The following is a 144179-nucleotide window of genomic DNA, read 5'->3' on the forward strand; positions in this document are numbered from 1 at the left end:
TCCCTTAAAGAAATCACCTAAATCAATTATTCAAATTGTTGTATTAACATACATTAACTCAACATAACTTATACAATAATATATAACACAATATGTATAATATATAGTAGCTGACAGGGCCCCAACCCTCTGGAACAGTTTTTAAATCATCTCTCAGAATGTACTTTTACTGAATGGCTTTTATGTGATTGGGTTTTTTTCTGCTCTTTTTTTCATTTTTTTTTTCATCCTTTTCTTTTGACATTACTATTAAATGATTTTTTGATTTTAGAATTTTGTATTGTACCATTTTGACCAAAATGACACTGTACTCATTTGCTTTTTCTCTTCAATGTTTTGTATTCTTGTTTTTATTTGTCCTCTTTGTGAAGCACTTTGTGATGACTGCTTTGAAAGGTGCTATGTAAATAAGTTATTATTATTAATTGAATTTATTTAAAACACAATAAACAAGGGAAAATAGATGTAAAGTCTATTGGTCCCTTCATTTTTCCAACAAGTCAAACCAGCACCAGTTGTTTTACAGGTATCTCCTGCAGCTGCACCTCAGCTGACACACAGAGCACTGATAGTGGGATAAGATCATTGTATGTGGGCAGAGAATGGATGTCTGATGAAACTGAACTCAGGCTTGTCTGGAGTGAAGCATTGTGCTTCTTCTGACTCAGGACTGTGACTGGGCTGTGGTGAAACTCGTGCCTGCCCCATGAAAAAAAGCTATTTAACATATGAGTTATCAGCATACAAAGCAATAACACACATCCCCGTGGCATGCAATTTTAAATTATGTATGACATTATAACATTAGGATGCCATGGAGTGTCATGGAAAATGTCTAAATATCCATACATGACATTTTTCACATAGTGTGTTTCAATAAAGAGAAAGAAAAGTAGAATTTCTGGGAAAAAAACCTGGTAAGTGAACCACGAGTTCAGAATATTTAAGAGTAGATAAATGAAAATGAATGCGGTGATATTGCTGTTTGGTTACGTGACGACCCCTTGGTAGTATTCCCTCTCCACCTTACAGCATCATTTCCGACTGACGTCAACAACCGCTCTCTTTCCCTCCTTCAGACCTCATCAGCGGCATGGTGTCCATTTGTGAGGTAGATGAAGGTTGGGGGGGAGCAAGCGAAACCCTGCATACACCTACACACTTATACACACACACTCACACATACACACACACTTACACACACACACACACACACACACACACACACACACACACACACACACACACACACACACACACACACACACACACACACACACACACCGAGTCCCTTCTGAGATTATGAAGACTATGCTCTCTAACTGTCACTCCTAGTTACAGACCTATCATGCAGAAATGATGACTTATTCATGGCTTTCATGCAAACCTGGATGCACAGAGGAAACTGAAGCTGGCTGGGGCGAGGCCCAATAGTATGAGTGCATCAGTGTGTGTGTGTATGTGTGAGTGCGTGAGTGCATGGTCTGCCTTATAGTACTTTTGCTCACTCCGCCTAACTCAGCCACGCTTTACATCATTTTGCAATTACATGACACACAAACACGCACACACGCACACGCACACACACACTCACACACACACACACACACACACACACACACACACACACACACACACACACACACACACACACACACACACACACACACACACACACACACACACACACAAGCTTCTTCAGGGAATACAGTATGCTGACGTAGATGCCTCAGGTTTACACAGTTTCTAAGGGTTTTAATACTTTTTGAAGAAGTCGGGTACATATCGATGAAAGGACTGAAAAGACAGTTTTGCATTCAGTATGTGTGCATACAATTTACAATCTTACAATTTATCCCCACAATTACTCATAACAATGTCTAATTACAGCTCACTGATAGAAGAGAGATACAAATGCCACTCTTAAATAAATGTATTTGACTAAACGTAATTCTCTATCAAAACGTGTTTATCTAAATTACTTTATTTGACTGAAATTGATTTATGTGACTTAACACATACTCTTTAATGAAACAGGGCACTAAAAGTGGCCAATATGCAACAATAGAGCACCATACCAGCAAGTTAATGATCAATAATGATGAAAAATCATTCAAATGTTAAATGATTATTCAGGGCTGCACACACCAAAGGCTGCCTACTTGTTGCCTATTCTTGTCAACATTTAGAGGTGATAAAAATGTAAAGTGGCTGTTGTTATTGTAGCATTACGAAGGTTTAAGAGAAACTAATCATTGGTTAATAAAAAATTGGCTCACGCCGACACTACTTTAACATGTAGTGCTGATGGAGTTTTTTTAAGTATTACACTTCAACTTCAATTTTCTCAGAGAGCAATTAAAACAGTGTGAAAGTGTGATTCGTCAGCTGCATGGTGCTGAAAATGTTCTTCCTGTGACACTTAGTGATTTTTACTTCCTGTTCCCTCGAAATGATCTGCTCTCTATGAATGATCATAATCTATATCTATATGTATCTATATTTACTATTGCTTTAATAACTATATATATAATAAACTTGTTTTGCTGTTGAAACACCTATTAGTTCATATTTTATAACGTCCTGAGTTCAGCTTACATTTGAGCTCAGTTTTAACATTGTTTGATGAACCTCCAGCAGCCTCTGGGGTTGTGGAGTGAGAAATGTACAGTGACAGCAGCTAAATAATTCACCTCTATCAAGCCTAAGTGCCTAAAACACAGCTGGGACACCTTTGTATACTGGTGAACAAAATATCTGATGGTGAAACACAGTGTTGCTCATTTTATGTCTGTATGCTCTGTGCACTTTCTAGGATCAATTATCTCAAAGTATACCTTTTATTTACATGACATTATATATCGATTTTACTTGCTCTACAGTGACTTGCGATGATTAGGAGGTTTTGGATACATTTCACAAACAGTAACAATTGAAATTTAATTAAATGTTATTTATATAGCGCCACACATCGCAACTTTCATTATCTCGAGGAACTTTTCATAGAGAGATCGGGACCTGAAACCCAACAGTTCCCATGAGGGAGCACTTGACGATTGTAGAGAGGAAAAACCTGGACTCAGTTTTGGCGGCCATCTGTCTCGACAGGTTGGGTTTAGAGGATAGAAACGGGGGAGAGCGGAGAGTTGGGTGGAAAAAAAGGGGAGAGAAGAGGGGGGGGGGGGGGGGGGGGGGGGAGAAGAAAAATTCCTACAAAATATTTCAGAAATTCATCTTAACACAAATGATCGGTCCAAGTCATGAGAAACTGACATTTGGCCTATTTCTAAAATATTTTTCTGTATCCTGCGTCCTCCTCCCATCTTGTCATGGCTCTAGAGCTGGGTTGTGTCTATATATTGTCAAAACAATACCACATACAAAGTATAATTGTAATTTGATTCATAACCGTTCTTAAAGATGCAAACTGACATGTTTTCCCGTTCCTCTTCCTTCAAAACTATCCAGCAGCTTAAAGTAATCAAACTCTGTCCTTATGTCATTAACATCCACAGTAAACAGTCTTTTCTATGCTTAAAAAAATTGGAGCACATTTTGAACCAGCTACTCTGAACCTTTGGGTGACTTTCACATGGCCGTACCAGTGGCCTGCTAAATTAAACATCGAGCAAAGTACCACTAGTTCTGCTGTAACTGAGCGTGTTTGTCCCTGTTCTGCTGCTGGGAATGCTTCAGACCCGTAATCCAGCGGTCTGAGCCTGAACAATGTTTTTCCAAAGAACCCACAGCATCACTTTCAAGCCTGTAGCTGTGTAGCAGTGTCAGACTTGATCCTTGTAATCGCTGCTTCTCTGTCTGTTTTCACCATGATCCATGAGTGGATATCAATTGTGGCACGACCGAAAACGCAGAACGCAGACTATGAACGCTGATGCAGATGTTGTGCTCCCGGTGGTCACACATGGTTTAGCAATCAGCAGGATGTTGCCAAGAATTTTGGGATGTTACTTGTTTACTCTTTTCCACTTTGCTTCCTTTGGGAATAAAAAAAAACAGCTGCAGTGCCCATTAAATCTCCAAGAGGGGAAGCAGCCGACAGACTCACTGATTGGCCTGCAACACTACAATGGCTGTAAACAGGCCCTGTTCCTTCCTCAGGTGTCTGTGTGCTCCACAGGTGAGCAGCCTCCATTAGGACTCCAGCAGCAGCAGCAGCACAGGCGGTTTGAACAAGTGATGCTTATCGAGGGGTCCAGCGTAAAACACCCAGCTCAGCAGGAACAGAAACACTCTCACCTTCATTATATTGTGATACGAAAACAAAACAACACTCCAGCAGGTTGAGAGGCCAGAGCAGTCCCAGAGAAACACAACACACCGTCTGTGGGGTTTTGGGATTTCTTAACAAGCTCGTTACAAGTTTTGAATTCTGCGGGAACTGGTGATTTGTGTCTCAATAATGTGTGGCCATTCAGAATGTGTACTGCATGTGTAGAAAGTAAAAGTACATTTCATAGTAAAGTAAAGTACAATTTTGAGGTGTTTTTATTCCAGGATTTGCTGTATCTGCTTCTCGAATTTAAATGCTGCACTTTCAGGGGGATAATGTGTACTTTTTACCTCATTTCATGTATTTCACTGCTATAGTTACCAGAAACTTTGCGGATTTAACATGCAAAACACACCGTCGACTCATATAATATGCTGCTTTATTAATCTTTAACCACACAGACCATGAGATTGTTAAAGTTGGCTTCACTAAGTGAGTTACAACATTTGAATGCAGCTCACACAAGCAACCACGATGATAAATTAAGAATAAGACATATGTAATTGTTTGAAAATCACAACTGTGTATAAGTACTTTTGATGTTAAATGGATTCCACTTCCTTAATTGTACTTAAATACAAAATTTGAATGCTGGACTTTCCCTTTTAATGGGATTTTTGGTTCTTTAAAAGTATTTGTACGGAAACTGCTCCTAGAACTAGTGTGCTGCTGTATGTTGTTGTCACAGTGTATGTGGGTGGAAAAGTGGGTGCTTGCATATTATATATGTATATAAATCAATGACATACGGGTTTAAGCCTTTGAACACATTTCAACATGTGCATGTGTGGTTCAGCATGGTTTCCTATGACTCCTTTCTTTTTACATAACTATTCACATTTAGTACATTCACTCACATTCTGTATTTAAGTGTATTTTGAGGTACTTGTTACTTGAGTGGCCTATTTCCATTTTATTGCCCAGAATACATCCTCACAGGGGAAAATTACTTTTACTTCACTGTTTTTTATTTGACAGCTACTTATTAGTTTCTTCCATATGAAAAAAAGATATATAAAAAATGATCCATTGTAAAAGATTTAACCTTTGTGGGTTGTGACCTCGTGTAAAAAAAAGCAGTGCCTAGTAAGCAGTTCCATGAGACACACGGTTACTCTCTTTTACTAAAAAGAAAACACATTATGTTTCATAGAATATTTCCTGTTTTCTTCTCAATCCCTTCTATCATCACACAACCGCTGATATTTACCATCAGACCCTTTAGAGGGGGCCAGACTCCTGTGTTCAGAACCACTACACCTCCACTGGAAGTATGTGAGTGTATTTAAAGTAGATACTGTAAATAAGTTGCACCTCAACCTCCTGATAACCTCCTGACACTCATTGAGCATCAGTATCATCAATGTTATAATGTCATACATGATGATACACAAGGTGTGTCCAGTTTGTGATGCAGGGGATTGATTTGTGTCCAACTCCACAACAAATCGCCAGAGGGAGTCAGGGGTCAGAGGGCAAGTCTGCAAGAGGACAGTAAAAACACTTGCAGAAGGCTGCAGAGAGACGGCTACGGCTGAGAAGCAGGATTAACTAACTGATTGTCCTTAGAGACTAGGAAGAGTTAGTAATTGGCTATTGTCTGATCAGCCTGCGGTGGGCCAGACTCAGGAGAGAAACACCCAATGACAATGAAGAACACAGACACAAGACGTGTCCCAAATAACATCACTCCCAGAAATTAAACTTTTGCTACTTGAGGTACATTTTGTAACTTATATCTAACTTTAGACAAGTGGGATTTTGAATTGAGATTTTTCACTTGAATTTAAGTATTTTGACATTACACTACTGGTGCTCTCATATTGGATCAGAGCACTTTTCCACTTATCAACAGCGAGGCACTGGCCGCAGCTAAAATCTGATTGGCTTCTGAAGGGCCCCTGTCTTGTCAGTAGTGTTAAAAATAAAACTTACTAACAATAAATATGACAGTTTAATGGGATGTTTTATTTTCTAAGATAAGTAAACAATGTGCTTGAACAAGGTTCACTTTTTAAAATAGAGCTGTGGATAAAAACAGTAAATGAGGAATGACTTGAATGGGCACCTTAGTGAATCAGGAATTGGGAATGGATGTTGGACAGATACAGTAATTGGCCCCTCTGTGTGAATTGCGGCTCCTTTATGGCCCCGGACGTAGGAACATCCGAGATCCCCCACTGGTAGCAACTGTAACTCCTCCACACACACAGTGTTAATGTGCCTGGGACAACTTTAGATAAGTGGGATAATGATATTTACTGAGTACAAGATCACTATTGTGTATTTTAACATTACTGAGCCTCCCACATTGCACCTCGAAGTGTGTGTGAGAGAGCGACAGAGAGAGAGATTAAATAATGTGAAGATGGATTTAAGAGTGTGTGTGAAATAAAAGTTTTATGTAAATTTCTCCTGCAGCATTTGCATGGCGATTGATGTTCGAACATCAAGTTGCTTTTCTCGTCTGATTTGTGTGTCCAGAATGATTCACCTGCGCGCGTCAACTCACAGTAAACTTACACTCTGCCACATCTCTCGTGCAGAATTTTAATGAAGCCTAACAAGCCCGCTGTACATTATACTGTAAGATGAGATGTACTGTATGATATATGACTGCACTCAGAGGCAGTTGAGGAAGTGCATATACTTGCCAACGATGTGCACGCATTTGCATACGCCTCAACCACATTTTACCTCTTGTCACTTTGTAATAAGATATTTTTGAAAACAACCAGGATACAAACTCTGCTTTGGTGAATGATAAATCAAACAGCTGTCATTTCTCTGAGTTATTATGTTCTCTCTCTCCCGTGCATGTGTGCACAGCTCTCTGTGACGCTTTCATTGCATTACGGTAAATGAGTTTTGTTTTTAAAGCAAATTAAATGATAACAGATGAGGAAAGGGCTGGCAGGCATGAGTGCATTACTTTGTATTAAAGAACAGCGGTGTATGGTGTTTGGCATCGGGCCTGTAGAGGCAGCACTGTACTGAGCTGTTACTGTAACAAGACAGAAATGGTGCCTGACAGGCCACTACTCAGGAGCACACACAGACACACACACACGCACGCACGCACGCACGCACGCACGCACGCACACTCACTCACACACACTCACACACACACACGTCTCTCTATAGTTGTTAAGAAACACATGTACATAACGCATTCCCTATAGCCCCTTACCCTAACCTTAACCATCACAACCCTAACTCTAAGCCTAAAACCAAATCTTAACCCTCAAACAACCTATTCAGTTTGTGAGGACCAGACAAAATGTCCTCACAATGATGGTCTTGAACCATAGTCTCATAACTACAGAAAGACAGACAGACACACACACACACAAACACACACACACACTGTTTTCACAGGTGGCGTGTTGTAAGCCCAAAGCCTCAGATATATTAATGTTCCTCTGGAGATTTACTGCACATTCATACACTATCCAGGTTAGATGTCCACACAGGTATTTACGCTCTACAACACAATATGTATTTGTATCTGAGAGCATGTGTAAGTAGTTATGTTTGTGTTTTGTAGCCGGCCTGCAGTTTGCAATCTGACAAATTTGGCTTGACAGAGAAAGAGATTATATGTGGAGCATGTGCCTGACCTCAGATTGTTGCCTTTAATGTACCGTGAATTTTAACAACAACTTTTTTTAAACTTTATCTTCCGATGAGATCAGAGCCAAATAAAGTCAGGGCCCATTTGCAAAAACACAGTGACTATATAAAAGTGTTTTTGTGTTTAGCGTGCGTACACGCGCGTGCCAGGGAGGACCACCAGGGAAGGAAGGGCGGTCCTGAGTTAGGAGACAGGAGACAGGAGCCAGGAGGCAGGACAGGCTTTGAACCTGATCATAGACTGGGCGCACAAAAGACGCACCAAGTGGAGGATAACGCGGGTGGCATGAAGGAGGACCCGCGTCTTTATTGTGTCCTGCAAATCACCCCTGACAGTTTTCCATGACACAGAGCCAGCAGACCAGCTAGAAAACGCCACTTCATTTAATCTTTTTTTTTTCTCAAATAACCTCTTCTGTCTTGTTTTTCCTATATTCTCTTTTTTAAAAAGCTATTAATATCACACAGGCTTTCTCCTCCGCCAAAGCGCATTCTTATGAAATGCCGCTGCGTAAAAATAGAAATACAGTTGGCCATAACTGGCACCCATTGACACAATAGCTCCCGTTCCAGAGACGAAGCTCCTCCCTGTGTGTGTGTGTGTGTAGCGGGTGGGTGACAGCTGGGCTCGCTGCGCTCCGCTCCAGTCTGGTAAGGAGCTTCATCTCCAAATAGGATGACCGTCGGCTTTTGTGGAAGGTACTGCGCTCGTGCTCCGTAGCTAGTTCTGGGACACCCGGGTTTTGCTTCCGTCCGTTCAGCTCACACCTTGGGTTGCAGAAACGCCAGAAACGTTCGGGGGGGGTTATTTCTTCTCTAGTGTGGATTTCCGATGGATATTCCGATCTGAAGAGGTGTGATTTTGAGCGCGGCATGTAACAGAAAGAGGCGCAGGAGAAAAGTAGCGCTCGTATTGTTGTTGTGAATCGTCTGAACTGCTTTAAACAGCCGCGTCTCATGGATTACTAAAGGACAGAGCATCTACTATACCGAGGTGGATCCATTCATGAGCTGAAGGTAAGATTTCTTTGTTTATTTCAAACTTCACGTGCGCTCGGAGCGTCTTTCTCCTGAGCCCCGGAGGCTCGTTTTCTGCCGGGCGACAAGTGCACACGCGGCACAGGATTACTCCATCCGCTCAGGGCGATTTCGCGTATATATATATATATATAAATAAAAAGCATTTTATACTGAAATTAAGTTATAAAGAAAATCAGGAAGTGCCTGTTTTATTCAAATGAGAACTGCGATGCTTTCTCTACTAGACAAACACCTTCTGTCGATGTAAACAGAACCACATTTCCGTGCGTAATCCCTTTTATGGTGTTTACGCATAAGGATTAAAGAAGTGTCAGTCTCAGAGGAGCTATGGCTGCTCACACCGAGCCCAGACTCAAGCAAGAACAATGTCCGGATCAGTCATTAGCAGGTACATGGACGGAGAATAAGAAATGTGCTTGTGGGAACTTGACCGACTGTTGTCCTCCTTCTAACGGTGCGTTTTTTCCCACCCAACCTCGCTGACCCTGAACGTGTTATTAAAAAAACTACTGACACAAAACAAACAGTTTTAGATTTGAAATAAAACGAGAGAGTTTATATGAGCCCATAATAACATATCCATGCCTGATTTGTGATGGAAAACGCATAAACACAGAAGTGCTCGCTCCATTATTACAGTCCATGATGGGATTTTCATTTTGCCATTTATTTTCCCGACTGGAAATTCAGAATTAGAAAAGCAATTTACATTTAGACTCGTGTTGCCGAGTGTGTTCCCAATCTTTCTTTCAAGGAAATGAGGCTAGAAACTTCATGTGCATTCATTAGTTAATTTCACGTGCAGATTGGTGTTGGTCTTAACTGTTAGCTCTCTCGCTCTCTCTTCCTCTCTCTCTCTCACTTACACACACATGCATGCTCACACACTGGCCATACGGGTGCGTTCAGGGATTTCAAGAGAAGCAGAGTGGTCAATCTGGTCCCAAAAAAAGATCCAACAAAAATGTTTGTAATTCCGAGCAGGAGGCAAAATTGCGTCAGTCTCTGAAGTGGGATTTGACCATTAAATCAAGTGCTGCTGCTTTAACGAGCCGGGATGAGGAGATAGAGGCCTCACAAACCACATCCAGCCGCCGGACTGCCAACACCCAGTCAGTCATTCATTCAGTCACTTCTCCTCTCCTCTCCTCTCCTCTCCCAGTACACCCCCCCTCTCCCCTCGCTCCACCAGGCACTGGGGAAGGGAAGGCTGGGAAAAGGGATTCAGCAACTCTAAATGTAGGATTTAGATTAGGAAGCGTGTGCAAGGCTGGTGATAGAAATGGATGAATCTAAAGAGTATTGAAATGCCCACAGCAAAATGTGCCTCTCGTCAGCTGATTTTCAGCAGCAGCAGCACATGGTGTTTTGGAAACATGATTTTATTATCAAGCTTAACAAAATTAAAGGAAGAAAGAGGACTCACATCACTCCAGCTCTGAGAGGAGAGGGTGCTGTGATTCATGTTTTCCCTGAAATCACTGGAAATGTTGCATGTTGCATGTTTTTTTTTTTCATTTTGTCATTATACATACTGTGCTGGGGATTAGACATGATGTTGAATGTGAAATAGTATAATGTTTTAGCTCTGCTCCTCCTACAACATTAGCCTCGAGGCATTCAAATGTCCTGGAGGCATTTTTTTGAGATGCTGCATGGGCTGACCCCCCCCCCCCCATGCTGTTTCATAAAGGCTACAACACCACAAACCAGAGCGCTAATCCTGGCTTTTGAAAAAAAAAAAAAAACACTTTATACATTGACATGTCATGATGCTGATGCAGACATGAATTACAGCATGATTTACCTTTGTGACAGAAGCCTGCCGCTTCTCTCTTCCTGGGGAGGCAGAACAGAGCAGAGCGACCAGAGTTGTTACTTGTATTTGGAGCAATGCTCTGCGGAGCGTTTGATCCGCCGATCCCCCAACAATAGCGATGGGGATGGCATTGTGTGTGACTGATGTGAATTTGTCACACTGTATGTGTGTGTGTGTGTGTGTGTGTGTGAGAGAGAGAGAGAGAGAGAGAGAGAGAGAGAGAGAGAGAGAGAGAGAGAGAGAGAGAGAGAGAGAGAGAGAGAGATAGGGACAGAGAGAGAGAGGGACAGAGAGAGTTAGTATTTACCTTTTGCCGTACAAATGCAGATGCAGCCTGAGTATAGTCAGCTTGAATAATTGATAAATGGCTTTGTTCCTATTCAAATGAATTGCCCCTCTACTCTAAACAACGAGACAGGTCAGCTGCTGTTAACCACTGCTCCTCATTCAGCCAGTGTCAATACCCTGCATTCAATAGTGTTTGTATTTATGCATAATGCATATTTCATAAAAGCCATGTTTTATTGATGCACGTCCTTGGTGTGTGGGCTGGTGTTTTTTTTAATTTTAATTAGAGTGTGAGAAAGCATCAAACCCCTCTCACTCATCTGCATGTGATTTATTGATGCTTAACCCATTTTCCAGTTTTCACATCTTTACTAAATTGCCGCTGCTCCAATTACACTGCCTTAACGCTAAATCTGCTCGAGCGGTGGAACATTAAAAACACATAATCGTGAGCTTGATTGTGTGTTTTAGCACATTTTGTTTTCCGGGATACAGGTCAGCATAATCAGAGACGCTTGCGCTGAAATGAAACTGTCCATCACAGATGTGAGCGTTTGCAAATTTTTCTTAAGTTGCGATTCATCTGCCGAAAGAAGTAAAAAAAAAAACGGAAGATGTTGTTAACTGCTAATAAATTACACAACTTCTCCTCCTTGTAAACGCTTCTGCACTTTTCCTCTGCTGCTCCATCGCTCTCATTTTATTTGGTTTCCGATTTCCTTGACCCCCTGAAGTTGAACTCATTATTTGATAAACGCCTTAAATTTGATCTAAGAGAACACACTGAATAATATGCAGGTGGAGAGATGATGGCTGCAGACCTGTATCTCAATCTCATCTATTGCCTTCGTTGATATATATTTAGTTTTCTAAAAAGGCAGCAGTTTATTTGCTTCAAACTGGAACATATCGCCCACTCTTTATAGGCGATGATAAATGATGTTCACTGTACTGTAGGGATTTAATATATCTCACTGAGCAGTATGGTCAAGTGTGCTATATATTCACAGCATGGCTCATTGAAAATGTAATCTCTTGCTTGAGCGTGTTGGTCCATGATCTCGCTCTCGGTCTTTCACACACACACACACACATGCGTGGATCCATGGCGTTCCAGTTTCCACGTTTCATTGTGTTGTTGGAGCTGGCTGCTGTCTCCCACTTAGCCTTAACCCTTCCGGCTCCCTAGAAATGACTCTCCATCGCATGCACAGAATTAACCGTCCATGTGTTAAACATTCTTCATACTCATTACATTAGCATAATTGATTGAGAGTGTTTTGTGTGCCAAGAACGCCAGAGGCATGAAGGACCAAGCAAAGGGCTTATTTTGGTCCGGGCGCCGCAAGTCAGCGGCAGAATTGGCTGAGGGTCTGTTGATGCTTTTGGTCCTTGGCAAAGCTTTGTTGTTAGAAATCAAGTGAATTAGAAAGTGATAGCCAGCCCATCAAGGAGCAGGTTGTTGAGGAGCCAAACTTTGTCAAATGCTTGCCAATTGAGAGCTCATCGAGAGAAACATTTTAAATCAGCTTATAACATCTGTCTACTCCTCATGCAAAATTTGTATTTTAAATACTTAGTATATGCGACATTAACATGCAGTAATACCTCTGTCCAGGCTGACTGTGGCTGCCTGTTATTACTCAAATGGAAGGGAAATGCATTTGCAGGGATAATCCAAAAGCTGCAGGACTTTGTGTGATTGCCTCGGAGATGGATGAATGACTGGAAAAGTCTTGTACTGCAGATCAGATGATGTAAATTGTGGTACAAAGCATAAAAATATAATGTCCCAGTTCCCGTCCTGCTGTTGGGCTTTTACAGGTAAGAGCAGCCAGCTGTGAGTCATGGAGACAGCCACAGGCTGATAAGACTCATTAGGGCCACATCCGCTACCATGGTAATTTGTGTGGTTACTTGTGCTTGTTGTGTGTCATGTGGCCGTTAAGCATCAGGAAAACTCTGCCACCTCTTTGTTTGCCCCTGTAGCGTTAACTCTGCCTTTAATACAGTGTTTATGTGTCTCTGTGAGGTGTGTACCAAGGAAACCACTAATGGTGGTCCATGTGTGTGAGTGTGTGTGTATGTTTTTTGATAAGATGGGGGGGGGGGGGGGGGGGGGGTCATGAGTGCGTACTCAGTGTGTGCTCCCTGTGACTGTGCGTGCAGGTTGCCTGCATGGTGTTGTTCAAGTGCATCTGTCCCTCCTCCCCAGGCCCCAGCGATTGGCACTGCATCTCTCATCTATTAATCATAGAGAGCGCTTTCTCTCTCATTCCGTTGCCATAGTTTCAGGACCTGAGACAGTGTTGGGGTGTCTGGCTGCTTAGAGAGAGAGAAAGGAAAGGAAAGGAAAGGAAAGAGGTGTGACTCTGTAGGAAAGGAGGAAATGATATAGGCTAAACAGCGTAGCGAGGGGAAGGCAGAACAATTGAAACGGAGCAGAGGAGGAAAGAAGGGAAGTGATTGAAAGAGCGATGGTGGGCTAACACACTGAGCTCGTCCGCAACATGGACGAGTGTGCGTCGAGAACCAAAATTGATTTTTATTTCAGTGGTGAACCCCGCTATCTCCCTCTGTGCATGCATCTTTTCACTTTCTCTTAAACTGCTCTCTCGTTCCTGAAGAGAGCAGAAGAGGATTTTCACAGTAGGCATCATCTTGTGAATAGCGTGGTCACGGGGCCGGTGCATCTCCTGTGTGTTACAGTACATTGAATGGCTGTTATTTCACCTTGCTTTACAATGGAAAAACCTTCCAATGCACTGAGATAGAAGATGGGCCAGGGCCTCCTGTTTCATGCTCAGTTGGATGTTTTGATGGTAAATCATGCTGAATTCATGTGTTATTCAATGCTTGATAGCTATGGAAATTGACTATGGAAATGTCCGAGGCAGGGAAAACCTTCTGCTATCAAACCCTGTCTCTCCATCTCCGTGTCTTTGCATTTATCTTTCTGTCTTTCGCTCTTTTTTTCTCCTTTCCTTTCCCACTTTCTTTCTCTCTACCTCCCTCCACATTTAGATTCGCTCCCCTCGGTGCAGAAGGAACACTCAACATGCGCCGTTACTTCCAGAGAAGCAGTTCTTGTTTTGGCTTTAGGCTTTGCAGCTCCCATATGACCTCATAATCTCATTTGGGCCTTTTAATGGCTAACCATGCACTAATGTGGTGGTTGTATTATCGCCTTGTCTCATCACATCATACCCTGCTTGTGAGCATTTCCAATGGGAGCTTTTGGAGAGTAGGCTACCGGCAGCACTGTAATCATGGGATTTTCAGCACACACAACTACCTTTCACTCAAATGCATGAACACAATTACACAAAAAACTCACTAATACGCACACAAGAGACACATGTAAGTACACACTTGAGAGGAAGAGGAATAGAGAAAGCTTGTTCATTGTTACAGCGGCGCACAGAGTGAGCGCCAATGGGCATAGGACCAAGAATACCTGATTGTAGACACTGTCATTCTCCATGTATGGACCTTCTGCAGGGGAATCACCATTAAGGGACAGGAGGACAAAGGAAGCAGTGAGAGGGTGCGTTTGCTCTTTGTGCTGCGATGGCACTGAGGTGCTTTTGGCCCTTTGAAGTGATGGGATTGCAGGTGACATCATAGCGGTGGCATTCTCAGGTGCAGCAGGTAAATTGATCCAGGTGGGGGAAGGGGTAAAGGTGTTTCAATGCTCCTGAGTATCTGTGGAAGCAGGCATGCATGGCTCCGTGTGTGTGTGGACATACGTGTGTGTGTGTGTGCATCAGTCATCAAAGCAGAGGAAAGCCAGTGTGTAAGGTGATCTGTATGCTCATGGCAGAGCAGCAGTCGTACCCTCCCAGAGGCTATAAGCCTCGCTGAATGTGGAACAAGCCGCTTCTTCTTCCAAAGCCCCACTGCTGGTTTCCGAACGCGTGCCAAACTAGACAGATTTAGTTTATTATAAATGTTTCTGGGTTTCCCTCACAGCAACACTTCTGGATAAATGATCTGTCAGCGGTGATATAGTTTCACTCAACGACACATCGCTTTCTAATCTCGGGATGCAAACATTTATTAGCCAGCCCCGGAACCTTGCCGGCACGAGCTCGGCTCAAACAAGCATCGACGGATATCCTAGACAGCAGGTAATTTGTAACAACCGTCCCCGGCTCATCTGACACACTGATGATGATGATAGATTGCTGCAATTGGCCCTGGGTGAATATTAATTATTTCCAGGTGACTGGTAAATCCTTACAATGACCTGTAGTTATTCTGACGCATAAACATGAAACGTAATAAGGAAAGATTTTTCAGCCAAAGGAAAGCAATTAAAAGAATTTAGATAAGATGATCAAGCTGAAACCAATTAATATCTGAAAACCTCAAACAAGCAATATTATTTTAGAATAAATTCACAATGGTTATTAGGGGGAATAGATAAATAAAGGCGACTTGTGTTTCAGGGTTGGAAACAGTGTTGAGAAATCAGTCCTCTCCCGGTCACAGTGGCTGGCAGACTACAAGTGATTCCCCTGAGGGTCCTCTATTTCACAATCCAATCAGGCAGGACTCAGAACAATATTACCCCTGTGTGTGTGTGTACATTTATTATATAGCTAATGAACAAATTGCAGCCATGTGGCATAGCCTGGTGGCGTTGCTGGTGAAAATAGAAACACACACACACACAGACTCACACACCACATGCACAGCCACCGTCTTCCCCCTTTTCACCACAATACACACAGATGCACACACACACGCCCTAACCACAAGGCCCCCAGTGTTCTTGGCCCGTCTGACCATCAGCTCATGCGGAGCGCTGGGCTGGGAGTACTTATCATCACTCTGCTGAGAGGAGGCCTCACAAAGGCCCACTCACATCACACACACACACACACACACACACACACACACACACACACACACACACACACACACGCACGCACACTGCTCAGGCTGCTGGATTGATTAAATGTATGGTGTGACAGCAGCCTGAGCGGACACTAGGAGGAAGAAGAAAGCGTGATGGGCAAATGGAGACTAGCAGGAGCAGGTAGACAGGTAGTAGATAAGTGACCCTTTCTCTAATGAAATACATTTTAATACATTTTACTTGCTTTGCCAGATACAGTACCTAAGTTATGTTTCCTCACAACCCAGGAAAGATAAAAATCCATTTTTTCTTCTGCACAGAAACCAAAGGAAGGTGGTCAATGTGACTGTTGGACTTTGGTCTAATTAAATACTTGGTTGTGAGGCGGGATTTGTGAAGTACTGCAGCCAGCCACCAGGTGGCGATCAAGACGCTTTGGCTTCACCTTTGGTCGTCATGTTGTCCATCTTGTTTATGGTCTGATGCCACAAGTCGCTATTTAGATAAGAACACACTTTATGCCAAAACAAAGTTGCATGAACATAGCTATAAAAAAAAGTCTTGGTAATAAATGAGAAGTTCAGTACCACTCTGATGTCTGTATGATGAAATATGAAGTCACAGCTAGTAGCTATCTTAGCTCAGACTGCAAATAGCCTGTGGAGGTGCTGCTTGCCTGATTTTGTAACTAGCTGTTTCCTCTGTTTCCTGTTTTAATGCTAAGCTAACCAGCTGCTGTTGGGGGTTTCATATTTAGTGTACAAACAAAGAATTATATCAATCTTCTCATCTACCTCTATCGTCAAAGATTTTTATATTTCCCTAAATGACTATTCTTTTAATTGGACCTGAGCTGACAATATGCAGATAGATAGACAGTTTGTAGATATCAGTATGTTTCTTACTATATATTCATGAATGCAAATTTGTGAAAATTGAATCGAATCGTCAAGAAAAAAGGAAACAGATAGATTGTGATGGAAATATCCAGAGGAACGCTCAGACTCACAGAGGTAACTGGGATATTTAAGTGGACAGGGAGAGAGAGGAATCAAAAAGAGGCCGGGGAGGCTGGCAGCGAGGTTTCGAGGCACAAGCTGAAAAACAAAAACTCCACACGACTTTTCAAAATTATTCCTTGAGAAAAAGAAATAAAATTTCACCTTGCCCCCCCACTCAAGCCCCTTTAATCTGGACAAAAGATGCTCTGTATGTGGGCAGGTAATCAGGCTCACGGGTTGATAGGCTGTAAGACAGACAAGCTGTGAGGCAGGAAAAGAGAAGTTGCGCCTTGCATGATAATGTACTCATTCACTGCCTGCTCTGATAATGTTCACAGCAGGCTCGGATTGATTCATTCATCACAGTCCACTGAGGGCCTTTTTACGTCATTTGTTACAAAGCCCCTTTGCTTTTTCTCAACCTGTTAATTTGATCTTTTTGCTAACTGGATTATTCAGGAGGTGTGTGAGGTTATATTTATGAATCTGAGATATTTGTGTATGCACGCGCTCCTGTATACATCGGTATATGTGCAGAATTCTGCAATGAGGCTTATTTTGGTCTTGCTGTAGTTTGGTTTGATTAGGCAGCTCAGGAGGTGAATACTGAAACGCAGCATCTTTTGATCTACTCCCATCCTCAACTCCTGTGGGACCATCTCATCTGTTTCACTGAACAACTTCTCTGTACTTGTTGTATTCGGGGATTGGTTTAATTTAATACAAATAACCAACAAATCCTCTGTTTATAGATCCCGGTATTATAGAGCAATTGAACCAGTCCTTATTAAATTGAGTTTGCAGTTTGATCGATGTGGCTATGTGCCCAGCTCCTCAGCCGAAGGGCTCATGAGTTCAAACTGGTTAGACGTCATAACAGAGAATGCTTCTGGGTTTTTTTCCCGGGCGAGGTTATTAAAACATGTGTTTTCCCCCAATATCAAACCCTGTTTGACTCAAGGCTTAAAGCTGCTGCTCTCACATGTTCGACAGGTAGGAAAAACAGAATATGGCCAATTAGTCTCCCTTCGTTTAGTTTCTCTCCTCTTCCGTGTCTTTCTTTATCCTCCTCAGCGGGTACACGTGGTGCTTTCAGTAATGCTAGCTAGTCTAGTAATGCTAGCCTGGTAACTAGATAGGAACACAGGATGGCAGGTAAGACTATCTAGACCCTTGAGCTGTTTTAATCATTTACATGGTATAGCTTCTTATTGTCATGGTTACCAAGGAGGCATTGTTTTCATCTGCGTTTGTTTGTTCATGAGCATGAACACGCAAAAATTACTGGATGGATTACGAACAAAACTTGGTGGAAGGATGTGATATGAGTCTGTGAAGAACTCATTAATTTTTGTGGGAATCCGAATCAGGGCACAAATCCAGGCCTTGTTTTTCACACTTTCTTTAACATTAAGACATTTTTGGCCTCTATTACCAGTTTTTCACAGAATAATTCATTGGATCTTGATGAAAAACTATCAGGCATATTTACGAGACTGATATCTATGAGTGTGTGCAATTTGGTGCAGTTTGATTCCAATTTATTTGTTTTTAACTTATATCCATATCATGAGATCATTGTTCCAGGTTATCGGCTGTTTTTGAACTCTTTCATCTGGGGAATTAGAAGACCACAAGCATTGGATCATAATTTTTGTAGTTCTCCTTCAGTTATTGGAGAGAGTGGTGTTGCGGTTGCCTGTGGCTCCACTACCTGGCATTTACTTTGGGTTCACGCCGCAAAGTTACAGTATGTTACATCACCACACACTACAACAAAGAAATCAGAGGGCAAGAAGAGGGAGGTGGGCTGAGTCTTTCGGAGGTGCAGCTCTGACCTAGATTAGATTGGGAGTTTGGGGTGTTGGGTTGATCCTGTGGTGTTGGGCCTATTGTTGTCGTTGTCGACTTTGATGTTCATCCCTCCCCCTGTGCTGCGGTGGGCTTGCTCGCTCCTATGAGGTGCAGTCATCCAGGGCCAGCTGAATTCCCTCTAGCTGACTTGCTTGATTGTTGCACACTCTATCTAGTGCAAACAGGTTTTCATGCAGCCACCCGATAAGATGGGACATGGTGGTGTGTTCTCGCTGGCGCCACCGCAGCAGTCATTTGTTTCACACATTAACAGGTGAAGGACTTAGTGTGTTTGTCTATGTGTGTGTGTGTGTGTGTGTGTGTGCGATTCAGGCTGTCTGGCTGTGTGACCCAGACTTCAGTGAACAGTCACAGATAACACAGGCTACTCCAATAAAGATATGTCATCACAACACTGTGAAGAATGAGGATACGATTACTTATCTTTGTATTGTTTGCACACAAGCATGAACAAACAACCATAAATACATGAAGTCAATAGAGGAAGCTAATAAACCTGTGACAGCTGAGTAATTGAGGTTTGACTTATTTTAAATAACTTTAATTTAGCTACATAACTGGGGTTTTGCTTTTTATGGCGATCGTTTTCTTACAGCCTCTAGTGGCACATGCTGATCATGACTTTGCAGAACAGTTGTTCAGGCTTAGGAAGGAATACGAAAAGCTGTTTTTAAAAGAATCGCCATTTTAGCACCATGGCATTCAAATTTCACAGAAGCTGTAGTGTAACCCACTCACAGTTCACCAGTTCTTCATTACTTCTGGACCATGAGATATGCTGATGGGCAGACCACTGTGCGGGCTTCTTTTCATTTCCATTTTCCATCCGCGTCTCAGACCTGTCTCTATACGAAGCAGCGTACATGGCCTCAATTACCTTGGGAGGTCGTATTTCTTACCTCCGCCACTTGCATAATAAGGCGTGACTTTCTATTTGAGTGCACTCATTGCCTGTCCCACCCTGGAGGCAGATAGTTATTCCTTAATCACGGTGATTTCCATGCTTGTAACACCGGGCTAATTACTATAGTAAATACTGCCTCAGTTGTGAATATAGCATCGACTGAATGGAGGGGGGAGAGCACAGGGGACAGGCATTTAATGAATTGATTGTTATTTGGAATTCCTTTGTAAATGATAGCAGTCAATCTGACATAATGGAGGCGGAGCTGAGGTATTTCCATCCAGAGAACGAGCAGATTTTTACTCTGGATGAATCAGAGTTAATATGTTGGTGAAGTGTCCAAACCTTTAGGTAGGATGTGCTGACAGCGCTTCAGTTCAAATCCTCCCATTCTTTTTTTATGACTCTTCTGAGTAATTTCTCATCCACTTTTCATCCTTAATTCCTTGTGCCACTATATTGAGATTAAATAAAGATTGTGGTTGGGGGAGATATCGATTCTAGTGGCTAGATTGCTAGACAATTCTCAAGAGCTTTTTATAGCCATTAGCAATGGTTATTCATTCCCTGGGATGCGTTGTATTACATCTAAGGAGGGCGTAGGAGCGGATGGTGAGATTGTAATCAATAGAGGCATTAAGACTGTTTTTGTCCTGCGTGTTTCCTCTTCTCACAAATGGCCGCTGCTATGACGGAATGTCCCCCATCATGTGTTTGTACAGCGATGTCTCTCTAGTAAAAATATTTTTTTTATGTCAAGTTTTTGTGTCAATGACACTTTGAGGTTGGAAAATAAAGAATAAACAAGCAATGGTTCAAGTATCATCATCATATGAAGTGGTCATAAAAGTGCAGTAGCAGAAGCAGAGCGGGAGGGTTTGTCATAGAAACAGCTTGCGCTCCACAACGGGCCTGCCATATGCCTGAAGTAAGCAGAGCTAAAAGGAGATATAATTCACAGTGGGACGTAACGAGGAGCTGGACACAGAGAAAAGGGGGGAACCCAACAAGTGGAGAGGCTTTGGTTACCCTTTTAACTGATAGCTATCTCTCAAATGGACAGAGAGACGAGCGCACCTGTATCGCGGCCATTTGTATAAGAGGACAAATGGTGTATTTTATTACCTGGCGGATGATGGAACTTTATCCACCGCTGAGCGGTTTTATGAGGCTGGAGTTTGATGAACAAATATGAGCGAGAGATAACAAGCTTTAGACAAGCTTTTATGACATTGTGACGGTTGGCTGGAAATTTGAGATGATACAAAAGTACACACCCACACACTCATGCATATACACACACACTGGCACACAAGAATGTGCGCCTCAGAGAGTGTATATCATAGATATAGCCTCTCAGTGTCATGCAAACATCCACAGCCACTCAGCAACACTCATTGCCTCGGGGTGAAGACGCGCTATATGCTGTGGGCTGGGTTGCGTGTGCTGGTATCTACTATCAGGGTTTTGGGCTGGGTTCCTTGTATCATGTGTCCGTAGGCTGGACATGTGCTGGGAGTCAGATGACCCCGTGGTCGGTCTGATCCGTGAGAAGCCTGATTCTTTCCCTCTGGTTGTCTTTGTGTTGCTGGCGTCAGATGTTTTGTGTTTCAATTAAAGGATGAGAAAGTCAGGTGAGACGCACGGACTAGCAGTGAAACAGTTAATGGATTAATCAATTAGTTGATTGCCAGTAAATCGATCAACTGCTATTTTGGTGATCAATTTAGCAAAAATGTAAGTAAGCAAACATTTGTTGGTTCCAGCTCCTCATTTGGGACGGTGTGATGCTTCTCTTCTTCATTTACGGTGGTGAACTGAATACCTTTGCTGTGATAAGACAAAAATATTTAAATACGTTATCTTGGGCTCATTTTTCACTACATTTCTGACATTTCATAGATAAAAATGATGAATGTGTTAATTAAAAAACAATCTGTTGATTAATCGGTAATGAAATAATCATTATTTGCAGCTCTGCTAATGACACAATTTCATTAATGTGATGCACGGGTGGTAGATACAGTGAGATGTTCAGTTACTTAGTTTCTCTGAATGAGCCCAAAACAACAAAGCTCAAATCAATCCATATAAAATGCAGGTCCTTAAAAAATTACAAATTCGTATATATATGACTTGATGTAAAATAACACACAGAGACAGACGATTTGAACCTTTTTGCCCCCCCATAGTGCAACAGTGGCATCTAAAATCTAATCAGTCTAATGTTCCATCACAGAGAGACGAGTAAACATCACACGTTCTACTAAAACAGATTTCTCTGGTTTGATGGTTTTTGGCACCGTCATTCTCTACAGCTCAACTGGGAGCCATAAACAAAGAGGTATTTGTTAATATTCCTGCATCATATACAATTCACACCATCTAATTTGTCCAATTGCTTCCAGTTACAATATGTCACCGAAATCGTATATTAAAATGAGGCCAAATGAAGTCGAGTCTGAGTCATGTTTTCAAACAGCACGACCACTTTCTCAATTACAGATTTTGTCAGTTTGGTGAATAGAGCGTTTCTCTCCCTCGCTGGGATCTGATGAAAAGAAATGTCACAATTAGCACAGGTAGATGTGATCGCAAGGTGCCGGCTGTGTTTCCTGTATTGAAAACACATTAAGGAGAACAAGACTCGTCATTGAGCATTCAATCAAACCTGTGTGATTGGGTTTCTGCCCACCCACCCTGCAGGCCAAGGGATGTAATATATAGGGGTGGATCACAAAGAGCCATTCAACTGGACTTCCTTCCCCCAAACGGATTCAATGTATAGATAACACAAACAATCTTCATATGATATTTCCCCCTTTGTTTTTTGAATGTGCAGAGATGCAAAGAAACAGCATTCGGTCAAAAGCTAATTTGTCCCCTCAGGTCATATTTCTGACATTTTCCCCTTGCGCACATACAGATAAGAGTAACATCTTTGTTTATAAGTAATTATCGCTGTGCTGTATCTGAACGATGCAGTTACGTTTCCGTCTGTTGATCAGATCTGTGTTTCTGTTGCTGTCTCAGTCCGTTTCTTCAGTATGGTGTTCAGTATGCTCCTCTGTATGGTGCCTCCTGCTAATTAAACCGTTTTCTATTTACGCTCCACAGACCTGTTGTCAGAACCACGTCAGGTCATATGCATAAAGAGGATGTTTCTAAGGGACGGTCCGACCTCTGCTCTTTAGAAAAGCGAGTGGAAAAGTTTTTCATAAACAGAACAAAATGCAATCACACCTGTTTTACACCGAAGATGAGTTTTTTTTTAAAACGCATGTAAACCAGCTAAAAAATTGAAATACCGATCGCATCCATTCCCGTCGTAGACAAAAATGTTAGCCCGTGTTAGTTTTTGTCTGCTCCAGTCTGCAATCTGCAGTCAACATGAATTCAAATGAAAATGTTGGAAGGTTATTTTAAAAAAGAAAAAAATGCGAAAGAAGTACTTGCTCTCATCCTTTATAAAGATTTCAGTTGTTGACACACTGTACCGGGCTGTAGATTCGGAGTGTGTCTGTGAGGAGGAGGTGGATGAGGAGGAGAGAAGAGAAATAGATCTACCTTTGGTGGAGGTTGGCCTCTCAAGTGCACAGTGTGGTGCTCTTGTAGTTGAAAATGTGGGCATATTTCTGTGCGAACATGTGTGCAAGTGTGTGTACATCAAAGTTTTTGTTTTATGTGTTTCCTCTGTACTTATGCCTTCCCTGCAGTGAGCTTGTGTGTACTTAGGTGTGCACGAGCGAGCGCTGTTGCCGCTCTCTCTCGACCCCCTACGAAGTAAATATTGCAGCGCTGGGAAAGCAGAGCCCAGGCGGACCGGGGCCGGAGCTGCAGAGGCGAAGAAAAAGAGGAAAAAGGGTAGACAACCTGCACACAGACCCTTCTTTATACCCCATTAATAACACGGTTCCATGAAGGACAGCCTCAGGCCACAGAAGGTCTGTCAAGGTAGTTCATTGTGCGGTAGGAAGTGAGTTGTTCATATGGTAATAGCCGCTGGAGCGGTTTCCTTCAAAGCCCGTTTGTTTTAGTGAAAGTTGTAGTCACTCATTGAGGGGGACTGGATGGAATGTGACAGGGTGCACTGCTGTTTAGTTACTGTAGCTTAATTGACCCTGAGAAAGCCGAGCAAAGCCAGGGGGAGGAGGAGGACGAGGAGGACGAGGAGGAGGAGGGTTTGCGCGGCAGAGGGAAGTAGAGGAAGAGGTAGAGGGAGGGCGAGAGAAACAGGCAGAGGAGCGGGGGGCAAAAAAACGGAAAGGAGAAATTTATAGAGACGGAGAGAAAGAAGGAAAAGAGACGAAGCTTCATTATGGCAGAAGCAGCTTTCCACTGGAATCTGTTTATCTGTTTAGTCGACAGGAAAAAACTGTTATTGGTGGAAGCGCTGCACAATGAAGTCTCCTCAGCTAATGAGCCAACTTGTCCAGAATCATCATCTTTATAATTATTTACTTCATCTTTGTTTACGGTTCCATTTATGTTTTTTTCTATTTATGGCCTGCTGATCTGCTTTTTCATTTTTCTGGGTCAGAGTAAAAGCTGAGTCTTGTCTTTTGTCATTGAGATATGTTAACAAATACAGTCACACGATGTTGTAGATGTTGTTTCTGCAAATTACGGTTTTCTTCACCTACACGCTGCCATGGTTTTATCCACGGTGGAGTAGAGAACAGTGATTCTTATTGTCTCCTATTTGGCTGACAAACAGACGTCCATAATAATGAATACAGAAAATCCGGTGCCAAGAGATATACAAGTGCACAACAGTGCTGTCATTGTCGACAAAACCATTTAGAGAAAGCAGCCAGAGGAACCAGAAATGATGCACAAACAACGGAAAAATAGTTTCCAGTTGAAAACGTTGAGCCCACAAACGGTTTCCCCAAACGATCTGCCTCACCCCTGTGGTCTAAACATTGACGATGAGTTGAGCGGTGACCACATGACTTCAGCTCTACGTGTCAGGGACCTGGCTTGAATAAATCCATCCGACCATTAACCACAACGCTCATCCTACGAGGGGTCGTGAGCAGCCGGAGCTGATCCCAGCCGACAGCTTTTATGATTATTGAGTCATTGCACTTTTTCCTGTTAATAATGTACCCACTGAGATCGTGAGAGTTTTAATCTTATCTTTAACGTTTACTCAGGCTCGGCCGTGTCAGGATCCGCTCCCCTCATAGGAGGAGGCCTCGATAAAACTTTATTTGTCTGAGCTTCCACATTCAATGTCAGGCTGTTGTGAAGTGGACAGAGATGTTTGTGTGTGTGTGTAGGTTTACATGAGTGGGTGTCAGTCTGTCTGTGTGTCTGACATTCCCCTGAAGCCATTACTAGGTAGGTCTAATCTGACAGATATGATGGATGATGACACTCACGGCCACACATGTGCACATACAACACACACGCATGCACACACATGACGGGAGTGGGCTGCATCTCTACCTTTCAGCCCAGATTTTTTCACTCAAACACTTAAAAAGGACCTGGAAACAGGAGGAGTCAGAGTATGAAATCTTTCTCCTGTCTCCTCTCCACCCGGAGGCCATGAGCTAATCAAAAATGTAGAGACCTCTGCAGACCTTTGTCAGCCTCCCCATTATTTGGGTTAAAGCCGAGCTGCAATCAGGGAAGCTATTTTAAGGCGCTGGCTGCTGCTTGCCCTGTACTTCCTATATCTCTCAGTGGGAACACGGAGTCATTGATCTATTGCCTTGCAGCCCTCGTGCACCGCCCCCCCCCCCCCCCCCTACCCTTCCTTCTCAGTGAAAACCCACAAAGTCTCTACCCTGCAGCTTTCACCTTCACATGGCATAGCACTGATGCTGTGAGTAAATAAAATATCAGCGTGAAAGAAGGTTGAAAAAGCTTCATGTGACACCATCAGCCATCACTTCACAACAGCCTGCACCTCTTGAAGGTAGTTGCTGCTTAGTGTTTGTGGTGCACAGAGTCTGTGAATTATAGTTCATACATTTTAAACGTGGAGACCTCTGCTCCTCTGCGCAGTGTTTGGGAAGAGAAGACTATTCCTCAGGTATGTGAGCTGAAACAAAGAAGGAAAAAAATGCTGCCCGACTCTCCAGCAAAGCATTAAATAGCTCGGCTGAGCACGAGTGCTGATGATGAACAAAAAGCCCATGTGCCTCTCTGCGAGAGGAGATATTTTTCTGTTTCTATTCCGCTGTGCTGCTGCTACTCAGAGGGGAGATTTAGCCTGTTTTTTTTAATGTAATTACTTTTTGGAGTGGATCATTTAACTGACGAGTGACTGTGCACATTTCCTGTATTGGATAAACCTCTGCAGTGATTGGGATTTAAAGCAGTTTCTTTGGAAAATACAAAGTGAAATGACTCATTACATCCGGCTTGGATGAACAATTATTGATAAATGTCACAATCTCGCCCGACAGTGAGTTGTTTTTCTATATCTTTTGAGAAGAAATTTTACCAGGTATGAGGTCACCGTGCAAACCTCGACTGCTCCGGCTCGTCAGGACTCTGTGACATTGGGCCGTGCAGCACGAGAGAGGACTGTGGGAGAAAACCCTGTGTCTACAAATATCCCACATTCATCTTCCTGTCTCTTCTGTCTGAACTGCGTCTGTCTCTGTGACTGTTTGTCCTCCCTGGCATTATGTTCTCTAAGCTCTGCGGTCAGTCAAGAAGAGGTGATAGGAGAAAATGGCACGTTTAATCCCAGAGTATGTGTGTGTGTGTATTAGTGTGTGCGTGGGTGTGTATTAGTGTGTTTAGGGATTGTTAGTGCTGCTTGGAGCTTGTGCGCCTAATCTCTCATAGAAAAAAAAAGAGTCAATAGAATCTAACTGTTTTTCAAAGAGATAAGGAGACTTAAGAGATGTTTGAATGGTAGAATAGTTGAAAGGCGTCGGCTAAGTAATTCACATTAAATCCTCTTGAGTCGGAGTTGAGATGTAATGAGTCATGAAAGCATTTACCCAAACTGCAACTGGAGAGAAATGTTCCTTACTATACAAAATCTGTTATTCAAATGAATATCATCAGCCGGCTTTCAAATACACTTTTCTCTCCTCTTGAGTTAATCCAGCACCAAAGAGCAGCGGGGGAGGGGCTCGCCGGAGTCATAATGCAACTATTGAGTCATCTCGTCAGTGTGACATGTGCTTCGGTTCACCAGCGATCGGATTTGCTCGTTCGAAAAGGCCCCCCCCCCCCCCTGCAACTTCTCAATCACCGCTTTCGTTTACACAGTCGGTTCCTCCGTCTGAGGCTCCTGCTGCAGACTCTCCCGCTATGTCTTTGTTTGTTTTGGTAATGGATTCCAAGTTGCTATTGTTGCTTATGTCACTTGGTGATTGATGGGAAAAATTCACCTTCTCTTAACACCCCCCCCCCCCCTTTCCCTCCCCAAACCATCCTTGTATGGCTGCCACGATGGACACACAGCGAGAGAGAATAAGTTCCATCCTATCCTCCTGACAAAGTGACTCACTGGCGTCCGGGTGCTTTTTTTTGGACAAGCAGGCCGTGCCTTTAAATCAAGACGAAGCTCTTTCTGTAAACAAGGTTGAATCTGTGTGGCTATGACAGCGCAGCCTCCAAAGGAAAAGGCTGAGATTATATGCGTGGACGGTTTGGGGGTCCCTCTATTCATCGGTCATGTCACCCCATGGGGGAGGACTAATTGGTGGCCCCAAAGAGCCCCCTGTTTTGTACCCGCTGCTCACAAAGACATTGGGGTGCGGTCGCGTAGAGGATGGGGGTGAAGGAGAGCGGCAGCAGGGGGGGACAGAGAGATAGAGCAGGTTTCCCATAGAATAGTTGGCTGGAACTAACGGGACGGGGGCCCTCGCCACTGGGTCGCGAGGGGACACGACACACTCATTCACTCTCACCCGATCACCCACACTCACACACACACAGTGGGGGATTCTGGTGCCAGTTGCTGGCCTCCTCTTCCACAAATGATCCAAGGCTGACCCACATAGTCAGCCATGTGTGAGGCTTCCCTTTATCCCGCAGCCCAGTTGAAACACTGAGTTATGGGTGTTCTCTGGTGCGCCCTGCCTTCTCGGCTGGGACCGCACTGGGCCCCATGTGGGCTGACATTGTTCACCATGACCCAAGGACAATGAAGCTGTTGGATGGGCCAAGAGAGAGAGAGAGAGAGAGAGAGATAGAAAGAGAGAGAGAGAGAGAGAAAGAGGGGCGGAAAGATGGGTGGACGAGAGACAGAAAGAAAGACAGACAGAGAGAAATAGATTGAGATGGATGGAGTGAATAATTGAGAGAGGTCGAGAATGGATGAGAGGTAGAGATGGAGAGATAGAAAGTGTTTGGGGTAAAAGAGACAAAGAGAAATGGCCTCTCTGGTAACAGAGGGGGAAGAGATAAGAAAGTAAGATGACAGAGGTGAAGGGAGACTGACAGATAGGAATGAGAGATAGGAAGCGGGCAGCAGTAAGACAGATGGCGAGACGGACAGCGAGTAAAGGGCTCAGCCGGTATGAGAAGGTATCGATCGCATTGTGTGCTGGGTGTCTTCAGCTGTCGGAGCTGGATCCAGAGCGGGGCCGTTAGTGTCTGCGAAGCATGGAGCCATGGACATTAGTGGCTCTTTAACAAACTCTGTATTGATTGGGACTTAGAGGAAGACTTACATGTATACCGAGGGATAATGTCCTGCATGTAATTAGCACCACTGGTCTGAGGGTGCAGTCGGTGACATTGCACAGGACATAACCACCAGCGATAAGGTGTTCAGGTTTTTTTCTTTTTAGCTAAAAGCTTAATTTCTCTCCCTGCAGTTTTTTATGAGCCTTTTAGTGTCTTCGCCCTCACTCGCATTCAATCTTAATTCAGGAGTTTTATTCAGTTAAAAGCATGTGATGACGGTAACGCTAATACTTTATCTAAAAGGCATAAAGAGAATAAATCAGTGAACGGGAGCTGTGACTGTGTCACGGATCATTTCACTTGTTCCCATTTTCCTCGTCACTTCCACAGTTTCTTCCTCTCCACTTGACCATGATTGGTGGTCGGGCCCGGCTTTTAAAGAGAGCTGTATAATTGACGAATGACTTTTTCCTAATGAAGTGATAGTGGTGACGATGACGGAGAGAAAGTGTTGCCTCAGGTGCAGCGTGACGGGTCAAGCAAATGAAGTGTTTCCAGCGTTAAAATGTGCTGAAAGTTTTATATTTATATATTTATAATCAATCAAAATGAGGATATCATTTTTATTATTTATCAGAGCGGAGGAGAGAAGGTTGACAACGCGTTACGTTAAGTATAGACGTTGACCTGAAATATCATTCAGGACAAAATAATAGCATTTGTTAAACGTGTGCAATTTGGCGACAGTGGATGCTAGCAGTTGCTATGGCCTCACAACAAACACACGTTGCTGCTGCGCCTGTGTCTTGGTCTGTGCTGGACAGTATCAACCAAATCATCATGGTAATTCTAGTAATCAAAGGTGAAACATTACAACTAACCATCAGGAATTTTTCCGCAGTATACGATGAACTCTTCATCCTATAGGGGGCAGCTGTGAATCACGAGGTAGAGCGGGTCGTCCACTAACCAGATGGTCAGTGGTTCGATCCCAGTCTGGCCTATTCCCCGTGACGAAGTGTCTTTGGGCAAGACACTGAACCCCAAACTGCCCCTGACGGCTTTGATTGATGTGTGACAGAGAAAGTGCTGCACATGCACTGTATGAACGTGTGTGTGAATGGATGAATGACACAACTGTACTGTAAACCGCTTTGAGTTGTCATCAAGACTAGAAAAGTGCAGGAATGACTGTTTTGACACGTCTACCGACCTGATATTACGTTGTTGTACCGGTTATTAAGAAGGGAAATCATGTCATGTGTTGTATGGATAAGGTTCTTGTGCTTCTACGTGTGCACAGACACACACACACACATCCACATAAGATGTATACATTACCTAAGACAAACAAAATCAAGTGTCAGATCTCTTTCTTTCTTGAAGTAGTCGCTCTGAGCCGTTTGTTTTAACGTCCATTGATACAGATGAAAGATGGTGCCAGAGCGAATGATTAAAGCAGCCATGGTTTCAACAGCAGCTGATATGTCAGCTGTCGTGTTTTTAGGTATATCTGGAAAGATCAAAAACCTGTTCACGTCGGACAGTAAAGACGTGGAAGCGTTGGATGGTATCTTTAGAGAGTATTTGTTTTAACGGCTTTGTTGTGGCTAATTAGTTGTAGCATTGAAGATTGTATGGTTTTGATTTACATGCTTTTGTGTGCTTCAGTCAGTGGCGACCACTTTCATGTTGTTTCATTAAAGTTCTGATGTTATTCTCGGCTCATTTTCCCACTTTTTACCCAGCTTACCACCCAACTTGAGTTTTTTTTTTTTAAACAAAGGATTTCATGGTTCTGAGTCAGTGTGTTTGTGTGCATGTGTGTGTAAGGAGAGGACACACACATACCACATTGAACCAGTAGCATGTCATCAAAAGCTTAGACTTAAGCGCCGTGTGTATGCAGCACGCTCTCTTCTGGAACCCATTTTAAAGTGGGGTAAAACCACATGAAAGCTCTGCCCCTATCCTTCCGCCCATACCCCATCCCTCCGTTTCCCCCCCCCCCCCTTAATTCCAGCTGCCTCCCCTCTGCTGCTGTTAGAAGATTAGACAACTTTACTAGATCTTATAATCAGAGATGTCAGCCACAGATGAAAATGCCCAGCCAAATGCATCTTGATAGTTCCCAAGAAGAGGGAGACATATGCAGGTCATTATGCCTTTTCCTCAAAGACAGCTGCTGCCTCTGGATCCCGAGACTCCCTGAAAGTCTCTGGCATAAATGGAAGGTAATTACCATATCAGAGATCAAGACTCTGGGCCCTGACACCACTTTTTCAATTACTCAGAAAGGTTGTTAAGATGCAAATTCAACAAAATGGCTGAAACCCCCAGAGAGGGATAGAGTTTCACATCCAAAGCTGCTTCTTGAGTTTCTTAGCACATCACATTTTGACATGCAAAGAGCGGTATGGAGGTTTGGGTGGGGTGATGCAGGCCATCTATAATTCATTCTCTTCGTTAGCGTGACAACCCAACATCTCATCTCAGCACAAACTTCTCTCAATTGTATATTCTCTGCAGTGTGTTTCTCCTTGTCGTGGCATGCAAAATCACATCATTCAGCCTTGATTCAGGTCAAACTTTGGTTTGATGTCGTGCGTGGAGTTTAAAACCTGACATCTGAAACGGAATGTTAATCTGTCCTCATGACAAAGTGGCTCTTTAATTAAACACAAGATTTATACACAAGACACATGGTTTGCCCTGAAAAAAAACCATACGATTTTACCCTTACATTTTTTACACTGGTTTATTTGCCATTTCTTAAGTTCTTTCAGTGAGGATGATATCTTGCAACGTAGAATAATTACGCAGCAGCAATGTACAGAACTGACATATATTATTATATTTTGCAGATCTGTGATTCTGCCTTCCAGTTTTTGTATTTGAAGGCGAAAAACAAACAAACCAGCTCCTCGAGTTTGAGCTGACAACTTACCGACTAAAGTTGGCATCCTCAAAGGCCCAGTGCTCTTACTGCTGTGGTGCTAGCGGGACATGACGGATATGAACAGCGAGTAAAACTGGCATAGCTTGTGTTTCTGCTGTTCAATCGTTTTGCAATTTCCTTGTATCGAAGAAAAGTAGTTTTTTTTATGTCAAACATGCCCTGGTAGCAAACACATTGGACCTGGAGGATTATTTCTTTATGGTAGCTGTATGTGTAGTTTCTTATGGCTACCTGTGGAGTAAATGTAGACACTAGAATTTGCAGTAGAGGAGATGAAGGAGGATCCCAGAGGGAACCAGCAGAAAAAGTATCTGAAAGAGAAAATAGTGTGAGCTTCACCTGACTGACCAACGCTGCTCAGTGCCAGCAAGATAAGAATGATATGAATAATAAGTTAAACTGGCATAACTGGCGTTTCTGGTCTTGAGTCATTTTACAGTTTTTCCTTGTGTTGAATAAAAGTAAAAAGTAGTTTTTATACTTATCAAAGAAACCTCATATCTCCAGGACATGAGTGGCCAGTACATCTTTAATTCTATTTGTTTCTGAGAGCTCAGCAGGAATCAATTGCAGATACAAGAAAAGCCAGTAGATGAGAAAAAAGGGAGATCTAGAGAAAACAATAAGTGAAAGATGTGGAGGAGCAGCTCTGGTTTGACTGGTGCTGCCAGGAGCAGAGTGCCAGGGCCTGGAGGAGGGAAGACTCTCACTGAGGTCATGCCATGTAGGCCTCTCCGCTGGGGCCCACCCTGCCTGGCAGCCACACACACACACACACACACACACACACAGAAAACACACACACTGGGGCTAGTGCCAGACAGAGACTTGAGGAGGCTCTATGGCTCTGTGGTATAAACGGCTGTCTGTTAACTCTGTGTTGTCCTCCTCATGATGGCCTCATTATGGCATAGCTAAATTGTGTTGGTATGGAGATGTGTGTATGTGTGTGTGTACCTCAGGACCTATTCCAGCATAAACACTGACCTTGTCAGGACTAGTAGACATCACAGGGACCAAAGTCCTGTCCTAAAGAGACAAAACTTACTTTCTGAGGTCCTAGTTACCGTTAGTGGTCGGATGTGAATTGTGGTTAGGTTAAGGTTAGGCATGAATTGGTCATGGTTAAGGTTAGGTAAGGTTTTGTTTAGGCATTCCACAATGAATGGAAGTCAATGAAAAGTCCTGATGAGGATAGCTGTGCAAGCCTTTGTGTGAATATATGAGTGTAATTATACTTATATCTTTGTGAGGACCATTTTGGATATAGACCTTACTGAGTGGGGGCAATTTGGACAGTTTTTCAATGGCCTGTGTGACGATTAAGACTTATTTTTTGCACAAGGGTTAGAATTAGGTTTAGGTTCATGTTATGGGTTGGGGTTAAGCATTTAGTTGTGTTGTTTAGGGTTAGGGTGGGGGGCGAGGGAAGGCATCATTATAATGAGTGTCCTCACTAAGACAGAAGTACAAGACTGTGTGTGTGTGGATGTTCCTGTACTTATACCTTTGTGAGGACCATTTTAAGAAAAGACCCTACAGAGTGAGGACATTTTGGCCGGTCCCCACTTCTTCAAAGGGCTGTTTGAGGGTTACGACTTCATATTAGGGTTAGAATTAGGAAGAGGCATTTAGTTTGATGGTTAAGGTTAGGGTAAGGGGCTAGGGAATGCATTATGCCAATTAGTGGCCTCACTAAGATAGAAGAAGACTGTGTGTGTGTGTGTGTGTGTGTGTGTGTATTTGAGTAACTTGGAGAAAAAAATGACTTATAGATACAGAGACATAAAGACCTTCATGTGCGTTCATGTGCAGTATGTTTATTCAGTGTGTGTGTGTGTGTGTGTGTGTGTGTGAGACCGTGCTCCCAGGGTATTCCTCTGTGCTGGAGTGTATCAACAGGATGTTTCTTCTCAGTGAACACTTAAGGTGGGATGTCTTCATACTGCAAAGGAAGAGGACTCCTACAGTTTCGAGGAAAGCACTGTGGGGCTTATGTAATAATTCATTAGCACCACGTATTATGCATATATACATAAAGTTCGCTTGCTTTCTATTGTTAGTGCCGTGTCCAAATTTTCCCTCGACAGTCTATACAGAGGCTTCATGCATTATGCAGATCACACAAGAGAACTGGTTTGGGAAAGTATGACTCCATAGTGAATTATTTCAGCACACACACACACACACGCGCCACATTGTTTACACATTCTTACATATTCAGAAAGAAAAGGCAAGAGGAATACGATGATGGTGTATTTTTTTTTTTTTTTACGTCTCCCCTGTCTCCCTCCGTCTTTCATGCCGCTTCTTAGAGTTAATAAAAACATGTTGGTGGCGAGGAGGGGGGTTGATTTGCATTAGCATGCCATGTTTTTCTGTGCCACTCTTTGTTTTCCTTTAAGCAAACACGAGTGTTTACCGTGCGTAGCGCCATCTCCTCCCTCACCCCTACCTTCACTATCCTTCACTCCTCTCTCACCACCACTTATCTCATTACTCCCTTGGGTAGATTATTTGCAGTGCCTGCTCTCATCACCACTCTCCAGCCCCCACATAGTCACAAGAAACCCCTCATATTTACGCCCCACTCGCCGCCGCACCCTCGCGCTCCACTTTCACCTTTCCCTCGTTCCTCTCCATCCCGTGTGCATTCTCCCTTCTTTCGCAACACTCATTTGTGCCGCTCCCCATGGATCCAGTGCCCACGGCCCCTCATCTCCCATTCACTCGCTGGTGCCGTTGCGGCAACATAATAACTTTTAATCGACAGTCCTCCCTGTGTTGCCAGTGTTTCATTATGGCCTTGGCTCTGCTCCCGACTCAGGCGATTCCGATTCTTGCCGGAGCCACTCTCAATGAGCTTATGCCCTTCTCCTACTTGATTAGAAGAAAAGAACGAGTGAGTGCAAGAGGGAGAGTGAGCTGAGAAAGATTAAGACAGAAACTGTGCAAAAGATATATTTGCTCACAGAGGAGAGGAGTGCAGAGAAGGAGGCAAACAGTTAGAGAGAGAAACGGCGTCTCACGCAGAGTTTGAGAGCGTTGGCCGGCCTGAATGACAAGCCAGCAATTGATGTCACCTCTGCTTTTAAAACAGTTAATCTGCTCCTGGAGGGACAATGACTACTTTAAGTCCCTCTCCTCTCCCGCTCCCTCTCTTCTAAGTCCCTCCCATGAGCTAAAGCCCTCTGAGGCGCATTGCTGGGATTAGCTTGTGTTGTTGTTGCATCTCTTCAGCTCCACCAGCTCTAGATGCAAATACAGCAGTTACACAGTATGCACTGAGAGTAAGGTGGAGGAGTAGTGTGGGTGGGTGGGTGGTTGTAATGTTTTAATCCGAGAGTAGGACTAATGGTGGTTTTACACAGGCTGAATATTACACATAAATCTGTTGATGTTTGTTAAACCTACTGGCACAACATAAATTGCACTGCCTTTACGCTCACTCTCTTTGTGACAGGTTGGAGTGAAAGGCAACATGAAATCACTGCTGATATCACAGCAGTATTGTGGATCTGTGGATCCAAGTCTTGAAGCTAAAAGTCCAATTTGTGTGTGTGTTTGTGAACGCAGCTTCCAACACATTCTTAAAAATAGTCAGTGTTGGACAAAGAAAAAAAAGTGTTTTTGTTTTGATGCAGATTTGTTCTCTGGCTGCAATTTCTCAGTCATTTCCCTCAGACTCTATTTAAGTCCTGGTTGGGAGTAGAGATGAAACTGTGTGACTGAATTTTGTATCACGATGAAAGTGACCCAAATTTTCCACATTATGATGAGTATCATCGCCATTGGTGTAGTGGCAGGTTAATGCAGGTATATAGCGTATACACACTTACGACAGCGAAAGCGTCACCTGCTTTAATCTGCCTCTGATTGGTTAGTTAGGATAAGAATATTGGAGTAAGCCAATCAGAGGCTGAGCCTCTGATATGAGGTCATATCTGTGTTTGTCTTGCTGGTAAAATATATCACCTGCCTTTTACCTGACCTCCCTCCACCAAACTTATTCAGCCATAATGCTGGTTTTAATGAAACCTCGAATAACTAAATCAAATGTGAATATGAAAAACCAACGCAAGCTTCAGTTCTACAACGCTGTACAGCACATTATCCTGTACTCATAGGAGATGATGTAATCTAAATGGAAAATATAAAATGGACGACATTGACAGATTAAGATTACACAATATCTCTTTATGTTATCCTGCCCATTTGGATAAATATGATGCACTGTATGATTTAAGGATTATGTCATATACCTAAAGAATCATGTAAACACAGGGACAATCCCATCCTCACATGTTTCTTAGTCATTACATTTACATTTTTTTCCATTTCTGCCTTGTACTGCAGTGTAATTGCTGCTGTTCCCTAGTAATGATTTTTCTAGAAAGTGCTTCCTTTATGAACTGAGTACAAGTCTTATGGAGCTGATCATTGTTCGCTGCAAGGAAAGAATATTAACAGCATCAAAACTAACTTTCCCATCTCATTACACCAGAACATGGCTCTGAGTGAATATGAAGTTTATATTGAATGTTTGATATTTGTTTGCGGCGGTGGAAGAACTACAATAACATGTTCTCCAGAAGGTCTGTCTCCACAACAGCCTTTGTCAGTGAACCTGTCACCTTTGACCTTCTTTCCTCATCTGACCCTCCTTCACTGAGTCAGCTGTATATTCTAGTGCCATGCTCCGCTGCTATGGCACGAGGGGATTAACGGCTGCGGCTGCCTGTTGGTTTTGTCTTGTCCGCCCGCCGCTCTCCTCAGCCAGTCAACACACACCGACGAGGCCGCAGCAGAGTTGTAGCCGAGCGATCCTGAAGGGCCGTTTTTTACTCCGCAAAGGCAGTTCTGACAGCGCCTCAGGTGTCAGCTCCAGTCTTTTGACAGATGTAGACACGGTGTCAAAGGGCAAAGCAGATGTCTGTGTGGAAACACATCACATACAGATATACCTGTGTGGCCTGGAGTGATTCTACAGAAATGGCTTCGACTCAACATGACATAAAAATGCAGATGGTGTCTTTTTATGTGCTTTTCGCTCTATCCACAATGGAGGATCTCCTCTGAACAAATACTAATTCCAGACAGATACTGGTTATACAGAGCATCTTCACTTGTCTGTATTGTAGAACCCATTTGACACAAAACATATAAAAACTACTTATAAGATACAGTAATATTCCCTAATGAGTAGAAATATTTAGACGTGCAGGGGAGAAGCTTGAACTTCTTGTCAAATCTGCATAAATACCTTCACTAAATCATCTCGTAACCATCCAAAGTAATTTTCTCCTAACCTGTCAGTGCATGATTATAATTCATCACATTACTATGCAACAGGAGAACTGAACCCCAGCATCAATTCACAAATGGCTTATCTTTGCAAAAGAAAAAAAAGACGATAATGAAAAATTAAGTCTTCTGTATTGCTGCACTGAATTTCTTCCTTCACAAACTGTTGAATCGAGGTGTCTCCCAATTAACGACCTGAGAAATAAGAAAAGATGGTAGTTGATTAGTGTTTGACATATGTAAATGAATTCTGCCTATTTAAGATGAAGATCGTATCTGTTGGAATTGATTCCTACGAAACTTGGTGGAAGGAGGTGGTACGGGTCCGGGAAGAAGTCATTAGGTTTTGGTGCGGATCCGGATCCGGAGGCAGATCGAGGATTTTTTTTCACTTACAATTATCATTGTAAGATAAGGACATTTTGTGGACATTTTTGTGAATTTCTCAAGAAACAATGCAGAGATCTTTATCTTTAAATTATCAGACACGTGTAGTGTGCTAATATCTATGAACAGGTCAAAATAAATACCTTTGTTGGGGGGGGGGGGAGGGGGGGGGGAGAGAAACACAAGCTGGGAGTCAACAGTAGGTATTTTCCTGTGCTTTGTGAGATTATGTCTAAAACGTCTATGAGCTGTATTGCTAATTATACCATTGTTGTTTTATCCTTCCTCTACAGATTTAGTTTTAAGGTAAAAATAGTGATCTGCCGATCCTCCTGGAACAATGAGGCTGAGGATGTGTACTGCTGCACATCAGCTCGCAAGTCAATCACACAAAGTTTCCATTTGCACTGGCAGGCTACTGGGGCTGGTGATAAGAAGCCGCTTTTCTTAAAAAAAACTTGACATGGGGTAAAAAACACAGAAATGCAGCTTTCAGATTACTAAATTTGTTAAAATCCCTTTCACATAAGTAGTCCTCTAAATTCTGCAGGAGTATTCCCGTTAAGCCAGCTTGATCGTGGCATTAAGCCTCAGCATTGTCTGACAAGATAGCTCCTTTGCATTGTTTTCTGTTCAAAAATTGCATGTCATTGGAATTAAATGCACAAACAGTTAAATGGTTTAAGTTACCGGATGAGCAACTTGATCCTCTTATGTCTTTAGGGGCCCTCACTCTGTCAGTAAAGCACAGATTTCATTGTTGCTACAAGCAGACTGTAGAATGCTGTCTCTGTGACTGCGTGTGCGCACGGAGGTGCTGGTGTGCGTTTGCGATGCTACAGGCCCTGTCCCTGGATTAGATGTGGCGGTAATGGTTTGGATGGGATCATATCTGGATGAATGAAAAGGAGGATTGGATGGAAGGGAAGGGTCAGGTTACCCCGGGGACTCATCAAAAGAAGACAGAATGAGGGAAACAAGAAGAAAAGAGAAAAAGGAGGACATTGCCTGTCCGCCTTTTTTGTCCCCTCTCCAAGGCCAGTGTGAGAGCAGCTGAGGCCTGCTTACTGTTGATGCCTTTTAGCTGAGTGGATATTTGAACCCAGAGATACCCTCTCCCTCTCCCTCTCCTCCTCGATCTCCGCCTCCCTCCCGCTCCGCTCCGCTTCATTTTGTGTCTTCACTGCCATTAACTTGATTTACATTATTCAGACATACTCATTAATCACATTTTCTCCTGGATATAATCTGCTTGTCAATCTGAACCTTGGCGAGAGGGAGGGAAGGGTAGAGAGAGAGAGAGAGAGAGAGAGAGAGAGAGAGAGAGAGAGAGTTAAATAATGAGTAGGGTAAAGAAAAATTAGGTAGACAGCTGGATTATCTCCTGCTGGAGGGTCGCCTGGACGTCACAGCCGCCACTGCAGTTCACTGTGATTATGTTCATCCTCATAGATATTTTGTGTGCATGAGGAAAGCCAGACCTGTGTTTATCTCAGGAGCCAGATGGACACGAGGGAGATAGAGACACACTGGGAGAGGAAGCGAAAGGTAAAGAGAGAGAGAGGGGTAGTCCAAGAGAAAGAAACTAACAAATAGAGAGTGAGAGAGTGAGAGAGTGAGAGTGAGAGAGTCGGGGGAGGCTCCAGCCACCGTCTTTCAGTCGATGATGATGAATTACTTTGACAGAGACAATCAGGATGAAATGTTAATGCGAGTGTGTCAGTGGAGGCAGTCGCAGCCAGACTTACTCCTCCGTTGGGGAAATGAGATGGTTAGTTAGAGCGCACAAACACACTCACTCAGAGTCCGACACACTCCAGTGCACACATGCTTGCCCAGATATACACTCGTGCAACGAATCTCAGACGATATTAAAGTCATTTTTGCTGGGTGTTTGTTTAAGTGTACATATATATCGCCACAGTCTGGGGATGAAACGTATTGAAATGCCACTGCTCTCCTGACCTTTGTTTACAAGTAGGTGTATGTGTGTGTCTGGACAGTGTTTACTTCAGGAGATAAGAGGAGATAATCACACAGTGTAGTGGTTTCCTGAGGTGAACTGCTGTATAAATGTATAGATGTATAAATAAGATTTATCTTTTTCACATTTTGCTCCGTGTAGAGAATTTGGACAGTTTGAACACGGTCAGAGTGATTCAAGATTGTATGGAGTTGGAATTAGGTGCATTCAATATCTTAGCACTAGCGGTCTTATAGGGCCAGGAAGAGATGGCCGAGGTGGGTCCAAGCTTGTCCTCCTGTACTTCTCAGAGGACGCAGATGTAACAACAGGAAAGCCGCTGGTGCTCTGGTCAGGACGGCAGCTTCCATGTAAACATCCTCACCACTGTCGCCAGATTTACGTGTGTTTATATTTTGGCCTTACTTTCCGGTCGACACCTGTCTGGCTTTGTCTTTTTAGGGGGATTCATGAAACGTATTGGGAAGATTTTATTGCACTTAATGTAACAAGTTGTCAACCCGCACTGTGAACGCTAACGTTAACATTTAGCTCAAAACTCTGTGTCCCCATACAGAGCTGCTATACTTGTACCTGTAGAAAGCAAAATCCCCCGTCATCTATTTAGAGAAGTTCAACAAGATAAAGGTGTAAAAAGATGCTGCTGCTGTAATAAATCAACGATTTCTGGCTCTCAATCATTTTTGGTTCTTTGAAGCATCGCCGTTCTTTTGTCTCTTTCAAACACTCAAAGTGTTTGAGACAAAAAAGGGGGCCTTCCTCCACGAGATTCATCAAACTCTCCTGAAAAGTGGACTGACATGATAACTTGTCATCCGCTGAATAAACAGCTATGATAGATGTGTCTGCTTAACCATGAAAGGAGGATTTCTCCCCTCTTTTTCTCTCTCTCTTAAATCTGCCTCTTCTCCGGCACACTTCAGCAACCGTTCCCCAAACTTCTCTTTAAACTCTCCCTTCAGATCCTTCCACGAACTGTGCGAGCGTATAATTAGGAGAAGCCGGTTTAAACCGTTTTATACCTGCTGTAGTTTTGTTGTCTGGCAGTCAGTCGGGCAGACGGAGCAGGAGACAGACAAAAGAGGCAGACGACGAATTGGCTTGATTTTTCTTTCATGGCTTTGATTGAAAGGAAGCAGTAATCTTAGCATTAGCTCAACATCCTGACGAGTGGGCTCCGGTTTCCCTCCGAGGTGTTTCCGCTGTGTTAAACCTGCAGGTGGGCACATGCTCCACCATCTGAGCCATCGACTGTAACACAACAGCTGCAGGAACACGCACATAACCACAAACACGCACAACAGCCCATTACCACCATCTCTCTTCACACTCTATCCTTTATTATCACTCAGACTGAGAACAACGGGTCAGGGCTAAGCTCTCAGCACCTTCAGCCACTTTTATTCCCCCCTCCTCTATGCTTACGCTGAGAGGAAGTCGTAAAGGCAGATCTTTAGATGTTGCCCGAGTGCGGTGAGGGGAGAGGTTAGAAGGTTGCGAGGTCAGAGATGAAAGCCGGAGCGACTGGTGGAGGTTTTAACCAGAGGCCGAACATGTGATGCATTCTCCAACTCTTTGTCTGCTGGTGAGAGGCTGAAATAAAAAGGAAAGTCAGGATTTTTGTAAGTGTGAAATGGTGGCAGTTAGCACTTTTATCACTCGCGAGGAGCAACACTTAGTGAGTTATGGTGTGAAATAGAAAAAATAATTAGATAAGAAAGAATAATTGTATCTTCCACCTTCCAGACTGGAAGTTTTCAGCTATTTGGCAGTGTTATCTAGAACTGTAAACAGCCATTTCTTCAGCTGCACTGCTCATTTTTTATTCTGGAAATTATGCTGCTATTTTTTTTTTTTGGGCCATTTTGAATGGATTGTGATGCAATTATTGTTTACACTTGACCACACATTTTTCATGCTTGTTCTGTGAATTTCTTAAATCTAAGTAAGAAAACTCAATCACGATGATTCATTATTTGGGGGAAATGTTTACCCAGTGACTGCAGTGTTCCTAAAGCCTGTTCAGCTGAGTAAGTAATCCTGTTAAATATGACATTTCAAAATAAAAATAGCGTTGAACTGTGTACCTTTTGTTTTCCAGCACCTAGAAACACTGGCAGTAGAAAAAAACAGCTTGGCTAGAATGTTTTTTATATATATAGTCAGTTTTTGTCCTTGTGGGACAAGAAAAAGTAAAGAAGTTCAAACTCAGTCCAGCACTTTGATTTTTGCGTCTGTTCCTTGAAAGCTGTACAAAATAAACAGCCAGGTCTGGCCCCAGCCCAGCTCAGCACAGCTCAGCACAGCTCAGCTCAGGTCAGATCAACTCTGAGACCCCACAGGGGAAATTTACAACCATGATGTATGGCCCCGGCCAGTGAATTAATGCAACATTTCCATTAGAAAAATTGCATGACACAGCTGATATAAGAAGTTAGTGATCACAAAGACGCTGTGACACAGCATGGAAAATTACTTATCGGAGAACCGTCATCTGTGCTTTGTCGAAATTTGTGATGGGAGGCAGACACAGACTGAAATATATATGTTGTTGAGGAAAGCCAGAGCAGAGGGAGTGAGATGCTACGAGGAGGCTTTATCTAGTGGAATAAACAGCCTGGCCTGGCCCCACAAATGTCACGTAAACTTATTTCCGACATGTATGGAAGTTAGCACATTTTCCTGGAATTATCTGGGGGCTGTACGTGAGAATGCAAATGTCCGAGTCAGTTAATCCAGAGATTTTCTGGAACTGTTTCTACTAAAAGGTCTTGGAGAGATGACATTGGAGAGGTTTTGGAGATAAGGACCAAAGTGCTATATACAGGCACCACCCCCGACTGATTGTTCCTGTTGTTAGTGTGTCTGAAAACAGCTTTAGTTTCTCCATATTCTAACACCCATGGAATTCAGGTGAAACCTCCTACTGTACTTAACTAGCTAGTATGTGACTTTACAGTAGCGCCAGGGCTGATTATAACCTCACACTGTAATTACTGCATAATTACCGCTTATGAGAAACCATGTGCGGTTGAAACAGATGTAAAACAAACACAACTACTAACAACATATATTATCTGTCTGTCTTCAATTTGATTTTATCATGTAACCACTTTTGTGTCAAGTCCAGGACCCCAAGTCCCACTGCTCTATATGTATATGAATGTGTCTGTTTCAAAATGACCTCCCTTCAGAAAACCGAATGTATTTTCAGTTGTGAAACGCTGTTAGATTAACAATTAGGTGTTTCTTTTTGCTCAAGTGTTTTAAGTGCTATGGGCACTTGTATTACCAATACATCACTTAGAGTAGACTATAACAGGATGAGTACAGGGAGGGCTGTATCTCTTCTCCCCTATGCTGCTCTCATAACATTTTTTAACTTGTCTACTTTTATCCCGGGGCTGTCTTTTACTCTGCTGCATAAATTAACTTGTGGTGCAGCCGAGCAGCTTCTCCGTATTGATTTTGTGGTCTCATTATAAAGAATGCACCTCTCCTGTGGCTCCGGCATTCATACAGCTCATTACGTGGACCTGGCACTCAGTGTTTATGAACTTACACTTCAGTGCCTGTCATGCAGACGCTCTCAGTTTTACGACTTTGCTTGACGTTAAAGAAGTATCTATGTTCGGACCTGTTGCCATGTCAAACGAGTCCAACGTGCTACATGCACATAAACACATCTCGAGTTAACCGAGGTTAACTCATAATCCAGCCCCAGTTACGTCCAAACCTAAAAGGATTGTGTTTGTAGGCTCATAGCTAATTGTTAATGGATAATTGGCCTAAATCACTAAGTGGCCTTTGTAGTTGCGTAGAGATTTTATTTCTTTATGACTTTTGTTTGAGCACGACTTGATCGTAACACAGGTCAGGGACATGTTAACATCATAAACTGTGGACTTGCAAAGGTTGGACATTTAGGATTAGAAATAGAACCTTTTTGGCAAAAAAATATTTGATGGCTTTTGAAGACAGTGAAGCAAACAACACCTTTGACTTGACAAAAATAATGTCCTTTTTTTTCTCCAGACTTTTTTTAAACCTTTATATTCTCTGGCATATTCCTAATTTATCTTGTAAAATGTTCTCTTATGGATTTTATTACTTGCATCATCTTATTAAAAAAGCACAGTATTGTTTTGAAAGGTGCTGTATAAATACAGTTATTATTGCTAATACTGTAGCTCGTCATGTATTGCTGTTGTCTTGAGAAGAATCTCACTGATGCTAGTCAGTTGTATGTGGTGTAATTGCTCGGATTGGCTTGGTTCTTATAGGATTTAGAGACAGAGACATTGGTTTCCTGAAGGACTACTTGCTTTTATCACTTTTGTTGTATTTCTCCGAACACATCCTAGTCTTTAAATCTCTTCTCTTTCATATCTTAAGTTTCTTAATGTCTCTCATTTCCCCCTCTATCCTCCCCCAGTGTAATGTATCAGCAGCTGAACCAAAACACAAGCGTGAGTTTTAAAAGTCAGAGTTAATCATTGGACTTATTGTGTTGCGTTTCCTCGTCTTGGACATAACAGTAATGGTAATGACCACTCAGCCGCAGACCGACAACATTTATTTGCAGCTGGTTGTACCGCACCGTGTAATACATTTTCTTTTCGCACATTTTATTTTGCACGCTGGCGGGGGGGGCCTCTCCATGATCTGCCTTCCTAAGCATTGTCATTTCTTTCATTAGTTTGGAGCTGGATGTGCGCTGCATCCCTCCCACAATATGGTCTGTGGAGATAACGACATTCAGACAGATTCATTTTGTACATTGGCAATACAATAACTACGCTGGTATAATGTGTTGTCAGTCAGCGACTGTGGCCTCATGCAGCAGTTGGATTGAATGTCCTGGATTATCGGAGATGATTCATAATGCTATTGGATATGATGCACTAACAGAAAACAAGATACTCTGTTATCAGCATCACAATATCACGGGCTAGCACAGAACGTAATTGTGTTTAGTTTATTTCATAAGCCATTATAAATATATGTTTCCTGTCATAGAGGAAAATGGAGAGAAACAGAGTGTGTGGTACGAGGCTTGTATTCTGAAGATGTATGTGTTGCAGGGAGGGCGGGGGAACGTGAGAGAAGGAAAGAAAGGAAAGGCAAACAAAGAGGAGGAGAAACTGCGATGTAACTAAACAAGATGGTTGGTATAAAGTGAATAAAGAGACAAATAAGGAGCAAGACCAAGAAAGTTTGTGCGGGTGTTGTGCTCTGCTCTCCCCCCCGATCCATAGCCTGCACATCACCTTAATAGAGATTAGCATCATGCTCAGTCAGATCTGATAGGCATGTTGCTGTGGAACGGAAGGTCAGCTACCCAGTTATCAGCGAGGACGCCGGCTCAATCACTTAGCATAATGGAACCTGCATCAAATAAACTGGGAGCTCAATAACAAAATGCTATTAACGGAGCTGGAATGATTCTCTGTGAAGGCAAACCATCAAATGAAATCATGCATTTGCAGACTTTATTAGTGAAACAGATGCACACGGTGTCTCGAGTTATCTGGCAGCTTTATTTACAACGGACAATTAAATTTCTAATGGTATTTATTTTTTTCCCGTTGGTCACGAGGATGTACAACTGATGATAACATGGGTCTCAGTGGGTGTTGCTGAAAACGCACAGTTGATGGATTGTCAGAAAAAGGTGGCAGAGCTCATCATGTCGCAATGGACAGCAGCAGAGATTGCAGTGCATTATAGGTACACGTCGAGGCACAAATAGAGATAGTGTCACGCCGTGTAAAACTCTGAAGCGCACCTATTATGGAGATGGTGAGATGTGAAAACTGCACCAGATGGATGCAACCACAGAAAACCATCACACCTCACATTCAGTCCCTTCAGGCCATCCGCTCATTTCCTGCGTCTGCTTTTCCAGTTCAGTTGCGGCGACAGGGAAGGAACACAACAATAAAACAGCCGCGGGAGTTGAATGTTAAAGCGCTTCTCGGTTCACATGGAATGGAAAATATATATATATGTACTCTGTGTGTGTCTGCATATATAAACACATGCACTACTTTATTGTCAAGGCCTCCAAGAACAGGGGTCATGTTGGTTGTAGATACAGCAGATTTCCATGACGTTCTACATACATATATACATGCCACATTGATTATAACTTTATGTCTATTTAGTCAAGGCCCAGCAAGGATGAAAATTCTCATTTCTTTTCCCACAAATCTCCTTGAGTCTGTTATATCCATAATAAAACCACTTAGTGAGCCGCCGTTGAATATTGACTCTGAGACTTTTCTCATTTACAGCCCAGGCCTGTTGAGGAAAAGGGTTTGTAGCTATCCAGCTCTCTGGCCAGAATTACAGCTATTGTTTTATTGATTGCTCCTCCTCTTTTATTTGTGAGGAAAACTACCCCAGGAACACAGTGTCCCTCAGCTGCTTCTCCCATACTCCTCTAAATACCCAAACTAATTTCTGCCGTGACTCAAAGAACTTATGCAGGGATTTCTGCAAGTCTATCAAGCTTTTCTCTCTCCCCGTTCTTTTTTTCTCTTCTAGAAATCGCATAAAAAATCATTTTGGGCCTCATGCATTTTTGGAGTTGGAAATACTTATCCACACAAATGGATTTCCCTGTTATGCTTTTCCCTGCTGATGTTTATTGAGGATGAGAGCCTGAACAGTGTGAGCTTAACCCCTTCCTTGAAGTCTTATCTGCTCCTGCGTTTAGTTCCGCCTGTAAGGGACACACATTTCTCAACATATTGTCGCATGCTTTCAACCCCAGGCAGCCAAATTTAAAGGATCACTCGCCTCACCAACCAAACAGGTTGGAAGTCTTTATCATGACTTAAGCTTAGCATGGCATGCTGCAGCAACACCTGAAGGCATCCCGCAGTCAGCCTTCACAAAGTGAGTTCCCAAGTAAAATGTGCATTATGCTGTGTGACAGTCTCAACGCCCCCATCGCTGCTCCACGGGGCGCTGTGCTTCAGTCATTCCAGCATCTCTCCCTCTGCGGAGTTAATGTGGCATTTAGCTCAGTGACATTCTAATGTTTTTTTTACCACTATTCGTTCCCCGCTGCACCTCAGGAGAAACACGGAGTCTCGGTATCTCTCAGCCGCTCTTGCTCTTTTGACCGGGGTCAGGCGCGGTGATCTTTTACTCAGAAATGCACGGGATAGAAAAAGTAAACGGATAAACAGGGTGATGTCAAACATTCAGAAAGGCGGACGGAGTACCATCAGACCAAAGAGATAATTGGATCAAAAAAGAAGGCCATGTGCAGCCAAGCATGTTCTTATCAGCAGTAGTTTTGTCTGCTTTCCCCACACAGCTCCGTGTCATCTGCTCCCAAATTGATTAAGTCGCCCCGCTTGTATCTTCGCTGCCAATGACTGACAGGCCTGCAAAAGGTTCTGATATTTAAATGTGAAACCTTGTTCTTTTTCGGGGGGGGGGGGGTCAATCTTTTAAGCAATGCATGTGTGAAGTTAGTTGGGCTTTGTGTGTGTGTGTGTGTGTGTGTGTGTGTGTCACTTTGTGGGGGGCTTGTTTTGATACATAAATTATTTTTCCAGACAAAGAAGCAGCCTGCACTTTTTTTGCTGCCGTTCTGAAGGAGATGAAGAGAAGTGAAAAAGGTTAAGAACAGAGAAACGGAGGAATGATGGTGATACCATAATAAATGTCTTCATTAAGTCTCTCAGAGGTGAGGGACCATAGAGGTGATAGTCGCCTAACGCTTTAAATAGCATGTTGGTGGACTTGAATCAGACGTGTGACTCGTAACACAACAGCGCTAACTATAGCCAGACCGATGTGGTTGTGTGGGGGCCACTACGAGTGATATTAGGTGGTAAAACATTTAAAATAAATTGTTATTATAACTATAAATAAAGAAAACAGAAATACACAACTACAACCAAATGTTTAGTAAAAGGTAGAAATAAATGCACATCTTTTCTGCATTGTCTATTCAGTAAAACAAAAGTTTGTTTCATCAGCAAACATAAACGCTGATATGTCTGTAAAAGGCTCAAACCTCTACAGCCTACATAGCCTTGGGACTTTCTACCTGATGGTGGCACTAGAGGAATCTTTTGCCAAGATTACGATTCATCCCGTGGGTGAAACATAACATCTGTACCTAATTTTATGGTAATCCATCCCCCTGGTCACTAATCAACTTCATAGTGGAGGATCTTGGGATACACCACCGCTGGCACCATGGTTAATATCTGTCCGATATTTTAAGGCAATCCATCCAATAGTTCTATTTCAGTCTCGACCAAAGTCCTAGCATGGATAGAAAGTGAGAGGGTGAGATAACCTAAGCATCAAGAAGAGAAGTTCGGATGATATTACCCAGTTATTCAGTGTATTATTTTTTCTCGTGTTAAATATCCAGACTTTGACATCTTTTCTGGGCAATTATCTAACTTTGTGTAACATATTTTTGCATAAGGCTAAACCTTCAGCTGTCAAAGGTTTTTCCCGATTAATTTTGAGCCCTCGTATCAGCTCCAACTCTTCTTGACCTACTTTAAGAAACCTTGTAGTGAGTTGTAGGTAGTTATCTCCTCTCATCTTTCCCCTCCATTGATTTCTGCTGGTGGCAGTGTGATGTCACTTTACTTTGGATCATCCTCAGACGCAAACTGCCGTCCTCCTCCCCTTTGCTATCTTTTCCTATGCTCTCCTCTTCTTTTTAGACTTTTACTTTTTACTCCCCTTCTTTCTGAACCTATCGTATTTTTCGACAAAGAGTGACCTCAGTACATTAAAAAAAGGATGTCCGACAGATAATTGTTTTTAATGATTAAGAAGCACAGAGGCATATCCAGGCATAATGGCTCCTAGATCACGGAGGCAAAGTGGTAAAGATAGCAGCTTATCTTTCCTCGCTGAATGTCTTTGTTAGGTCGCCGTTATTCCAAGTCGACGCTGTGCTTCTGTTTCATGGCCGTTCTTCTGTGCCCCTTCTCTTTGAGACGTCTTTGGCCGGCTTCCAGAATCAATCCGTCACCTCTTTAAAGAGGGGGGGGGGACGTTCTTGCGTTTGGGTTTCTGTTTCAATAAAGGGCCAACAGCGACAGGGTGCCTCATTCATGTCCACTTCATTGTCTTTTAATAATCAAACCATGATGGATTACCTCCATACCCATATTCATTTGAAAACAGCACAAGGGTAGAAAAACAGGGGAGGAAAAAGGATAACACCAGAATGCTACTTGATGGCTCGAGGACTATTTGTGGTAGTGTGCATGTGTGTGTGTGTGTGTGTGTGTGTGTGTCTTTGTATTGGATGCCAGTTTGGCTCTTGCTCTCAGAAAGACAGGCAGGTTCCTCCCTCTCGCTCCCTCTCCGTTCTCGCCTCTTATCGTGGCCTCCTGGGTTGCGGCAGACAGCTCCTCCTGTCTTCTCCCTCTGATTTATCAGGCCAGGGCTGACAAGTGTAAACACCTGCCAAGGTATCCTCCCAATTTGGGAGCCCGAGGTGGTTGGACATGTTCCAGTTTTTTATCCCCATATGGTGGATCAATGAATTATTCTCACCTGGCTGTCTGTCCAACCCCCTGTGTTTGGTCGTCTCCTCTTCTTTCTTTCACACCTCACCCCCGAACACCATTTCCTCCAGCGTTCCCGGGAACAGGTGTGGTCTGAAGCTCTGTTGGGTTTAAGCGATATGGTATTTATGTGGCTGAGTTGTGTAGTTTTATTGTGGTCCGGTGCTGGGGGAGCTGTGTTCACACTTGTGTGTAAGGTCTGCCTCTGCTCTGTAGTGCTGTGAGATTGTCACACGCAGTAGAAACTTCTGAAGTTGCTGGAATTACCCCGCTGTCATTCATGAGCCTGTAAATTCACTTTGGCTTTTATTCAGTTCCAGCGACCATGAAAAGCAACTGGAAAATCAACAAACAGACAAACTACTCTTCTCGCTTCACTCTTTTAACAGATTTTTTACTCATGTTTAAATGGATGATTTATCTCTTGAAGAATGGAGGCGTGCAGTTACTTCTGATTTTATTCGTACGGGTTTTGAGCTTTTCCCTTACTCTCCACTACTTTTTGAAGCAATAGTTTCATGGGGAAGGTGTGAGGTCTGAGGCCATGAGCAGCAGGGAAAGTCATGTTTCCTCATGAGACGTCATGCACCAAAATTGTATGGTGCATTCTACGTGCATCCTCTGTGACATCATTTCAATTAAAGATAAAAATAACAGCCCCTCCACCCAATGTGGTGACGGGCTACAAATACACACAGATATGTAACAGCACATTGCCAGTAAGCCGCCCCATCTCTTAGACATTCCTGTCATCTGTAAAACCTTCAGCACCAATCTGTGGACATTACCCAGACTGCCAAATATAAACACATGTAAGGTGCACTGCTGTCACACAGCATTTACAATAGCTGCTCTTTCCTCCTGACTAGTCTATGATCCACTTTCTTACAGCGTCTGGCAATGACATGTTTAAATACATCATTTTCAATACTGAATTTGATTATGTGGCACAACGTATAAGACCTTGTTTATGTCCTTAACACACAGGTCAGCAATTCTACACAGATGTGCCACTTATATACATTGCAGCCATTCAAAATATGTTACCTGTTGATTACAGACCAATGGTTTGATAGAACAAACAAACAGCAGGTCCTCCAGAATGATGTAAATAGGAATTATCTGATTTTACACCACTGTGGTTAAGGCTTGGTTAGGTCTAGGCACAACAACAACATAGTTAGGGAGACGTAAAAAACATGGTTTGGGTTTGGTGTAGTATAACATTAAGGTTAGAGGACCTTCGACATCACGGTTATATTATTAAGAACCACTTAAGGTTAATGAAACCGCCATATGATGGTTAAAGAAACCAACAAGTTAAGTTTGTACTTCTTCTCACTCCTTTTCGATTATGTAGATTAAATCATCAAGTGTTTTTTTTTCCTGATCACTGTTTGTAAATAATACTTTTTTCTGTTTATTTATTCTTTCATTTGTTTGTATAATTTCTCTTTGTTTTTAATTCACATGTTCGAAATAGATAAAAATGAATGACTGAATGAATGAACATATTAAAGTCTGACTTATTGTTGACCTGTCCATCCACCCTGAGCAGCGTCTCCTTCGGTACTGACACCACACTAACTTCTCTCCTGAAGGATTGAGGCTTTGCCACTAGAGTGTAAACATATGCTGTTTTCGGGCACTTAGCTGAAACAACAGATACTGTGGTTTGTCTCTCATCAACAGGTCTACTCTGATTTAATCAAATGTTAGTCTTGCACTTCATTGCACGGTTTGATGGCTGGCACAGCGGGGGGCCTACAGGAAATGAATAGCTGGGACTTTGTAGAGATTTACTAGCTGTGTGTTTGGGAAAATGTGCCCAACCAAGCATTAGCATGTGCGTCTGGGCTGCTGTTCGGTTAGTTTGTGCTCGTAAACTAAACGTGTGGCCACATGTTAGGTAACACTTCCTTCCTTGTCCTCACCTGAAGCCCACTGTGGCTGACCTTGTCACTTTAACAAATGTCTGTTATTTAGCTCCGAGCACCAACGGCTAAGTAATGACATCATTAGGCCTGATAATATGTTTATTGTTGAAGCTAATGCACTTTGGGTCGGCGGGCCCCTTGAGGCTGCTCAGTCTTAGGAAAGAAAGTTGACGTGTGTTCGAGATTGTTTGTCTGCTTCGGGTTGAATGAATCTATGATATAGTTTGAGTTCAGGTTCTTTCTCTTTTTCTAGCAGAGTGTATTTTCTTCTTGCACGGATACGATATTCATAAGATGGTAGGACACATGCAGAGGGATTCTGGGGCGGGGGTCCGTGTGTTTTTATTACCTGCTGGCGGCCCCATGCCAGCATCTAGCTTGATTAACTCTACCCTCTCTCCTCCTTCTGCTCCAAACACGCAAACACACACATGCATGTATGAACGCACGCATGCACAACCACCTACTTTATCACTGAGAGTGTGTGGGGGGTGTGAGGAAATAGCAGCTACGGTTCTCAAAAGGTTATTTCTCTATATGTCTTCTCTTTGGTTGTTTTTCAAGGAGAGTTATTATGAGAAAGGAAATCCACACATTTCCACCTGTGTTTGTGTGGAAGTGGATAATTTATTGCTGGAGTTTAAAGACATGTTTTAAGCCTGGATACCTGGATTATTATGTTCTTAGAGTGTGAGTGTGTGTGTCAGTGTGTGTGTGCGTGTGTACACATCTTGTTTTGTTCTGAAAGCAACACACACTCACAAGGAAGCAATTTGCTCCTCCATAAAACGAGCGTAATTCGGTAAAGACAGACTGTGCCTCGTTCCCTCCTGTTGCTCACATGTGGCAGCTGGTAATGAAAGGGCCACCGGAAGGTTTAGGGGTTTCACTTAAGCAATTCTGTGCTCAATTTATTTTGTGTATCACAGGAGGCAGTGTGAGATGGTCTGACTCACAGATTTCAGCAACCTGTTGTATAGATGGAGGATGTGCGTTGCCTTCAGAAGCCACTGATTCTAGACACATGCAGGATAAACATCTGGAGTATGATTAAACACCTGAGGATACTTTCAACAAATAACTAGAATAGACATTAGTAGAACACATATGTCCGCCAAGGCCCGACAGTCCCCTTCAATTTTATCAAGCCGCGACGAATACTGCACACTCATAAATATTAGTACCTTAAATGTGCCTGATTTTCTTCACCTACATTATTCCAAAATTCTATCAAAATGAATGGGTTCTTCCCTGACCCATACCACATCCTTTCACCAAGTTTCGCGGTAATCTCAACAGCAGTTTTTCAGTAATTCTGCTCACAAACAAACAAACCCAGATGAAAACATATCCTCCTCAGCGAAGGGTAATAACAGCACATCATCTACATACAGATGGAAGAAGCAGCTATTGCAGTTTCTCATTTGATTCTGACATACTGTGGGTAAGCTCTCTCTAAAAATGTCATTTCAAAGTTATTGCCATTTATTTGACTCCAGGTTAGAGCGAAACCACATCTCGCTTTCTTTGCTCAGTACAACCTCCATCCGTCATTCACCGTGTTAGCTCCTTCAGGGCTCACCTCTCTGCCTCGTGCCACTTCCTGCTCATCAATCAGTCAATTACTGGAGGACTTCCGGGTCAAGGTTCAGCAGAATAATATTTCAGCCCTCCACAGTGGTTTGCTGTACTGTATGTAGGGAGCAGAATTTTTTTTCATTTACAATCTGAACACCGTTGGAATTTCTTGGTGCGAGTGCAGCTCAGTCAACCTTTGCTGTGTGATAAAGGTGAGAGTGCGGGGGGGAAAATCCATTTTGGTATTTTTCCTTTTCAAAAAACATAGAGTTCGGTATGAGAGGAATAAGCCAAGGAGGGAGGAAGCAGGGAGGGGAACAGAGACGGCTTGTGAGATCAAGGTCGTATCCAGGCTTTAGTATTGGTATTCTCCTCAGTGTTAAAGTGATTCTCCCAGTGAATAGTGTTTTCATTCCTCTCCTGAATGAGATTCACAGGAGCATGGAGACAGAGAGGGAGAGAGAGAGAGGGAGAGAGAGAGAGAGAGAGAGAGAGAGAGAGAGAGAGAGAGAGAGAGAGAGAGAGAGAGAGAGAGAGGGAGAGAGACATGACAAAGAAAAGAGAAAGTAATTCCCTCTCTCTCTCTCTCTCTTTCCCCCTCCTTCCTCCCCCCTGTTCGTTCCACATCGGACGTACAATAGCGAATGAGAATACAGTGTGGGATAAACAACTTTTTATCAGACTGGAGAAAATGAAATAGACTATTTTATTCAATTCTTCATCCCTGAAGCATCCCCCACTCCCGGCTCGATCTACCCAGCAACATCTCACCCCTTCAGCTTTGGATAGACAGAAAAAAAAGGTGTTTTATGCAAATGAAATGCTTTATTCTTGATTAGATTACAGACGCAATAATTGTCTTGGGTGATTTATGGGAGTAATTTGTTGCCACAAACTGCAGAAGGGAAAGCTCAGTTGCCACGGTCTGTGCAATGAAAACATTGGATCAACACAATTTGGGGCATCTGCTATAAAATCCACTTCTGTAGGAAAACACAACACTAGAAAATAACCTTGTTGAGGACATCGTGTTTTCCAGGATTTAAAGGTAAAAAAGAAAAACAGGCAATGGACAGTCATCACAATTATGCTGAGTGAGATCAAAGTACACACAGACATTTCCATGACTAAGTCACATCTGATCCTTTTTCTTTGCTCTTCGTAATAATGCAAATATATAAAGAGGTGTCATCGTGTTGTTTAAAATGCTCCAACCCATAACTACACATTTTGAACAGTGTCCATGTTTTTTCCACATTCCAACTTCAAAGCACATGAACACACAAAGTCACAGCTCGGCAAATCGGACCTTTTGAGGAGCATGTGAATGCACCGTTGCAGCTTGTTAGAACGGTTAGCATGGTTGGTATTGCTGTGTGTAGCCCTTCAACTGTATAAAAGCTAGGTGCAGCCTTTTGCTTCCAGAACAAGCAACGGAGAAACCTGGATCACATGGTTTCACTTTAATTTCATTATCTCTCTCAGGTTGCCAATACTCCAGTATATCTTTACACAAAAAAATTGCTGTTGGCTGCTTTATTAATGGATTGTATATATAGGCTATATAACCTTTAAGATAACCTTTAATTTGATGAAGAGTAGAGGAAGGAAAGCCTCCAGGTGAATCTTAAATAGTGTGTTTTTATGTAGTGGTCATCAGCATGTAGGCGTTGGCATGGGGGATTTCTGTCCATATAAAGGAGACTGACAAGTGGGAAATAAATTAGCTGGCCCACCATCCAGCCCCATCCCCAGGTACTGCCCCTACTTTACAGCAGGTTAATCTCAACAAGAGCCCTCCCACTGTCACACAGGGAGAGAGACAGGAGCACAGAGATCCTCTCTGCCTGACATTGATCTATGACGCATATTACCTACCTAATCCAATTAATTCTGTTTCGCTTTACAACACAGCTCACTTGAGTCATCAAAAATGCATATAAATATATCTCCGACAGATTGCAATTAGCTGTGCAATCTGCAAAATGCACTAACAGCCAATTTAGGTGGACTTGAACTTGTTCGGCTAACTCCTTCCTTTTTCTATCCCTCCTCTCTTTCCCTCCTGGCTTTTGCAATTTCTTGGTTTCACACAATGAAGGCAGAAACTGAGAAGGGAAAATAATCGAAGATGCAGTCAGGTGAAAACCGATTTGTTTGATAAACTTTCTCTCTTTTTTTTTCTTTCCCATTTCTTCCCCATCATCCCTCTCCATTACCTCCCTCTCCGCCTTGTCTCCCGCTCTCGTCGTACTTAACACAGGCTGAGGAAAATCTGTAGCAGAGGACCAGCAGCAGCGGCAGCAGCAGTGTTGGTGCGACCATGAGGTCAGAGGCCTTGTTACTCTACTTCACGCTACTGCAAATAGCCGGGGCGGGCTTCCCCGAAGACAGCGAGCCCATTAGCATCTCACACGGCAACTGTAAGTATATGCTCTTCCTCTCTTTCTTTCTTGATGTGCGTGGTCCCTCCTCTCATCACAAGTCCCCCTTCGCTCCCTCTCCTGCACTTCTCTTCCCTCTTCTCCTTTTCACAAAACCCTCCTCTATGTATCTTGGTCTCTTGTTCTGTCCTTTCGCTCCTCCACTCCTCCTCTCGACCCCTGCCTCCTCCGCCACCCCCACCTCCTCCCACACTGAATGCATTTTGAGGGAATGGAGTGTAATTTGGTGGCCGAGGATTGGCCATCCACACACTCTAAACTGAAGGATTTAAACCGGCATTTGAAACAGAGCCCACCCCACATCAAAGAGTAATCTGCTGTTTTTCTGTTGGAATCCTAATTCTGTGTGTGATAGTGGTAATGCCGTGGCAGGCTATAAAGATATAGTCATTGTTTCTCTCCCTCTGTCCCGTCCCGTTCTAGCCTCTCCGGGCGTATTTGCTGTATCTCGCGGCCAGGACAGCTTGAAACAAACGCCAGCCGCCCTCACAACGGCCCGCTCCCCTATCAGACTATTTGTTCAAACCAAGCACTTTCAGCCAAAGCCACGGACAATAGAGCGACTGCATAGTACAATGCGGCACATTTTTAGCCAGCAATTTATGATCATAGGAGGAGCTCAGCCAACCATTGTGGCAGCGTTTTTCTCATCCAGCTATAAGATACATAGGCCGACATTTGGCCTAAAACCTGTTAGACTCCTGACATAAGCTTTCAAATTTAGGAATTCCCAAATCCTTAATTTATTAATTAGTTATGTAAACTGGAATAATTTTTTTTGTCTTTTCCTTGCAGACACAAAGCAGTATCCAGCATTTGTAGGCCACAAACCTGGCAGGAACAACACACAGCGGCACAAACTGGACATCCAGCTCATCATGATCATGAACAGGACGATATACATTGCTGCCAGGTAAGTGATAAAAGCTGTGTGGTCAGATTTGTATGCCTCCGCGCCGGAAACAGCCAATGGAGGCATTAGGTTTTTGGGTTGTCCGTCCCATTCTTGTGAACAAGATATCTCAAGAGTGCTTAGAGGGAATTTCTTAGCATTTGGTATAAATGTTCGCTTTGACTCTAAGATGAAGTCATTACATTTTGGTGGCCAAAGGTCAAGTCAAGTGACCTCAAAAAACATGATTTCAGTCTTGTGAACAAAAAATATCAGAAACACCTGTAGAGTTTTCTTCAGATTTTCAACAAACGCTTAGTTGGACTTTAAGATGACCAGATTCAAATTTGTCAGTCAAAGTCACTGTGACCTCACAAAACCCTTGTGAACTTTTAAACTGAACAACGCCTCAAAATAATCCTTTTAAAATTGGCTAAAATAGCAAATTCACATTTGGGTGGTCAAAGGTGAAGGTCACAGTGGGATCACAAATCATGTTTCTGGCCTCTTGAACATGATATCTCAAGACCACCTTTCAGGAATGAACCGATTAGATTTCAGTGGTCAAAGGTCACAGTGACCTCATATGGGTCTGACAGAATAAAATGATGTAGACTGAAATTGCTTTGGTTGGTGGAGGCATACAACAGCGAAGCGGTAATTCTAGTTTAAACATGTTCTCAGGAGATCCTCAGATAGTGTTGCTATTTCAGACAAATTCAAGAAGACACTTTAAATTACTGCAAGTTTCACCACATTTCTTTGTGGAATAAACGTGCAATCAAACTGAGCAGGCCTCTAATTCTCTACCAGGATTATCGAACCCTTCACCACATCACCCCTTCTCATATTGCAGCTGCTGACTGAAGTTGATTTTCAGCTATGAATGATTCTCATCAATTGCTGCCAGTCGGGGAGTGTTAACATGTGATCCTTTTTAACTCGATAACGGCTGAAGGCTGTGAGATCCCCAGCAGTCTGGCTATCGAACTGAACTGTTGAGCCCTGCTGTGCTGTTTTCTTTTAAAGTTTGACGAATCAGCAGGGACCAATTCAGAGAGAATCTTGAGACTGGACTTTTTCAAGTGGACTTTTTCTCCTATTACCTCAGTGTTGTTTGCTATTTTCATCTCGCCATCTGCCAAAACCCGTTAGCCTCAAACAATGTCTCTGCAGACTTGTGTCCTGCTTTTCAAACATCCAGGCAGACAAACGGACTCACACAAACACACATTGCCACTCACACTTACTCAAATGAAAACTAAAGATGAATTAAACAAATAAATAACTGAAAACGTTTTCTCAATGAAAAACATTTCCTGTTATTTAGAAAAAAGACAACTTGATGTAATCAATATTTTGGGTTTTAGCGCAACATCCAAACAACCTTAATCCACCTTAATCCTTAATCCATCCTTAATGTTGTCGATAAATCACAAAACAGGAGGAGAAGAGAAGTTTAGGTTCTTTATTGGCTGGCAGACCAGTTGCCCTCGCACATCGATCTTTAAAACTCTTGACTTTCTTTGTCTGGCTCGCTCTTTCCCCATGTCTGTCACCTTCCTTTATTGCTTTCAGTCTATCCGTCAGTCTGCTTTTCACCTATTTTTGTGTGTCTCTTTCTGAGATGATATACCTCAATTACACCATCTGGAGCCATAGAGAAAACTGACATTGATTTTGTCTTCTCGCTTCTCATCAGTAGTTTAGAGCGGTTTGTGTTGCTTCACCTCGTGGCTCTGCAGAAACAGTCAGGGTCGCGCCTGAAGCATCAACAGGCAGGGCAGGTGTAAGTGTTATTGTGGAGTATAACGTCAAGGGCGGCGATGAAAAAGTCTTAGTTAAAAAAGATCTGTATCTACTTGTTCTTGCTGTTTGCCATCGAGCTAATTGAGAGGCAGACTTGATTGGACACTGTTGAAAGCCACAATGGGGGTCTTTTTTTTGTTTTCCTCCCAAGCATGTCAAATTAAATGGCTGAGGGACGCTGCTGCTTTAAGTGGCACAGCTTTGTTACATATCTGTGGTCATTAAAACAAGGTGCAGGGAGAATGAGAAAGGAAACGGAGTAAAAGAGAGAGCATGTGTGTGTTGTGTGTGTTGTGTGTGTGTGCGTGTATATGTGTGTGTGAGTTTGGGAGGGGGGGCGGCACCGGAGGCTTTGGTCTGCCTGTCGCCCACCTGCTCCACAGGGGGTGACAGGGGCCTGGGGGATGGGGGACACAGAGGGTTTATTAAAGGGGTGTAATAAGAGAGTGTGTGTGTGTGTGTGTGAGTGTGTGTGTGTGTGCGAAAGACAGAAGGTGCGTGTTTGCCCAGTTTAGTGTGCTGACCAGTTGTCGAGGGGATTTAACAGTGGTTTCTTGAGTGTGCCATGTGGGGTGGGGGTATGTGTATGTATAGATATACATTTGTTATGGTGAACATGTGTTGCTGTGCTCATGGGCGTTGGTGCTACAGCTCATGATCGTGTCCGCAGTGAGTTATGCACGTGTTTATGTGTGCGTTTGCTTTTTTCACCTGGTGCGTCTGCACTCAAACTTGCATGAAGCGGACGGGAATTCTGACAAGTGTGCAGGGTATTTGACCCCGGAATAACTGGAATGGCCGCCTCAGATTAGACCACGCCGGATGACCCCCATTGATCATGACACAGAGAAGAATGTCGGAGTCAATATAATGGACACAAGACGACGGCCTGTGGACAAAGATCCACTGGTCGCTAAGAGGATATCGATAAAGACATGTTAGAGTTGAATGACAAACAGTTTAATGCAAACTGTGGAGACAATCACCACTTTAGAAATCAATGTGAACGCCGGCCAACCCAGCAAGACTTTTGCTACGAAACAACCAACAACGCTGCAGGAAAAAAAACTGAGCAACATCAATAGTCGCTTTAATGATGGTCGTCCCGTCAAACGACTTGTTTATTCTGGGGCCAGCATCATGCAGCTTTGCCATCATGCCTTTAGACGAGTCAGCCTCAGTTCTTGGTGCGGAGCAGCTTGCAGATGGCCACTGTGAATGCAGTCCAAAGCCCAACACTGTTTCAGGCTGTTTTTTGAATCGTTCCTCAGTGCATTCAATCCCTTTGGCTCCCGCCTTGGCACTGGCAATAAAAATCACAAGATTTTTAAACTGTGAGCTGCATGCAAACACAGCAACTGATGAAATTGTAAATGGACAAAAGTGGCTTAATCCATAGAGGGAAAGTGTCAAGTTGTTGGCAGTCGTAGAACTCAGCAACAGATGCAGTGATTGATAATTCATCCAAAGTTTTGAGCCCTGAATGAAATGTATTGATTTGCTGAAATCAGCTGCTCCTTTTACAGCCCTGTCTCTGCTATTATATGTGCGGGGACTGAACAAAATGGCCTCTGTTGATGAGGTCATATGGCTTTTCCAATACGCGTAAATTATCGTACGACCTCTTAGACTCCTATTGAGTGTTAATTATGAATTCAGTACATGACTGGTTTAGTTTCTTAATATTCTGAATCCTATTCCATGACTCAGTTTCCATCAGGCGCATTACCCGAGGCGCCAGTCAGCCTGATGAGATATCAGACTGCTCCGACAAAGAGACGTTTGTTCAGCTTTAAAAAGCTTAGTTGATTTCTCTCATTCTTTAAAACAAATGAAGTTATTTATGAATCCAACCTAGAGGTGTTTATGTGTTAAATCATAGTGATTAACAATGGGATTCAGCCGTGCACCAAGATTCAGTCTGATACATTTTTATTGTAGCAATTTGTTACGCATTATCCGTGATTACCAAGACAGGATGTATATTAAAGTGCGGGTAATGGACATTAATAGGGAGAACCTCGGTGGTTGATGTGTGTCTGCTGTCATGCATGTCATAGGTGTTCAGCAGCAGGGTCACGTTCACTAAAAGCAATAAAGTGTTCTGGATGCAGTGAGAGATGGACACAGGAGGTTCCACACTGACCCATATTTCATGTTCAGGCAGCACCATGCACAGCATTCAGAGGGAATTCATCATAGTGCAGTGGGAGATTTATCATTCTGATCTCTGTAAAAAAATATCTATGTGTGCATGGACATCCTTGTGTGTGTGTGTGTGTGTGTGTGTGTGTGTGTGTGTGTGTGTGTGTGTGTGTGTGTGTGTGTGTGTGTGTGTGGGTGGGTGGGTGGGTGGGTGGGTGGGTGGGTGTGTGTGTGTGTGGGTGGGTGTGTGCAGCTCTAACCAACAAGTCCTTCAACCTGAACGACCATATAGGTCATTTGTCCCTTCCTTCTGATGTGATTAATGAGTACAACTTTGGAAATGGAGCCCATACAGCAGCAGGTGTACGGGACCTTTGTCGCCATGGTTACATCAATAGCGTGTGCAGAGTTTGGAAGTTTTTTGGCACAGAAACTAATTGGCTAAGTTGAGGATGATATTGTGGTTTGTGTTAAAGTAAGTACTCTCATTAAGGTTATAGTAGGTTATAGTTAATTACTCTAGTCATTGACATGACTAGAGTAATTAACATACAGGTAATGTGGTGGAATTGTCTTAGTTGAAAGAAACATTATTGACTAGACTGTTGGATTTAAAAGTTTTGTTGAACTATCCATCCTTCGAATGTGGACTTCTCTGTTTACAACATCCTCCTTTGCTACCATCCAAATGATTACAGCGGTTAGAGGTCACCTAACAATACATAACCACGGGTAGTGAGTAATAAGCTGCTGGCACAGACAACTTATGGCTTCATTTCTTACAGGAGGAGATACTGGCTCCAACCACAGCAAGTGACTGTTCTCCACTGCGTGTGTGTGTGTGTGTGTGTGTGTGTGTGTGTGTGTGTGTGTGTGTGTGTGTGTGTGTGTGTGTGTGTGTGTCTATTCAAAGGATTTAATCGAAGAATCTTGTCATTTAAATCAGACAGATGTGTTCAAAGACTTTTTTGTTGCCTTGGAGGAATCAAACTCATTGCTGTGGGTCCTAAGAAGACCATTAGAAACCATTTGTTTGTTACTGGATCTCTTTGAGAGCGGATATTTTTCTCACTTATTCAAGCAGTATAATGTGCACGTGCAAAGTATAACCAGGAGTGTGGATGTTTGAAATGGAAATCTTGGAAACCATTTTAATTTTAATTTTAAGCAAGAATTGGTCTTTTCTGTGAAATCTCCATGATGTTTATTTTGTTGCGTCGTCTGACTTCTTTTTTGCAACGCTGTAATGGTCTCAAAAAAGAACATGACGAGTCCAATGTAAAAGGAATGGTGGCTAAAACCTTGCAAATAAATCTCTGGTTGTATGAAACAGGAATTTTCCTTCGAGGTTAGGCTACGGTTAGAAGACATGAGGAGGAGACGTATGAAGAGAATGAGGCGGACAGTACATACATTCTGTATCTCTTCATCTGTGTGTGTGTGTGTGTGTGTGTGTGCAAGCATGCCCCAGGTCTCTCCACATGCAGGGCATAGTCGCCATTCCTGGCCCACAGTCGGCCTTTACCATGGTAACACCAACCACACTCTGTTTACACCCCTCTATGAGACTGGGAAGCATGGGAACCAGAGACAGAATGTGAGTGTGGAAGAGTGAGACAGTGTGAGAGTGTGAGAGTTTCGGGACCGAAATTTGTGGCTGTCATTAGCGCTCACAAAGACACACACACACACACACACACACACACACACACACACACACACACACGCACACACAGTAAAAATCCAGATTACCTTCTCTCAGTTGAGTCCTCCGGAACAGTCGAGCCTCTGTGGCCGCTGTTCTTCCCTGTCGGGTCTCTTTGGGTCTCGCAGCGGAGGCCACTAGAGTCGCCATTATTGTAGCTGCACCAAATCCTGTTAAAACCCACTAATGACGGGGATTACACGGTCGCCTCCTATCCCTCTCCTCGCTGCACTATGGGCCATCTAGCCACGTCCGCACTCTGAAACAAAGCTCGCCGCTCGAGGAATCATAATCACCTGAATTAAAAGTTGTGACGACTTTCCAGGAAAATTACAAAAAGTATTTTCTTGCACCAAAGTTTTTAACTGCTTCGGTAAGTTATCCAAAATCACAGAGTCTGACAGCTCTTGAATTAGTTTCCTGTTAGTGTAACAGCAGGAATTTAAGTTGTAGGTGGCTGTTACCGAGGATGCCCAGAACAACAGGGAATTGTAGTGCAATCACATTTTTTAAAATAGTATCATAACAGTCTTTGTCTATGGTATCACATTTCTTCTTGTCACTTTAGTACTTGTCTTTATACATTTGAGATGCTATGTTACATGTTGTTTCAGTATTACCGGCCAGTTTTGCTGAAGTCAAGTACTCATAAACCACTGTATGCTTTAAATGGACGCATTTGAATAAAAAGAAAAAAGATTGATGATGATTTTGTGCATTTAAAACAACCTGGTGATTAATTAGCATTTTCTGTTAGTTGCACACATTGTTAATTCATGAGCACAAATTAAGCACTCAAACTTAAAGTTAGAGAAGTTCATACCTTGTTCCCTTATATTCAATCACGCTACTCATAGATATCAGTCCTCTGAATCAGTCTTATTTTTTCGGGAAGACCCATTAATTATTCCCTGGGAGGAGGGTGAAAATGTTGAAAAAAAACGCAATGTTGAAGTGATCAAATAATCCGGGATCCGCCCCTTTATCCAAATCGACACCAAAACTGAAAGGGGTTCTCCTGACCCATGTCACATCCTTCTACCAAGTTTGTGCTAAATGTGAGAAAACATGTCCCACTGACCCAACCACGCACAAAAACACACAATCCCACAAAAGGAGATGTGGTGGGAACGTAGAAACGAGAAGTTTCAACCTTCAAAAAGAACAACCTGCCTCAGCTCGGGGGTGAGTGAACTCTGACTTGTTGTATTTCATGCCACCACATCACAGAGGGCCCCTCGATGCCCTCGGCCCATTCAGAGCCTCAACGCTCCCTTCACAGCCCGAAGGTGCCTGCTGGCTCCCCCGCTTCCCTCCTTCCCACTCTGTGAAGAGGATTTGAACCAGTGAAAGCCAAAACAACATACAATGGGCCCTCCTCTATACCACCCATGATCCAGTTATTAAGAGAGAGGAATATGGGCGAAGTGGATGACGAGAGAGAAAGGGTGGGAGGTGGAGAGGGAGGGTGGACGCACAGGCATTTAGTTTGCGGAGAAGAGGGGTGGTGGCACAAGGTGTGGGGTGCATGCTAATCACGCTCTCTTTTCTGCTACTGGAATGTGAGATAGTTTGACAAAGGCCCAGCAGATGGACCAAGCTGGCTTGCGGTCACCCCCAAAAGAAATGCGCTGTTATGAAAACGACATTCTTCCACACAAAGCCCCTGTGTTCTCGTGGCCATGCATGGGTACATGTCCGATGGAGACCCTCTATGTCACTCTGTTGCACTCGATCTCACACTCGCGCTCAGTTGGTCCACTGTCTAGCCTCGATCCTCCAGCTCTTTCTCACTGTCTGTACCCGTCCGCCATATTTGTGTCTAACAGGATATTTGCATACCTTCCGTCCTACTCACACAATTCTTTGTCACGGAATTTCGGGAAATAAGACTCCGACGCCAAGTGATTCACATTGACGGCCAATGTTCTGCACCCGTCGGTTATCAACGGCTTCAGTTTTTCTCACAGTGTTTTGCATTTCATCAGCACCGCAGCCCCTATAGACCCCTATGTTTTGTGTAATATGACACTGGCGTCTTGGCATGGTGCTTGAATCATAGATCAGAGCTCAGAGAGAGAACTGGGGTCTCATTTATAGCCGTTACGTACGCACAAAACGGGGCCTGAAACGTGCGTACGCCACTTCTCACGCAGACGTTGGGATTTATAAATACAAACTTGACGGGAAAATTTGCGTATTTCCACGCAAACTCTGACCCATGCGTACGAACGTTTTGGAGACGGGAAAGTGGCGACGCAGATGTGAGGTGGTGAACTGAAGCCAGATTATTGATCCACTTCATCATTTACATTAAAACCAACAGCTTTAGTTGTGCTCGCGCGACATATCTGTTCCACGCGAACCTTTTAATTAAAAAATATATAAAACAACTTACAGCAAATTACATTTAGATTCCATTTAACAGCGGAGTTACAGAGCCGAGTCATTAATAGGTTTTAATAATATCTTCTAACACTGTTCGGTATCATCAAATCACTGCAGTGAACGTGACTGTGCCAATAAATAAATAAATACTGCCGTGACACTGGTGCGTGATTCTGCGTGATGGATGCATGCGAATGGAAGGATGAGGAGGAAGCGAGGGTTCAGCAGTGTCTGATCAGCTGATCTAGATTCTATTGATCTGTGATCTTTGATCGCTTGATGCCGTGAATCCGTCAGGACTCACGGTGGAAACCCATTGGTCAGCAGGATAATTTAATATTCATGACGTGCTTTGCATTGACCATTTATGGTTGAAAGTGGGCTAGGAGGGCGGATTTGGAGGCAGATCCACGTACGAACGTTTTCAGGTGGACTGTGATTTATAAAGCGAACATTGCGTTCAGGTGTGCGTGCGCACGGTTTTATAAATCGGAATTTTCTTTGGCGTACGCCATTTACGGCTTTTGTGCGTACGTACACTTTTAGTATGAATCCTACGCACTGTTTTATAAATGAAACCCCTGGACTGTAAGAGTGAGTCTTTGAGACGGATTTGAACTGACCACATCAGAAGTTTTGATACCCTGAGGTGTGCCTCCCAGAGAGAGAGCGATATCTGAAGGAAGGGGAAAGATGAGAGACTCGAGACAAAACTCCAACTTTCACTCGGGCTGTTCAAGCAGGGATGTTACGCCTTTATTCCATCGCCTCACCGGTCTGTATAAAAAAATATGAACATTGGGGAATTGTTGTTCTGCTTTTATTCATATAGAGTCAAACCGATGTCAGTGTAAAAGGGAGAGCCATGGTGGGACAGGACACAGATGCCATTGTGTTACATGTCACAACCTTTGATTCCACAAAGCCAGTATGCGATTTGACATCACACACACAGCAGGGGCAATATGGACATGTTCTTTAAAGGAAGCTTCATAGTGAAAGCAGCAATATATCAAGATGTCTGCATGAAAGCGGCTAAACATACTGAATAAGATGATAGGGAAACATGCACCAGTGACCTAAAAACAATGGGATGTTGAAAAATAGAAAGGGAGTAAAACCCATGGTGGAGAAAAGATAAATAATGAACTGACATTTGCATATGTAACAAGAAAATATGAACTAAATTATTAAAGGAGAAAGAATATGGGCAGATTAATTAACTCAGAAAATAATTCTTGGTATCAGCCATAGTTTCAGTTTCCAGTACTGTGAGGGATCACGCATTTCAAGTTTTGTTTCAACTCTCTTTTCATTTAAATACACAGAACTCACTGTGTGCCTGCAGACTAATGATATTAATACCTTTTTTTTTCACAGCGCCTTTCTGAACACCAAAAGAAACCTTACGATACATCATAAACACATGAATAATCAAAGTAAAACCAAACATTTAAATCAGATGAGGAGACGCAAACATCTTTCAATACAACGAGGATAGTTAAAAGTAGATCAAATCAGCGTAAGAGGCATAGACACCTCAACAGTGCGTCACATTTGAACACAAGAGTGACTAAAAGTAAAACCAAAGGCAAAAATCGGATGAGTGAGGGATGGATAAGATGTTACGCAGGGAAGACTGATCTAAACAGATGTGTTTTGAGTTGTGATTAGAACAGATTCCAAGAGAATCCAGATGTGAGGTGGCAGAAGGTCCCAGAGTCTTTGTGGAGAGCGGCTGCCGATGCTCTGAGCCACAGGAAACCAATTTTAAAACTGCTCGGGAAAAAAGGGCCACAATAACATTAACTATATTCGATTTGAAGTTAATGATCTGCAAACATACAATACCACCAGTGTCGTCCTTGAAGACCCCGTCTGTTTTTCACCCTGAAGTCAGATGTGAGTCACACACCAGGGGGAAGTGATGTTGTAATGTGAGTTCAGGTGCAGCGCTGGAGAGGCTAAAGGGTGCATGTGTGTGTTTGTTTGAGCATGTTGGGGTAAAGGGGCGGGGGGGGGGGGGGGGGGGGGGGGGGGGGGGGGGGGGGGGGGGGGGGGGGGGGGGGGGGGGGGGGGGGGGGGGGGGGGGGGGGGGGGGGGGGGGGGGGGGGGGGGGGGGGGGGGGGGGGTGGGGGGGGGGGGCATCAGCAGGGGGGGGGGGGGTTGGTGGTGGGTGTCTTTGCACATGTGTGTGTGTTTGGAGAGCTGGTGTTGACACAGACACAGCCGCTCCATTGTCCCCTCGCTCCATTGTCCCCCGCAATCTCCAGTCAGGATGTTTGAGGGACGCCTCGTAGCTTTGGCTCTCTCTAATCTCAGCTGGAACCGAGAACCCTGCGGCTGGAGATCCGTGGCCCTGGAGGACGCTGTCGGCCCCGGGACAGGCAGCCTATAGCCAGGAAGGTTACCAGCGAAGATAATGGGGCAGTCAATTACGCATTACTCGTGAGCTGTTTTAAAATCGCAGGCAGTGAAATAACCCATGGGATTACTCTAAATCCACCAAGTAATCCTCTGATTTAATGGCTTTTGGTTTGGTTTTTGTCTTTTTAATATAAAGTTTGAAGTTTAATATAAAAGATATAAATTAAGTTAAATGAACAAATTGCTGAACTTTGGATGACATAGGGGAACATTTCAGTGATATCATCCATCACTTTTATCACCCATCCTTTTTCTTTTCTTCTATGTCCATGCTTTATGTCACGGTATGAATTTTTGTATCTTTGACAAATTACAGTTGCCATTTTTAGTAATCCAGTTTACATCAGCCACGTGACCTGAGTCTCTCCTGTTACCCTGGAGGCAAGGTGAACGAAACCCTGAAGGACAGACGGGCCATTCAGGAGCCCTGGAAATTCAATCCAGATCAATTAGCGAGAGTAGAGCAATGGTAGTGCAACTGGAGAGCCATAATAAGAAACATTTTACAGTGGAGTTTGCGGTTTTGGCATGAAATACTTGATTTCGAGCCGTGGTAGACTGCACGGTGACAGGCAGCATCTGGCATTTGCTAATGCAAGTGAACTTGAATTTGGAAAGGCCAAAGGAAGCATCCCAGTGACCTAAAGCAGACTTCCTCTCCTTTTCATGGCTTAATATTAAATGAAAATGTTTTTATTCTCAGTTGATTTCAAAGAACAGCCTTTTATTCAGAAAGTTAGTTCGGGGGAACTGTTAAGGTCAACCACAGTTTGGCTTTGAGTAGCTGATGTCATCCATAAAGACTGATAAGAGCTTTGGGCAACCTGAGTGATGTAAAAATAGTTATTTTAAAAAGAAAAACATCAATATTTAATCATAGATGAAGGGTTGTATTTGTGTGTTATATATTTGTGGTCTTTTATTGTCATATCTGCTTCTGTATCATCATCTCAAAGACAATTTGGTTTGTCAATATGGTTTAGTTTCAAATTGTGTGTATATATATATTTATGGTGATCTGTAAATCACATGACGGCTGAACTGGCACTACAGAAACTGAGAACCACCTCCACCCGGATGAGGGGAGCTTGGAGCGCTTTCACACACTACTTAGTTTAGACTGCACCAAAATAACAAGTGTGAACTGTGCCTTGGACCCCGGTCAGAACCAACGGACATAAATTTAGTCCAACCAACAGTGATGGTCATGGTCTGGATCAAACTGAACCATTGGCCGGTTCTTTTGCAGAAGGGAAAACATTTTTTATTCTTTCTGGATAGTTCGGACTTTTGGACCAATTGCAAGAAGTTGAGGCGGTATTAAACAATAGAAGAAGAGAAAAAGAAGCGGCTTGCAGTCTTCACCTCCGACGATATAATTTTGAGAGAATGATTTCAGAGTAGACGTGGAAAGAAGTAGTCAAAGAAGACAATTAAAAAAAACATCCCTGACAGAGATTTTACTCATTCTCATCACCTAAACCGTTTTCTCTCCCACCAATAAACGCACTGTTTTCTTAATTTCAACTGCTCTCAGAGATTAATTATTCAATTTGAGCATCGCGGCTGATAACGTGCAGCAGACCGGCTTTTATCCTCAAGGAGATGGCGGTGGCCCCCAGGAAAGTGATATAAGTGGATTCATTTCAAGATGTCTGTTCCTCCAAAGACTTTATTAGATTTAGTTAATGAGAGAGTGAGGCGGGCTGTGCTGCCTGAGCGCAGGTTGGGGATCTGGAACGTAATTAAGCCACGAGTCTGACGATGCCACTGTTACACACTTTGATTAAAAACACGTTCAACGGCTAATCTCCAACAAATTAAAGCGGCCACAGCGTTTGGCGTGGTCACCTTTGGTTCTCCGTCTTTACATCCGTCTTTCTTCCGCTCGCACCACTTCCACACCTTCCACCCCTCCTCGCTGCACCCTCCCTCCCCCCGTCTGCACCCTAATTCTCCACGGTAAGTAGGTGTAGCGACATGCCTGTTCAACCAGCCGGTGCGTCTGTCTGAGATGTAGTTAACCCTTGTGGGTTTTATGTCTTCCATATGCCCTGCTGAGTCCTATATGGCTGGACTTTGTAATAAAAGAGAAGCCTGTATATTTCCAGGCCAGCACACATAAGTCTTCTTGTCTGAGCTATAATGAGTGTTAGTATAGATTTCCTGTGGCTCAAACACTAGGCTTAATTGACCTGAACAGCTCTGAGTGACTTGGCACCTCCCGTCTCAACCTGCCCCTCCTCCCTCACCCCCCCCAAGACCTTTCTCTGGGACAAAGAGGCTTTTGTCCCCGGGCCTGCGCCACAGCTCTCTAAACCTTTGTTGACTGTTTCTGTCTGACAGAGCAAATAGCTCTGGCCTCCTTTTGTTTATTGTCATTTCTTGAAGTTTGAACAAAGTTTATACAAAGCTCCATTTTCTGTCGTTGTTTGCTGCCTGCAGGGGGAAAACTGAGGGAAGAGAAGAAATGGGTTTATTGTTTGTTGAATTTTTGACTGTCTGCTGCTGTCTGACCTCTTATCGTCTCATCTCTCTCCCTCTCTCTCTCTCCCCCCCCCCCCATCCGTCAATTGCAGGGATCACATATACACGGTGGAGACAGACACTGCCAACGGTGACGAGATCTTTTTCAGTAAGGTGAGTGAGCCGTCTGTCCCTTTCGAGGACACGTTGTTCTGGGCGTGCCGTGATTGACAACGTAACCCTAATAACCTGGCTCCGAGTGCAACTGTGTGGGTGTATGCGTGTGTGTGTGCGCTGACGTGTGCCAGCCAGCAGTCTTACTCACCCGCTCAACGGTGTGAGCTTGGCGTGCTCGCCATGGTGACCCCTTTAAGAAGATTATCCAATCAATCAGCTCGCGAAACGCCTGCGTCATTCACGCTCATCAGTGGGACAGCAGAGGATCCGATTGGTTTGTTTCAGAAGCTACGAGGACAGGAGAGGAACTGAGTGTAGTAGGTAGAGGAGGAGGAGGAGAAATGGAGGGAGGAAGATCTCATTGTATATTTTCTGATTATTCAAAAAGCTTAATATTTACACAGGCTCTCAGCTGTAATATCCCACTCTCCATTTCATCCCAACCGCTGTTCCAACCACTCCTCGCTTGCATCACTTACAAAATCCATGCAAACAGAATTCAAACAAGGCCGTCCTCGTGTATACAGCAACCCGCCATCCCTCCACCTCATCCACTTCACTGTCATCGCCCGACGAGTGGGTCTTAATGAGAGCATGCTGCAGATGAAAGCCTGGTGGGAGACTCGCAGATTGATTGATGACTGAGGGTCTTTAATCAGCGGCTGAGCTCCAAACATGTTGTACAACAGTGGTCGAGTACGCAGCGGTCTGAACCAGCGGCTCAGCGATGACCCTCTGGCCACACAGGGCAGGGAGGGAGAGGAGTGTGTATGTTTATATGTGTGTGTGTGTGTGTGTGTGTGTGTGTGTGTGTGTGTGTGTGTGTGTGTGTGAGTGGCTGCAGAAACCAGATATAACTTAGTATTGACTGATGAGTGTGTGTGACAGCGTAAGAGGGTGTATACATTGGTGTGCGTAGTTGATTGACAGGTCTTGGTAGCACCACCACACAGGCCAAGGTAGTGTGTTTGAATATACACGAGTGTGTGTGTGCGTGTGTGTGTGTGTGTGTGTGTGATGGCCAGTCAACCTATCAATCCACAGCAATGAGCTCAGAGACGGGATCTGCCCTTGGACAGACTCTGCTCTGATCCGTGGACAGTATTGTATTTCCTCCTCTCCGCCAGAGATTTTAAAGTTCAAGGAGGTAAACTGATCTCCGATCGGCTCTTTTAGTAAAGTTCACCTCAGAGCAGGTGCCTCATTAGGAGAATCAATGACGGGGAATCTCAGATGATGATTATTGATCACAGCATCGATCGGTTATTGAGCTCTATGGTGCCTTCTGTTTTTTGTCTCCTCCGTCAATGTTTATCTTGTTTGCTTTCTGACCCCCTGCTCTCATTCTACCTTTGACTCATTTCCAGAAAATGACATGGAAGTCCAGACAGGCAGACGTGGACACTTGCAGAATGAAAGGGAAACACAAGGTAGAGAAAACACACGCGAGCATGCACATACATACCCAGACGCACATCATCTTCTGTACTTACACCTTAACTTCATTTATAGAACAAATGTCACCCTACTCTTCATCAAACACTTCTTTAGCGAGTCACACTTTATACACTGCAGACAAGCTGTATCAGATGTAATTTCACACACTTTTTCTGCCTCGTTCACACGCATATGCACGACACATTAACACAGAGAGGCGACTCTGCAGGTGCAATAACACAGTCCCTGTGTTTCACATAGTTTCTGCTCTCACTGGCAGTATAATTGTATTTTCTATGGATTTATTGCACAATTCTAGCAAAACTGTTTCAAACGTATATTGATTTCATTACTGTTCCAGAAAGAAATTGAATCTGCTGTAAATCTCTCTTGAAGTACCGAGAGGAAATGATTCATTTCACGATTGCCAGCTCGATGTTCGTTATGCTGCTCCCTTGTTGCACTTGTTATTCAAAAGAAAGAAAAGAAGAAGCCACATGTGGCTTTCTGTGTAAATATGTCTAAAGCAAAAAGACACAAATGTCACCATGAACCTCCTTTCTTCTTTTTCTCTTGTCTTCCTCTCCCGGCTTGTGCTCCCTGAAGGATGAGTGTCACAATTTCATCAAAGTTCTCCTGCAGCAAAATGAAGACACTTTGTTTGTTTGTGGGACAAATGCTTTCAACCCCTCCTGCCGAACGTACAAGGTACTTACATACACAAACATGCACATACACACACATTAACTCCCTGGTGCTCTTTTCGACCTCAGTGACAGACATGCACCAAACATACTGTGCACATAAACGCCATACTAACATTGGGCTGTTTCCACTCCTGCTTTGTCTGTTTTTTTCTCTGACACACACTCCCACACACGGGTTTATTTCAACCTCAACCATGCGGGGGTGTAGGGAGGTGAGCTCTGGAATGACGGACATAGATGGATGACTTTCACAACTCAGCAAGCGATCCCCCTATGTCTTTATCACCAGGTGTACTTTGACACGCTCGATTTAGAAGCAGCCAAACCTATCTACTTCCCTTCGTACGTAGACACTCATTCACACACACACTGAAATGCACGAGAAGGTGCGCTGCTGAAATCCGATTCATCCTTCTCCTGTAAGCAGATGCCTGCCTGGCGGTGTACATGCAGGCAAGTCTGGAATAGCTTCAAGATTCCTGCAGGAAAAGCAAAACCACCTTGTGAAGATGCATTTTTACGACCTCGGGTCAGGAAAGGAAACAGGTCGACGTCAAGATTGACTTGTTGGAGAAGAGGGGATGCCAAGAAAAGATAAACAGGGAAGCAGATGGACAAATACAAAAAGCAGCAACATGCAGGCATTAACCACACTCATTTCAAAGCATACAAGCAGAGAGAATGACAAACATTAAAAAAAAGCAGACAGGCTGTCTTCAAACTGCTGCTCAAAATGTCATGTTTTTTTCCCTTCCCCTGCGACATAGATGTTTTTTTCATACTTCACGCTGTGAAAAGTGAGAACTGCCGTTACAAAGACTGAATCGTTGCTCATTCACAGGACGGTTTTTATGCCTGGTAGCTTGAATGGCCCAACGTTTCGAGGGTAAGGCTACGATCACACTGCGAGGCTTCGTGCCCAATTTGGATTCGTTGCTCGGATTTTTTTGGGTTTAGCAGTTCACATTATTTGTTAAATGTGGCCAGAATGTGGCAGGTGTCCGACTGGAAAGAGAGGACACAGGTCATAGTCCTGAACTGACCTGCATTGTGCAAAAGAACAACAGCACGTCATACCACGTCACACACAGTAGTAAAGGCGGAGGTCACTGAAGTCAGCGCGTACGATCACATGTATAAGTTGTTCTGCAGCGAAAGTCAACAAATGGCACATTGAAAAATAGTAAATAAATAAAACTGCACCTCATTTAAGGTTTGTATCAGAAGGATTAGTTTGAGAAGAGAAGTAGAATATGTATCTTATAGAAAAACAAATCAGATATTAACGACATTGCACAAGCAAAGACAGACAGGCAGACAGACAGACAGACAGACAGACAGACAGACAGACAGGAGGAGCATAAACAGAGTCAGACTCAGCCGAGGTTCTGTCCTGAAGGATGTTATTGTTTGGTTTGCTGGGATGTGATGTGATGGTCACAGCACACGGAGATGTTATCTAGGGGGCCTGTGGGGAAAACTCTCCTGCTTTGGTTCACTAGATCTGTTTACCAGAAAAACAAGACATCTCCGCTCCGTTGCCTCTGCGGTTTAGCATGCTAAGCACACAGAGTGGACGTCTTTCAATTCACCGACTCGTCCTGCGGGGAAAGTGGAATTTATGTCTCCGCATTTATCAGGCGTGGATAGCTTTTATAGCCACTCTGGTTATGGTTTCAAGGTTCGTGTTTTAGCCGCTGTTGCACTGATATTGTCTGGTATAGAGTTAAGGGCAGGTGAGGGAAAGGCTTGGTAATATGGCCACATATACACACCAGCACGCTTCCATGTTCCAACATATAAATCAGTCATACTAAACATAAAGTAGCTCTTCTTCTTCCAGTTTAGTGCTTTATTGTCCAAACATACACACATTACAACTATAGCATGGAACACAACAATACAATAAATTAAAGAGTGCTACATTGTGTAGACTAGTGTGTTAAATTCAATTGCCACTTGTGTAAATTAAGCATACACATTGCACTAAATAAAAAAAGAACAATTTAATCTAGATTCTTTTGCACTTGCCCTAAGAACCCTCGGGTCCCCCGGGAGGAGGAGGATGAATGCGTTATTAGGGGGGGGGGGGGGCTGGGCTCCCTAAAATTGATCAAGGCAATTGTAACCTATCCTCAAAACAAAGGAGGAAAGATAGTAATGTCCTATTTTGAATGTAATTTTGTGTCTGCCCATAAATACATAATAAAATGAAATTACTTCATTCAACTGTTCATTAATATGTATAATATTGTATGTCTCCGACTAGAGCTTGCACATTTTATTGAGTCAGTTTACTATGTTTGTAACTGCTCTTTCCCTTAAGAAATAATTTCACCGACCCCACTGTAATTATTTAAGTTGAATAAAATTACCTTTTGAATCTGGAAATACTTCAATCAATGGCCATAAATAAACTTTGATGTGATTTAAAGGCTGACAAAAAGACTCGGGATAATGAGACCATTTAAAATGTTGTACAAAATTATCACTTACACACATTTAAGTGCCTGTGTAGGATACAAATGTGTGCATGCATCCGCACAAACACTGACAACTGTGCAAACACATTGACTTACAACACACATTTTACAAAATCATCACACACACACACATTGCAGTTCTGGCAGGAAACCTCTCTGGGCCGATACCAGAGCTTTGATGGCGTGCTGGGCTCATCCACTCTGCTTTGTGAAAAGTGTATCTTGTGTGTGTGTGTGTGTGTGTTTGTGGTTAAATCCACCTTGGCCACAGTTTGCCTCTCCATCTCCCCAGTGTGACAGCACTGAAAAGGGCTTCTGTTTCGGGGCCAGCCTCATCCAACATTAATCAACAACGCTGCGAGGGCGACTGGGAGGGGGATGGAGGGGGTTCAGAGGTGGAGGGGGACAGAGGGGAGGGGGGTGGGCAAACAGGGGGCAGGGAGGGCACCCGACCAAACCAGCATCACCCCACATTGATTTCTGTTCTAACACCTTCTCTCTTCATTAGCTTCTCGTTATCCTTCCTTCACCTTTTGTTGGTTGTGTCGACACTTGGTTACACACACACACACACACACACACACTCATTTACACACACATGCATACGTAGAGAAAGAACACAGACAGACTCCTTGACAGCCATGTCACAGTCCTCGCCCTCAGCGCCGCACATCACCCAACTCTTCTCCTCTCTTCTCTTCTTCCTCCCTCCCTCCTGGAACTCCTCCCTCTCTCCTCCTCTCCTGCCAGCCTTAATTCCTCTCCCCCCAGCATTGCTCCCACCGCTCTGCCATCTTTCCCTCTGTTGCTTTCTCCCTTTGTCAATCCCTCGCTGTGCCGTAATAATAAACACCCCATCCAGCCAGGCTGATATATGACTGGAGCCAGTTTCATCGCCTGTTGCTGGGCGAAGTGGGGGGAGGTGGTGGGTCAGTGGGACGTCTTGGAGGCACTGGGTCCCAGGTGACGCGCCCTTGATACAGATGGACAAAAGTGTATAAGGACATTTTTATCTGGGTCAAGTCTTTGCACACACAGGGGTTTATTGGATTGAAGATACATCAACATGCGTTTCTTTATTTTTTCAGAAGATGTTTTATAGACTTAATGTTTATTACAAAGAGAGACACCAGCTTTGTTTGTTCACCAGTCTCACTCCAAAAGATCAGTCATTTGAGAGGATGATGGCTCAGACAAACGAGGTACTTGCTCCGTCCTCCATTTCTTTCAACAGCTGCAGAGACTCCAGTTTCCTGCTCCGGTGTGAAAGGTGGTCAGGCAAAGAGTTCATCCGCCCAGGGCTCAGAAACAGGTTGCAGAGAAGTGGGCCATGACTATTAATCTCCCACAGAGATGTGTCCTTGTTTGGTTTACACAACCGTTTCTGGCCCAGGTGTGAACTTGTGCACTTGAGCTTTATTGATGGAACTGGTTGTGCAGGTGGAAAACATGGACTGCATAGAAAGAAACTTGACTCAACCCAGCTGCAGACCGTGAAATATCAAGCTCCACACACCAGGATTGGCCCAAGGAAGATTGACGCATTTCTTTCTTTTTCTCCTTTGTGACATTCACAATCTGTTAGTCGCTCCCCCCCTTCAGACAGATTATTAAAATCCTAAATGAAATCATTTTGGAACTGCTGTCACTTTGCGAGAGGAAAAACCCTTTTCACTGCACAAAAACCCTCTACACTGTAACCTTTTTCTGAAATATTGTAATAATATTTTGAGGAAGCGCTAATAAGCAGAATATTGGTTCAGTTTACCCTCAGCGTGTCCGTCAGTTAGATTTCATAAATCCCCCAGCAGTGATGAATAAAGCCCATAAAAGGGTCCTCCCAAAAACAACAGAGACACAGACTTAGAACGTGTCCCTCACCCCTGGTACTGAAGCTGATGCTGAACCAATTATAACACTCCTGATGGGCATGTTTTGGCTCTACGTTGTGTTTGTCTAATTAATTAGCATATAGCCTATGGAAAACACAGATGAGCAGTTGTAGTAATTAATTCATCTAGATACGCTGCACCCCGAGCCAAGGTTACTGTACAATCGTCTGCTAAGCTACAAAAGATCCCGACTGAGCAGTGCTGACAAAGTGTGACAGCGCTACTGTTCTCTCCCCATTTCTTTGACTCGTGTTTCCACAAAGCTGAAGCACCTCTTTCTTCTCTGCAGCCAGTGGAGGTGACAGCATAATAAGGTTTTGCCTGGTAACAAGGTAAACAAATCCATCTGGCTGTTAAATGTCAAATCCCTTTATGGTAATGATTCAAAAATGTTGCGGTGCCGCGTGGCAGCTGAACGGACTGCTACTGCCGCTTCTTTCCACAAAATACGAAATATTGCTTCCGACGGGGCTAACAGCACCCAGAGTGAGCACTGAGCTGTTGTTTCTCCGCTCATGCCAACTTGTGGGTAGAGCGGAGCTGTGCGTATTCCTGCGGTCGGCCAGGGAGTGTCTTCCTCTCTTCAAGCGGCAGGAATAGATCAGTGACAGCCAGTCCGGGCCCATGTCGACAGAGGCCACTGCCTCGGTGAAATCTACTGGGCAGGATGGAGTGGGGTGGAGGTTGCTGCTGTGGCGTGGGAGATATGTGAGGGTGTGTTTGTGATCTGTCAGAGGAGCAGGGAGTGTTTGTGTTAGGGAGCTGACACTGGAGCTCCTGACGTTTCAAGCTCTAACGCCCCGCTCCTCTGCGCGACCAGACGCCGTGATTCAGTGGACGCACCTGACCTTCACCAGACTCACATCCCTTATAATTAACTCTGCTAATCTATAATTACACTCTCCCCTGTCTGATAACAATATACATTTTCGAACCAGTGGGTCTCTGTATATGATCCTCCTATAATTTTTGAAAAAAAAACGAAGGAAGGAGAAATCGAGCAATGCTCCGTCGCTGCTGCTGGTTCTGTGTTTGTTGTAAAAGGTCACTTGTAATTTTCTCTGCCAAATCAGCCTCAACAATTTCTCTGGCAGGATTTTCCAGCGTTGCGCCGGAATGTGTGTGACCTTTTTAGTGGGCAGATGATAACCGTTTCCGCCAAGACAGGAATAGAAAAACAAAATGACCTGTTTAGAGACCAGAAAGGGCGGCGTAAGCAGTTTGCAGCCTTGGCAAGCTGCGCTCGTCTTTGTCAAGAGAGAAGGAGAAAGTGAGAAAGGAGAGTACGCAGGAGATAGATTCAGTGATGAAGAAGAAAAATTACTATGTATAGTGAACTCTGCAGGCAAACAGTGGGTTCGGTAATCTTCCCTGACCTCAGCCTCTGGCCAGTGTTTTATGGGTTCTGTGCTCCTCTTGCGTTTGTGTGTATCCCTGGTCGTTAGCCAGGGTAAGAGCATATCCTATGGCGTGCTGGGGAAGACAAGCCTACCCGTGGTGGGATGATAGTGACCTTTTGCTAAACATGTGATCCTCCGCCATGCTCAGCCAAACATACTACAACCCATCAGGGCACAAAACACAAACAATTAATTCAACTACAGAGAGATCATCCCACTAAGCGCTAAACAAGACCAGTAGCGCTTCATAAACAGTGGACAAGGCCTTAAAATAGCTCATGGAACTGGGACCACTAAAAGAAAAACTTAAAAGTAGGATCTCCCCTGAAATAAACCAAATCAGGGAACAACTCGCGCCCAAGGTAGAGCTCTGATCGCAAGACAAATTTGAGGCTGCAAAATATAAAATAATGACTACTGTATGATCTACTGTTTAAAAACTACTGTGCTTTAGTAACAAATCCCCACATTTGCTGCTCAGGGCCATGTGCTCACCCATTTCTTTCTTTCCTCTGCCCATGTATCCCCTCTTCACAGCCCAGTAAATGGGTCAAAGATCCGTCATGAGGGTTGTTGAAAATCTTTTTTAACACCAGTACAGTTGAAGGATAAAAGATGGCAGGGGGAAAGCAAACCACATCCACCCATACTGTGAAACATGTTGCTGTGGAAAATGTCTGTTTTTTTTTTTATCTCCCTTCATGACAGTTTCCTAGTTACTCCCAGATGGGCTGCTGTGAGAGCTCGCAGCAGGACACCAGAGTGCCATCAACGGGATATTAGTTCAGATCAGAGATAGACGGACACACACTCTCGGGCTGGGTTTCACAACTTGTTGGGACCATTTTATATGGACACCACATTTTTCCACTTTAACACAACAGTTTTTTAGCGGTGCCTTCAGATTGCATTCTTTTGATATTTGAGCACATTTCTTAGACCGTCTCCTCTGCCTCAGACGACTCTCTAAGATACGTTTCATGTGCATTGTTTGACACCACATTTTCTTGACCTTAAATTGACCTTTTCCCCTCTCTTTTTGATGCTAGTTGGACACCTTGGAGGCTCTGGGAGAGGAGATCAGTGGGATGGCTCGCTGTCCATACGACTCCAAGCATGCCAACGTTGCCCTCTTCGCTGGTAAGATGAAACACACCCCGGTTCAGCTGGGGTCTCTCTGTGTCTGCGTGGGGGGTTCTGCAGATTGGGATTAGGCTGATTGGAGACTCTAAATTGAGTGTAGGTGTGAATGTGATTGTGAATGGAAGGGCTGTTTGTCTCTATATGTCTGCCCCGCGATACACTGGCAGCTCTGGGATCAGCTGGGATTGGCTCCAGCTCCCCTTGTTACCCTGAGAGGATGATCTCTTATCTGCGATTTTTCAAACTTCCATCCTTGAACGGTGGCAAAAAAATTCATCCTTATTTTCTTTTCTAAATTGAGTGAGGGGATTAGTTGCGGCTGTATTTGATAATGTGCTTAATACCCTGCGGTTTATTTTAATGGCTGTACTCAGACAACAAGTCAAAAAAACAAAAGCCAATATGTGTTACATGCACCAGAGGAGACTTGGGGCCTCGTTTGCTCTGTGTCAAGAATTTGCTGCCACTTTAGAAACACATCAATAGCGTTGTGGAAAACAGAACAAATACAGGATGATTTCTCTCGCTTCTAATGCAGTTCCCCGTCATTCTCTTTGTCTATCATTCACTTACTTTCACAACTGCATGAGATCAAAAATAAGTTAAGAACAGACGGGACCATAATGACTCAGCCTTCCGTTGGCGTGGTACAATTCCTCTCATGCAACAAAGCCGCAGGCTGCTAAAGACATCCAGTCCCCGCTCCTATTTGCTGTGAACCGATTTATGGCCGTATTGATGAGCTGTCCCTGCCCGCTTAGAGACGCGAAGGAGAGTAAACGCAAGCTTGACCAGTTAATGTGTAGCAGAGCTGCTTGGAAAGAGCTGGAAGCACTGAGTAATCAAGAGGGTTCCTCTGACTGCTGTCCTTTCAATTATGTAGTTTGAGTTTCCACTGTGGTTACAGCCGAGGCCCGCTGAGGTCATGCTGGTGGTGGATTGTGTTCGCGGAGCATGTGTGTGACTGTGGGTTTCTGTGGTGCCCTGAGAGACGGTGCGAGTGCAGCGCTTCAGCGAGGAGCGTTTGGGAGAGTGAGCTATTTCAAATGTACGACGTGTTTAAGTGTGTAGAGTCTGTTTGATGTCCATCAAACAGTCTCTGCAGTCCGTGTGATTCATTCATTTTCCAGCGTCTGAGCCATCTAAAACCTGTTTGTGTATCTAGCCACAGAGAGCACAACTCTCTGAGTGACTCTATGTGTTACTCTCTTGACTCCGCTTCACTCTCTTCATTCTTCTTCCCTCTCCATCTCCCTCTTCCCTCCTTATTACTCTTTCTGCCTCCAGATGGCAAGCTGTACTCGGCCACCGTAACAGACTTTCTGGCGATCGATGCGGTCATCTATCGCAGCCTAGGAGACAGCCCGACTCTGCGAACTGTCAAACACGACTCCAAGTGGCTGAAAGGTGAGTGTGGGACTCGCAAACAAAAACAACCTCCCGGTAGTTAGAAAGCCCCAAGTTGAGTGACAAGGGAGAAAACAAGCCAGATTTGGAAAATGCCTTCCTCGCCATATGTTTGTGTTGTTCTTGATTTATGCTATATGTGTGTTCGCACCTCTGTGTCTGAAGAGCAGGGGCACTTATGCTAATGCTCCACGCTCCGTTTGACGCAGTCATTTTGCCAACCTGCCCTGATACAGTTGATGAAGCCAGGAAATTGCTCTGCCCCAGGGAGAAACAACCACAAGTCCAGCCTGTCAAAACTCAATAGAGAGATCCCTCTTCCCTTGCATGCAAAGTGTTCTGCTGATATGATGGATGATATATTGAGGCACTCAAGGCTCACAGTCGGTGCTTTTCTGCATAATATGACAGATATTGTGGCTGTTTACTGTGAAATACGGTGTCAAAACTGTTTTGTCACGACTAAATCTCACTTTGACTCATGTTTTATTATATTTTCCTCGTCCTGCAGAGCCTTACTTCATCCAGGCAGTCGATTATGGGGACTTCATCTACTTCTTCTTTCGAGAAATTGCAATGGAGTACAACACGATGGGAAAGGTAAGCAGAGGTCCCATTGTTCTGCTATTGTTTGAACTCTAATCAGAGGTGACATCCTATTTACCAAGAGAATCGGGAAGCGCCTGAGGAAACTAACAGGATATGGGTGTATCAAATAAGTGGAAGGAGACTTTCAGGAGCTGTAAAGTGGCCAAAGCATATTTCAGTAGCACGTAAACATTGGACAGGATGCAGCACCAAAAATAGATTCAAAAAGAAAAAGAAATGTGGGTGTCTGGAGATCTCATTTTGAAGTCTAAATGTAAAGTTTGAATTGCGGGTCCACATCCGTCCGGCTGCGCTCCCGTTTGACCTGTCGTCTCAATGTATCCCGAGAGGAATTCCCGAGTGTCCCCGAGAAACGAGACGGGGTAGAGGAGGAGCGGTTCAAGAGGAAAGTGGATTTCATCAGGTTTTTCAACCAGAGGGATATTACCAGACTTTTTCTTTCTTTCTATTAACTCCTCAATTCAGTTTCCCACCCGGCCTTGGGAAAGTTTAATTGGTAGAAGAAAATCCGATATGAAAATTAATCTCTCAATACCCATTTTACACCAGTGAAATTGAAGTGGAAGGAGCCACAAAGGGGAGAGTAAGAAAGAGAGGTGATGAGACGAGGTAACAAGGAAGAGAAATAATGAATTTGCTGCCAGAAGTGACAGAGTGTGCGCGTGTTACACAGAGCAATGAATGCAGATCACGCCTCTCAAGATGGTGGATGTTTTGAAAGCGATGCCAGGATAATTATGCATGTAGGGTTGGGTGTCATTTGGGTTTTTTGTCTGATACCGGTGCTAAATGTATACTTTTAAAACGGTACTGGTGCTTAAACAGTGGCGGAAAATACAAAGAAAATAACAGCAATACATGTGTTGGTAGAAGTGATGGTGCAGAGAGCAGTGTAAGATATAGTGTATTATTATTAATGCACTCAAATGGTCCTCTCTGACAATAGCTATCTGTTCTTTGCTTTAGTTTTAATGTTGGGGTTGTTACCCTGTTATCTGGACACAATTTAAATGAACAAGCCTGAAGTGTATTATTTGTACATTGTATTTCTTCTACGTGATGTATGTGTGCGTGTGTTCGCACCATTTATGTGTGTTTTGTCTCGCTCTGCCCAAGTGACACGGAGATAAACCCGCGTTGAGCTATCTGCAGCGAGCAGGAAATACGACACACTGAACTGTAATATGTAAAGCTGACATAATTCCACATTAGACTTGACAGTCTCACCTGTTCTGTGTAATACCTTTTCGGTAATCTCAGGGCTCTATTATCCCACAGAGAATAGACCAGTGTGAGAGCGTCTTGGTGTGTTTTTCCTATTTGAGATTGGGTGATTTTTGCATGCATATTTGTGTGAGCGTGTGTGTGTGATAGATTTGGAAGCTGGAGGGTTGCGGCGTATGCAAGGCTGAGGGTGTGTGTGTGGTTGACTGTGGGCGTGTGTATAGAAAGCTGGTTTAAATGCATGTTAGCTCCCATTCACACTGTTTACTCTGGGTTGCAATTTCAGGTCAGGGTTAGATTTATTGCTGTTAAGTATAGTGTGACAACAACTAATTACAATACTGCCTACACGAGCTTACGGCACAGTTGTAATTACAGCACCGGCTCCTTTTTGAAGCGGGAGGTTCTAAATTTTCTGCTGCCAGGTGCTGACTCTTCAACAGCATATCAAACACACCAATTTACTCCTCTGAGTCTTTAATTTTCTACGAAGTGATAACACACTGGATTAAGACACCGTGGAGTCTCCCAGAGATTTTTTTGTCAAACGGGGTCTTTAGTGAGAACTGCAGGGAATCAAAAAAAACAACGTTCTTCTTTCGGCTTCAAGGTTTGGAAACAGCAGTTGAGAAAACAGTCTCACCAGGTCCATTTAGTGGCTGTTATGGAGCTTTTGATCATATCAGGAGCTCCACTTGTCAGGGAGCTACAGGTGTTGAAGTTTCATTCTTTTTTTTTTAAAAGAAAGAAAAAGATATCTCTGGTTCTGCAACATGACATTTTTTTATGCCTCTGAGCTGAAGACCACCAGTGGCCAAAAGTACAATGTTTTCAGGTTTTCTGTCCGATTCGTATGAACACGATATCTCAAGAAAACCATTTAGGAATGTCCTCAAAATTTGGTAGAGTTTGACTCAGGGGTGAAATAATTAGACTTTGTTGGCTAAAGGTCAAAGTTCACGGTCGCTCTGACCTAACTAAGCCATTTCTTGCCTTGTGAACATGCTATCTCAAGAATACCTTGAGATAATCCTTTCAAATTGGGTACTAACGTTCATTTGGACTCACAGATTAACTGATAAGATTTCAGTGTTCAAAGGTCAAAGATCCCTGTGACCTCAGATGAGTCTGGAAGAAATGTATATAGACTGAAACTGCACTGGTCGGCAGAGGCATACGACCACAGTTTGACTTAATACTAAATCTTTTAGTTATATGTGGCAGAAGTGACTGTTGACGTAAAACCTTGAGCTATTCAAATGTAACCCTGTGTCTCGCTCAGGTGGTGTTTCCTCGAGTGGCCAGGGTCTGTAAGAACGACAGAGGGGGCTCACCTCGAGTCTTGGAGAAGCAGTGGACCTCCTTCATGAAGTCTCGGATGAACTGCTCCATACCCGGCGACTCCCACTTCTACTTCAACATCCTGCAGGCCGTGACAGACGTCATCCACATCAACGGGAGGGACGTGGTGATGGCAACCTTCTCCACACCGTACAACAGGTAAACCTGAATAAGTCATTGTCAAAAGCAACTTTACCACAAGAGGTTTGATGACAGCAACAGATGGAAGTGATTTGAGTTCATTTTATGCAGCCGTCTTTTTTTCCTCGAGTCTCAAATGAGTACATGTGTGTCAACAACTGTTGCTCTTTCCGTTTATTAAACCGATTATCTTCCTCAGTTTGAAATACCTTTAAAGATGCCCTCAATTCATCAACATTATGACAGTCTGACCTTTGTTAACGTAAGTAGCGCTTTCCACTGATGTGCCTCTTGGCGACGTGTAATTCCTTCGACTACTGGGTCAACATTTACATCTTCTGTCAAAACTGTTTTTCTGCCCTTCTGACATGCAGGTGTTTAATTTTATTTTCCTTTTCATAATTCATACGCCGAACTGCTTTCATATTCATAGGCAGTGGGAGTTTTTATCTAAATTGAAAATTACCACAAAGTCATAGAGCCTGGCTGATAGCTCGCACATATTGTAATTTTCCATTTTATGGCTGCTTTTTAGCAGATAAGACAATTGCTTGTGACAGTGCAATTGAGCATGGTTAATGGACATTAAAGCCCAATGAAGCAGTGCCTCTGTAATTTTTCCATAAGCGCTGGTTTTGCTCCTGACATTAATTTTCTATTTCATAGTCAGGGGTGGAAATTAGAGCGAGCACATTCACGCTGTAGGCAGCACTCAGGGTCTGTGTCGTCCACTTGTCCCTCTGGGTTGCTGCCCGGCCAACCGCCCGCCTCCTGCCAACCGGCGCTTTCAATCGCTATCACCATGTCTCTGCCTTGTTAGCCGCCTGCTATAAACAGACATATGATTGTCTATCTTTCTGTGCATATCCAATGCAGATCGTAATTACCACAATTTTGCAGCTAAGCCAAGAATTAACAGCTCCCTGACCTTGTTCTTTATAATACTGCCCTTGTGTACGCTGTCTCCCCGTTGTCTACATGATGAGTTTAACCCATGATGCAACAGCCAGAGCATCCAGAGAGAGAGAGAAACATACTCTTTCTTGATAGAAAGTCTGCTAGAGAATAAATAATTCTCAGTTTTTATTTTAGAAAGCGTGAAAAATTGAAAAATGACTCAGCAATCAGCTATGCATTGATTCCACACAGACGGAATAAAGCCAGTGGCTCCACTGATATGACAAGATGGGTGTTTCCCCCCTTAAAGCAACGAGCAATAATAAGATAATCTGTTTCCAATATTTCTTGCCTAACATTGAACTTTGATGCCTCGAGGCTTTTGGGGAAACCCAGTCGTGGAAGGCAGGGTTAGGGAATGTGTGTCCTCTTGAGGCTTGGCAGGCACAGACACTGTAACTCACACAGTACTACAGTATGTGCAATAACACTCTGACATAACAGCACTGAAACAGTACTCAATACAGAAAGTAGAATGATTGCGACCAGATTCGTAACAATTCAAACAATAAACGTAGAAAAAAATGTCGCCTTCAAAAATGTTTTATTTTATGGATGAGGGAAGTGAGGAAAGAGACCGTGACACTTTCTTAAGCTCGAAGAAAATGTCTGGGAAATTGGATAAGAACCATTTTCCCGAGTTTGCAGCAGAAGGTTATCTGAGTCACACACGTTCACAACAACAGGAGAGTGTAGGAAACATCAGCTGAAGAGTGGCACCTGGTTAGAGAAGCAGGAGGCAGGACATGGCGTAGAAATTCTGTTTTGCGGAAGTCAGGTGTTTTTGTTTACAGCACATCAACACTGGTGTCGGCCCTTATCGACAAAAAAATTTTCTTTCCAAATTGATGTCTTTATCAACTGACTGGGACATTTGTGCCCCTTCCGGTAATTTCAGAAAAATGTTCAGTCTGAAAGCAAATATGTTTTTCTCATCTTGCAAATACATGACATTGAGTGTATCACCCAGTGTCAACATGGAAAAAAATTCAAATTTAACTCTTCTAAAACAGGACTGTAAAACCATTTTTTTGGTCTCCTGGTGACGGTCCAAACCTGGCAAGACGTTTCTTTTATATGTTGAGTCGAGGGGATTGCTTATGTGGGATTTTTTTTGTGGCAGTATTCCAGGCTCGGCGGTGTGCGCCTACGACATGGAGGAGGTGGCCAACACGTTCACCGGGCGTTTCAAAGAGCAGAAATCCCCAGATTCTACCTGGACCGCTTTTCCTGAGGATAAGGTTCCCAAGCCAAGGTACAGCAGCAGTTAATTAACCACAGCACACACACACACACACATGGTTTCACACCTACATACTGTGTGCACAGACACATGCACAAAGATAACACCCCCCCCCCCCCCCCCCCCCCCCCAGTAGTTTTACCCCATAACCCATTACCTCACCTCTCCTCCCCATGCAGCTGCATCAAAGAAGGGCTCACTATCATTTTTACAGATGGCTGGCTAATGCCACAAATGCACCACCCTGATCAATCTCCCATCTATCGTTCGCTAATTAGTGCACGAAGAGCCGCTCTCTTATCCTCAGAAAAAAAAAAGATTTACTACAAAGATCTGGGCCACGATAATTGTTGGTACCCTGCATGTGTGTGTGTGTGTGTGTGTGTGTGTGTTCCCATAAGGCGGACGAGGCGGCGCCACACCAACACAGATCCTGTACCCTTCATCTTTGTGCCTTGTGTGACTGAGTGTACACTCTTTCCTCAATTAGTATGTATGTTCAACAAGTTCAGGCATTGCAAATAGCTGATATACCCTGCGTTGTTTGTGCTGTGATGGATGCGTCTGATTTCTTTCCCATCCCCTGGTTGCTTTCAGACCTTTTATCTGCAGGCAAACAGACGGGGAGTTGTAACAATGCCACCTAGGTCTAGCCCTGCAGCAGACTGTTCCTCCATGTGTTACACTCGCATACTGAAGCGTTTACAGATTTTCACATTGAAGGGATGTCTGTTTCAGTTCTGTTCTCCATATGTCCGCATGTAGCTACAGCAAAGAAAACGTTGTAGCTCTGCCGGTTCCTGTCTCCTATTCTTTTTTTTTTTTGCAGTGATAAATGGTTCAGCAAATGTCGCCACTTAATTTGACTCGTTATGTTAGACCAATATGTTTTCATTACAGAGTTAATATGGCAGCAAAACATTTTCCTTTGCACGGTTGCATTTTTTTTTTTTTATAAAAGAAGTTTGTCCTTAAAAGTCTCACATAGTCTTTAGTTTAACCTCATGCACAGATCACAGTGTTAAATTAGAAAGGCATTTAGAAGAGCACATACCTCCACCAGGGTCAGTCAAAACTGACCCTGGTGGTCAACTAAGCTGTACCAAATTTCACACACTCATAGATATCAGTCCTCTAAATGTCCCTTTTTTCATTAAGATCCATTAATTGTGGTGAAACAGTGAAAATGTTTAAATATGCCTCAAATATATATATATATATCTCACAATGATAAAGAAAATGAAAAAAAACACCTGCATACGCACCAAAATGTAATGACTTATTTCGGGACCCATAACGCGTACTTCCATCAAGTTTTGTGGAAATGTGTTCAGTTGTTTTTGGTACCATTGGCTTACGAACAAACAGGGGTGACGTGGGTGAAATCCTAACCTCTTGGCAGAGGAGAAAAAACATATGAAGGAAACAGGAAATTCACACAACCATTATTATATAGGTCTGTGTGTGAGGCTATTTTTATGGTCTGGTCCCTACATTTCTTCGTCAGACATTCAGAGGCCAGCTGGCTAATATTTCTGGGACCTGGTGAGGATTACGTGGTGTGGAAGGGTATCAGAGACCATGCAGTAAAGGGCTTTTACAAGCTCTCAGAGGTGAGATGCCTGCAAAGGGGATATGCTATCAAAAGCAGCTTCTCTTTTACAAGCAGCTCAACAACTCCCTGTAAAAGGATCAGATAGACAGAATGTCTCAGTGCTTTAACCCGAGTCCAGAGAAAATAAGGCATATTATGTCCTTAGCTCTGACCAAAGCCTGTTGGAATGAGAGTTTAGTAATTTAAAGCTGCACTCACATTGATTTTGGGGAAGTAGAACTTTCTGTCTTCCATTGGTGCTCAAGCTGTGACAAATTGCTCATTACCCCGCCACAGTCGATGTAGCAGTTTTTCTTTTTGTGCTTTTCCCTCAGTCTACTCACAATTATTTTCTCTCTCTTCCATCATCCCTCTTCCTCGCCACCCTCCTGTTCTCTCCATTTCGCAGACCTGGCAACTGCGCCGGCACTCCACCATCCATGGAGAGGTACAAAGTATCCAACGAGTTCCCAGACGACACACTCAACTTCATCAAGATGCATCCGCTGATGGACGAGGCCGTGCCCTCCATCGCTAATAGGCCCTGGTTCCTCAAGACCATGGTCCGGTAAATATTACACACTCCACAGGCCGCCGTCATCAGAGGTTCTGTGAGCCGCTCTTCAGCCCAGGACAATAATTAGGTGAAGTGCTGCTCTGAGAGTCAGGCGGCTCATTAAAACACAGTGGTACTCCACCAGAAACTAGCCGCTGACCTATTTTCTCTGTAGTAGAGGAAACGCTGATGTACGCAATACTATACTAGCATTCTCCCAGATTGACTCTATAGTGACTGAGAGAGAGAGAGAGTGAATAATTAGATTTCTCAATGGCGTCTGTCTATATGCTAAAGCCTGTTAGTTATATGAGACGTCTTCATGGGATTTCATATCTTCATCGATAAAGAAGATGATCGCTGCTTTGTTGCCAATTGCTGGTTTTAAATCCTCTGAGGAGATTTCAAAGAGAAGACCCTGAAGTAAAAAGGATTTTTGTGTTTTGTTCTGTGGTTGCTTTGCTCCCGACTTTCTGGAGGTTAGCCCGTTTCCCAAAAGCCACTGCACTGTGGCTGATATCATTTGATCATAAAGGTCTGTCTTGCTTTTAGCTACACTACACACAGTCATTGCAACCAACATCCTGGGGGAATATGACAGCACATCCCGGTGGCATGGCAAAACTAGCTGACAGAGCTTTTTGAGAAAAGTAAAAAAAATTTTTTAAATCCAGTTTTTAATATGGACCTGGTTCTGAATTGAGTTGCTCGTGATTTCAGTTCAGCAGAGCGTGCCATACCGCTGACAAGCCCCAGTGGTGGTAACATCACTTTAAAGATGAGATACATAGAGAGCTCCGACAAATTATTTGCGTCGTATCACATCTTGCTTCTACTTTGCTGAGGTTTGACCTACATACTGTGCAGGCTTAGTCAGAATACGAGCAGCTTTCATCAAGGTTATCCCTACACCGCTCTCTATTCATTAGTGCGCTATATCATACGACCATAATATGAATAACACAGTGTTTCGGTCTTTACATAATCAGTAATCAGACTCTTTTATTTGATTTGAAATGACACTATAGTGAGCGGAGCCCCGCGTGTATGTCGCAGGCAGCAGTTAAAAGCATTACGTAAGCTCAAAAAGCATCATGGAGACATGTGGAGTGGAAGAGAGTGAGGCCTTTTAAGAGGCCTGTCGCAATCTTGTGAATCTGCAAGTGAAATACTATTCTTGAGCTGAAATCAGCTGGAAAACAATAACAGTAATTGGGTTGAATCCTTGTTACACCCTGCAGAGGATTGCTGCAGATGTGAAAAGGAAGAAGCGTTTCTGTCCTGAGAGTTGTTGTGCAGTGGCAGGGACCTCAGTTGGCTCTACACAATGATTGAAATGGAAGTGGGCAACACTCTGAAGAATTACCCCTCTTGAGATTTTTTTATTATCCTGAATAGCAAAGACAGTGAACGTCGTAGTCCTTGAGATTGTATTATGTCTGTGAGATCAAATCATATTGACACAGTCCTCGGAGCTGCTGTTCTGCTTGAACGGAACAAAAAACCACATTAAACCTTCGCACCGCTGCTACTGCTGATTGGATAAAGTCACAAGAGCTTTTTAGGAGATATTTAAAGAAAACAGGAGGCAGATGGGATAAGAGGATATGACCTTGTGTGTGTTTGTTTTAATGGGCTCATGGTGTAAACTGGTTCCATTTACATTCACCACATTCAAAACAAATTCACCTTCAGAGCAGCAACTACTTTACCACCCACGTTTAAATAGAGAACATTCAGTAAACCATTAATAAGGGCTTCTGGTTTTCAAGAGAATCTCACCTTTAATTTGCAAATACCGGATTTTTCAATTAAAACCATGAAAAAAAGGATTTGCCTAATACACGTTAATGAGACGATAGCTTTTTGATAACTTTAAGAGTTTCTTGGCCCTGAAACTAATTGAGAGATAGATACAGAGATTAGATGGTAAAAGTAAGTAACCGTAGAGGGTATTTCTGAAAAACATTCCCTATTATTTGATTCATCTAAAACAGTTTGAGTGGCAGGTGTCCAATTTGTATAATTTCATCGAACTTGAATCTGCTCCTTTTTTTTTATTGAAAATGTTTTTTCGGTGCTGAGCCAAGCTGTGTGACCAGCAGCTGTCAATTACAACAGACAGTGATGCTTACAACTGTTGTGTTTTATTTTGAGCAACCACCTGAAATGCCCTATGGCGATCTGATTGAGTTTAATGAAATAACAATCAATTAATGAGATTAATAAGAGAGCGTAATCTCCCCCTGCTGCTCCTTGTGCCCTTTTAGACATCTGACACAATGCTGGTAGGCAACCTGTTTGATTGATTGTATATTACTAGTTCAGTGTCCGTTTGGTAAGGGCTGTTTGCTTGGCCTGTGGTAATACTGGTTACAGTAAGTGGGTTGTTGCAAGTAAAGACCCAGTCCACAGAACATAGCTGTTCACCTGTTTGTTCAAGGTCAAGTGAAGCTTGAAGCAGTATGCACATTCTCTGTTGTGATCGACAACGTGTCCAAATTGCACCAAATTCAACACTGCACTTCCTTGGTCCCTTATCAATACATACCTGTGAAGCTGAAGATGAATGGTTCTCAAGATATGAGAGTCACATAAAGACAGACAGAAAGAACTAGCAACTACTATATTTCTATTGATTGAACCGTTGCTGATGTTCTATTTTACCATTTGTTGCTCCTCTAACTTGTTCCTCTACTGACTAACTGATTAACTGGTTGATTTACTCAACTTGGGTATCCCTGGTTACAGGTATCGTCTGACACGTATTGTCGTGGACGGTGAGGCGGGTCCCCACAAGAACAACACGGTGGTCTTCCTGGGATCTGAGAAAGGCATCATCCTCAAGTTCCTGGCCAAGGTGAACAATGGCTTTCTCAACGATAGCCTGTTCCTGGAGGAGCTTAACGTCTACAACCCTGACAAGTACGTAGTGCTGCGTGCACATATGCATGTGTGAGAGATGGATAGAAATAGAAAAACACATGGCTACAGTTGCTACAAACGAAAAGTCAGTTGTTGCATGTGTGCATGTTGCAGAGATAGAGTGTGTGTGTGATTTAGCATGTTTTCCAACCATCTCCCGACTCAGCCAACCCACCAACCCACCAGCCCACCAGCTCCATCAATACCAGTCGGTTCCCCCGACCCATGATACAGTGAAGTCAGCCAACCAGATGGCTACTCTATCATTTAAAAGAGTTTTATCAGGTTACACTCTGTCCAACCGCAGCTACTAAATTAAAGACATAGACCCCAAGGCTCTGGATCGCCTAGTGCTGTGGTTCCCAACCATAGTGGAGCCCAGCTCCTCGAAATCGTTGGCTGATTAAAGGAAACACACACACACGCTCACACACTGAGGTCTGTGTTTGTCTTCAGAGCCAGGCTTTGATCTTTCTCTAATACATTGCATGGCTGTTGGTGCATGTAAGGATGTGAGCTTTTGTCGTATGTGTGTTTTTATGAGCTGGGTACGGTGGCGTGAAGCGACTGAGCATTGTCGCGTATTTGGAAAAGAAGTGAATAAGGAAAAATCGGCCATGGAGGAACCCTGCCAAAGCAAATGTTTAGTCGAGGGGTAATGGATGAACAGGACCGATTTGGCAGCACAAACAGAGGAGGGAGAGAAAGAGAGGTAAAGACCAGAGAGAAGGGATGGAAAGAAGCACAGAGGAGAATACGTTAGACAACCGAGAAGAAAAGGGGAAGCAGAGCGAGGGCTTGACAGGAGGGCTTTCAAGGTTACCACTGTTTGTTATCCAACATGCTGTGGCCATGTGACGTGGCGTATGGAGGGGATGAAGGGCAGGCCCTGCCCTCTCCTCCCTCCCCGGGTTGTGTCTCTTTCTTGCCTCTTCTCTGCTTCTCTTGTTTCTTCTCTGTCTCTGTGGCTGAGGCCGAGCATCGGCATCGGCTGCCGGCCATCTGGCTTCAGTCGCGTACAGTAAGTGACTTTGCCTGCCTCCCGCCTGGCTGGCAGGATCAGCACAGGCCCGATTGCCGCGCATTACCCAGTGTAGATGGACTCTAAGCCCTAATTGAGAGCGGTATTACGGGGACCAGTGCACTGCGAAGGGGAGATTAAATCCCAGGAGCTGGATGGTGGGATGGAGAGGGGAATGGATGGAGAGAAGGGATAGAAAGATGCTTGACACGCCCAAAGGGATTAGCGTGCGCTGCTATGGGGGCGAGGAGACAAAGAGGGATGGAGGAATGGTGGAGCAGGAGGAGGGGGTTGAGTTAGCGTTAGTGGGTTTTACAGTTAAGTGCAGTGTTATTGCTGACTGCTCACAGTGCCCATCTGTCTGTTTATCCATTGTATCTGTACCACCCCTTTCTTTATCTCCCTTTATCTCCCTCTGTTTCTGACCCCATGTTCTCAAGTCCAGCATTATCTGTTTCCCCTGACCTTACAGTATCTCTCTGCCACAATCTAGCTCAACTGTATTTCAAATCAACAGTTAAATCTCATTTTGCAACATCTCACCTCTCTTCTGAGTTGACACTGTCCCAATAAAACAACCTAGTTGAATGAAAGATGGAAGAATCCAGGTTTTATCCTAAACTCTGTCGTCCTCCCCTAGGTGCAGTATAGATGGTGTGGACGACAAGCGGATTATTGGCATGCTGATAGACAGCAAGAGTCATTCTCTGTGGGTTGCGTTCACCTCCTGTGTGGTTAAAGTGCCACTGTCCCGCTGTGAAAGACATGGAAGATGCAAGAAGTAAGTTTGATACAAAGTTTTCATTTCTACTCAAACGGTCAAACAACTCTGATCCCCTCTGAGAGAGTGGAACGATCTGACAAGAGGCTAAAGGTGTGTGTTTGACTTCCAGGTCCTGTATAGCCTCCAGAGACCCGTACTGTGGTTGGGTGTCAGAGGGAGCCTGCAGACAGGTGGTTGGCAACATGAAGTAAGTAAACACAAACACAGTCATAACAGTATTTGCCTTGTGCTCTGAAAACCCTGCTCATTTAATGCATAGGCAAGGTTGGGTGACAGGTGGTTTGCACTGTCAGTGCCTGCATGGATGTGAAAGTCAAATCCCCAAAAAATAAAGCTCAGACAGATAGATGCCTGTGCACATAACAATATAAGAAGAAAGGTTAGGTTAAATGGTGTCGCTCACTGTCTTTTCTCCAGAGTAATAGCAGCTAAGGCTCATGGGTATTTTTTATTCTCTATAAAGTGGTAGAACAATATATGATCTTTCAAATATTGAGTTGCATTTTCTAAAACTGTACGCCACACCATTAACCTTTACTGTTAAATGGGCCATTAGCTTTATATTGTCTTCATATCTCTAGAATCACTTGAATTTTGACAGTTTTATATTTTGTCACTTCTAAAATGATCTCTCCTGATGTATGAAGCCTGCATTAGTAATGATTGCTCCTCCATTACAGCAACAATACAGTAAACACATGAAACGTTGAGCTGGTTCCATCTGTTTAGCTGAGAAAAACCATTATAATGCTTGATCGTAAAAAAGCCTGTGACACATGTGGTTTACAAGACTTCACAAGTTATATGGAACAGTATCCGCACCTCTTCTTTGTCATGCCTGGTGGCTTTCCTTTCTCGATTTGTCGTGTCTGTGATCTTTCTAATTTTATGGTGAGTAAGTGCAATTTCCTCCACCAGAAAAAGGGGGCTATTGGAAGGATGAATGGAAGGAAAGTGTTCGAAAAGGCTTGGGGGTTGGTAAGCGGAGCTGGGTAAAGCTCAACGGTCACGGTTACTGTAATTTGTGGCTGTAGTTGCGACACAGAGCCAAATTATGCCTTCCGAACAAACAGCGTATGGAGTTTTGTGGTGGGAAAAAACGTTTTACCGATGAAGTCATAACAAAAGGACTCTGCCGCTTCAGTGGCTATTTGACGACGAATGGATTTGATCCCCCGTGCTGGAAAATGATTGGTCTGGCATGTCAATACACCACATGCCCACACGTACACACAAAACATGCAAAACAAAAACAAACACAACCCCCATCCCATTATTATTCTGCAAAAGCAGAAGCGTTGGACCGTTCTGATTGAGTTTCCACCTTGACACTTTGGCACCTTGACACTGTACAGTAATTGTTAGTGAGAGGCGGAGGGATGGGAGGTCTGGTAGAAGCTATTGGTCTGTGGTGAGCTATTCGAAGCATTTGCCAGACTGGACAGAAGGAGGGATGAAACGAGGGAGGGGAGAGTCAGAGGTATTTTGGTGTTGAATAAAAAAGTGGTTTTTTTCGCAGTCAAAACAAGTCCCCGCAAAGACGAAGCTCGCTCTTTCTTAACATCAGTCTTTTTTCCTACTTTTTGGATTCCTCATTAAAATAAAAAACCCATTTCCAGCACATCTCTTTTCCTGTTTCCTTGGCTGTCTTTATTTATCTGTCTGCCTAACCAGCTACCTGCCTACCTTCCACGCATTAAGCCCCCCGTCTGTCTATCTATTTTTGTCCACCTTTCTTTTTCCATCTTTCCTCTAACATATCATTTCTCTCTTGCATGCCACCCCTCCTTTCTTCTTCCATCTGGCCCTCGGTGCTTGCGTGCCAGCTTTCCCATGTGGAGTTATGCCTCTTATACCTACTGCCTATAAACAGCTTGCACTCTGGTCTCCTGCAATATGGTCCCCGGTCACCCCCCTGTTCCTGAAAATGACTGCATGTGATTGTGTATGGGTGGTATTATGTAAACTAGGTGCACGACTGTGTTTCGTAGCATATCCATAATTATTTGTTAAATATTTAAGCCAGTGTCAGAGACTTTTCTCTAAATCCGAGATATGGTCTAATAAAAGCTGCACATATACTGACTTAATACCTGGTGAGCCCCTGACTATTACAGTCCAGTTCATTGCAGGTATTCCTTTGTAAATCAAAGCCATGAATCAAAATGACTTTGAGGAAACATTACACACACTTCTTTACACTATATACTATGTGCAGTACATAGTCCCCAGCTGCCCATTCATTCCAAATATGAATAATTAATGCTATCATGCCTGACCTGTATTTCAGCAACCACACATCTCACATAATAATCTCATCGGATGTAAGTTAATATAAAATGTGGCCCGCGGAGGCCTCCAGGTTATGTACAGTTTGAATCTTTAAATATGCATTATGAGGTTGCAGTGGGATCTTATCTCTGAGCTGAAACGTCTGTAGCGTCACATTAAAACACTACTGCACTTCAGCTGCTATGATGCAGCTGCCGTGGGACGTGAACCGAGGCTTCACACAGCGGTTCAGTCACTTTCGTGTGTGCCAAGCGAGGGCCAGACACTGCATGTGTAGTGTGACTGCTCATTGTTAATTAATCTACAAACCAATGGGATTTAAGATGTGTAATCTTCATCTCAAAGCGGCCTCACACTCTGCAATATTGTTATCAACCTATATTGGAAACCATGACCACAAGGGTGCCAGTGTTTTGTCTTATCAAAGACGGAAAACAACATTTCATGGCAGGGTGGGACATGGTGATGAAGTCGACGAGGAAAATCCGGCAGAGCCTGGACCGCATTTGTGCTTAGACTGTTGTAATTGTGCAGCTCTGTGTCTGCTTTGTGATTATGACTGTGTATGATAAGCAAATCAGATAAGCAGATTAAACGTACCCCCAGAAATGAAAAGAGGATGCCGCTGCTCTTGTTGTTTGTGTGGCTGTTGTGGTGAACGCTTTTGAAGGGAAATTGGTAATCAGGAGAGTAAAATGTACCATTGTCGTCCCAATTAAGGTGCTGCCAAACTGGGGGAAAAGATAAATACTAAATGAGAGTATGACATTTTCCAATCATCTCCCCCATGTACTGTGAATATACATGAAAGGCTGCCTTTGACTTTGTTTCTGATTCGAGGGCGTTACAGCAGAATCCAATTGTATTTTCCTCCATATTTGCCCTTGCTGTCAGGTTCACGCTTTCAGCTCTGATCAGGGGATAAGGTCTTGGGTGATGCTGTTTTGGAAAATCATTTTTCTTCATGCTATAATTGTGACCAGCGAAGGGTGAGAAAGATGAGAGGCGGGTGGACGGACAGGAGGAGGAGGAGGAGTGGCGAGGAGACGGGGAGCTGGGGAGGACTGTGAAAAGCTGTCATGCGTGACTATGATCCTGGTTGACAGTTGGTCCGCTCTGTTTCACAGATCTCCTTACTGCCTGCTTGGTGGTCTTTCAGGAAGAAAACAGGTCTCGATGCAGTTTGCGTCAGAGAATAACATCTCCGAAACCCGGTCCCTCTGCGTCATATGATGGCCCTCAAGCACTGTCACCCCTCACTGCCCGGGCCGTGGCCCATGTGATTGGGACTTCTGCCTCATGTCTCTGCTCAACAGAGATTATGTCAGACACTGAGAAATAGTAAAATATAATCAAAGTGAAAACTTTTAGATGTTTTTGAGCATTTTTCCCCAAAAAAATAATTCAACATTTTGGGAAATTATATGTTGTCTTTCCAAGAGTTAGATGAGAAGATCAACACCAATGTCATGTCGCCTAGCTTAGCTTAGCTTAGCATGGGGTAAACAGCTAGCCTTGCACTTTCCAAAGGTAGCTAAATTATTATCGTTTAATATTTTGGGTTACTGTACGTTATGTTGTTTTTACAGGACTCAAACCGATTTATCAGTTGGTCGATAAAACTCAGCCAATATGAAACTTTCACAGTCACATCAATATCTTTGTTTATCAACATGAAAACTTTGGCCCCCGAAAATCTATATCAAGTTTTTACACTTTGGTTTTTCTATGGATTAAAGAAACAAAGTGTGATCCATTATTTAGCATTAATTAGGTGTTGGTAGGTGTATCTTGTTTCCTTTAGACGGTTAGGCTAGCAGTTTCCCTCTCTTTTCAGTCTTTGTGCTAAGTTAAGCTAACGAGTCGTAGCTTCATATGTCGACATGCATGTGATATAACTGTTATTTGACTCTTGGCAAAAAATCAAATAAGCGCCAAAAAAGGTATTTTTATAGCAATACCGCATAACATGCTTTTATTACATCCAAGTAAATCATCAATGTATTTGTATCAACACTCCTGGCAATGATCCCTGTGCCAGCTATGGATTTACCAGCCTGCCAGTGTTCTTCATAACCACTGATTTTATGCCCCCAGGGCAACGGATAGTTGTTCTTTGATTCAGTTCCAGGTTTCGGGCTCTGAGCCGCACACACATTGTGCAAGCGTATAGGGTTTGCTGTGTTTGTGCAGTTGCTTCTCTTTTAGCCGTGTTACTTTGTTAGGTGTGGCGAGCCTGCACAGCCTGGCCTGTTTTCCACCGCTGACCATGATGTCTCTGTTCCCCGCAGATCAGCCTTTGAGCAGGACGTGGAACATGGTAACACAGATGGCCTGGGAGACTGCCAAAGTAAGCAGGCCCTCTTCACTCTTATCTGTCCTCCTCTCTTCCATACACCCCCCCCCCCCCCCCCCCCCCCTCTCCCACCATTCCTCTCTTCTCTGTTAACTTGCTCTCACTCTTCACTCGTCTCTCCGTCTCTTTCTCCGCTGCTGTCACCTCTTTCTCCGCCGTCTGTTCCGCCCTCACAATCCTCTCTTTCAGCCTCTTCCATCCATCTGTCCCTTTCGGCTCTCATCCTCCTCTGTCCTGCTCCCGCTGTCTCTCTGGTCCCCCCCCGGTCAATAGAGTGTTGTGTCCCACTGGGCAGAGACTGGGTTCCTTCTTGTAAATTGCAACACAAACACAACCCAAACATTCAAGTGACACACAGGATTTGACTTGTGAGTCGTCACTGGGCTCATTTTGAAACACAAAACAAGACGGGGCTCTGAACCCAGTCGACCTCGGACGCTTTGAAAGGTCTCTTTTGACAACACAGGGACTGGCACAGAGGCCCAATGTATATTTGATCTTTTTATGTCCATAATAACTGTTTGGATTTGGTAAATGCTTTAGCCTGTTAAAATTCTACTGAGCTGCTCAGTTGGCAAGAGTCGGCTTCAAAACATTTTGACGTTAAATCATTCATCCTCATCCATTTCATCTCAATTTCAACTATTTACGCAGAGTAAATGAAGCCAGTGCATTTTCTCTTCAATTTCATCAGTGTGTTTAGTCAAGGGAAGCCGTCGTGTTTGACCTTCATAGATCACCTCTGATTAAAAGTTAGGGGGGGATATTGAGCAGCCGGTCGATTGTGAATTACTTTAAAAGTCATGGCTTCTTGATCATGTTTGAGCAGAACCTCTCTTTACTGCGTGCAATAACACGTTTATTCTCATTTCTTCTCTTCTCCTTCCAGATACCTTTGTGGCACTCAACGGTAAGTATCCCACATTTACTGTAGAGGCAATTAAAAAGAAAAAGGCAGCAGCTACATTTCATCCACCCAGACTCTTAAACTTCTGCCACACCTCTTCATCTATTCAATCAATCATTCCCTCTCAAGTAAATGAAAACTCCGCCCACATGTGTAAAGACGGGTTATTAATGACTCAAGGGCTTTAACTGAATTCATCTCATTCCTTCTCTTTTCGATAGACGTTCCTCCCAGTTACGAAGGTAATGAAACATTCAGGCATGGTCAGTAAATTCCACTCCTCGTAGTCTTTCCTCCTCTGGCCCCCGTTGACGTATAGAATAAAGGACGTAGTATTAGAAATCAGAAACCTACGCTTAAAAATCTTTAAACGCTGATTCTGATTCTATTAGTTGTGTAAGACCTCCACTCCCTTCGTGTTCCCCCAGCCCCGTCCCCTTTATCTCCTGTGCAGTAGCATTGATTATCCCTGACCTTTGCTGGGCTAATTGGATGGATCTGGTTGTTGGTGGTTTGGGGCCTTGATGTTGAAGAAATGCCTCGACGTGCACATTAAGCAGGACGTGTCATCAGAGAGGCCAATGAAGCCTGTTTCTAGTCAGCAATAGATCAGACGCGTTTCTGCCAACTGTCACCAAGCACGTGCAATTGGCAGCAGCCCTTTAGTCGGCAGAGTCGAAGATAATTAATTCAGAAAAGGCTAATGTAAACGTGCACGGACGTTTCGCACATGCAAACATGGAAAGACGGCTCCTTCATGCAAATGCGTTCACTTTCTTAATCGCACGGCGTAATATCACAATCACACTTAACTAATGGCAGATTTTTTGCTCACTCAGGTCTTTTGGAGTAATGATACACAGATGTGATTCGCCTGCAACAAAGTCACTCTTATCTGCAGCACCCGCAATCTACACTCACATCCACCTTAGTTTTATCTAATCAGAGGGTGCGTTAGCTTGGTTTTCAGTCGCTCTCAAACACACACACACACACACACACACACACACACACACACACACACACACATACCTTGCAGCAGCCAGATCAAAACAGTCAGATCCATACAGAAAGACGAGAATAGATATTTTGAAGTTGTTCCAGAAAGCCCAGCTCTCTCCCTTTCTCCCTCTCTCACCCCCCTGTGGCTGCACCCCCACTGCGATTCTCTCCCTTCTTTTCAGATCCAGGGTCATGGTATCAGCATCTGCACCCATATAGTGTTGAATATGATTCCAAAAGCTTGGCTGTGTGTTTCCAAACACACACACACACACACACACACAGAGATAACACCCCATTTACAACCCCCCAAACAAAGTCTCAGCCGTTGCCCCAGAGCCTCTCCATATATCTGCCAGTGGTTGATATGGATTTGGAGATAAATAAATGCCCCCTCTCCATTCTCCTCTCCTCTCCTCTACTCCAGACTAGACAACCTTCCCTCCCTTTTAATCTGGAGAAAGAGAGGGATGTGCATCCGTCTGCAGTTTAGGGCTTTTTTTCCCCTGATCCGTGGAGGAGCTCCGAGGCTCCAAGCTCTCTCTCTCTCTCTATGTGTGTCATCTGCCTGAATTGCACTTCCCCTGGCAGTGGGGGGAATGAATTATAAAATAGGCCTGTCACACTAATCTCTCAGCCCTGGGCCAATAGTTAAATAAATCATTTTAATGATTGCCACGCCACACGGAGGAAGAGGAGGAGGAGGAGGCTCTGGGTGGTGTTGTGTGCGGGTGTCTGTTGCGCGTAGTCTACTAGCAGCATCGATGTTAGTCCCCTGAAATGTCTACTCATTAAAAACACAAGCATAACCACATATTGAAAAGACACTTGCATATGTGCAAGTAAACACACACATATACACACACACAGACAGACACACACACTGCTGTCACCTCCTCTGAGGAGAACCTGTTTTAAAAAATAGGAATTGGGGGCTGAGCTCCACAGAGGATGTTGGAACTCTTCACTTTTAATCTAGGAAATATTTTTTTAAACGTGTACTGTAAGTATGTGGGATGGTAACGTGATTAGCACGCTTCAAAAATAGTCAGACAAAGCTTATGCACCCGTTCCAACTTCTGGAAAAATGAGAAAAAACTGAGCGAGGCGGATGCAGGAAAACCCAGAGCTCATTTGAGAGACGTGCAGTGATACTGTAGACAGAGAGGCAACAGGTACGATCCACAGATTACAAAGTGGAGATTTTCTAAGGTGTATGTAACAGTGGATTCATTTTAACAGACAGACATCCAGTATTTTGCCAATCTTCTTGGTCGTGTCATTATCAGTGTCACTTCCTGGCTTTGTTATGTATCCTCCCTAAGAGTTTAATTACATGGACTAGTCAGATCAGAGAAAATTCATTAAATTTTAATGACATATTTCTGATGATTGATCAGGCCATGTTGCTGAGGGCCTTGCTAAATAAAGACTGTCGGCCAGGGAGATAAGAAACATCGGGGAGACCTTCGGTTAGAAACAAAGGAATGAAGGAAAAAAAGGGACAAAATGGGGGAAACCGAGGAGACAAGAGAAAAGGGTTAAGAGGAAATGAAGTTGCTTCTTTACTGTGACAAATTGTTAAATGTCACAAAAAACTGAGAATTTTAACAGTTAAGAAACTAGAGCTATACAAAATTTGACTTTTCAGCTTAAAAATGAAAATGATCTATTGAAATGTCGGGTTTAAGGTGAAAGAAAGCTTGAGAAAAGTAAAAGGAAGGAGCATGAACAGACTTACAAGCTCTCTACATTTTGAAGAAAAGTTACTAAAGTGAAGTGATGGAAAGAAAGTTTGTTTCCTTCATATTAAAGTTAGACACCCTATGGTGATTGTGGAGGATTGTGCTCAGCTCCGCTGTGACAGGCCCAGCACAGCTTTGACGTGTCAGTCAGAACAGGAGGGGAGAGAGAGAGAGAAAGAGAGAGTGAGAGAGAGAGAGAGAGAGAGAGAGAGAGAGAGAGAGAGAGAGAGAGAGAGAGAGAGAGAGAAGACAGAGAGAGGCAGAGAATGACAGGGAAAAAAAGAAAGGACATGTCTATCCTGAGACACACACACACACACATTTACTAATGAGTTGGTCAGGGTCACCGAGAGAGAAACACTTTGTTGGCTCGCACAGCCCAGCAGCTGTCCTTGTGTGTGTGGGTGTGAGTGGATCGAGTCTGTGTGTATGCTTCAAAGGAAGTGTGTGTGTGTGTGTGTGTGTGTGTGTGCGTGCGTGTGTGTGTGTGTGTGTGTGTGTGTGTGAACCCCTGCTGGCCTGTGCTCACATGCACTGCAGCCTATCCCTCTCTGCCCCGGGCGTCGGTTAACCTGTGTTGTGTCCGGCAGGCCACCATCACCACCATCACCACACCCTCACACTCCCCACCTCGGCCCTACCTGAGGCCGCCGAGGGCCCCCTGGGGCGGGGCCGCATGGTGGAGCGGAAGGACCCCCCCATGAGCTCAGACAAAGGGGAGGACCCCTACATGGCCGTGCCCTCTCAGACCCAGCCTGAAGCCAATGGTAAGCCTTGGAACGCAACAGTGAGCGTCAGTCAATTTGGTCCATTGTCACCTGTGGCAAGGGAGGGGAGGGGGAGGGAGGAAGCGGGGAGGGAGGGGTTTGCCCTAATTGAGATTTACGGCGGCCTCGCTGCTTCCAGCTGACAAGGTGCAGAGATACTGGATCACTTTCTCTCCGGGGGACAAATTGCCTCAAACTGTGCATGTGCACGCAAACATAAATACGTGATACATCCCTACGCAGAAACATTCTGTGCTCATTAAATTACACGTATGCACATACTTACACTCACACACACACACACACACACTCTGTAGGGTGGATTTATTGTCCGTGGACAGTAATGTCCCACAGGAGATGTAATATCCAGACCATTACACTCTGAAAGGAAGATGGCGATGTATTTATTTCCTTGAGAAGAGGGCCCGGGCCCCGGCTCTGTCATGCTTTGCGACACAGTGACATGACATTGAACGCCCTTTTCTCTTGTGTTAACAACCTGCCTAATGCTGTACCGCCTCAAGGACGGCTCGCTGGATAAATGAGACAGAGAAAAGGAGGGAAGGCAAAGAGACGAGAGGGACGACACACACACACACACACACACACACAGAGGTCACTCCAGTGCTGCCGATCCATGTTTTGTCCCTTAATATAACAGCCAGCTTATTACACACAACATGCATTATGTCCCAGCTACATTCACATAGCTCATGCTATTAGAGGTGGCATTAACCTAGCCTTGGGAGGATATTGATTATTAATAACAGCGATTCATCATGAGCGTGGCCCGGCAGATACATTCTCTACTTTGTATAAATAGAACGAGATGGAGAGCAGCTTCTGGCCTTAGACGGTGTCATTTCTTTGTCATTTCTTTGTCAAATTTCTTTTAAAAAGTGCAGCAGTGTCAGTTCCTGCACAAACTAATTTGTGACCGTGATGTATCAACATTACATTAGTGTCTAAAAAGCTATAGAGCAATCTGTGATGAAGCCAGAAGGTCATTTGACAACTCTCATTTCCAGAATCACCTCAAAACTCTTCTAACCACCTGAATGAAAACATATTTCTGCACCAGAGAACATCTTTAGAATTTCCTGTAGCCAAACTGGGATCAACGCATCTCCTTGTTCAGTTGAACACAGTAAAGCAAAATTATTAAACTTTTTGAAATAATAAATTCTCATATACATTATTAATGTTACTTAATACGTTTGTATTTTGTTTGAATTTGACTAAAAGATCAAGAATGTAAGTAAAGCTAAAATAACGCCGCAACCTAAATACAGGAATAGTTTTTCATCCACATGGTTGAAAGAGTCTTAAGATTTTGGAAATACTGACAGAACATATATACCATCGGAAACTTGGGGGTGTTACTCCAATTAAGTAGTAAAGAAATGAAGTAGTTAATAAATGAAAGGTACAGACACGTACAAATCTCATAAAATAGTACATGGTGCGGGTTCAGTTCACTTCACACACTCCAGTATCTCCTGTCTGTGGGATACACAGAGGCAGCGCCGTGACAATGACGTGTCAGCTGGAAGCGGTGAGGCCCCAGTGGGTAGATCCAAGCACAATGGTGGCAGAGACTTCAGACAGCATGCCTACAGCCAGCATCACAACATGCTGTCGCTATAACCTTGTTGCCTTTACCTGAGCAGGTGTAGCGCTGCTCGAGCCTCACAAGGAACAGCGAGGAGCGCGCTGAACATAACAAGATCACAAAAAAACTAAAAGTTGTCACAATCATTTTCTTATTTAGGGGGGGAAGTGGGAGTTCCAATGCTCAGGTAACTGCAACAGGGCTTCACATTTCAAAACAATGCTTCTTGCTGTTTTTTTCCCCTGTGTTATTATTATTATGATTATTATCATTTTTATAATACACCATTGCAGCTTCTTTCAGTGTTTATCAGTTCTATTTCTATTTCAGCTCTGCAGTCTTTTATTTTCCATTTTCTCTGAGAATCAGCTCTGAGGAGGTGTCTTGGATTTTCTTGTGTTGTGAGCAGTTGTTGATATTTTGCATGGCTTGGTTTGAGACTTTTTTCTTTTTTGCTATTTATCTATTTGCCTTTTTCCCCCTGCCTTGATTGCTTTGATGCTATTGAGCACAGTTTTGCCTCCATGCAGCTTTTCCAGCATGGCAAATTGAGCCCCACACTCACAAAACAGTCTTCATTTCCTGCTCCACCCATCCTGCCTCCTCTTCCTTCCTGCCGCCCTCAGTATTACTGGCTTCAGGTGTCAACTGTACTGTGAAAACTTTGCAGACTGCGTATGTGAAAGAGAATCAATGCGTGAGAAATGATTATGGAGCCCGAGATTAAGTAAATGACTCCTTTTATCGGCATTTTAATGCAGCCGAGATAATTCATGCAGCCCATTTTGCAGAGAAAATAAGGGCTAAACATTCGACTACACCATCCATCTCTCAAATTAACTATGAAAAAAACCCAACAACGTATGCTTGAGTGACATCGTATTAGCGCGTACCCAAAGTTGTTTGCCGGCTTGTTTCGATTTAAAAGACATTACAATTACTCCCCAAACTTTTTTCATTTGCAGTTAAGACATCGCGGAATCTTATTTGCTAATGAATATTACAGTGCTGCCAATATGTATTAGTCCGACGCCACCCGAGTAATTAGAAATGCTGCAGAGGGATGGGTATTCACACGCTGATGATATTTAGCACCCAGCAGCATGATTATCTGGCATTCCAGTGGGACCATCGCAGTTGCCAGGTGGCCGCTTCTGTTTCACAGTACATTTGAGCTTGGTGTGTTTGTCTGTCAGTCTGTCTGTCCGCTGTGGCCTCATCTGTCCCTGTTATATTTTTCCCTCCACTCCTGTCACCCTATCGTACCCCCCCCCCCCTGAGAAAACCCACCAACCCTGCGACTTTTCCACCATCTGCTGCCATTGTGATCAGTCTCCCTTCCACAGGACCTCTCATCTGACTGGGATGGCATGTTCCAAGGCTATACCTTTACCTAGTGCAAATTAATTCCTGAACCAATTTATGGAGCCTCCTCCCCCCAACGCCCCTCCCCCTGTCTCTATTCCTACCTCCATCTCTGCTCCTCCTCCCCCCTCCGTCTCTCCCCTTGTAGTCTGTCTCTTCTCCAACGACAGTCATATCTCTTCCCTTGTCTGCAGGAATGAATCCTTGCCCTGCTCCCACCCTTTTCACTCTCTCTCTCTCTCTCTCTCTCTCTCTCTCTCTCTCTCTCTCTCTCTCTCCTCTTTCTACCTCTGTCACCCTCTCTCTGTCAGCCTCAGCCTCCCCCTCCCCTCCTCTGTACATCCACCCTCCTCCCAACCCCAACCTGTAGCCGCCACCGCTGTCTTGCTCCAATTTATGGGTTCGTTACTGCAGCTATCCAGAGGAGGAGGAAGAGGGGGAGAGGTGGAAGGAAAGAGGGATGGAGAGAGCCAGCAGGGGAAAGAGACATGGGAAATGAGGGAGGGAGAGTGGGTGAGTCAGAGAGAGAGGAACATGCAGAGATGTATTAAACAGAACGAGGCCATAACATAGTGGTGAAGGTTACAAGGGGGAGAGAGTTAAATGGTAGAAGGTAGAGAAACCGGCTGAGAGATAGAACCGGATAAATGTGACGGAGGAAAAAGGATAAAAGATGCTGTGAGATGTTGTAGCTGAACAGATTCAACGACAGTGTTTCTCTCTATCCCTCTCAGCCATTCGCCTTCATACTGGGCCACAGTTTTTACCCTGAACAGTCCAATACATTTTATTTCCACCCAGACAACTCAACTATAACCGGCTGGATTTGGTGAACTCCTGTGTCCTCAAAATTACATAAATACATTTCAAAAGAAATGTAAACGTTTTTTTTTTATCAATATAATGATATTGTGAATTAATGTTACTGGCAAATGAAAGAATGTGTCTGCTAAACGTTCCAAGATAAGATTTTTCATTTGTTGTCTTCCCATAGTAACAAGAGCATGATTTAACATTGCTAAGTGTTATGTTCAGGCACTTACAGCACTTGGTTACGATCGGGGGAAGATCACAGTCTTGGTTTAATACTCAAAAAGTCAAGAGAGTGGAAGAGCTGTGTTTACTTTATTAACAATAACCAGACCATATTATTCTGACATGTGTTTCTACAATTGTGTCCACCCTATTTATATTAGCAATGTTAGACTAAATAATATAAACAGTTTCACAACACAGCCTGGACCTTTAACTAAAACTCAACTTTAAACAGACAGGATTTATTGCGGAATAGACCACATTTGTTTTAGGCAGGTGTCTGTTTACATTTGATGCGTGTAGCTTTACTTTACATTGATTGGTTTGTAGGCGGGCGGACATCTGACATTAATTTTCTGTCAGGTCAGTTGTTGTATTTGCTTACTATTAGAATAAAGTGTATATAAAGACTTCCTGCAATTGGTCCAAAAGTCCAAACCATCCAAAAAAGGTGTTTTCACACCAGAAATGATCCAAACCAGGGTTCAGGTTGATCTGGAACCAGACCACCTCTTTTGGTCAGAGGCACCTTTCAGAACCTGTGATTGTAAATGTCTACACTAGAAAAAAAACAACACCCATACACCAAATGGAAGCAACAATTACACTTCTGACTATAATGTAATTGTGAAGCATGAAAAACACATTTGCTAAGAGACAGAACTGTGACACAGAAGAAATGTTTATTTTTTCTCTTGTCATAGTCGATAAGATTCACAAAACCAGTAATTCACAAAGTGTCAACTGAAAAAGATTCAGTCTTTTTATTACGATATGGTAATTACAAACTTGACTTGTGGATTTCATCTGAATAGGCACAATTATTTTTAACCAACATATATTTGAAACGACATTCGGGCATTTTGATATTTCTTTACCATCACACGAGAGCAACTGTAATTTATGGAGAGATGTGATTTTCCTCCGTGTCAGGATCTCACAGTCATACCCACTGTCTGATAGCTGCTCCACAAGGGTTATTTTCAGCTGGAGGCGGCTCGCTGACACCTGTGTGCCAAGGTGAGGCTGCGGTGATAGAGGAAGAGTATGACCCTGCTCACACAGGGAGGCAGCTCCTGTTTTTTTATTCTGCCAAAAAGTCACCCTGTTCCCTTCATCTCACCGTGTGGAAGACAGCTGAGGGAACATTTCCACCATCGTTACTGGGCATGTCTTGTCAATCTTGAATGTTAAATGTAATTATGTGGGAAAGCTGTCCGGTACGAAGACAATTTTTTTGTTTACAGTTCAAATCTGGTTTTAAATGTGATTCGATCCAGCTACAGCCCCTGAGAAGAGCACAATCACGGCTTTGATTTGAGCTTTTCTTGCTAATTTGGAATAACAGTTATGCTTGTAGTGTTAAAAAAACACAAAAAAAGTCAACTTGTTTGATTCGCAAGTGTGTTTAACCACATTAGTTCTGCAAAATGTAAACCAAGACAAAACAGCCACTGTCAAATGGAACAAAGGAGCATTAAGTATCCATGTCTCTTAAATGTGATCAGTCTGAAACACTAACACGTTTCCTTTCAACTATGTAAAAGATAGATGGATTTTTTTTTTTGGTTGTCTGATTATTATGGAGACACTTCTCCTCTCAAATTGCTGTCCCCCGGAGGTGAGCCGACAAGATTTGAGGTAATAGAGGTTTTAGTTCAGCATGAACTCTGCTCACTGTCAGAGGATGCATTTGGCTGGTGGAGGTTTTCAGCAGCCTCGGAGGGGCAGGGACACATTTGATGTCAGTCGTTTTGTATTTCCTTGAGGTAGAAAGATAATTGGTGAAAAATTATAGGATTATCAGATAAAGGTTGAAAGTTGGCAAAGCTGGCATTTACTCCAGAAATGCACATCAATGTTTTAATTAAATGATCCTTCAAATACCTTCAGTATTAGTTACTAAAGGACTGTGGTTCACCATCTCTTAATCTCATCTGAAAGATTTTGATAGGCGTTTGTGAGGCAGATGAATTGCAGCTCATTGTGAATCATAATAGAAACGGGGGACCGGAGGCTTTCCCGACATTACGCACTTCCCGGACTGACGTCAAGCCATTAGCCATAATTTCCTCCACTGATTAGCTTATTGTTCTCTCTGGCCTCGTTTGTTTTCGACACATATTTGCTGCTAACTTTTCCATTTACATGTTTTTACTTTTGCTTTTCACTAAGACGTAGCACTGTTGCCTGAGTGTCGTTTTTTGGCCATGTGAGACTAAATCTCACATCACAGCAGCTCCACTCTTTGTGCTTTTGAAGCTCGTCTAACCCACATGCAGCTGTCATTATTCCACTTTGAACAGAATTTAACCAATCACGTTCACAACGTCCACGAGCGAGCCGCTCATCAAGGAGCTACAAGCCGGGTCCTTGTTCTTCGGTGGCACTACAAAGAGCCTGTTTGTACAAATACGTTTCCTAACGATTATCAGTGGCTGCATTTGTATCTGGATGAATTACAACTCTTATCAGTACACACACAGCACTTTAGTCATCCATAGAAGTCAGAAGATTGGCACACATTTCCAGTTGTCATAACATGATAAAACACACTTGAGTGGGTCCCCATCTGCACAACAGTGACTCATCAGCGATGAATACTAATTAAACGGAGTCAACGTTCAGGAAAAAAAGCCATTCAGAACTTTATAACTAGAGCTTCTCTCCATGGAGGAAATCTGAATTTGAAAAAAAAAACGTATGATTCTAATTAGAGTGCAGCCACAATGTTCTGTCTGAGCCCAACCGAGCGCGAGAGAAAATGACCCAAGACCAACCTCACACGCATTCTGTTTTTAGTGTCTGATCCCAACCTGCCAATGTGACCGAACCAGACCGAAACCAGAATATCATTTCAAAATTCTGGGTATCCACACTCTAATTATAATACTGAACTTGCTGTATCAGGATAGTAGCAACATACAGAAACTAGAATGTCCCTCAGTAGAGTGTATACCTCCATCAAAGCCCCTTATGGAGCCGCATTTAAATCCACTAGATCCAGAAATTTATTGAATAGCAATTTGGTTGAAGCAATAAAACATTCCTGGATCCGCCCCAAAAGTTAATGGGTTCTTTCTTGTCCCATGTCCAGTCCTTCCACTAAGTGTCAGAATGAACTGTTTATGAAGATGTTCTAAAAGTAGATTCTGTACAATCCTGCTGACAAACAAACGGACAGGGGTGTAAACATGTCCTCCTTGGCAGAGGTGATAATTGGCCTAATCGTTGTTAGCGGAGTGTTCATACTGGCAAGTGTCTTTTAACCAGTCTATCACCTGTTGTTTTTAAATAGTAGCAGCATCAATTTAAAACATTTAACAGCCAATGAAAAATGTTCCTTGACTTGGTTTCCTGAGAGTATTTAATACCGTAGTTTGTATGCAGGGAGGTGGAAAGGTAGAACATTGATGCTAATACCAGGAGTACCGAATTGTATAATTAAGTTGTTTAATTATATCTTAACTGGCTCATCAGCATGCAGTGCACTGACTCAGGATTGTTTAATGCTTTAATATTGAGTGCCTCTCCAATGCAAACATACACAAGACTAAACGGGATAATTGTGGATTAAAAAGAACTTAATGAATTGCTGTCATCAACTAAACAACAACGTCCTTTTTTTAATAGATGACATCAAGCGTGTCCCTGAAAGCAAAGTAAGAAGTTTCTAAACGCTCTCACTGCGGGCAGAGGCAGAGTAAACACTTTCTGCTCCTCTTCTTCTTCTTTCCTTGCGCTCCATTACTTGTTCACTTGTCAAGGTCCACCATTGTGTCTGTCAACAAGTGGCAAGCCAGTGAGGGCAGTTAAGTATGATTAGGGCTTTTTTTATCATTTCGCAGACAATGTGTTGTGTAGCGGCCTGTAGTCGGAGGTTAGGGCCCTCTCCACAACCCCTCTGTGATGTTTAACTGCGTTTGAAGTTTGCCCAACACAAAGACACGCTCTGTGGGCTTAAGTCAGCTGGGGCTTCTGAGGAGATTAAAGGAGTGTACGAGTGTCTGTGTGCGAGACAGACAGAGAGGGAGCATTCACCACTTCCAGTCACAGTAGATTACAATGTCTCTGATTTACAAGCAAGTGTTGCCGACCCGGGCTGTTTTGACAGCGAGAGATATCTGAGTATCTGAGATATGTGTTTAATATCTGAATGTTGAGGCCCCGGGCGGTGTGAAATTCAAATCAATTCAAACTCCGACAGAAGTGTCGAACTGCAGGACGGCTGGTGTGATGCATTCTGGGGGCGAGGCAAGAGTTGAAACCAGAAGATTATAAGTCACTGTGTAGTGAAGAACCCCCCCGACAAGATGAGACTAAAGCAGAAAATCTGAGTTTTAGCAACACTTTGATACTTCTCAAGGTCATGTTGGGAGAGTTTTTGAAAAGTTTTTTCCAGGATCACACACAGGTCTCTAAGAAACAGCCATACTGCCACCTTGATCCAAAACCCTGAAGTCCTGTGTTCTGATAGAGACAGCTCCGGTGTCCTTTGTGGCTACTTTCATCCTCTTTCATGTTAGGATGAAGAACAATTCCTCACATGAAAGATGGAAGTCTTCAAAGTTCCCCTCTTTTTCTTTCTTTTGTGTTTTACCCACGGCCTTGGGCTAAGTACCCTCTGGAAGTGTGTGTGAGTACAAGAGACAGCAGTGATGGATGGAAGCAGGGAAAGAGTGGGGGGGGGGAAAAGAATGAAAGAATTTCTTTAAAAAAGACGCAGACAGGAAGAGCCATGCAGAGCAGGTTAAATAGGGCTTTAACCCCGGCTCCCTCAGCCGGAGGAGAAGACAAAGATGCAGCCCCGCAGATCGCCTCCTTCAGCAGAAGGGACAACCCGTTTGGCTCGGCTGCCCTCCGGCTTTGTTACTCAGTGGGAAACCCAAATCTCTGCTCAAATAAAGTTCACCTTTCACAGCCATAAATGCAGTGTCATTAAAATCCATTCCAGGTTTGACTTGCTCTTTTACCAAAGTAAGAGACGGATTATTTTCTATTCAACATGGGCAATGGATAATGGAGAGATTTGCAAAAGTATTTGTTTATGTTTGCACTTACATTTGACTCAGTTTGTTTGTTTGTCTGTTAGTTAGTAGGATTACACAAAAACTACAGGAAAGTTCACCACGAAACTTGGTCGAGGAACCAGGACTTTTTTCTCACTTTCTTTAACATTGCAAGATAAGGCGTTTTTTTACATTTTCCTTGGTTTCTCACAGAATAATTAATGGATCTTAAAGAAAAATCGGACATGTCTAGGTGACAATTTGGTGCGGATCCAAATAAAAATCCAGATCTAGTGAATTAAATGTGGTTTCATAAGAAGACTGCATTACTGAGTGTCATGTAGGCTATCTAAATAATTCCTGCAGATTTTCAGGGTTCCTCACGTCAAGTGAAGCTGAACTCCTCTACCTCTTCTTCACTGTTTAGAGACATATTTCACCCAGCACCAGGGATGATAACACACAATGTGCATGAGGTTATAGTTACAGCTTTCCCACTTTTCAACATGGAATCTGAACAGAGTTTAAAAAAACACAGTAAAAAACAAGGGGAAAGAAAAAAGTGATTCAGTGTTTCTGTGAAGGAGAGAAGTAGCAGAAAGTGGGAGAAAAATGATGTGAGAAAAAACGTGAGGACAGAAGAAGGTCAACAAAGTGAAAGATAGCAGCGAGTTGAAGTATCTCTCACATTAACATGTTACTGTAGGAGATGGGAAGCAGATGTTTCATTGGACAGGTGAGCCGATTGGTCACGGCATAACAAACGTCAAATCTTAATGCCTCGCTGCAGATAACATCATCGCTTCTCACACTATCTCCACAGCCGGGCACGTCCTTGATAAGAAGTGATTTTCGGCCAGAGAAGAAGTTTTTAAGCCTTTTGTTTAAGTCTGAATGAGGAATGGCTGAGCTGTGTGTATTCAGCACTTTGTTAAAGAGAGAAGTGAAGTTCTTATTTCATACTATTAATGAGGAACGATCAGAACAGAAGTAACTCCGGAGTTTGTCTTTTCTTTTAAGCATTAACGTCGATGCAGAGGTTTTGCTCCGTGCTTTATTTCAGCTGGGAAAATTAGTTTTAAGTTGTGTTTTTGGACTAATGATGACTGCAGCTACAGCCAGGATTATGGATGTTAGTTGAAGAGAGTCTGGGTTTTAGTTCCATGAGAACTGATTACCATGCTGTTTCGTGTCTGTGTTATGTCTCGGTAAGTAGACGGAGAGAGAAGATGTTTTTCCGAGGAACGTCCTCGGTGACACAGCCAAGCTGTAAAGCCTAAACACGATTACACGACCCCCTTCAGGATGTTACTGGGTTATTGCAACTGACATTTTGCGGCGTCTTCGTTTGAGAAATTAACTGCAAGAAAAATTAAGTAATTTGTGGAAACAGCAACAATTGACAATTGTTTTATATTTGCAGCTTCATTTTTTATTTTTTATTTGAGACATTTATACTTTTTTGTAAAATCCTGCAAAAAAAACAAGAAATAAAGGAACAATAAAAGAAATGAGAGTTTATAAATGCAAGTCAGTGACAGTCAAGACAATACCATCACAGCCTTTTTACCAATTCTAAAATAAAAATGTCTTTGGTTTTTACAAATCTTATCACCCACACGGTTCTTATTTTAGAAAATCTGCCCACAACACAGCTTTGTAAAGGAGACTCACACCCTGGCATAATGGATTATGAGAAGTTGAATTCCATCCAGGTGATTGTCCTTCAAAGCGACTGAAAGCTGCCATCTTTTTGAGTTTATTGTTTTCTGTGACTCCCACGAGAAGTTCTTTCTTTCCTTCTTTCTCATGTGAACATTGTACGATGAACAACATGAGGATCACACGTGTAAACTGAGTTATCAAAACCAGCGGTGCACTGTGGGAGCTTTTTACGTGATGGAGACCACCTGTCTCTTCCTCTGCGGTAACTGATCTGTGTTGGCCATAGGTCGTGAGTGAGCGCATTGTAAATCTCTGTGCCGCGGACGGGTGTGTTTAACCCAAGGACCAAAGTGTTGCATTAGATGTCTACATTCATCAACAGGCTGGAGACGATCATCTGTGTGTGTGTGTGTGTTAGTGTGTGTGTGTCCATGTGTGTAGATTATTGTTGACCCCATTATACTACAGACAACCTGCTGCACCCAGTCCACCACCACTCGAATACTTCGCAGCTGCCTTTATTGAATTATCTTTTATTTGGCTGTATCGCTGGGCGTCTTTGCCAGTCTTTGAAAATGGCGCACTGATGACAGAGCTCATTGGATTTAGCGCCTAATCAGAGGCTTTTTAATGTATTCTCTGTGACTCATGAGATTGGATCCAAGCTTTATGAAAAGTCCCCCATTTGCATCAATGAGAAGAAAGGGTCTGGGTATTTCGGGCTCCTTTATCTGCGCTCATATCTTTTTTCATTTCAGCAGAGGGTTTTATCTGGGATTTAAAATGTGAATCATAATCACCCGTCCAAAACACATTTTCAGTCTAGGATTGGATTTTCGGGAAACACTGAATGTTTCTACTTCAAGCTGCCATTTGAGCCTGTTCTGAATAGGTGTCTCTTATGAAGGGATAAACCCTTCTTCATTTGCATGTTTGTCATGGAATCATTTAAAAATGCTAATCGCTTTACCCAGAAAATGTTTAAATTATTGTAATTCAATTTTTAGTTTGTCTTTTAATAAGCATCTTTCCCAACAGCTCTATTTTCTTAGCATCAAGTTTCTAAAACACACACCAGCAGCTGTATCATCGCTCTCTCTCTCTCTCTCTCTCTCTTCTGCCATTCTGAATGTCATCTCACCGTTTCTCTGCAGGTGTGATCCGTGAGAGCTACCAGAAGGGTCGTGACCAGCTGGTTCCCGTGACCCTGTTGGCCATCGCTGTCATCCTAGCATTTGCCATGGGCGCCATCTTCTCTGGCATCATTGTCTACTGTGTCTGCGACCACAGGCGGCGAGATGTAGACCTAACAGGCCGCAAAGAAAAGGACAGCCACCACCTCCACTCCCGCCGGGGATCAATGAACAGTGTGACTAAGCTGACGGGCCTGTTTGAGACCCAGGCCAAAGACGGGCGCCCTGAGGCGATCCTCACCCCTTTGATGCACAACGGGAGAATGACACCAAACGGGAAGATGCTGATAAAAGCGGACCAGCACCACCTGGACCTCGCTGCTCTGCCAACGCCTGAGTCCACCCCCATGCAGCCACGCCGCAAGCCCAGTCGTGGAAGCCGTGAGTGGGAAAGAAACCAGAACCTCATTAACGCCTGCACCAAGGACATGCCACACATGGGCTCCCCGGTTATATCTACAGACCTGCCTCTGAGGGCGTCACCAGGTCACATCCCCAGTGTGGTGGTGCTGCCTCTGCCACAGCATCAGCACCAGCTCCAGCCTCATCTGCAGCCACACCAGCACTCCTACCAGCACGAATATGTGGAGCAGCCACACCACAGTGACATGAGCATGGGCCACAGTGTCATGGATGACCAGGGGGCCACCCTGGAGTACAAGACAGTGAAGAGCCCATGTCACAACCTCAACATGGTGGATCCAGATGGGGTGATGCCGCCTCGCGTGCCCCAAAGAGAGGCCTCTCTCACCATCCCCCCTGCCGTCCCACAGATGGGCAAACGTCTGGAGGTGCACTCGTCAGTCTACGGTCTCCGGAAAGGATCAGCGTCCGCTGCTTCCGGGTCCTCCGCCCTCAAGAAGCACAACACCAACTCCTCTAACTCCTCCCATTTGGCGAGACATCACAGCTTCAACCGTGTGGAGACTCCGCCGCCTGCACCTCAGAGGGTGGACTCCATACAAATGACAGCACAGGGAATATCTCTGTCACGGCAGCCAGGAATGAGCTCCTATGGTTCACTGCCTCGAACGGGCCTCAAATATCTCAAGCCTGATGTCCCTCCCAAACCCTCTGTAGTCTCTCTCTCAACAAAAGTCAAGTCCAGTGACTCCTGCACATAGTCAGCTTCTTCGCCAGTCAGTCCAATGTGAACAAACAGTAGATAAAAGGTTTTTCTGAGAGAGAAAAAAACAGGGAATACTGTACAACTTGCATCTCCTTTTAGTGTTTTTTGTTTGGTTTGTTTTTGGTGAAATATACGACACATTTTTGTTCTTTTTTTTTATATAAATATGTAAATATTATACAAATGGTTGTCGTCATTTGTTGCCGTCACAGAGCTCAAGCTCTGGCTGGCTCCCAGTTCCTCTGTTAACACACATGGGAACATGTGCTACTGAAACAGAAGATGACGTTCATCCTGAATATTTCATCCAACGGCACCCTGTAGCATCCAAGACTTGTGGTTCTCTTTTTTGTGGTGTCTTTGGCCGCCGGGACGCGACATGACACTTCATCATGCTGGTAAAAGCACATAAGAAGACAGCGCGGGGAGATGGGAGAATAATCGTTGTACAGTACCTTGAGGACTGGGGGAATCTGAGTGTGCGGGCACTCAGAGGGACTGAAAGGACAGACAGCTGCCTGAGTTCTGTCTCAAACTGTGAAAAGCCTCTCAGTGTTACAGCAATCAAGTCCTGTCTGGGTTTGACAGAAAGCCTGGGCCAGAAGAATCCTCTACTGTACTGGTTACTGAATAACACATGACTGTTAATACTAATAGCTTGTTGTATTTATTTTTATTAAGTGCTTTTGAAAAAACAAGACTGACTTTCTAGGCTCGGAGAGAGATGGGAGAGAGGAGAGATCTTTTAATAATAATTAATCAAGTGTGAGAAAGAAAAAAAAACGTTATTTAAAGTCATTAAACTGGAGCCAGTAGAACATTCTTGATGACTAAAGGTCCACTAGGTCTTACTGAGTGCTCAGTGGGACCTGCAGCTTGACATATATGTGAAGAGGAGGAGATATTTATTTAAACTGTGCCAGACAGGGACATTTAACTTCATGGACCAGAGTTTCCATTGTTTTAAACCAATCATAAGAAGAAGAAAAAGAACTTCCTGAATCTCACCATGTCACTCCTCCAATGAGCAAACCCCCCCCCCTCAATCAGCACTGTGGTTTTGTGTGAGTCGGTAACGTTTGTCCTGATTGGTTTCTGGCTTAAAGCTCACTGTTGCATGTTGCAAATATAAAATAACAGCTGCAGCAACAGTCCGGGATCTGCATACACACATGAGAAAAGAAGCTGAAAGTGAACGGAGTGTCGCCTCCGTCTCGGGACGTTATCGTCTCTTCTACCGGGGTCACACACACGAGCAGGCGAAAGAGGAAAGTATAAAAACATCTGTATTGCCTGCTTCTTTTTCCACATGTAAATTTGTGCCTTACACCCTAAAGTAGTGACAATGTTTTCTTTACTAGCTGTTAACTTTGTCTCCTTGTAGTATTTTTTATTTTTCTTACGTCATGATATTTCCCTGGTTTGATAAAAATGCAATTAAAGAATGTAGGTGTTATTGTTGTAATTCTGGTCCCTAGACATAACACACGTACAGTTCAGAGGGCAGAGCGAAGGGAGGATTCGCTTTCTTCTTTCCCTCGTCCTTTCTGACGCACACACTCAAACACACGCACATGCAAACACACACACATGCATACACACTCATCTTTGTGGTTCATTTCTGATTGTGCCATTAATGCGCTTAAAAAAAAAACCTTTATGTTGTGCTGGCAGTGTTGATGATGACGTCGTGAGTGTTTTTTCATTTTCTATTTTATACAATTTAAGAGTCCTGGTATTTGTTTTTACTTTTTTTTTCTTCTGCTGTCTCTTTGTTTGGACTGACGGTTAATTGACTGATTAACTGAACGATTAACATTTGTTACTTGAGAAGGCAAATGTACGTGTATCTTTCTGGTGCACTGCAATAATAATGCAACGACAACATGATAGCGGACGTACAGGATGAGATACTAACACACTTTTTGGCTTCTCGTGTGCATCGTAACACTTATTTGTTAGACAGTTGCAAAAGCAGGCTGGTTCCTGCGAAGAAAGTGGACATTTTAAAAACAACATTATTAAAAATGTACATTATTTAACCCCCTTTTTTTAAAAAGACAAAACACAGTTTGAGAAGATTAGATATGTTTTCATTTTTTTTTGCTTCACTAACTCTCATTATCAAAGCCTTGAGAATGGCTGAGAGTTCAACTAATCCGACCTTTATCTTCCTTTCGCGTCCTTTACTTGAGCATTTTTATTGCTCACCCCCCCCCCACCCCCCTACACTTAAATCAACGGAGCACTCCCTTAGTCATGTATGTGTAGATACGCAAACGTTTTCTTGATATCAAGCAATTTTCTGTTTCTCAACGGAAGAAAGCCAACTGTGTCTCAATCCACAGCGAATGTGAGAAAAGACATGTGACCTGACTAACATACAGTATGTGTAGATAAATGCCCCTTTAGAAATCCGGGGTCAATTGAGACAGCTGTAGCCGTGATTACTTCAAGCTATGTAATGAGGGCAAATGACCCAGGGTTAGTATGAAGGGGTGTGTTTACTTCAGACTTTTTAGAATACCACTGCGTTGTCGACTGGTAACTGGGCACGATGAGACCATATTTACACCCTCCAGTGTACTGAGGCGTGCGTGAACCAGCAACGTTCCCAGGCCGGAAATAATGCTGATCTACAGCTAAATATTTCTTGTCCAGAAAAAGTTCAGCTGTGTCGACTTCTCGCCTTGGAGAAACTTCACGTCTGCACAAAATGTGAGCAAGAAAAATCTGTCCGGGGTCAAAAGGTTTAAACGTCCACACCCTGTGCAGAGGAGTGAGTTTTGTGTAGCTGTGGGTGCATTTCTGATTCTAAGAGCATTTCGATGTCAGAGTGAAGTTCGGCCGTTTTTTTTCTACGACGGGATTGGGTTGGAGTGTGAAGGCTGCTGTGGACGGTGAGGTTCTTTGGTGTGTGCCTTTTTTTCGTCTTTCACCCTCGTTATGATTCACTGCGATTAGATGCAAATCGACTCTCTTCTCGACTTCTCAACCTTTTGAACTTTGTAAGCTTGTAAGATATTGTGATGTCACAAAGTTTTTTGCCCTACTCTCTCCACTTCCTTAACATCTGATTCACAGCTTAATGTATGTTGTAAAGACAAAAAACTCTTTAATTTAATGCAAAATGTAATTAAAAAAAAGAAAATAAAATTCATGTCATGAAGATATGTCCTTGCCTTTTTCATGTGTTTCTCTGCCTTGGGGTGATTTATCTTTTTTAGTTTTTTCCTTTAAATTTCTCTGGGTGTTGAATTTTGTGCAACGCTGTTTGGAGAAAAATCCAAGCCGGGGTTGTACAAAGGATTTGAAGGTTCTTCTGATAGAGAATCAGTTTTAAAGAAAATATGGTACTTGTGTGACCTTAAGTTAACTATTCTTCTTTGCTTGTAAAACCACCGCCGAACCCCTCGAGACCCGAGAAGCTTTTCACTTCTGATGTGAATCACATCTGATTGGATGAAAGTGCTTCAAACTCAAGTTGTTTCTTTAACTTCATATGTAATAATCAAAGCAATTCCAATAGGGTCTTCATACAGTTAGTGCCCTGATAAGCGAAAAGAAGCCAAGTTAATCACTAAAGGAGGGAGGCCAGTGCTGATCCCGTTGATCAAATGAAGCAAACATTAAGATGGAGATTGGCAGATTTCTGATAGACAGTTGAATACAGAGGTTACTCAGCTTTAAAACTATGGCGAGAGATTTAACTACTACATCATTGTTCAAAGAGGCATCATAGGAGTGTAGTGTAGGTTTGGCGTAATCCGTTTAGTCCCATAAAGGAAATCGATAAACTCTAAAAATATATTCTCAAGGCAGTTCGTTCCATTTAAAAGCACCGCAGCTCCATTTGGAGAAGACTTCGGAAAATGAAATGCTTCGTTTTAAAGTGCTTTTTAATAACTATTCATGAATATCCTTCTCAAGGGCAGACAAAGATGTTAAATTCAGGAAATACAGATAAAATCTTGACCTAATAACGTTAAAAAAGAACTGCAGCATAATTAAAAATGTTATACGTGCAGGTCACAACAATGCAACATTTCAATCTTATTTAGCTGATTGTTTTAGTCTTTAAACATGACTTTCTAGTTTAGGTTCAGTCTCAACACTCTCGTCAGCGTAGTTCAACAACAGTGGACTATTTTGAGTGAAATAAAAAGACTGGGTCAAAATCTAGCATACACCTGGACCTTCAATGCTCATGTAAGAAATTCATTATTGTGAGAAATTAGTTAAAACTGCTTTGGAACTGAAAAACTACAATTAACCTAGTAAAGTTAAGGTCTGAGTCTGTGACTACACCAAGATTTCTGGCTTGGTTTGTGGTTTTTAACTCCACAGATTCAAGCTGAGCACTGACTTTTAAATCGTTCTTCCCTGTCTCCAAAAACGATTACTTCAGTTTTATCCTTGTTTAACTGTCGAAAACTCTGACTCATCCAATCATTGAATTGTTCAATGCACTTAGTCAATGCGTGTATGGGATTATAGTCCCCTGGTGTTATGGTTATGTACATTTTTATGTCGTCTGCATAACTGTGGGAACATATTTTTTGTTATTGTCCATTATCTGAGTGAGTGGAAGCATGTAGATGTTGAACAGAGGAGGCCCCAGAATGGAGCCTTGGGGGATCCTTATGTTATTTTCATCCGCTCAGATGTGTAATTACCTATACACACAAAATAATCCCTGTCCTTTAAGTAGGATTCAAACCCTTAGTGCTTTTGCCAGAGAGTCCTGCCCAGTTTTCCAGTATGTCATACGTAATATACTGTGATCCAATGTGCGGAATGCAGCACTGAGATCCAGTAATACTTAAGCTGTGCCACAATCCGTGTTTATGTGGATGTCCTTTAAGACCTTAACAAGAGCAGTCTCAGTGCTGTGGTGTGGTCGAAAACCTGACTTTTTTGTGCCTCCTGCTTGCATGGCAGTAATTCTATAGAAAGTAGTGAGGATTCATCCAGAAAGTCACGAGATTTGTTGATGGATGATGTTTTGAAAAAGGTCACAGAAAAGATTTACATTTTTGTCCTTGGCTGGTGTTTCAAATGGCCCAACACATCCCTGAATGCCTTTTTCACATTTTGAAAATGTAATTAGGAGTCAAACATGATTCGCAGGTCTCTGGAAGAGGGATTTAAGAGTTTTTGATACAGAGAAAGAGTTCTCTATAGTTGCTGCTTGATCTCAGGGAACCCAAAATGACAGTTTCACTTAATAAGACAGTTATTTTTATATACTGCAAGTAACAGTGAATCCAGCCAGCTGCAGGACACAAGCCTTTTTAGATAGTAGATAAAGAAAGAACAAATAGTTACTCTGTAAAACTTGTTAATACCATCTCAATTCACTTTCTCAACTCTGTGTGACCTACAAGGTTGCCTTATTAAATCCCTTTTCCTGATTTAACACACGATCATGACAACAAATCTCATCACCTCCAGAGCCTCAGTGTTGACTAACAGTGACCAGAACAGCTCCGATATCAAATGTGGGTCTCCAGTTTCGTGTGTTAGCACATCCTTGGTGTTATTGTGTCAGGATATGTGGCTTTGGCAGGTAGCTTGACACTCTAGCTTTTGATCTTGAGGTGAGTCATAAGTTACGAGCATTGGTACGAGTCAGACTGTGCGTGGAGATCAGATAACCAGGATGTGGTGCGGCTAATGAGGCCTGTCGCTGCCTTCACAATGCCGCATTGTGCAGCCTCCATTCAGGCACCCGTGTGTTGTTGTACAACTCAGAGATCAAGATTCAGATATTCACCGCTGAGTCCTTCTCAACATGACAAGAGCACAATCATATCTAGTGGTCGTTAGTGTGAGGGGCTTTTTTCAAAGAGTTAGTCAGAGTGTGGTGTAATGACCTCAGAGGTTGGAATTTAAGGGGTCAGTAGGTGTGTGTGTGTGTGTGTGTGTGTGTGTGTGTGTGTGTGTGTGTGTGTGTCACCATTTGACACCAAGATAAAGACAACAAGTCATTGTCAGGACAGATATCAGACTCCATTTTTAAAACATATGCAGGTAATCCAGTGCATGCAACTATGCAACGAGTCAATACTATAGAAATGTATTACAAACCCAATTCCGTATGTAACTGAGGGGTTTCACTAATCAAAACATGTATTTTTTATTCAACAAAATCAGTTCATTTGGTAACAGATGCTTTTGAACGCAGCTACACAACGTGGTGTGAGACGTGCTTGGAGGTCACAACTAGTTTAAAGTGCGGATACAGAACAGTTCAAAAAAATAATCACGTTTGTGTTAATATATATTTAAATGGAATAATGGAATTCAAAGTGTCAAAGAGTAAATCACATTATATATTACATTACTTATTTTATTTCATAAATCTCTCTAGTTACCCTCCAATGTCCGATAAATGCATTTCACTGCACAGCCTCTTTATTTAGTGTAATAGAATAAAATCTCTAAAAATCTCGAAAGTATCAACAAATAATAAAACTATATAAAAGTAGAATATATATAAGCTTTAGCTTCTAATAAACTGAGTGTACACAATTTGTGCAGTACTTCAATCCGTGATACAACTGAGCGTGTCAGGGGGAAGAGTCGCTGAGGGATTTCTTGTTGTTAGCAGTCCCTGCCTCTGTGTTCGTGCAGATTCCAGTATGGAAATCAAAAGAGACAGCTGCGGCATCGCAGTGGATTTGTGGCTTCGTTCACTAAAACCTTAATGCATCTCGTAATCTAGAAGTAAATATGAAAGGCTCTCTGATTAGCAGCGGCTGCAGAAATAATGTGAGCTGCAAATCTTAGCAGTGTAAATCACTGGCAGTCGCTCTGTCTCATGACCTGACATTATGACCCGTCGCTCTGAGAGCTCAGTGGCTGTTTTCCCTGCCAGCGACAGCTTCGGTGGGCAGCCGGCCAAGCTTCCAGCAATCCCGGCAACAAACCAGCATTCAGCCAGCAGACCAGCTAACCAGTCATCCAGCCATTAAGCCCTTCAGCAAGCCTGTGCGCTAACCATCGAGCGTTCGTGCTCCCGTCCGGCCCCCGAGCCCCACCTGTCCTACACATCTCTAATCCAGCCCGCACATCCACAGCCTGGCAGTGCTCATTTCGAGTGCCCCGCAATCTGTGGTCAAAACAAGCTTAGCCGTGTGCTAATCCTCCCTATCCAGCTATCATTATCCCCACACTGATACTCTACTGTCTGCGTCCGCGGCTGCTCTTAATGGCACACATCCTACTTTTATTCTTTTCATGCATTTTTCTGTCCGCAAAATGAAATGGCTGCTGCAGGTACAATGACTGCGACACAAAAGAGAGAGAGACACAAAGGCTGGAAAAGACGGACGAACAAACAGAAGAGATAATTATCTGCCAAACGAAGAAAAAAAACCCCGGTGTGGATTTAAATAAAGTCAAAATACAGACAGGGAGGCAGACAGACACACACACACACACACACACACACACACACACACACACATTTACACACTCTAAAATAACGTGTCCCCTGTTGATTAAAAGGGTTTCTATGAATCACTAATGGGGGTCAATAGGCCCCTTATTGACCATTATCATTCTCCATGTTGGTTACTTTGTCATTACTGTCATTGAATAAGAACCACTGAGCATAGTGTGTGTGTGTGTGTGTGTGTGTGTGTGTGTGTGTGTGTGTGTGTCTGTGTGTCTGTGTGTGTCTTAGTCTCTCTGTTGTTAGGTCACCAAAGTGCATAGCCTCCACCGAGGACACCGAGAGAGTTTCTTGGGGAAATTTCAGAGTTTGCAAACAACCATTAAAAATTTACACTTGGTGGATATTTCGTAAGATAATTCCAGTGTTTTTAGTCCATTAAAATTTGATCTCTTTTAGGCTGATGAATAAATAAAGGTTTGAGTATTTCTCTACCAGTTTTACTTCTGGCCATTTGGAGCAGGCCACATTTAAAACTCAGATCAGGGAATTAGATATATTGTTGAATAATCTTATATAATATTTCATCCTATATTCATTTGTTACATAGAAAATATGAAGACTAATTAAAAATGAAAAATGTAGAACAGGAAAGTAGTGAATAATTTTGGTAGTTTACTAAACCTCCCTCATGACCCTGATTGTCCAAGCATAGCTTAGTAACAGTAGCAATCCAAAGAGAGCTTTGGATTTCTGCACACAGCAAAACAGTGTTCATGTGCTATTTAATGAGGTAGGAGGGTGGTTTGGAACAAAAATGTGTTAAACATGTGTTTATCCGCTTTAATGCAAGTGGCAATCGAGCATATCTGGCTTATTAACTCACTACCTACAGTGGTTTTTGAGTGTTAAAGCCAAGGCCAAGAAGCATACCACTGACCCTATTCATTAGTGTAGTATGCATTTGTACAAATGTACGAACTAATGAACTAAAAACCTCTCTCCTCTGGGATTTGGGGTTGGTTTAGAAAACAGCCAACGGTCAACTCTACCTCAGACGACAATAAGATTTAGCAAACATACATGTTAAAAGTATTTTTTCTTGTAATGTTGCAGGAGAAAAGAAGTTGTTTAAAAACACTAACAGATATTTTAGATAAGCAACCAAACAGGGTTATGTCAAAATAAGAGTCTAGTTTTATAGTTTTCATAGTATTATTCTTTGCATGAATACAATATTATGGTAACGATAAAGAACTAAAAAGCTGTGCAAGCAACAATTGAGTTTTCAGGTAAAAATGAGCAGCCAACTTTACTTTTCAATAAACTACAAAAAATAGAGATAGGTTCAGTAAGGGTGGAGCAGTGGTAGGTGGCACGGTGGTGCAGTGGTTAGCACTGTCGCCTCACAGCTGGAGGGTTTCTGGTTTGAATCCCTCACGCATGGCCTGTGTGGAGTATTTTCTCCATGTACTCCAGTGTCCTCCAACAGTCCAAAGACAAGATAGTTTGATTGGAGAGTAAATGAACATAGGTGTGACAGTTGAGTATTCAGGTAGAAATGAGAAGCCTGCTTTAGCTTTCAAGGAAGCACTCAGAATATCTAGTGCTAGTCTGTTAGTGTAAACTGCATAAGGGCAGTGCTGGAATAAGGAACCTGCCATTCAGAGCGACATAGAGCACTGAGGAGGCAGTTTTGTTAGAGATGAATTGAGAGACACGGAATCATGAACTCAGTATTTCAATTTTCCTAAAATCTTGACTTCCTTCCTGACCCGGTCTCTCCTTTTATCTGTGTGCCTGTGAGGTTTTCCCTGTCAGTGTGTGTGTGTGTGTGTGTGTGTGTGTGTTCAAAATGTCTCTCTACGAACGTCTCTAATCCTGGACTCTGAAGAAAAAACAATCTTCCAGTGGGGACGCAGGGCTTATTGCTTCTCTGTTGTAAACCGGCCCCAGCAGACTTCTCTCCACAGTAATTTAGAATATAACAAAAACTACTGGATTAGTTTGACCAGAGTTACTGTATCTGCACTTTGTGAAGTATTATAATGGTATACAATGACAAACCTCTGTTGCAATCTTGCTTTTGAACACTGAACATAATGATTTTAGTTATAAAGTAATAAAGCTTCACAGTGGTAATCTGCACTTTGCTGTGGATCTCTGTGGTTTACTTGTTGAGCAGCGATCTTTCACACTGTACTTTATTTCTTGGGCACTGAACAATATCTGCTCCGCCTCATATTAAGCTGATTAGGTCTTGTGGTAATCTGGACGTTGGCCAAAATTCAGGGCAGAGCCGACATTACTGCCTCGACGAACTCGTAAAAGCACACCGGAGACTTTTTACCCTGGTTGGCGGCACATTAACACATCTCAAGCACTTAAGCTGCACTAAATGCACCTTTGAGTCACGACGCCCGACAAAGACAAATGTGAAATTCAAGGAGATTAAAATATAGTGTGATTTAAATCATTCCATATCAATATATATTAAGTAACACTAAGCAGATTTCAGAAAATGCCGTCATTGTGTGACTAATGTAGCCTTCTCGTTATGTAATTATGTAATTCTTTCTGAGAAATATAATGCTTACATTCATACAATATTCACAGTGTGTCCTCGCCGGTTCCATTAGCAATAAACCTGCTTCTGTTTCGTGAACTTTTCCCAGGAATCTATTAAAAGTTCCCAGAAAGGGTCTCATGATATGATGACTCACTGAGAGAGCAGGATTGCATTAAGGGGACGGGTAGCACGCTAAACGCTGTCGCCGTGATAACAGCCTATTCTTGCACGATTCCCAGCATAATACAGAATTGCACCATTCAGCTCAAACTTCTCCGAAACCGACAAAGAATCCGGCAGATGCCTCTCGGTGAGGATTCACAAGAACGAAAGGAGAGAGCAACTGTCTCTCACGCTTTGAAAAAAAGAAAGGAGGAGGAAGAAAAACAAAAAGAAGCTCTGGGCTGTGAAGAAACAGTAAGAGGAGTATACCTCTGAGACTTCTGATGGCAGAGTGAGCGGGGAAAAGAGCCAAGCCTTGTTCTGCCGTTACAAGCTCTGCACTGCATACGCCGGCGAACAAGCAGGGGAGAAATTGGCAGTGGGAATAAGGGCAAGACGGTGTAAATTTGGAGCACAAAAGGCTTAAGGGGGCAGTTGTGCATGCATCCCTGTGGCCCTCCACACACACACACATAGTGCTGCGTGCACGGGGCTTAAGAGGTGGCTGAGGAGAATGACTGGCGAGGGGATCAAAACGAAGCCCATGGGTGATGTTGGAGGGGAGCTCAGGGACTCGGGATGGAGGTCTGCTCCTCATCCACCGGTCGTATGCACATTCAGGCGTGCACACACTCACACACGTGCTCAATAAGTCTGGAAGCATAATGACCATAGGAGAAGTGGAGATAACCCCAAAGAAAAGTCACACCACCAAGATAGAAAAGTGAAACTCACACGCAGTAATGAGTCCATGCACACACACCACGAGGCTCCGACTGGTAGATATTGCCAGGAGTGCAGGGATAATCCTGTGAAACTGTGTTTGTGTGAAGAAAACTTCAGTGGCCAGGAGAAAACACCCTCCGCACGATGAGAGGAGATGCCAATCAACCTTACACCACACTAATCTGTGACCTGCTTTCTAAACGCTCTCAGCCTATTTGACGGGCGAAAAATAACAACCACGCGGATTCATCCAATTATTTTTGTTTAGGGGCATTTCGACATTTTCTGTAAACACGCCTGCTGTTTTCATAGTCACAGTTCAGAACCACACTTGGCCCGATCGGAACAAAATGTGGGCAAATGTGGAGCGGAACACAAAGAGTGAGTTGTATCTGCAAAAGGTCTCAGTGTCTTGGAGAAAATCCACTGAGCAGAAAACTGTGAGGATAATTTAGAGAGAAACAAAAGGTCAGAATTTATTGGAGTCCGGTTCCCACTGATGATGTGATGGTGCGACAAGACCAGAGACACTTTGTCTGGGGTGACAGAGATAGAAATGGGAAATGTCACTTGATTCATGGTCTCGCACATGTTGTTAATTTTACACAGGCTATTGTAATCAGTGTGAGTGTCTGTGTGGTCGAGTATAAAGTCCCTTCCAAAGCTATAAACCTGAGCAGCTAGACTGTTGTTAATCTCAGATTTTACATGTGAATATGCAGAATCTCTAGGCGAGGGTTTCTAGTTTGACCAATCACATTTTAACAGGCTTTGGTTGCCCGCAGGTAAGCGGTCCGTGTGGAGAACAAGAGGTGGAACAAACATCGGCTCTCTGCTTTTTCATTTATCTGAATTCATTTGTAGTCAGCTCGTAGATAACGATGTCCAAACCTTAACGCCTATACAGAAAGTATGACTGTTTGTGTTTCGTGTGGAGAAACATTCAAATCGAGTGATAAAAGAAACTTGTCGGTTCCCTGAACAGAAGAGACTTGGCCTGGAAGATGTTATTGGACCTTTCCCCCCTGGTGGCTAATTCGTTGTCAGACGAGAGCCTGACATGACATTGGGCTGTTTCTGTGCTGTGAGCTTCTTGAATGTGGACCTGAGAATGACACAGAATATCAAATTGTAGTCTGTCTCCCTGTCTCTCAATAAGAGATCCTACATTTCTATTGAGATGTATGTCTTTTCCTGTTGATGTACAGTATATGCTTTCCTGAAATATGGCTCAGGTCTAAAGCTTGAAGTGCAGTATGCTTTAACTGAAGTGTGTCAGATGTTGGAACAGTGTCTGAAACCTCCTCCAACCTTCTCTCTGACTTCAGAATTGGGCCGACTGTGTCCAACAATTTTTGCATATTTGCTGAAGCCTACCCCACGTTCATATTCTCTTCCTGCAACTATTGGCCAGGTGTGCACGGGTGAGACAGAAATAAATTTTAAAATGTCAATTTAAAAAAGTGAATAATACCTCAAACAAATATTTACAACTTCCGTTCATGCACTTTTCCTGTTTACTGCCGGCAATTCTTATTTCACTTGAGCAGCTCTCATTTCAATTTGTTGTTTTTCTAATTGAATATTCTCGGAGACACAACTTTTTTTGAATATAAATAAGGAAATGAAACGACAAATACATATTTAATACTCAGTCTCATTCCATTTGTTTCTCTTCAAGAGTAAAGGAGGTTTTACCGTCATATTTTTATTTTTTTTTACTTCAGTGGTTTTGATTTCAATTTGTTATTTTTTTTGTCAGTTTCTTATTTCACAGCATGTTCGTTCTCCACAAAATGATTTTATAATTGTGTTCAAATTATCATGAAATCTTTGTTTGTCAGACAAAAAATAGGGCAGAGCCAGTTATGTGACTTTTTTTTTTACATAAGATATTTTTCAATGCAGCTTAAAATCTTAACTGATTTATTGATGGGTAGCATCTACTGACGTGCATCATGTGAAGGCATCTTTATTATTAGATCTTCTTTGTGGTACTTGACCCAGATTTGGTCCCTGCTGTCATCAAAAACGTGAGAGGAGGAGGTCAAGAGAGTAGCGTGTGAATGTCTCACCTCCCTCCCGCGCTCTCAGGCTGGCGTGAAGGGGACAGGAGTGAAAACACGCCCGTGTAGAAGCTTCCACATACTTGTTAATTTGCTGACGGGGGTTTCATATATCTTCTCCAAACAAGGGGATAAAAGACTTTGTCATCTTGAGTTGTGTTTCCACTCTGTAACCTCTCACTTCAGTTAAGAACAGAGCATAGCGTTAAGGTTAGAATGGGTTTATTTTGGTCCTGTCGATTCTCTTTATTTTAAACAATCTTTCATTTTATCGTATTTTTTCGAGCAGCCCTTGTCATGACGCCGCCTCCACGGGGTCTGTCAGAGATTGAAAAAAAAGACTAAAAAGCTTTCAGATTATAACAAGCATGTCAAATTAATGAGGACGTCATCGACAATAACGATTCATGGACATTCATGAAAGTGTACTTTTTGCTCCTGGGTCTGAGTGACAATCATTTAGGAGCACAGACGTTACTGAACGGATGGGTAGGAAACGTTAAGTAAAAGAAGAGATTTTCATTTCATGTATCATTTCTTCATCAGTGACTGGAAAGCATCTACAGCCAGCAGCTCTGTGAGGAGGTAAATACAAGCACATAGTAATATTCACCATCTGAGTTAAAACTTTCACCTCAAAGTTACTACAATTCCTCCTATGCTTGAATTAACTTCACTTGAATTAATAGAAAAATGATACAGAGCCACACCAGAAAAACAAAACATCATATTCACATCAGCATACATCCATCTCACAGGCTGTGCATTCAACCAGGACCTCAACAAGGTGCCTGCCGGCTGCTGATAGCTGTTGTCAGAGGAGACTGTCTGGACTTGTCGAACGCACCAGTAAAAGCAGAAATGTGTGTTATTGTATGGTTATTTCAGCAGCTGTACCCTGAAAACATCAAATTGAGCTCACAGAGGGATTCGTGAACATATTTACCAAGAACCAGTGACCCCTGACACTGAAAGGTTCAGCATGTTCCTAAGTTAAAATATCTACAAGTTTGATATTGAAAGTTTGAAGAAAAGACAGTCTGACCTCATGAGACCTGACATCTGTTGTGTGAGGAGACTCACACAACAGATGTCAGGTCTCATGAGGTCAGACTGTTTTTGTCTGGTTTTGTCAGACATCTACATTTGTTTGGCTGTGATGATAAGTGAGAGGTTTGGTGTTGTTCTCATTTCTGTTTCTATATCTCGCCAAGGCCTTCACTTTTCTGTTTAAATTGCAATTTGAAAGGGGGTCAGCCTTGTCATTGAAATGAAAAGATACTGAGTAAAGTTTATGTAAATGTTTACAGCGAAGGAAGCGTTGAGCCAAAGACACAAAGAAAACAAAATATATTTCATTTCAGTAAGAGTATTATCTTCAACTCAGTGTAAGAAATGTCAATGTACAGACAGTTGAATTATTCCTCTTGTTCACATTGCAGCAAAATGTGTCCTCGGCCGCACACTGTTTTAACGCAACTGGAGCTTTTGGAGGAGACGAGAAAGTTTACCAGCTCCGTGCAGTGAAACAGCAGCAGGGGTGAGAAAAATATCCAAGTACGTGGGAAGAACCGATGCTTGTGTAACATCTCTGGCTCTGACACAGTCGAGCGGAGTCAGCCTCGGACTGAGGACCCAGGTTGTGCTGGAACACGCCCACAAAGCTACGCTTGCTTTAGTGCGAGCAGAGGAGGTGGAAGGTCATCGGATGTTATTCTGCTCTGAGAATCTCAAGGTGAGCGGAAGGAAAAGACGGGTGGACCTCAGCAGATAGACGTGGTCATACAGCAGCTGTATATCCTACAGAGGGAGAACTATAAAAGTACGAGACAATATTGTGATGTAGATATTATTTCCCACAATCACACACACACACACACACACACGTTTGTGCCATTAACAGCAAATACGCAGTTAAAATAATTTCATTGCTCTGGTTTATTGTGCATGTGGAGAAACAAGATTATTCTTCTATTCTTAGCCTTCACAAACAGAACTGCAGATGTCCTCAAAGGATGACACACTCATAATTTAATCATTTCACAACCTTGTATATATATGTGCATACGGGACAGTTTTACTCCCCGTCACACATCCTAAAAAGTGACTATCAATTTTCAAGTTCTTTTGCAGGCCATGTATTTCTGAAATCTATTCCCGACAGACAAATGTAAATATATATATATAAACAGTTTTCTTGAATCACAGGCCTGTGTAAGCAGTTCCCCTCTGCCAGATGAGCCACCTCCCCTATCTTCACACATTACATTACTCTTTGTGGTGTCGGTGTGGCAGGGTGCGCAGACGGAGCCGTGTGTAGTCGCGGCTGTCGTTCTAAACTGCAGCTCTGATATGAAATAAATAAATAAAAAACAGAGGATATCTTACTGAACCACAGATGTGACCACTGAAAGTATCTCTGCTCCCCAGAGGAATGGTTCTTTAGAAAATCCTGCAGAAGTACTGCAGCATGAAGAAATGTGAGAAGAAGCTGGCTAAGCACTTGGTGGCAGCTGTAGGTGTAATTACAGGGAGACACTTTTAACAACAAATTACTGAGCTGCCAATTAAATCATCAATAATAATGATAACTTTTTTTGGCCACAACTTTCTATGTGTTTCAGATAAAAAAGGATTCAATGGTGACTCAAAGGGACACAAAGAAAAGTGTTAAACTATTTACAATCACCCAAAGACATTTGGACTTATAAAGTTAGAAAAGTAAAACTTACTGTAAAAATGGACATTAGTATTTTTGTTCTTTTAAGTTTAACAGCAGGTAGAGAGAGAGAAAAAACCACTTAAGTGGTCTTTGGCTGTCTGAGTGCTGTTATCGCTATCATATATAGTTCAAAGCATGTGTGTGTGTGTGTGTGTGACGTCCGACACTGTGTCTCAGCGGCTGCCTCCTTGTCCTCTGTTCTCATATCAGCTGGGATGAAGAGCTTTTCACTTCATCATCTCACAGCTGTGACTTACTGCCTGTTGGCTGGTCAAGGTCGCTTACACACACACTTACACACACAGACACACACACACAGACACACACAGACACACACACACAGCCCTTGCACATGCATACATCTTCATGGCACGTAGTCGAGCTTTCCTGCTGTAACTGCTTATCTCTGAGTTCTGACGTTGCAAAAACTAACACACGTCTCACAGCTAATGATCTCTTTTAAGCTGAAGCAAATTAAATTGTTAAAATTTGACTTGAAGGAAAAAGGGACTGTGACGTCCTGTTGGCAAACTGATGTATGCACCATAACATTATGTGACCATGGGTTTAAATGTGGTTAATGTTTGACTTCTTTTCCATGTGTGCCGACAGTTTCCACCATATGTTGTTCAACTAACAGCATAAAAATAGCAGCGGAAAAGTAGACGAACGTGTTCAACTTTGAGTGAAGCAGCTACTTACAGCTGCACGTTAAGTTTATTCACTCAAGAATGAACTACTAGCTACTACTTTAACTACTTTACTGGAGTATTTTGATTGTATTCTACTCTGTACTTCCAATTCACTACATTTCAGAGTGAAATAGTTATTGTTACTCCACATTTATTGGACAGCTGTAGTTTTCACACAATGGATAATACCAAAAACCTTTTAAAATACATTAGATTGTGAAAGATTTAATCCGTAGTTTCCAATCTTTATGGTTTGTGATGTTTAATAAAAAGCACAATGTAGTCTGGGTCACTTTCAGACCTCGGTCAAATATATTTGTGTCTCAGAACAGTTTTTACTTTTAATTAAGTAGACGATGTGTATTCCTCTTCCACGACGGGGGTTTGGAGCATGTTTGGTTAATTGTTAGTTGTTGAGGATGCACTCAGCTTTTAAGCAGCCGCTGAAAATCAAGTAATCTCAAGAGACATCGGTTAATATAGCACAGTCGCTTTGAAGCTCTTCTAGTGGCAATAAAATCAGAGAAAATAGACGGAGGCTTGTTTGGAGATGCCCTCAGTCTGAACAAATTGATTCCTTGTCATAATATCTGTCCAATTAATTTACCTTAAGCAGCTGAGGCTTTGTGAAGAGGTTGGCTAATTGCCGCCGCCGCTGTCAGATCAATCACAGCGAAGGCAAACACCAGAGGACCAGCCAGCTGGGGAGACTGTTCTGTTCTGTGGGCTGGTCGAGAGGTGGGGTGTCTGAGAGTTCAGGAAACAAACCCCAACAACAGGGAAGGTGAAGCAGGCAATTTCCAGGGGCCCAGAGCTGAGAGTAGGGGCCACAGAGAACGGCTGATTGAGTTTGTCAACGGCAACGACAATTATTTAGAATATTTAAATGGAAATGTATGATGTTAATGGGCTGTTTTTTGACATAGCACTTCTCCAGTCTTATTGAGCACTGACAGCTCTTTACACATTCATACACCAGTCCTCCACTGTCGAAAAGGTCAGTGGCTATTTGGGGTTCAGTATCTTGCCCAAGGACACTGTGTATACACAATAAGCACTTTGTTTATAATTGTGATAATAAAATAATTATTTGATAAATGAAATGTTGTGATTGAGTATCATGTTTAATGTGGAGACCACAAGTCCCTTTTGCTTTGGGGCTCCAAAGGTCCATTGAACCTTCCTGGTTATGTTGGTCTATAGTTCTGTTTCAGATGTCTTTGTCCGAAGAGATCTGCGTCATATTTTCAAGCAGAAATTCAGTCACTTAGTGTTTAAAAAAGTTAAGAGCTTAAAAGTAAAAAAAAAAAAGAGAAGTAAAAACAATAAAACAGCACAAACAAAACATCCCACAAGCGAGTGACTCACTACATGAACTTTATGAAATTGTGTTCGATAATTATCGTCTCAGAAAAAAGCAGATTGAAATTTTGTTTCATACAAAGATGTGGTGATGACTTCTATGACTTTTATAAGAGACATTCTATTGTACTGTAATTTTAGATTTGAACAAAAAATGTGTTATTTTCCATCACATAGCAGCTCACCTTTGTCACAGCCCATGCTGCTTTGTGCGTCTCTATATTTAATTGCACAGATTACCTGGAGCCATAAACACATGATGTGTGATGAAGAGAAGGTAAAGCACAGACCATATGGGCTGCCTGGGTGGGGCCGAGCTCTCACACACACACACACACACACACACACACTCACACACACACACACTCACACACACACACACAAAGACACAGACACAGACACACAAAGACAAGCACCGACCCATATATGAACCTGAAAATGCAGTTTATCAATATGTCAGTAAACCAAGCTGACGTTGCCAGTTTGTAATAGGTAATTATTATTATATATATATATATACACAGTATACATCTATAAATCTTACAAATGTGTATTTTCATTCTCTTTTTCACACTCATCCAGGAGTTGCCTTTACAGCTTCATAGAATAGGTGACGTGAATCATTCCATGTTATCCAACCAAGACGCGTTTAAATTGAATTAATAAAGGTTTGCCCTGATCTTTTTCTATTCTCCTCAGTTTCTTTCTTTTATGTGTTTTCGTTATCTCTGAGTTTATTACACTGAAACACCAAAGAATATGTTTGTTTTTTTCATATTTCACTGACTAAGAGAAAGATCTTGAATAGTGGTACAAATTATTAAGGATATAACACAGATTTAAGCCTTAAAGTATCAGTACTACTGGCTCTCTAAAACACACACTATACATTATGCATATGCTCAACAGACATATATAAAAAACACAGATATGCAGCATGAACATCGAGGCATTTATGGTGTCAGATAACATATTCACTGTCTGCATCTGTCCTTCTCGCCTCCTTTTTTCTTGCCCTTCACCTTCTAACTGTCTCTATATTCATTGTTTCTCCCTCACCTTCCCCCACCAATGTTGCATCATCTCACATCTTTTCCTCCTCTCCACGCCCCTCCACCAGCCTGCTATCAAATCCATCCATCGCTCTCCTCCCTCTGCCAATCAGCTCAGCCAGCGACCTGTCACTTAAACCTCAGAGCCATGGGACACAGCTGCAAGATATCAGTATCCCCTATGCACGCAAATACACAAACAAGTACACGCACACGCACACACACACAGACACACACACACACCCACATGCATGTGATTGTCCCCTGCTGCCTCTCTGGACTATAATCAGTAGGGCCTCAGCTGCTGGTGTGTCCATCTCTTCTCCGAGGGCTGCAGAGATCAGTCAGGCCTCCAGGGGAATGAGCGAGTGTTTTTCTGTCATGTGTGTTTCTGAATTTTCAAACATTTGGGGACATCATTTGAATTCAAACCAGTTGATTGGGGGCAGTATATCTAATTGATGTCGCCCCAAATTGTTTTCACTGCAGCTGCTTTCCAGTCGAGCTGAAACAGCAGCAGGGGACTAGGCTGGATAAACCTCAGCTCAAAGATTTGAAAACAAATATGACATTTAATTCCTCATCAGAGGATTATGCACAATAAATTCACAACATCTCATGACTCCATTGGTTTTGTTATTTGTGTACTCAGCTTTGTTCTTCTCTGCTATAACTTTTAGGCAAATGACAAAGGAAAAACCAATTTTTCCATTCAGCTGTTTTTTCGTTTCACTGTTTGTATTGGTCACTCGTAACAGATCAAGATTATTCATTGCCGTTGTGCCTGAGCCTCGTCACATAGAATTTCATTAGCATTGGGGGTGAAGACTCCAATGATCCCACATCGCTTCACAACATCATCAAACTAGGTCTTTGTTATTGTTTTGATGTGTTATCAGAAAAGCCCATGAATCTAAGTTGAGCACAAATAAGAAAGTAAATATCAATACAAATGCAAATATTGAAGAAGCCTAGAGGAGATCATTTCAATGATCACATAGTTGCTAAAATGCATGTGTCATCCCACACATAAAATCCCACCTCGAGTTAAAACTGTATTGAATAATTAATAACCACTACCCAGCAGACACCGAGAGCAACATTAACATTTATCTGAGCTTGTATTTCTGGCGACCTAACAAATGCAAGTCCAATCTTCCTTCTCCTTTTAGCCTCGCTCTGGTCTCAAGTGTCTCCGGAGGGAAATCTAGCTTTTTAGCAGCTAAATGTGCCACTACGCTCACCACCTACTTCCTAAATTTGTCTGTAATAATAATGATTACAGAACCGCTTCAAATGCTAATTAAAAAAGCAAGAAATACCCGATATGTATGGCATACTGTGAGAAGCAGGGCATTGGGGAAGAGTAGCACTAGTATATCCTCCACTAGAATATCAATACAATGCCCCCAATAGAGACTTGAAAATGTGTGTCTGTCTGCATGGATGTTCGAGTATGAGAGAGTGACTGAGTTCAATGTATATGTGTTTACCTGCATGTTGTGTGTCAGGGCTTCACATGTGTGTACAGTACATGTGCCAGCAGGTGCATGTTTGTCAGCCTGTGCATGTGGTGCTTTATGTGCTTGTGTGTACGTGTGTGTGTGTGTGTTTGTGTGTATTCTCCGAAGGCCTGAAGGTCGGTGGTGAGGTGATTATACTTCAGCTGCATCCAGGTTTGGAGCGCAAACGGCTGCACTTCCACATCGATTTCCTGTCACACCAGATGGAAATTCATACTGTACGCCAGATTGGACCATCTTGGCCGCCTTTCTCCCGCTCCCTCTCTCTATCTATCTCTTTCTCTCTCTCTCTCACACACACACACACACACACACACACACAGACACAGACTAATCATCCTCGAACTGATGAATGATTCCAAAGTTAGCGTTTAAGAGGTTAGGGATCAGGCTGTGTTTGTGACAGGTCACTGATGGTCTCGTTGGACGCGTGGAAATGTATTCTTTAGGATCTGGATGAACTGTCAAATGAGGTTATAGGAAGAGATTTCATCTGGAATGTAAATTCTCAAATTTAAAATGTCTGACATGTTATTGAAATTCAAATGACCACCCAACCCCCCCAGCATTTCTCCATCTTACCACATGAATATGAATGGAGCGATGGCCTCCATCCGATTCCTCCTTAATATGCATGAGAGGGGGGGACTTGATGAATTGACCAAACCTGTGTACTGATCTCAATGTGCGATTATTGGACCAAGAAACCAATTGTTCTATAATGAGAAGCGTTTACAAAGGCGCTGGATGGACTTTTAATGTTATTTGGGTTCCATCTTGACCGGGCCTTGTTACATGTGCGGTCAGGGGTCACGCATCTTGTGAGGGGGGCATCCGTCACAGTTGACACTTTGCATTGACCTCTGCAGAGAGTGCGCGTGGTGGTGGATGTGAGGAAGAGGGAGCTGCTGACACTTCATCAGCAAAGGTGGAACGAATGGAAATGCACATAAGAGACATGTTACACATCCCACACTGCCCCCATCCACAGGCCCATTTAAAAAAGCTTTTTATTTCAGGCGGTGATTGCAGGCTTAAGACATTACTTGTGAATGGCGACTACCATTAAGGCTTGTTCACTGCTGTGCTAAAAGCTCGGCTCCCAGTAACAGGGCGGAATAAGTGGAGCCACATGAGGGATGACATCAAGGCCTGATATTTATGCAAGAAGCTGAACGCAAATGAAAAACCATCATTTGACTTCACGCCATGTAATGGATTTCAATCTACTACACATTTGACCTATACTACATCTATATATCTATGTCTATCTATCCATCCATTTACCTTAATATTTATATGTATACGGATTTATTTAAATTCAGATATTTGTATTTTTGGCCAATTGTATGTATTTTAATTTAACCTTGTACAAAAACTTGTGCATTATAAGCGCATTATATTTTGTGAATTCATTCCAGGGAAATCTTACTCTGAAAAGTAACTAGTAACTACAGTTGCCAGATACAATATACGGTACAATGACAAACACTAAATATTGTGAAATAAAAATTACGGTCAGAAAGTACAAGTAACTTAAAAAAAAGTACTGACATATATCAATGGAATACATGTCAACAATCATTATCTCAGTAATAATAATCAAGTTTTATAATAAACAAGATAATTAGCTTATGGAGTCAACAGGCAGAAACTACTTTTCCCTATAAATCTAAATCAAGGACGTTTATATGTGATTTTTCTCCTTTGGGTATTCATTCAGGTCAAGGATATGAATATGTCTTTATTTATTTCATGTGTTCTGTTTTTATGCTGAAATTCAAAGTAATTTCCTGAGAATGAGCTTCATGCTGAGCGGAAGTCGATCAGTGTTTGTGTGTGAAAAGGGAGAGAGGGACATGACCGCTGCGTTTGTTGAGCTGTTTTCCAGCTGTAAGAGTGTTTTCTTGCTCCCTCTCCCTCTCTCACACACACACACACATTCACTTCTTTCATAATTGATGTGGGAGATGAGGCTCCCCAGGGGTCATCTCCTCTCTCTCCATCCCTCCCATTTTCCCCAGCTGTTCTTGGCTGTCTCCTGCTCACCTTCTCCTCCTCTCCTTCTTCTTCTCCTTTCATTCCACCCCTCCATCCCCTGCCTTTCATCTTGTCCAACCATTTTTATGCCTGCTGGCCTTCGTCCATTTAATATGCTGACGGCGCTGGGGGTTACCACTTCGCTTCCAGCAGACCACTCATAGCGAGATGCATTTCTTTCTCTCATTCACCTCCCTCTCGTTTGCCCTCCTCCCGTGTATCTGTGTATCTATATCTGTGTGGTGGTACAAATTCACCCTCCCCCACACACACAGGAACACACACAAAACCCTTTGCAATTTGGTCGGGTGCACGCACACGCACGCGTATGTGCACACCTTGAGTTAGCTACCTCTCTCTGTTATGCTCTCTCCCCTCAGAGGCTTTTATCACAGCGTACCTGGGTCCCTCTCCAGATGTTAAGTCTCTTCCTGGCTGATAGTAGGGAGAAGGCCGGCATGAGGAAAGCCACACACACAAACACATCTATCCAGAGCGTAAGAGAAAAGCTGAATTACTGTGAGACCATCAGAGCACCTTAATGGAACAGACACACAAAATTACAGACACTAAGGCGCACATGTACATTAGTTTAGACCTTGCTGGTCACCCTGCTGTAATCTTATATTCTAATATTACAGCACAGGCAGTATATCTCACCTCACATAATGAATTTACACCGAGAGTCTCCATTTATCAAACATGACACTCATACACTCTTTGTGGGTAATCGTGGCACAATGCGACTTCATGTGGCATTAAATTCATCTTTATTGGATTTATTAACAGATTTACTGAAATGGAACATGTTTTATTGCTAATATATAAAAAAACCACTTCATGAAATTGCTCAAAGTGTGCAGAGAGAGAGAGAAAGTATTTTACAGTCAGTCCTACTCATATCAAAATAGAAGAAATCTTATTCTATAGTTCTCGCACAGAAAAAAAAACGTGTTAATGGAATCTGGGTCAAAGCTTAAAAGAGATTTGAGAGGAACATACTCACCTTTTTCCAAAATCTCAACTGCATTGAGCTGAAGTGAATTAAAATCGCATTGAACTGAACAAGTTGCAGGGAACAAGAGCAAGAGTGCAATTTCCAATAGGAATGGAAAAATCTATCCAATCCCCCTCACTTTTATAGTGTCAGTGATTTTTTGTTTTTAATATTTAATATACTTCTGAATATTTTTCCCTTGTAATCCCAGCAAAAGAGTCGATAAAATTGTTGATACATTAATTTAAATCGTCTTCCATCAAGTAGATTTGGTTTTATCTTTAGCAGGGACCTTTTTGTCAGTTGGCCAAAATAACAGGCGCACTTCATCTCTGACAATCTTTTCTCATTCATTGACAAACTCCATTTTGGCTAATGTCGATCTGCAGCTGGTCCACAATGCATGATGCAGTTTGAAGTTAAGCAACGCCAGATCATAATCATGTAACCCTCGTATCCCAGATCTTTCACTCTTACTCATAATCACAAACATTTTGCCAAAAACACTCAGATAAAAAATACACCTGCCTTTCTAACAACAACTGCCCTAGTGGTCAGGATAAAGTGAGGTTCAGATAAAGATAAAGAAGAAACGCATATCAACATATGGAGAAACACAAAAGCAGGAACACAACTTTGAGATAAAATGGTCGATCTATGGGTGGGGGCTTTTCAGCAACATGTTGTCAATGTCATTTTTATAGGCGACCTCTAGTAGGTGAAGTATTTATGACGCGAGCAGAGGAGGAAGTTGTTGTTGTATAGTCTACATGAGGAGGAGGATGGATGAAACGGGAGGCAACTCTCACAGAACGCGGCTCTTTGTGTCCTGATTGAAACCAACTGTCATCATTGTTTCTTTTAACCATGACCGTTTCACAACCTTAGCCTTGTGTTTGTCATTGTAGCCATGACGATGAAGGTTTGGCACGCCACCACTGTGTTTATTATTGTAACAGCAACAAACAGTCTGACGGATGAGTGTTACACATCAGCTGGGAATCAGGTTAAACAAACATGAGCATGTGACCACAGCAGTCACAGCAGATGTGACATTGATTTGACAATTGGTGAATCACACACATGTTCTTACCTTTCTTCTGTTTCATTAAGAATCCGATCTGTGACAAAATGTCTTAATTTGTGTCTATCACAAATAAAATGACAAAACCTGAGCATGTTTTTTCCCAAATGGCTTGAGACACAAAGACGAGACGTAAGTTTCCATGTTAACTTAGATATTCATTTACTTTAGACTTCATGCTCACTTCATTAGGCCACCACATTTCATTATCTTCAGTCAGTGTAACAGGGATGATGTTGAACCAAAGAATAAATCAAATACTGCTTGCAGAATCAGGTGTCACAGCTGGTGGAAAGTAAGGTAAATATAGACTATTATGGTCATGTGCACAAGTTTATACCCAATTAATATAATCCTCGCTAGATCATAGCTAATATTTCAGGAGACGCACATTTGGGTCATTTTAAGGGGTTAGGGGAAAATGACCTATCTGGTAGTTCAGATTGAAGGACTTTCTTGTTTGTAATTTTGATTGTAACACAGTTCTCTTTATAATAAAGATTTAAAAATAATCAGACATCTATAGAGTCCAAATACAAGGTTTTATTAATACAAGGTCGAAATACAGATGTTTAGAGAGAATTTCAAATTTTTGTTAGAAATAAAACTATTATTAAGAAAAGCGCAGTAACCAATGTTAATGTAATGTTATTTTGTGTTGTTGTTTAACTTTTCCCCCTTTGAAAACCAATCATACGTCCCCAGGCAAGACTGACTTTAAAAGAGACTGAATATTAATGTCCATATTATGCTTGATATTATTCAATATGATTGACAAACATTAAAACCACAAGTGCTTTTAGTGAAATTTCAAGCCACTTTCCAAAATGATTCTTGTAAATGACAATGCCTGAGTGGCCCGTGGTGTGTAACAGGTCACGCAGTAGCCTGAGGAGGCTGTCTGGTGCCTCTGTCTGGTGAGGGTGCCTCCCAGGCAGGCCTGCAGCCCTGAGAGGGCCCCTGCTCCCCGGGGACCCTCCGAGTATCCTCCAATCACCAAACCAGCAGATGGTGAAGGAGTAGGGACTGATTGGCATGGACTTCACACTAAACTCCTCTCTCAAAACAACAGCAATATAAGTAGAAATATGGCCGTACAGCAATGAATAAAACATAGGGCTCTGACTCCTGTTTGACTCCTCCATGTTGACATTTTTTTCTATAAGGTAAAAAAACACAAGCTCTTCAACACAAGAAGCGCATCCTACATATAAAGGAGAAATGGGATGATTTACATGCAGCAGATAAGCTGAATGGATTTTACGGGGCAAGGGAGACAGACTATTTTGAGACATCTCTGCTTTAACACTTTAGGACGGGGGAAAGTGACAGGGAGGACGGGAGGAGGGAAACATGAAACAAAGTCTGTGAGCTGGAATCAAACCCGCAGTACTCGAGAGTATACTGTACATCTTTAAATTGTACAGAGAAAGCATGAGGCCGCCCGCTTCCGTCAAAACAGGAAATATATCATACTTTGTTTACTTTTGCCTTCAGAAAGTTAGAAAGTTAGTCCGTACGGATTTTGTGCAATCATGTAAATCGATTAAAACAAGAAACTTTTAGAGTCCAGTCAAATGTCCAAATGAACAGGAATAATTTCAGAAATGCAAAGCTGTTGTTTGTTTTTCCAACAGGACATAGGTTTTAATCCTTAAGTGGTTAAGCAACAGAGTTTATCGATTGATATCACCTCTATTAACTCTTGTTTCCACTTTATTCTTGCAACACTGTCTGTCGCAGTTGCCCCATAAGAATACCTTGTAGCCTCTGCAGCCGTGTCGCCTCTACCGGCAGAGGCAATCAACTAGATCGATTCCAAATGTTTTGTAAAGAACCATTAATTTACACTCCCACTCCGATTTGTGGTAACTTTGTATGTAACATTAATCTTAAAACAGGGCAAAGATTTAACTCTATCTCATCAGGAAAACATAAAGTAGCAACTCAAACAAACAAGTTATATAAACAAGGAACTTAATAACCTCACTCAAAATGAGTGCCAGAAAAACAAATTAACTGTAGAGGCCTCTTGAGTAAATCAGCATTCCAGTCTGTGACACCATCAACAGGATATCAAATGCTAATAGTAATATTGTGTTCAAGAGATTAAATCTACGGCTGGAAAATTACAAACTCAATTGACCTGACAATTGACTCAAGCTAGAGCCAAACAAAGTAATTGATGTGGATACATTTTGATGATTGGATAATTGTATTAGAACAATGGTTGCTTGCGTAGTATGGTGCCGTCTTAGAGATCAAAATTGTTAGCGTTTACAATAATTAATGTAAAGACATGTGCATGCATGTGTGAACAGATTGATGTTGCACGCTAAGAAGCTTCTCCACATAATTACCAGCTGGGAGCAGAGGCTAAAACATTTTGTACACCGGCACACATCAGCATGCGTGCCCTTCAGCTCTCACACATGGCTCCTGCACATGCTGCACATTAGTCATTGGATCACAAAATTACAGTAGTTCACACTGTTTGAATAAATGGTAATCATGCATGGTGCAAAGTGTTTTTCAACATCATGAACCCTGTATTACTTTCACGCCACGCATCTGTTCAGCCTGAGAGAACAAATAGCACTGTCTGAAACACTCGATCAGACGCACACACACACTTCACAGACACACAGGCATGTGCGCGCACACGGATGCAGAGCGAGACCGAGATGTGTTTACTCCTCAGAGACAAGCTCATTTACAACAAGTGCGGAGCAGCTTTTACCGTCTCGCACATAGTTAATGATCATTTAAATATTGAGACAAGTCTGTGCAGACGACCACAGAACTGTGGCTCTGATGGATAGGGCGAAGCTCTGAGAATCCTTCTTCCTCATATTTGATTGAGACAAACACACACACAAACAGGACTTCAGACCAGTGAGTCGTCCTTTCACGTGTGATAAATCTGGAACGACTAAATGCAAAGGAAGTGATGACTTGATTATAGCTGACACCAGCGAGTGTTGCTTCTGATCTGACGGAGTGGTGAATTCTACTTGATATAATTTAGTTCAAAAGGCCATTTGTCTTCCTCAATTTACCAGCAGTTATCAGTGAGGTTTCTGAGCCTCCATTACAGCTGCCAAGCACTCAATTCATTAATGTTTCAGGATCAACAAGTTGTTATTCTAAACCCTCTTCATGTGGGTGTTTTTGTCTCGACAATATTATGGCTAATAATATCTGTCTGTATGTCTGTCGTGTCCATCTTTATGCGATATCCCTCCATCCATTATTCATCTTCTTTGAGGCTCATGAGGGGAGCTGCAGCCAATCCCAGCCAACTTTGGGTGAGAGGCAGAGTGCACCCTGGACAGGTCACCACGTACAGAGAAAAACAATCATTCACACTCATATTCACACCTACAAGCAATTTAGAATCCCAGATTAACCTGAGCTGCTTGTCTTTAGACTGTGAGGAAGCCGGAGTACCTGTAGAAAACTCATGCAGACACAGGAGAACATGCAAACTCCCCAAAGATAGGTTGAAGCCCCAAAACCTTCTTGCTGTGAGGAAACAGTGCTGAACACTTTCCACTGGAGACACCCGTCCTTAACTCTTCAGAATTTTAGGAGGTAAAAATAAAACACAGTGGATATCCATCAAAGATATTGCAATGAAAGATAAACTCTTTCCAATATGGAAAGACACTAAATATGTATTGAGTTCAAAGGTCCATTGTGGAAATAATGTGTAGTTTGATATTTTTGCAGTATAATGCAACTTATGGCTGTTTTTGTTTACTAAGTTCATGAAGTAGTAGCACTATGATAGAAAGCTGGAAAATCGCTTTTAATCAGAATTGACTGTTTGCCAGCAGTGTTGGGCAGTGGTAGTTCAGTGAGGAGTAGTGTGAGGGACATTCAGTAATTACATTAGTTTCTAATCCCAGTAACACAACTTTACTCACATATGGGGTTCGGAATGTTCGCTGTTGTACTGGGGGTTTGATTGAGGACTGATCAAATTTTGATCTTATTGGATAATAAACTTATTATATGTTTAAGTGTTTGTGACAAGTCTGCGCCCTCAGAGTGCCCGCAGGAGCCTCCCTCTCTCTCGAAAACACACGCACACACACACACACACACGTACACACAATATAAAAACCCAGGCAATAACAAGCAGACGTACACTAAGAGACAGATGCTTAATTGCAAGCGAACAACAAAACATGAAATATTACTGAAATCCCACAATGCTACTAAAGCATTTACAGGTATTCAGATGAGCATGAGAATAGAGTCTCTGTCACGCACTTACATAAACACACACACACAAACACACACACACACACACACACACACACACGCACACAACTTAATCCATGAAGCTGGCAGAGGAGTCTTGGAGCAGCTGCCTCGCTGCAAACGGAGAAGTAAGCATCATCTGGCTGAGGAGAGAAGCATGTTTGTTCTTTGACATTTGCAAAGACATGCAGTCCTGAGAACATACACACACGCACGCTGACATGAGCAAACCCTCACGAGCACAAACGTCACAGAATTAATTATGAAGTGAGTCGTACAGATTGAATGGAGGCGATGTGACAGCCCATCCTCTCGTTTCTCTTAGTAACAAACACTCGAGTTTCTCTGCAAGGAATACAGCCTCATGAATTCTTAACCAAAAGACCATCAATAAACAAACAGAGCAATAAATAAACCACTAAGTTAGTTACAGCAAAACAACAGACAAGCGGGCGGGCGGGCGGGCAGAGAGAAGGATGGTGAGTTTCCCCTTTTGTCTGTTTGTTTTTGTATCTGTCTGAGATATTCTTCAATACAATGCGTGCAATAATAAACTCGCGACACTGTTGAGACTGGATAGGGTGCAGGGATTTAGAGGGTGACTTACAAGGGAAAACATGGTGAAGGCAGGCTGGAAGGAGACAAAAGCAGTCTGGAGGACAGCGGATTCCTGTATGTTAAAGAGTATGAAGAAATGTGCAGCACCAATGGGATTTTCTCAACCAAGTCCAAGGTGCTGGGATTTGGGAAACAGGATTAGCTGCTGTGTAATAATGTGGATGTGAGGGGGGCAGCGTGATCAGGAGAGCCAGCCCATGTGGTGTGTGTTTGTGTGTGTGTGTGTGTGTGTAGCAGCGCGGTGAAGAGAGCAGTCAAAGGGATTAGGGAAGGTCCCAAGAATGAAATGTTCCTCTTCTCCTCTTTTTCTCCCTCTCTCGAGTTTAAAGATTGGATGCAACCGTCCTAATTTTAGGGCTGAATGAAACATGAATGAGGTTAGCAGGAGATAGCCAGGACCGCACTCTCTCATTCTCTCTTACACACACATAAATATACAGCAGAGATGCAACAGACACACACCACGCAGCGGAACTCACCCAGAAAAGAGAACAAAAAAACAGCAGCAGGTTTATGGGCATCAAAATCCTTCAGTGTAGTTTCCAGTGTTTCACAAGTGAGTGGAGCATTTGGCGTCGGCACAATTTGGAGACGTGTTGAAAAGGTCTGGAGAGTGTTTGACTAAGATTAAGAAGGTGTATGCTAGGTTTCATAGCTCTTACATGAAGTATGCCCTTGTAATTGTTATTCAGATATGATTTACATTCGGCAATAACAAGAAATACTTTCTTTGAGCTGCGTATGAACAGATGTAGCTTAGGGTTTTATTTCAGTCCCATGTAAAACAAGCACATTCAGGAAACTATGGATAGGGATGAACAACAAATGGGATAAATGTAAGAAAAGTGTTTAGCACTGTCGCCTATTAGCAAGGAAGATGTTGGTTCGAATCCTGGATTTTTTCTTCAGGCATCTGGTTAGATTGGGGATTATTGGAGAATCTCAATTGACCTTCGGTGTTAATATGTGAGTGAATGGTTGTTTGTCTCTGTATGTCAACCCTGCAATACACTGGCACACACACACACACCTAAGACCCTTAAAGGATAAGTGATATAAATAATGGATGGATCAGACAATGTTTTACATCTAAATCTGTGGAGTTCTCTTTTAAAACCCACCAATCCAAAAGCCCTAATTGAACTGGGGACATGTTAAATTAGGATACACACACTGTAAACACGTTTTTCCTCTTTGACTTTCAGCGCACTTCAATCCAATTAGAGACATTATGGAAGATGGGATCGTCTGCTGATGAGCAGCACTTTCACAACAGAGACACTCGAAGGAACACTGGACACTTTGAATAAATCAATTCAACAAAGAAACCCACCCTGTCTCTTTTATAGAGGCACATGTCTGTTGCTCAACTATTCACAAGAAGGTTAATGTGTGTTTGAATGTTTCTAGTAAAGGAAATAAAATATTTACTATAATTTTAAATATTTAATGGAGAGTGCAGTTTCTTT

The 144179-nt window shown here is 42.9% G+C and overlaps 1 protein-coding gene across 3 annotated transcripts; it reads left to right on the plus strand.

The window, feature by feature from the left end:
* The first annotated feature begins 8519 nt into the window (after positions 1-8519).
* On the plus strand, positions 8520-116777 carry sema6a (sema domain, transmembrane domain (TM), and cytoplasmic domain, (semaphorin) 6A). 3 transcript variants are annotated; one of them, XR_004614885.1, is made up of 20 exons: positions 8520-8941; positions 54299-54458; positions 55275-55392; positions 68425-68485; positions 69856-69918; positions 70532-70633; positions 77457-77547; positions 78838-78957; positions 79469-79557; positions 82073-82290; positions 84353-84484; positions 86476-86634; positions 89374-89547; positions 91209-91349; positions 91462-91539; positions 95936-95994; positions 96890-96910; positions 100245-100421; positions 112262-113597; positions 116767-116777. XR_004614885.1 is itself a non-coding variant. In XM_034595066.1 (19 exons), the coding sequence occupies exons 2-19, from the start codon at positions 54359-54361 to the stop codon at positions 113422-113424; spliced, it is 3066 nt and encodes a 1021-aa protein (XP_034450957.1). In that variant the 5' UTR covers positions 8520-8941; positions 54299-54358; the 3' UTR covers positions 113425-116602. The 3 variants fall into 3 exon arrangements, 2 of the variants coding, with proteins under 2 accessions (XP_034450957.1, XP_034450958.1); XM_034595066.1 differs by lacking the exon at positions 116767-116777 and having other exon boundaries at positions 112262-116602; XM_034595067.1 differs by lacking the exons at positions 100245-100421; positions 116767-116777 and having other exon boundaries at positions 8521-8941; positions 112262-116602.
* Positions 116778-144179: the final 27402 nt, after the last annotated feature.

This window comes from Hippoglossus hippoglossus, chromosome 9, assembly GCF_009819705.1.
Source record: "Hippoglossus hippoglossus isolate fHipHip1 chromosome 9, fHipHip1.pri, whole genome shotgun sequence".
Classification (NCBI taxonomy): Eukaryota; Metazoa; Chordata; class Actinopteri; order Pleuronectiformes; family Pleuronectidae; genus Hippoglossus; species Hippoglossus hippoglossus.

Coding starts and splice junctions, on each gene's coding strand:
- sema6a (XM_034595066.1), top strand. CDS start 54,359: ATGAGGTCAGAGGCCTTGTTACTCTACTTCACGCTACTGCAAATAGCC. Junction 82,291..84,352: donor TTCTCCACACCGTACAACAG/GTAAACCTGAAT, acceptor TTTTTGTGGCAG/TATTCCAGGCTCGGCGGTGT. Junction 91,350..91,461: donor AGACATGGAAGATGCAAGAA/GTAAGTTTGATA, acceptor TTTGACTTCCAG/GTCCTGTATAGCCTCCAGAG.